The following is a 137,811-nucleotide window of genomic DNA, read 5'->3' on the forward strand; positions in this document are numbered from 1 at the left end:
ATGGGGGCAGGGGAGACCCTCAGAAGGGACTGTGACAATTGTAGGGGCAACGGGAGGGGAGACACAGTTAACCCTGAGGCAGGGATGGATCAAAGGAATCATTGGGGAAGGGGTGATTATGTGGGGTTGTAATGATATGCTTAATCTGTTGGGGGCAGGAGATTTACACAAACTGGGACTTGTACTGGATTTAGCCAATTGGGTGTGTTTACTGGGGCAAACGCAGGACGGTCAGGGCTATACCATGCCCATGGGGATAGCCACTATGACCATTAAAGCGGCACATGCCCTCCCACCACCCCCGGGAGGGTGGGAACACATCCCTGTGTGGGCGAAGGATAACCTGGATTGTGGGAGGGGCCGCATGGAGTTACTGATGGAGGGAGGGGACCCTCCCCCACAGAAACAGTACCCTATTCCTCGGGAGGCGTTGGCAGAGGTGGGGGCAAAGACTGGGGAATTGGAACAGAGGGGGCTGATTCAGGCAGTTGCATCCCCTTGTAATGCTGCTGTGTGGCCCGTGAGGAAGCCAAACGGTACCTGGCGCCTCACTGTGGATTACAGGGCACTAAATGCTCTGGCCAATTCGCCAGCCTCAGTGGTGGCAGCGTACCCAGAAATGTTGGCCCGTATTGGACCCCAATTCCGAATTTTCACTGTTTTGGACATAGCGAATGGGTTTTGGTCTCTGCCACTAGCTACCTCGTGTCAGTATAAAACTGCATTCACATGGGAGGGCAGACAATTCTGCTGGACAGTCCTACCCCAGGGATATAGGGACTCCCCTGCAATTTTTCACAGGTACATGAGACAGGTTCTGGAGGGGGTGGATTCAGCAAGGTGCATACAATATGTAGACGACCTGTTGCTAATGTCAGGGACAGAGGAAGAAGACAGGGAACTAACCGAGCAGGTCCTGCAAGCTTTGGCAGGAGCAGGATTGAAGGTCAGTGGGAAAAAGGCTCAGATGGGCCAGACAAGAGTGACCTACTTAGGAGTGGAAGTGTCTCAGATGGGAAGGGAAATCGATAAGGGACAGGTGCCACTGATCCAGTCCCTGCCACTGCCTAGGGATGTTAAAAGCTTGCAAAGTTTTCTGGGTCTAACTGGATTTTGTGGCCAATTATGCAGAAATAGCCCAGCCTCTATTTGACCTAACCCGAGCCTCAACTTGGTAGTGGTCAGAAGAGTGTCCTGAGGCAGTGAGAGTGCTGAAGGAAAACCTGGCCAGTGCTCCAGTGCTGGCCTCCCCGGATGGGGAGAAATTCTTTTATCTGTATCCTTTGGTATCTGACACTACCACTGGTTGTGCATTCACACAGGAGTATGGAGCAAAGGACCGACCTGTGGCCTTTGCCTCTCGACTTTTGAGTGCTGTGGAATTGAAGTAGGGAGGGTGTGAAAAGGTACGGTTGTGCTCCTACTGGGGGGTAGGGAAATTCAAATGCCTCCCGGGAATGCAGAAAGTCATAGTCCGATCTCATCCTGACCCCCTGCGGCTGTTACACATGCACACTGTCTTACAGGGACCAGTGAGTGGGCAGCGTACTGCCCAATGGTGGCTGGCTCTACAGGCAGAAAACATTACAGCAGAGGTGTTAAAGGAACCCACAGTCTGGGTAGCTGGATTACATCTGGCTGGCACCCCACACCAATGTGAAGCCAGCCCTGGTAAAACCCAACGTCAGGTGTTTCGGGCGGCTAACCCCAACCAGGTAAAGGAGGGGACACTGGTGTGGTTTTTGGATGGAAGTTGTAGGTATCAAGGGGGACGGAAAACTGCAGGCTTAGCTGTTGTGGGAATCCGAGGCAATGAGACAGTCAGCACCATTGGTTTCTCACTAGAAGCAAAGTCAGCTCAGGAGGCAGAACTGGCAGCCTTGCTAACAGCTTTAAATGAAGTGGATCCCAAATTTGAGCCAGAATGTTGGGTGGTGGTAGATTCAGATGATGTATTTCGTGGTGCCACATTAATGCTGAGATGGTGGGCAGATAATCATTTCAGGGCAACAGACGGCTCCACAATCAAGCATGCTACCTGGTGGAAACGAGTGGAGGAGCTGAGTCACTGTTTTACACGGATCAATGTGGTAAAGGTAAAGGCACCCAAGAAAACAGGACCCCAAGCAAAGAAAATAATCTGGCTGATGTAGAGGCCAAGTGGGCTGCAACAGAGGCACCCCCATGGCCCTGGGAGCCAGAAGAGAGAGTGCCTGTAGCAGGGTTAACAAGAAGCGGGGTGGATACAGATCGGGGAGGGCAAATTCGAGAGTTGCAGGAATCTGACCCAGGGCTGGAAGGCATCATGAAACTTGGGGCCAGGCATGTGCCCAAGGTGGAACTAATGGAAGGGATTTGGTGTGTCTTAACAACTGAGGGACCAGTAATGTTGTGCCCTCAGGGAAGTCAGACGGCTTTCTTAAGCTGGGTGCATGGGAGCTTGGCAGGGGGACACCCTGGGTTTGAGGAGGCACTGGGAACTTTAAAAAGGTTGTGCTGGGAGCCAAGAATGGCAGCTGATTTAAAATCACATCTGGAACGTTGTTTGGACTGTGCCAGGCACAGCCCACCTGACAAGATGCTAAGGGGAGAATTAATGAGACAGGGGACCATGGGAAAGAATACAGATTGACTACACAGGACCCCCACCACCAGATCACAGGAGAAACCGATTCATGTTGGTGGTGGTGGATGCTTTCAGCAGGTGGGTGGAAGCTTTCCCCACAAAGTATCAAACTGCCCGGGTAACTGCTGCAATACTGGTAAATGAGGTATTCACTCGCTGCGGGGTCCCAAAGGTGATTGACTCAGACCAAGGAGCTGCTTTTCGGTCAGATCTGTTAGGGGAGCTCTCGGCCCTCACTGGAATCACACAGTTGTTCCATATTGCTTATCACCCCCAGGCTGCGGGGCAGGTGGGATGCATGAACCGCACCATCAAAAGTGAGCTAAGAAAGGGAGTGGAAATGGGAGGAAAAAACTGGTCACAGTTACTGCCCTTTGTCTTAATGAGAATAAGGGCCTGAGAATCAAAGGGCACAGGATTTTCTCCATATGAAGCTCTCATGGGAAGGCCCATGGAACGGTGGGAAAATCTACTTACCCCAGTACCTGGGGAAGTCACTACACACGGCTTAACACAAGAATGGATTTTAACTCTAAAGGAACATGTAAAACAAGTACAGCAGGTGGTGGCCTGGCGAGACAAGCAAGGAGCGGTAAGAGTCAAAGCATGGTATGACCTGCCTGGGGAGCGTACTCTACCCATGGTGGGAGATCTAGTGGTGTACAAGATTCCAGGTCAACACCATCCATTCCCAGCTCCTCAATGGATGGGTCCCTATCTTGTCCTTGACCAATTAGGGCCCAGTCCGCTATTACTGGGTACACAGAATGGAGGATGGGAGTGGGTTCACTGCACGCAAATAAAAAAGGTACAAACAGGGGATTGGGAAAGGGGACGTGTAAATTTTGTTATGTGTGTATTACAGGTTAATTCAAAAAGGAGAAAAGGATGAAAATTCCCTGGCCCTGGATGGAACAATTACTAGTGCTAATCACAATTGTCACATTTACAAATTCTATTCAGATCCCACGATATGAAGTGTCAAAAGGAGGAAACACATGGACGGCTACACATGCAACCTGTGGTAATAAAGCTAATGAAGACTATGAGAATCTCCCCATAGAAAGATGTATCACTAATACTCCAACAGGAATTTGGCAGTGTCGGTATATGGTTTATGGATTAGATGGGGGAATCCCAACCAGGTGGAGAATATCAAATGTATCAGGAAATATCGCATGGTACTCCCTGGGTGCTGCCATGATTAACGATAGTGGAAAACACAGTTACCCAGCTATGTGGTTTGTTACAGAGGGTCCAAAGAATATAACCCTCTGGTCTCCTGGAGCAAATGACTCCTCTTGGGAAAATAGGGCCCCACATTTAGGGTGTGATGTTACCATATGTAACCACAATGGTACTTCCATGGAAGATAATCCCCGAAGGTGTGATTGTTATGTACATATTACATTAGGCGTAAAATCCTCTTTAGGATGCTGGGTGTATGATGAGTTAACCATTTTACAGAATGTAACCCTACAGGTGATATGGGTGCCAAGTTGGAAGAATCCAAACTTAAAGTGGCCACAGCCTGGAGCCGAGAATATTCCCCGACGAGCAAATGTCTGGGAGCCATTGTGGGAGCAGGTGCAGCCAGCACTTTTTGACGTGTCCTTTCATTCTATTCCAGGGATGGGACGCCCCAAGGCATGGTGGGTGGACCAAATCCATCCTAATTGTAGTATGTACATAAAAGGACTGAAACAACAATTCAATGGGTGGGTGAGGGGACACACCTGGAATCGTCGTCGGAAAAGGGGATTGTGGGCAGCGGGGAACACTATGCTGGGTACATGGAATCTGGGGGACGAGTGGGTAACCAAACAATTAGTGAGCCAAAATGTGAAATTTCAACAACAAATTAATGAATTAATGGCACAGCAAGTATCGGCAGTTGCCACAGGGTGGAGGACGCAGTGGAGGTAAACTTGCAGTTAACTCACTGGGCAGGGGACCTGGTGACATGGGTGGGGGGTGGCTTCAGAAGACTAACATGGGGAGAAGTGTGCGCAGGTATTCAAAATGCTCAGTTAATAATGTTAATGGATATTATGAGAGATGCTTGGTCAGAACAATGGCCTTCAGTATTAAATCGGGAGGCTAGCCCATATTTATCCACAATTGCAAAAACATACCCATCTACCTGGAAAATAACATCCCCGACCTGTGGGGACAGTTCTTGTGTAATTGTTACTATGATACCATGGGAAGGAAATGCAAATAAGGTGGTTCCCTTGAACCCTATGGGAGTAAGTAGGGAAGGGGGAGCGCGTTGGGAGCCACTAGGAAATAGTTGGGGCGGGGGGTGGAATGGGGTAAATTGGACTGTCATCACATTAAGCAGTTGTATATCCAGAGGAGGAATATGGATGTGCCCCTCTCCTATGACTATGGAGGAGCAGGATCAACGGCCTATTGCAAAGGGGGGGCATTTAGGGGTCATGTATATGGGGTACGGTGTATTCTGTTGGGAATGGATGCAATCCTGCAACATAACACTAGGAGGCAAAATCCTTCCAGTGTATGACCAAATTATGAACTTCTATACACTGCCACCTGGACTATGGTGCACCAATGGATCAGTGGACTTAATCGTTAAACAATCAAACCGGCACCTACTACCCCATGCCGTACCAAGTAGTTGAATTGGTTTGGACAATACCAAATTTCACTGTGGATATTCAATGGACACACAATATGGACAAAAGTACACAAAGATTACAAGAGCACCTTGCTGCAAGCGCCAACAGTTGGACACACTTACAATACACACTACAGGATGGCGCTGACAAAATTTTAACCTTATCAAAGGAGGAGAAGCAGTGTCTTTGATGGTGGCCAGGATGTCGGACCATACTGCAGTGGTCAGGACTCTCGGTGTTGCTGTGGATTATCATGGCAGCTGGTGTATTGTTAACTATATGTGTGTTACATTGCATATGGAAATGATCAAGGGGGGCACAACCCCCTAGAGAACAGCCACTAATTATAACCTGTAAGTAATGTAGTAAGCCCCCCCAGTGTACTAGACAACCCGGACCCAACCTTCTCGGGCCCACTACACTGGGAAGTCTGGAACACCAATTGGAATAGGTGTGGTATGCCCGTACGAGAGAAGGTGCAGGGCATGGTACTACACAAGGGGCAGTGGGACAGATGGAGCATCGACACCTTCCACCTTGATGCCTGGCCCTATCAGGAAATGTGTCGCCATATGTCCTATGCTTTTCCAGGGATACCTGGGCAGGAGGATCCCAAAAGAAAAAAAAGGGGTGGAGTGTTAGGATATAGATATTCAGGCCTGTCTGTAAAGGCCTAGACTCTAAGAATGTAGGTATATGTTTATCATTTAGCTAGTAATAGAGGTATATAAGAAAGAATCTGTGCAAGGGCCTTCTCTCACTGTGACAGTCTGGGGCCCTGTTCTTAGGCCAAGGCCTTTGGCTAAGCAGAGGCAGCCATAAGCTGGGAACTGAACGGTCACATCCTCACATTGCAAACTAGTCAATCTGGGGCCGTTAGGAAGGTGATCCGATCTATCACCTCCAGAGAAGGGGAAGAGCCTAGAAGATGTAAAAGGAAATTTAGGTTGATAGTTTTCTGTCTGGTAAGAACTCACTTATCAATATTCACAGCTGGGAAACCCTTATGTCTTTATAGATGTCGTTGTGAAATCCCCACTTCTGTATTGTTTTGTCACTATAGTTCCCACTTTGCTATTGTTTATTGGCATGGTCTCTGTCTGGTTCTGTGATTGTTTCTGTCTGCTGTATAATTAATTTTGCTGGGCGTAAACTAATTAAGGTGGTGGGATATAATTGGTTAGCTAATCATGTTACAATAAGTTAGGATTGGTTAGTTAAATTTCAGTGGAATGATTGGTTAAGGTATAGCTAAGAATATTACTATATAAATTAGGGGCAAACAGGAAGTAAGTTGGGATTTGAAAATAAGGAAAAAGGAACTTGGATTTAAGCTTGCTGGAAGTTCACCCCAATAAACATTGAATTGTTTGCACCTTTGGACTTCGGGTATTGTTGCTCTCTGTTCATGCGAGAAGGACCAGGGAAGTGGGAGAGTGAAGGAATAAGCTCTCTAACAGTTCCCTACACATTTAACCCCACTGTAACCCCTGGAATTAATTCAGGTGTGAATATGGCCTATCCCTTTCTGACTAGCTATCACACCCTTCTGGAACCATTCCTCAAGGCCCCGAGGACAACTCTGGCTTGGTGTGATCCCTGCTGCTGGAGTCTCAGTTTCCCCCCCAATATAAAGTGCTAATCTTGCACATTCACAATCGCTCCCATTTTTCTTAGGCCTCCCTACAGCATCTGAGACGCCAGCTCTTCAAAGGGCAACAATACTGGCAGCTTCTACTGACAGAATGCAAATAACGGACCTTCTTGACTCCATTTAGGACACGTTCAGGGTCGGACGGCTTGCTAGCTCCATGGAGGAAGAGAGAGGTGTTTTGCTCCAAGACCACAGGAGCTGTTTCGTTTCCTGACATAAAATGCTAACGCTCTCTGGAAAGGATCCCATTTCTGAGAGTTTAGGATTCAAATGTTTTCTGCCAAACAAACCTCACAGATCAACAGCAGCTGGGACGTGCCTTGTTTTGTTTCCCATTTCCTGTACTTATCATACCAAAGAGGACTGATGATTGGAGAGAGTATTCTTGGAATGCACCTGTTTATCCTCCTGGCTTCTCCCCACTCTCTCCCCCTGACCCTCAGCAATCTGTGGGTGACAGAATGGGATGACTGTAATCATGAGACACTGAGCCGGAATTGCAAGGGGAGGGTATAATGACCACTCTGGAGCATTTTAATGTTTAAAGACTCACAAGGCGCTTTTTGAATTTTAAAATGTGCTTGCTGAATTGCAGAGCAGCCAGCGGCTCCTAAAAACAAACAGAAGGGGGACTGGGTGGCTCACTGGGGACGGAGCCTGTCATCGCTAGAAATGGTCCAGTCTACACTTGGTATTTCTTGACACTTAGCTGATGATGTATGTGAATGGAGTGGCTTGTCCCGAGTCCGGGACAGATACCTACATAATTAAAACTACCATTACAACTGGCATTAATTGGCCTCCTTACTGGCAGTTTCAGCAGAAGGGCTAAGGACTGAATGAGCCATGGAGGGTGACCTTCCCCCTCATCCCTAGAGTTGTCTTCCAAGTCATTGGCTGGGTGGTGTGGGGAAGCTTGCACTGGTCTTGCTACTCCCTCCCCTAGTCTCTGAAGAGAGGGCCACAGTCTCCACAGCTGTCAATGTGGCACCAGCATCAAACTCACTGCAAGGAATAAAAATGAAATTAAAATGAACAGAAATGATTTTATTTCCACTGAGCTGGGGGTGGGGTAGCTGTAATGAATCCCTTGCCTTCAACTGGAAAGACTGTACCTAAGAAGCCAAGACTGAACAGTATTCTACCGAAAGGAAAAGGAATTAAAGCGTGGACACTGACATGGATAACAAGAATATTCACAATTATAGTTAATGCTAAGAAAACTTGGAAGAAATGCTTCAGGGGTTAAAAGAACCCATAACTATTAGGGATTAAGATGAATCCTAATCTGGAGAACAGATCAGGGTAGGGAGAAAGGCACTCTGAAGGATGGTTCAAGCACTAAACTGGTTAAAGATCAATGAGTTCATGTCTGAAAAACACTATTTAAATGTTAAGTTTTGTTATCAATAAATAGTAATATTTATTATTTAGTATTGGTATGAAAACAAAAAAGATATTTGGGATGAACATTGAGGACAATTTGTTAACTTTGCAAACTATTAAGTGGTGGAATAGTCTTCCAAAAGAAAAAGCACCATCATTTGTGGCATTTAACATCAATCCTGCACTGTCTGAAGTGGGATGCATGTTTATGGGAATTTCTATTTTTAATGTTTCTATGAAAGTGGCTCTATTCTGGCCATCATCTCTGGTTTCCTCTCACACCACTCCCCCTCTTCCACCAACACCTCCCTCCCTCTGTATTCTTCTCTTCTTTGTGCATTCTTACATGATGCCCCAAATCTCTCCTTCAAAATAAATTTCTACCATGCCACCTACCTGGGATAACCCATCCCTCTAATCTGTCATATTTACCCCATGCCCATCATCACACTATCCAAACACCTAGCATGGATAGTTCTCAGTCATATACAGAAGAAATGCTGTGCGATGGATTTATTGCTTTTCGTTCATTTTATTAGCCTACAGAGATCTGTGTGGCAGAGGCCCTGCATGCTGCACATTCTGTACAGTTCTAAGTGCAGTCCGTGCACAACTAATTAGAATCATAGGAGCCCAGGAGAGTGGAGATAACCAGGTTGTCATACATCGGGTGGACTAGGAAAAATGGGAACTAAAACGCTTCTGATTTCTGAGATCCCTCCAATTCCCACAAATGGGATGCCTTAGAATGATGGCACAGAAAGAGCAGCTTAAAGGGCTGTAGCGTCCTGAATCTAGCCCCTAGTCGCGCTCCGCTTGTAAGAGAAGGATGAACACAAAATTGATCATCAGTGGAATTTTAATCTCCGTGAACTCAAACAAGCAGCAATTGCTAGTGATGTTTCAAACACCAGTACAAAGGAACAGTACGAGCATGTGAACGTAGTTCTCATTTTAAAATGTCTGAAGATTTAAATACATGTCCTATATAATGTTCTCAAGGTCCTGGCAAGCTACCAGTGTGGTCCATAGGTGCAATGGTTGGGCACCCACCTCGGACTTCTCTGCTCATTGCTAGATTTGTTGCCACTGACTCACTAAATGTCTGTAATCAGGCAGGTTTTACAGTGAATGAAGCCTAGTTCCTAGTGCAGATCACTGCATCTTTCATTAATGTGGGTTCTGTATTGTTGGTAGGCGCTGCCCTGTTTCACAGATAGATCCCCTTCCCCAGGGACCTGTCAGGAGCAGATAACCGACCGAGCTCTGAAAGAGCAGCCTAGCTGCAGTGAATGAAATTTGATCTCATCGACTGTGTCTTCTAATGCTCGCTTTATTACGTATTGTTAAAAAAAAAACCACAACAGCCAACCCTCTGCTATTAATGAGCCCATCTGCCTGACATGGATGTATTGTTAGAAAGCAGCAAGAATAAGCAAAGCCCAGTGAGCACTGCTTGGGGATGGGGAGAAAGGGGGATTATTTATGACAAAGCATAAATTATTTACAGCTGCAGAGACATGTGGAAAAGCAATTGGCTTTCATCTAAAAAGTTACTCTGTGTGTGTGTGAGCACGAGCACAAACTAAGGCCTGATGTGGGGGGGAAGCAGGGGCAAATCATGAGCACGGATCAGTCCCTCCTCTTCATGTCCTCACAGATCAGCTGCAAATGACCAGTGACTGGTGTGTGTAGCCACTGATAACAGCTCTGTGGCAGAGGTGATGGTGCAACAGATTGGCCCAGCTCTGGACAGAGTATTCTTGTCCCTCTGCTCAACGGAAAGAGGGTCCTTTAAAGGTAAGCGCCGAGTCTTGGCTGTGCATGTTTGCACAGTGAATCTGAATGCCGTGGGAGCAGGGTCTTCCTTCTAAGGTCCTAGTGGGGTCTTCACGGTGTTCAAAATCATGGATCAAATTTACATGCACCCATGACCTAACTGGGGGTGCATGGTTATACATGAGGGCAGGTTTTTGCCTATACTACAGAGGATTTTGGTGAGATGATTGTTCGGCCACACAACGCTATGTTTCCATAAGATGCTAGAAAGTCCATCTTCGGGTGTGCTCTTGTCTCACGGAAGCAAGCTGTACCCTACAATTTCTTTTTGTTCTAAATACACAAGTGGTTCTTCCTGGTAAACATTTCCATACAATGACTAGTCACAGAAGTTCAGCTTAACCTCACTGGTGTATCCCTTCCTATAATACATTCACCTGCCCCCGGCTTCCTCCCTCTTACTCACATACCTCATCCCTCCTGTCTAATTATTTCAGATCTATAGCCTCCATGGGGGGTGGGGGGGAGAGGAGGGATCTTATTCCTAAAAATAAAGAGCAAAATTCAGCTTTGATGTGAACAAGCACAAGCCTATTGACTCTGGTTGTGTTAAATTCACTTACCCAGCTCTGGTTTTGGAAAGCCTGAAGCAACACCAAAGGGCCAAATAGCTGTGCTCCAAGATAAGCATCTCAATCTGCAAATCCACTTTCACAGGAGCAGACCTTACCGACGTGAGCAGTGGCATTGCCTTCAATAGGATTACTTACTTGAGTAGTTGCTTGCAGCACTGGGCTCTTATACAAGCTGCTCATTCCCCCCTCAATGTCTCTGATTCCCTTAAAAAAAAAAAAAAAGACTTGTGGCACCTTAGAGACTAACAAATTTATTTGAGCATAATCTTTCGTGAGTTACAGCTCACTTCATTGGGTGCATCCAATGAAGTGAGCATGAAGTGAGCTGTAGCTCACGAAATATTATGCTCAAATAAATTTGTTAGTCTCTAAGGTGCCACAAGTCCTCCTTTTCTTTTTGCGGATACAGACTAACACCACTGCTACTCTGAAATCTGATTCCCTTGTAATTTCAGCATCAACCCAGCTGCACCCTGCATTCCAGATGGGAACATGAACAAGCCAGAAATGCTCCCTCTTCACCCTGCTTTGTGAAATCTATAACCAAGGATTCATTTCCTTGTTATAGTCACCTTTACCTTTTACACTAAAACACTGCAGCTTTCCCTTCATCCGTCATCCTCTCTTTTCCTACCATGGATTTACTCTTACCTTTGCTGACGCCCCTCCCATCCTCCTCCAAAACCTGATGTTTTAGACCTTGAGGGCACTTCTCTCTACTTTCTGTACTTCCTTGTTCATTCTCATTGCCTTTTTCTGCTCCGAGGGTAGTTATTGAGCTGTATGGTGCATGGAGAACACTTGGGGATACAGTAATTTATCTTCAATTCTTTCCATTTCTCTTTGTGTCCTTTTCCTCCATTGCTTTTTCTTCTCAATTTTGCCCACATCTTAATGGAGTCTCTCAGAATGTATCCTACTGAAATTAAACAGTTATTCTCCTGTCTTTGGCACTCATTTCAGACCTTACTACCAGTCTGTCTAGATTCTTGTCTTCCTGGGGCAGATTACGCTCTGTTACAATGGTGTTGATGTGGCCTAAATCCATTGATTTCTGTGGAATTACTCTACATTTACTCCAGCATGACCAACAGCAGAATCTGGCCCGTGATTGCTACTACACCTGTACACATCCACTCATTTCAGCTCTGTTACTGAAAGCCCAGTCAAAAATTGCTTCCTAGAGAGTTCCCTCCTCTCCAAAAATTTGCATGGAAGCCATTCTCTTCCAAGATGCTCCCAGATATGAAACTCCATTCATTCATTCATTCTGTTTAGTCAGACTCAGTTTGGGATGGATTTGTTGAAATCCTCCAAGGAAATTAGTCTATTCTTTCCACAAATGTCACTAGGTGTAACCAACTGTCACTTCTTGCTGCAAGGAGTTCTGTAGGTTGATTGCACAATGAGTTAAGAAGAAAAACCCCATTATTTTAGATGTACTGCCTTTCAGCTCTGAGTGCCATTGTGTTCTCACATCCAGTGTTCAGCGTGAAAATGAGTGTCTGAAACCAGAAGGATTTCAATAGACCCTTTGGTATTTCATACACCTCAATTAAAAAGCCCTCCCTTTATCTGAATTAAAGAGAGGGGAGATGAGTAAATGTCATTGCCACTGTGATGACCAAACCCCAATGTTACTCCTTCTGAAGAGTCTCACAATCCTTGATAATTGTTAATGATCTACATAGGTTTCAGTCATCAGAAAATATCACTCCACATTTCCCACTTTCCACCAACTCTTTCATACACATTTAAGACTGATTCCAACACTGATCACCATGGTTTCCCACTATTAAACATTTTATCTCTATGAAAAGCAGCTGTTAATTATGACACTATTTCCTATCATTTAGCTACTTTTCAAATCCCTACAGGATTTTGCCCCTTTACTTCATGGCTATTTATTTTCTTTAACAGCATCTTGGAACGACCTTGGCAAGTGCTTTGGAAAATCCAAGTAAACTATATCTGCCCGATTCCCCCTTCCTCCATTATTTTAATAGCTCTGCCAAAAATTTCTAGCAGGTCAGAGCAGCAATATTTACCCTTGCGGCACCTGTGCTGGTTCACCTGTATTCATTTAACATTTTTCTACATGGTGTATTATTTGGAAATTACACTCAGTCAGTTTTCCCCGCACTGACAGGAGGCTTGTTAATCTGTAATTCTCATTGTCACCCTGGCTCCTCTTTGGAAGAAGATAATCACAGTGGTGAATTTCCATTCTTCAGGTTCAGGAGCATGGTTAGGGATCTGTCACAGAACCTTAGGGCAGTCTCTCGTTTTAGTTCCTTAAGAACTCTTGTGTGAATGCCATCTGGTTCTAGGGACTCCCTGCACTCAAGTTACTTGAGCTGTTCCATAATCTCTTCCTCAGAGACTTCTTGCTCTGTTCATGCCATACTATGATTTCCTGTAAAGAATGCCCTTGAGACAGGAATTTCCTCATCATCTGCTTTAGGAAGGCTGCTGCAAGGAATTCATTTACCTTCTCTCCAACTGCTTCATCTCCTTTAATTACCCTACTAACTCCTTGGTGTTATAGAGGGCTTGTGGACACAGGGGTACCACTGTTTGTCTGCTTTGTGCCCTTTCACCTCAGTTTATTTAATAAAAACGGCCATATTGGGTTAGACCAAAGGTCCATCTAGCCCAGTATCCTATCTTCCGACAGTGGCCAATGCCAGGTGCCCCAGAGGGAAGGAACAAAACAGGGAGTCATCAAGTGATCCATCCCCTGTCACTCATTCCCAGCTTCTGGCAAACAGAGGTAGGGACACCATCCCTGTCCATCCTGGCTAATAGCCATTGATGGACCTATCCTCCATGAATTTATCTAGTTATTTTTTGAACCCTGTTATGGTCTTGGCCTTCACAACATCCTCTGGCAAGGAGTTCCACAGGCTGACTGTGCGTTGTATGAAGACACACTTCCTTTTATTTGTTTTAAACCTGCTGCCTATTAATTTCATTTGGTGACTCCTAGTTCTTGTGTTATGAGAAGGAGTAAACAACACTTCCTTATATACTTTCTCTATACCAGTCATGATTTTATAGACCATAATCAGATCTCCCCTTAGCCATCTCTTTTCCAAGCTGAAAAGTCCAAGTCTTATCAATCTCCCCTGATACGGAAGCTGTTCCATCCCCCCAATAATTTTTGTTGCCCTTTTCTGAACCTTTTCCAATTCCAATATAAATATTTTCTGAGATGGGGCAACCACATCTGCACACAGTATTCAAGATGTGGGCGTACCATGGATTTATATAAAGACAACATGATATTTTCTGTCCTATTATCTATCCCTTCCTTAATTATTCCCAACATTCTGTTCGCTTTTTTGACTGCTGCTGCACATTGAGTGGATGTTTTCAGAGAACTATCCACAATGACTCCAAGATCTCTTTCTTGAGTAGTAACAGCTAATTTAGACCCCATCATTTTATATGTATAGTTGGGATTATGCTTTCCAATGTGCATTACTTTGCATTTATCAACATTAAATTTCATCTGCCATTTTTTGCCCAGTCACTCAGTTTTGAGAGATCCTTTTGCAGTCTGCCTGGGTCTTAACTATCTTGAGTAATTTTGTATCATCTGCAAATTTTGCCACCTCACTGTTTACCCCTTTTTCCAGATAATTTATGAATATGTTGACTAGGACTGGTCCCAGTACAGACCCCTGGGGGACACCACTATTTACCTCTCTCCATTCTGAAAACTGACCATTTATACCTACTCTTTGTTTCCTATCTTTCAACCAGTTACCAATCCATGAGAGCACCTTCCCTCTTATCCCGTGGCAGTTTACTTTGCGTAAGAGCCTTTGGTGAGGGACACTGTCAAAGGCTTTCTGAAAATCTAAATACACTATATCCACTGGATCCCCCTGGGTCCACATACTTGCTGACCCCCTCAAAGAATTCTAGTAGATTGGTGAGGCATGATTTCCCTTTACTAAAACCATGTTGACTCTCCCTCAACAAATTATTGTCAGACATATAGATGAACATATTGTTCTTCATTATAGTTACAACCAGTTTGCCCAGTACTGAAGTCAGGCCTACAGGCTGTAATTGCCGGGATCACCTCTGGAACCCTTTTTAAAAACTGGCATCACATTAGCTATCCTCCAGTCATTTGGTACATAAGCTGATTTAAATGATAGGTTACAGACTACAGCTAGTAGTTCTGCAATTTCACATTTGAGTTCCTTCAGAACTCTTAGGTGAATACCATCTGGTCCTGGTGACTTATTGCTGTTTAATTTAACGATTTGTTCCAAAACCTCCTCTAATGATACCTCAATCTGGGACAGTTCCTCAGATGTGTCCCTAAAAAGAATGGCTCAGGTTTGGGAATCTCCCTCACATCCTCAGCCGTGAAAACCAATGCAAAGAATTCATTTAGTTTCTCCGCAATGGCTTTGTCCTCTTTGAGTGCTCCTTTAGCACCTCGATTGTCCAATGGCCCCACTGGTTGTTTAGCAGCTTCCCGCTTCTGATGTACTTAAAAGAAAAATTGCTATTACTTTTTGAGTCTTTGGCTAACTGTTCCTCAAATTCTTTTTTTGGCTTTCCTAATTGTATTTTTACACTTCATTTGCCAGTGTTTATGCTCCTTTCTATTTTCCTCACTAGGATTTAACTTCCACTTTTTAAAGGAGGCCTTTTTGCCTCTCACTGCTTCTTTTACTTTGTTGTTTAGTCACGGTGGCTCTTTTTTTTCGTTCTCTTACTATGTTTTTTTTAATTTGGGGTTTACATTTAAGTTTAACCTCTATTACGGTGCCTTTAAAAAGTTTCCATGCAGCTTGCAGACACATTTCCCACCCTCCCAGCCAGACATATTTCCTACCCTTGCAGACACTTAATATTGTAAGCGATTTCCAAGCACAGCAAAAAAACCCAAAAAAACCTTTAATGCAAATCAATCATTAATATTAGTTTATATCCAGATTCTGTGAGGTTTCCCTCCATATTTCTTTGGCAAAATCTTTTCACTTATGCAATCCAGAACTGGACTCCAAAGTTACATGAAGTTGCATTATTCCAAGGACTTCAGCAGCAGCTGAAGTGGTTCTTAACGCCAGGAAGAGCCTTCAATACCTTAATGACAAGTGCTCAGTGACTTGGCAGGGACCAGTCTTGGAGAAGCCCTGATCCCTCACTTTTATTGCTTTTGTGCATTAAACAGATGCTCTTCATGAATTGAGTGCCCCTGTTTAATTACATTAATGTAATTTACTCTTTCACGCAGCAGAGTTGCTGCTTCATCAAGAGTGGTGCTGACTCACTTCCACAGAAACCTCTCCCTGTCCTGAGTTGCTAAATATTCAGCTGTCATTTCTCCAGTAAAGAAGACCCTTATAGAGTATTTTGGCAACAAAGAGTGTTCAGGCAATGACCCAGCACAAAAGGCATGGAGGGAGATGCTACCAAGTCCCTACCCCTCACCAAGTATTTGACATCACTTTTTGCTCTTATACTGCAAACAATACCTTTGTCCTTTCTCAATTATTTCAAACTCAGAGGCTATTTACTTAAGCCATCCTCTTTTTTGACTGGAAAGTCTCTAAAACATATTTGTTTAGTTTCAAGTGATTTTTGCCATATAAACACGACTTCATCTTGACCGAAGATTTTTTGCTTCTCTCTCTCTCGCACACACATACACTAACGCCCCCTGCAAATGTACTCAGAACGCCTCCATTCCATTCAGCACGTCTCCATTCTCCACAGAGAAACACTCAGTTCTTGTAACAAGGACCAAAGGTAAAGAAGTCAATTCACATATCTAGGCTGAAAGCTGAAGTTATCCTGAATACTGCCGTATTCAGAATTAGAAGGAAGAATTATGCAGCTGCCTAGCATCTAGGGGTATCAATAATCTACAGACATCCGACGAAGTGAGCTGTAGCTCACGAAAGCTTATGCTCAAATAAATTGGTTAGTCTCTAAGGTGCCACAAGTACTCCTGTTCTTTCTGCGGATACAGACTGACACAGCTGCTACTCTGAAACCTACAGACCCCTGGTATCTGTTTTAACCAGGCGCACCTCTGTGGTCTCAGAGGGGGACTTAGGGAGCAGGAAACCAGGAACCAACGCTGACTTGGTGCTCTTGAGCCATTCCACGGCACTTTTCAGCGTTGTTCTACCCCCGGGACCTTCCAACCCGCAACAGGATTCTGCGCCAGCGCCTGCCCTTAAGCAACGGCTACCTCCCACCCCAGAGGCAGGTGCATCGCAGCGGCGGGTGCCATGGTCCCCCGGGAGCGGGACGCGCCTGGCAATATGGCTGGGGACGAGGGGTCGGCGCAAGTGACCTGGGGTGACCAGGTGTACGGGTTTTACAGGGGGAGTCCCGCTATCCAGGGCTTTCTTCTGGTGAATACAGGGGCCTGTTACCCCTCATCGCCTGCCCCGGATTTTCACACTTGCGGTCTGGTCACCCTAGGCGAGGCAATGGCACCGCCTCGGCCAGAGCACAGGGGCGCCTTCCACGAGAGACCCGCACCGGCAGGGGAGCCCCCGGCCGGCGAGCCCCGCAGAGGGGGGTGCCCCAGGGAGGCGCCCTCAGCGGCAGCCCCCGGGGGGAGCCGGGGAAGGGCCCGGCAGGCCCGCTCACGGCGGCGGGCGGCGGGGCCGAAGGGGCGCCGGGCTCCGCGGGCTCCGGCCGGGGGCCCAAGCGGCCGCAGGAGCGGGCGGGCCCGGCCCAGGCCCCGGGCCGAGGGGCGGCTCTGGCCCGCCCGGCCCCCTGGCGCCCGCGGGCCGCGGTTCCCGGCCGGGCGGGTTTGCGGGCGGACCGGCCGGGCGCCATGGCGCGGGAGCCCGAGTTCGTGCTGCGCTACCTGGCCGAGGTGGAGGAGCTGGCGGAGGAGGTGCTGGCGGGGCGGCGGCAGGTACCGCGGGCGGCCTCTCCCCGGCCCGGGGGACCCCCCGGCCAGCCGCGCCGAGCGGCCCTGGGGCTGCCCCGTGGCGGGGCCCCGGCTGGAGGGGGCGGGGGGCGATTTACAGGCCGGTAGGAAGCCCCTGCTCGCCCCAGCGCGGGAGGAACCGGGAACCAAGCCGCAGCCCCCGGCCGCTTTAGCCGCCAGAGCCCAAAGCTCGCTGGCTGGCTGGCTCGCTCCCCGGCTCTCCCAGGGCTCCGCTGGGCGCCCGGCCGCTGCTCGGCTTTCTAGCTTGTTTCTGCCTCGTTCTCTGCCCTGGGCCGTTCCCCCTTTCCCCGTGTTCCCTTGTAGGACTGGAAGGGAGCTGGAGCGGTCACCTAGTCCATCCCCTGCACTCATGGCAGGACTGAGTATCCTCTAGACCATCCTCCTCCCCGAAACGATGCTCAGCCAGAAAGTCCCAGGGGCCTCACTCACCTTTTGTCCTGGGCAGGGGCTTACCCTTGCAGTTATGTTAATTGCAGGGTAAGTCCAGACCTATGGCTCTCAGTGGGATTTTAACTCAACCCAAAACAAGGCTTCACCCAGCTCATAACAGTTATGATTTCACCTTAGGCCGGAGAAATCTGAATGTTCGTGTTTCTTTTCCAGATTGTGGACCTGGATCTAAAGCGGAATCAGAATCGAGAAGCTCTCAGGGCTCTGCAGAAGGACCCGGACCCTTCTGGTGAGGGATCCAGTGTTAGCGCTGCTATTCATGTCTGTGAAATTTTCAGCTCTCTGACACAAAGTTGCTGTGTTACCTTTCTAATTGACACACCCTGCCTGCAAAGTGATGGAGGGCCACATTTCCAAAATGGCACATGCAGATTAAACACACAGTTGCAGCTGCGGATGTAATTGTGCGAGTTTGTGCCTCAGAGTGGAGGTAGATTTGGGGAAGGGTCAATTACAGTGTTGGTTGTGACTAACTCACTCTTGCACAGGTTCCATGAGACTGAATCTTGCTTAATTGCTCTTAGACACACACCTAAACAATTCTGCAGACTGTTGTGGAGCACAGAAGGGTCTACAAAAACTAGCCTGCTGGTTGGATTTTGCATTTATTTTGTACCCAGCAGGATGCAGAGGAGCATGTTTCATTATGAAAATATCTAAACAGGCTGTCTTTCTGTTTCAGAGAAAGCAATGGTTTGCTTTGGAAACATGTTTATTCAGCTTCCAAATTCAAAAACGAAGGAAATGATTCAGAAAGGTAAGACAGATGCCAGATTTCTAAAACCTGCTTGTAAACTCTCAAGCTTCAGCCAGGATTGAACAAGTTTTTTTTCATACCCTTGGACATATACACAGGTGTCTTGTGTCACAAGTATGGTACTTGTGCTAATGTGGTTGCTGAGCCAGTCTGTCTTTATTGACTTAGAGCTTTTATATCCAGAACTTTTATTCTCACCACTGCCTGGAAGCTTAGCTCCTAGATAGCACTTCTCATCCCTAGGCCTCAGAGTGCTTTCCAGAGAAGGTTAAGTACCAGTACCTGTGTTTTACACATGGGGAAATTGAGGCACTGAGAAGGGGAGTAGCTTGTCAGTGGCAGAGCAAGGAGTAGAACTGGAGTTTCCTGACACCCAGTTCAGTGCTTTACCTCGTCAACCTGCTTTGTGAGCCATGTACCCTGCATATACTTTCCAAAGTGCCCCACAACTTTCCTTGAGTGCAATTCAGAGGAAGAGGCCCTTAATTTGGCTGTGAAGTGAGGTGGCCTCTGTCCAGGTTGTGCTGAGTGTTTAACAGTGCAGCCTTTACACTTTTTACTAAGGAATTAGGAGATTAAATGTAAAAAGCTAAATTAATATTTTAATACTTGGGTATAAATTGTACAGGAACAAATTAGGTCAAAGAAGTGAGGGAGTAGTGCTGATGAGGAACTTCAGAGGGACCCAGCCAAGCTAGGTAAATGGGTAGCAAAATGGCAGGTGGAATTCAGTGGTGACAAATACACATTAGAGGGGATAATTTGAACCCCTCATACATTTCACTGGGATGTACGTTAATTGTCACTGCTTAGGAAAAAAACCTGGGCATCACTGGGTATTGTTCTATAAGTCCTGGGCAGCAACTGTGAGGAAGACAAACAATTTTAGGATACATAAGGAACGGGCTGGAGAATAATATGGAAAATATCTGAATACCATTCTATAAATCAATGGGGCACCTTCCCTTTGATACTGTGTGCGGTATGGGCCACCCCATATCAAAGGGGATGCAGCAGAATTAGAGGGGCTTCAGAGATGAGTGACAAGAAAATCTCTGCTATGAAAGGAAGATGAGTTAGTTCTCCACCTTGGTAGAGAGGGATGTGATAAAAGTATACAAAAAAAGGAAGGGTGAGAAAGGTAGATTGGGAACTTGTATTCAACTTGCCTCTATAATATGAGGAACAAAGGGGCATTCAATGAAATTTGAAAGGTGGCACATTTTAAAACTGGACTCAGTACAGGGGTAACTGGGTGAAATGGTCTGGCCTGTACTCCTGGGGGGGATTCTGCGGCATGCGGCGGCACAAAATTCATATGGTCTGCATTTTTCTGTGCCTCCCGTGCAGAAAAACACAAAAAAATCTGCCGGGGTACACGTGTCTCTTCCCAGGCAGCGCATCTGTTCCAGCGTGCCTGAAGCAGCCTCAGAGATTGTGGGGGGGCTGGGGTGCATGCCTGGTGATCACTGTCGGGAGGAGGGGTGCGGGGCTGGGCGTACCTGCGTGCCAACGAGAGAGAGAGACTTTGTCCCTCGTGACTGCAGTTCCCTGGTGTGTAAGGGTAGGGCTTTTTATTATGGATGAGGCAGGCTAGAGGCACAAATGAAGCAGCCTGCCTGAGTTAATTGATCTCATTCTCTGAGGCAGAAGTGTAGCAGCATGCCTGTTGTTCCTATTATTAGTTAACTGTTCCCATTCTCAGTCAGTTCCCCCAGGAGCATGAAAATCTGTGGAAGTTTTAAAGCCCCTACACTGCCAGAGTGATGTAAAGGAGTCTTATAAATGACAGGAAGGGAATCCTCAAGTAGGAAGCTCTATGTGCTTTCTCACTTTTTTCCTGTGTCAAAGTGGCACAATGGGGTTAGATTACAGCTCAGGATTTATTTTACTTACCTCTTGAAGAAAAAAGACTTTGAGGGCAAATAAAACATTTTCCAAGCAGTCAATAAAAATGTCAGGACAATAAGAACCAAGCACTTTCCAAAGTACCTAGCCAGGTCCAGGACAATGATTAGCAAAACTGTATGACTTTCATGTGTGAAAGTCTGAGCAATTTAAAATGATATTCTACTTTTTTTTTGTTTTTGTTTGGTGTTCTGTAATTTAAATGAAATTCCAGGATTATAACTGGAATGCAGGGGATTAGTTACCAAGTGTTTGTAACTTAACTTTCATTTGTTTAGGAAACGCTGAATAGTTACTGAGACTTTTTTTCTGTATTTTAGTTTAAATAAATTAAGAAAACAACTGAAACGGGTGTGATTATATTGCATTATTTTGACAAAATATGCATAATTTTGCAGAATTTTAATTTTTTTGGCACAGAATCCCCCCAGGAGTATACTATGCAGGAGGTCAGTCTGGAAAATCATAATGGGCCCTTCTGTCCTTAAAATCTATGAAAGTGGGTGGGTTTAGAAATATTAACGTTTGTATTGTGGTAGTACCCAGAGGCCCTGATAATTAGTTACTGTACATTCCCCCACACCTCCCCACCCAAACAAAAGACAGTACCTGTCCCAGATAGCTTACGGTTACTTTTAAGAAACCATCGGTTTGGCTCCCAGTACTCTCATGGCATATCTTTTCTGACAGGTTGTAATGCAGTTACAGATGAGCCTGTTTGGGCTCCAGAACCTTGTTTCTCTTACCATTCAATTCATTTATACTTAGCTGGAAGGGATTACCTGGCATGAGTATATTCTGTAGAAAGAAAACTGTATACCTAGTTTTTTCTATATGACAAAACAAATGCAGCAAGTTTTAATGAGAGTGAGAATCCAAGGAATAGGCAGCAGAGAAGAGTTCCCCCTCACTCAGAGTTGATGTTGCCTTAACTCACTGTACTCCAGGATGCTTCATTATCACCATCATCACTATCTTCTCAGATCAGGAGCACTTAGACGAGGAAATAAACCAACTTCGGAAAGAGCTGAGAGTGAAGGTCAACCGTCTCTTTGAAGCTCAAGGTATTTGAAAAGGGTCAGGAAACATTTGGTTGTGAGCACAAATCAGGTGAGGGGTGGAGGGAAGAGGTCCAAAAATCCATGAATTATATTCCGAGAATAACTCCCCTCCATTTTCTTTACAGCAAAAGCCCCATATTTGCCGAGTTTTGTGGGCATGTGCCTGGGACTGTTCTGTTGCAGACCCCACTGTGCACCACTAACATGTTATCAATTGTTTCTAATTGCTGGTAGTTCAGTCAGTGATGACTATGGGAACAATTCTGCAGCCAAATGCAGCAGTGTCTTCTCCAGACTACTTGTTCTGGCAGTTGTTTAGAGAACTCTTTCACCAGGCGCCAGTGAGCATGCGTTTTAACAATATCTTTATTTCCTGCTTGTTGTTCTTCCTCAGGTAAACCTGAGTTGAAAGGATTTAACTTGAACTCCATGACCCATGAGGAAATGAGAGTAATCAATCAGATACTGGAAGGACGAAACTAGACCTTCATCACAGAGACTTCAACGTTGCTGATAAGGTGCATTCAGACCGTCACTCACAGTACAAAATCTGTGGACAATCTCCAGATTTCTTGTGAAGACATATTTACTCCTGGTATCTCTCTTGAGTGGTACATTTCTTAAGAAGTATTTGGCTTCTGAAATCTTTTCACGGTAGGAATCATTCGGGTCCAGTGTTGATCATGGATTAAATACTGCAGTTTGTAAAGACTTGCTAGAACACTGGCCCTTTTAGTTATTTGACAGCCTGCCATCACTGGGGTGGGAGTGGGATTATTAGAATCAGAGCAGGACATTCCTAACTGCATCTCTTTTATGTATGAACTTCTGTAACTTAGCTCCACAGCTAGTGCATTCTATTGGCAGGAAAGGGAGTAGGAGGGAAAGAACTGTGAATCCATAATGTCTTCAAAGAATAAATAAAGAAAACTTTGAGTTGTGTAAGCTTGTGGTGGTAGGAGAATTGTGAATCAATTAAAGTGTACACTTAAGAAAATTCCTGGATTTTTATTAAGTGTACAATAGATACTTGACAGGTTTCAGAGTAGCAGCCGTGTTAGTCTGTATCCGCAAAAAGAACAGGAGTACTTGTGGCACTTTAGAGACTAACAAATTTATTTGAGCATAAGCTTTGAAGTGGGCTGTAGCCCACGAAAGCTTATGCTCTAATAAATCTGTTAGTCTCTAAAGTGCCACAAGTACTCCTGTTCTTTTTAATAGATACTTGAGTGCCTGTTAATCTGAAGGGTCTACTTCTGAGCTAGGATCCTGTGTCTAAACTTGTAAGAAGAGATCTGGAAGAAGTAGGATTGTTTACATTAGGGAAGGGGACATAAGTATCCAAACCAATGAATGGTCTGGAGGAGAGATTAGGTGTCTCTACTTATCCTGTCTCGATACAAGAATAAAGGGCTATTCAATGACGTTGATAAATGATTAATTCAGAACTGATAAAAAGGAGGAAATACTTTCTTCATACAATTAGCACATGGAATCCATTGCTACAATATATCATTGAGGCTAACTGCAGGATTCAAAAAAAGATTAAACGCTGGTGGATAACAAGACTCGCCAGAGCCATAGTAGTGTTTAAAAAATTACACCCTCGTGTTTCAGGGTTTTAGACAAATTCTGACTATTTGGAGTGGAGACGGAGGAGTGTGTACGATGGGGAATTAGGAGGAAACTTCCCTGGGGGTAGATTATCCCATAACTGCCTACAGCAGCTTTTCTTGAACCTTTCTGTGAAGCAGTTGGAAGCAGCTGCTACGGGCAACAGGATAGTGGACTAGATAAATCCCATGTCTAGTAATTCCTTTGTTCCTAATTGCTCTAATGAAATGGTAAATATGACTGCTTATGTTTGTGCACGGGCCTGGGGAAGAGGAACATACAGGGACAAGAAAAGCCTGCTGTCCTCTCTCTAGAAATGAAGGTTTTCTTCCCCACACTAGCTCAGGTAAACTTTAGTAAATATTAATCATATATTAATATCCTCTACAAAACACACAACTTTTCAGTTAATGCAAAAACTAAAGGAAAAGAATTAAGGTGATTCTACCATGAGCAGCTCTCCTTCATATTCCATCGCTTAAATAGTGCAGACAGTGGTAGGTGTGTTATGTCTTGTTATTGCTATTTAATTTTGAAAAAGTCAGAGATAAGGTTGAAACTTGGTTCACTCTGAATACAGCAAAGGGAGTTTGGGGCCTAGCAGAATCACTTTCACTCTTTTTTCCACTGTTAACGTTTGCATTGCTTGAAAGTGTGCCCTAAATTAGTGAAAGTGGTTTTGGGTGTGGAATTTTAGTTTAAAACACTGGTTTACATTTTAGGGCTGGGGAGTAGGCATAGCTAGCAAGCCAGTGAAACAACTGCATCTGTTTGGGGAAATTTTGTACACTCAGCCCAGAGAACTGTAACTGACCCTTCATCTTTGTCTAGCACTCAGCCTCCTGCCGTATAGGGTGAACAGCTTTGAGCACTAGGTGTTTACACTTTAAACAGAACAACTGTAATTGTTAGCTCCTCAGCCAGTCTCCCAGCCAGCTAGGCAGACACATACACACTACTATCCACTGCCCTGTTCAGTTTTGCACAAGTATAACATTTAAATGGAGCTCAGGAGGAGTGGGTTTGCACCAGAATAGGCCTGTTCCACTCTCCTTAAGACAGGGGCTGTTTTGATAAATCTGTCAGCTTTGCTTGATTGCTCTTTTAAGAAGTTGGCTGTATTTAACTAGCGAGTGTGTAGGGTTTAGAGCTACAGCCACAAGCTTCTAACTGCTAAACGCAAATCTATGCACTCTAGGCTTAAGGCTTAAATTCCACATTTCGAAGTTAAAAATAATTCCCATTAGCGAATAGCCTCACCTGTAGCTTCCCAGAAAATTACATCTCTTCTGTAAGAGGGTGGTAAAGTTACTTTTCCTATCTCAAAGGTACTAAACCCCTTCATTATAACAGCCCTCTTCATGTAACGAGCATCGTGGAGCCACTCTCAGGACCTTCATAAAATCTACCGGTAAGGTTATTGTTACTGTATCATGGCAACAGGTCTTACGATCTGACACGTTTCTATAGTAGCAGCAGCATGAGGCTCAAATACCCACTTTTCTTAAAAGCTTCCATTTTACTGAGCAGATTCTGTATAGCCCCTTTTATAGCTTACACTTCAAAGGAAAACTACTGAAGTCGTCAACCTCAAATTGAGGACCAGTGAAGCAGCACTTCTTCTGGATTTCTAACAGCACTGAGGCATTAAATATTTTATTCATACCCATTGCAACACAGACAGAGTCAAAGTGATGGATAGGAGTGCTTTTTGTCTGCAATGTGGAGTGTACCGCTGATCTATAGTCATATGTAGTAGCCAGTTGACAGCCTTGCTACAGCCTACGCTGTGGAACAAAACAGATTAATTCTTTACTGAAGAACTGGTCAATCACAACGGAACATAACCAAAATACCTGATTGCATCATGTCCAAGTTAAAAGCCAACCCACATCTATTGTTGCTCTGGCTTACGAACAGGATTCATTTGTTAACTAAGGTTCCCATGCGGGGAAAATCTTAAGGAACCAAGAAATAGCCAGCAGTCCTATGCTGAGGCAGCAAAACTGTCCAGAGACAAATGAGAACTGCAGCTCCACAATAGGAGGAAGAGGGAGTGAAAGAGCTCAGTCCTCAGTGACTTCTCTTTCCTGATGCTCTGGATCAGCATTAAACTTTCTGCTGGGTATGAAGAGGTTTGAAGAGCTGTTTCAGTTGTTTTTTCCTGTCATTATTGTAGCCTGAAATGAAAGCATTAACAAAGTGACATATGACTTAGTCCCTCCAAAGAGCGAAGAGTAGAGATAATTGCCTGCTTTCAGACAAAGCTGTGCTCCAATCAGTTAGCATGAAGCTACAACCAGAGAAAATACTGAAGGCATATTCAACTACTTAGTGCTATGTGAAAACCTGCAATAGGCACTTTCTGCCCGATTGAATTGGGCATTATTATGGGCTACTAAAACAAGAATATGCAACCAAGATTAGAAATGTGCACAATAAACAGCTGTCACAATTTTATTATGGACCTTTGGGAATTAGTTTTTAAAAGGAACTGGCAGATGAAGAATACCTGTGCTGGCTCATGCGGTAAGGAGTTCCAAAAATCTAACTACTGCCACCACATCAGCTTTTAACACTCCTATAGTTTGATCATTTACACCCACAATTGGAAAATGTTCACCCCCTCACACTTAGCCTCACAGGAGTACTACACTCTGCTAGCACGATGTGATAATTCACACCTGGTCCTTTTACTCTTGAGGGAAAAGTATGTTTTGCACTTTTGGTGATGTCTAAACAGTTAAGGACCATGAGTGGGATGCCTTGCCAGCTGCGTAAGAGTGAAGTACCTAAATGTGTGTTTGCCATGAAGCTTCCATTTACTGGTGTATCCACGTTCCCTTCTGCTCTACTGACTGGACCATCATTCCACATCAGGTCAAAGCCCCCAATACGCTTCTCCTTCCCCGTCAGCCTGCAATATCAAATACAAGGTGTTAAAGTACATGTGCAATGGCTGTGTAGCTATCTGATTCACTGTCTGCACATTGGCTGGAAACCTGTGCAGATCAGGGAGAAAACCAAACAGCTGAGAGCTGCAATGGGCAGCTATTTACTATTAATATCTTGGGTTAGCACAATTGCACCGTCAATCATAAAATGATGCAAGGCAAGCTTCCTGGGACAGGAGGCTGGATACATGAGGCATGAAAGGAGAGACATGTGGTCCGAGCATTAGACTGGAAGCCAGGAATTCCAGTTCAAGACCCAGCTCTCACACCACCTTCATCTGTGGCCCTGAGAAAAGGCCACTGGGACAGTGTTCTCAGTGGTTAAGTTTCCTGATGTGTAAAATAGAAATTTATATAACCTGTTTTCCAAACGGTGGATCCTGACCCACCAGTGGATCACTGGAAGGTTCTAGATATGTCACAGGGCAGTGGCACCAAGTGAGAGAAGCAAATGCCAGCATGACAAACCTGCAGCCTTGAGTCCGATCTTTTGTCTACAGAAGCTGGAGGACTAGCTCAGATACATTTCACACGCTTTGGTAAGACTCATGGAGAGCAGTAAACTCGTTTTTTCACCCACCTGCCCTCCATGTCCACAATATGCAATGTGTCCTTGAGAAGGCAACATTTGAGCTCATAGTCCTCCTGACTACTGGCAGTGAGTGAGGGAGAAGCATTAACCTCAAGAAGCCAGCTGTAGAGAGAACAGCAGTGAATTAGAGGGAAGCAGACAGCTAAGCAATCTGTCCACCTAACAGAAATGCCTGTCTATGGAACCCTCATTGCACTGCTGCAGAGCAGGTAGGAGGGAGTGAAGTGACAGGGAATCGAACCCCAGACATCATTCCTGTACACAGTCAAAGAACATTCTGAGCTCAACTGTAATAAAGAGAGAGCCCCTCCAGCACCCTAAAAAGTATACAAGTAGAACTAAAGGCTAGATGAAACACCCTCCCCCGCACCGCATTACATCACAGGGTAAGTTTTAACCCTTTCCTCAGTGCAGGGATGTGAATGTATCTTGGAAGTAGTTTCCTAACAAACTGCGCAATATGACTACGTGGTTCTGGAAGTACCCAATACATTGCTCAGATGACAGCAGCAAACTATAGTATTATAGTTACATCACAGTGATTCAGTCCAGTTCACCTCAACTTGATTTGTTTCTTGATCAGTAGAAGTTACACAAGCTCTTTCTGTGCAGATTGTCACTGCAGAAGCAGCAGTTTGGTTTGAAGCTATGACTACAGCAGACTAGCTTGTACAAATTTGGGTTGTTACCCAAGACCACAGTTGAGCAGAGTTTATTAGATCACTTCAAATAAAGCTGTCCCCAGTGGCACTGCAGAGACATCAGACTGATTCTGACAAGCCATTGAGGGTTGTAACTGGAACACCGGCTACCACACATTGTTAGAGGGAGGAAGAGGAAGAAATGAGAGGATGCTTAAAGTGGCACTGTCAACTTAAATCATATGTTATACAAATTTCCTTGTCAATGTTACTAATAGCTCTTTATGTGATTAAAACTGAAAATCTTAAAAATCTAATTTTATTGCTTTTGCTACTCTTTGTTTACTTTTGCAATGAAAGTCTGTTCTATTTTCAGGTTCCCAATGTTGCAATATTTTGGTTGCAAACACTGCAGAAGAAGGTTTTTATGTTTAAAGGCACATTTTAATTGATGTATATTTAAAAAACAATTGAATTGTTTCTAGTAGTCACATTGTGTGAAAGTTTGTTTTTATAAAAATCTAAGTTGAACCAAATTTGAATGTATGATTTCTTGTTACAATCTCTTAGATCCCTGCGGAGTCTGTTTCCCATAGTCTTCAACAGGAGAAGTACCCCACCACAGTCTAAAACTCTGTAAAGAAGGCTGCCTCTTAGCCAACACTTCACATAAATTACTTTTGAGCTTATGGCAAGTGTACTTAATATCTAGCCTTTTCAGTCTAATAGCTGTTTAGACAGCCTTCCATTCACTGTATGCCACCTGTATGCTCACTAACATCCTTACGGCTTGAGATCCTGGTCTATCAGGATGTCGTATCCATACAGTTCAAAACAATGTTTGTCGCTGATGATCACTTTCTGAACACTCTGTAGGCTCTTGATGAAAATGTTGTCCATTTCTGCAAAGAGAGTCTCCACCACTTCTGCCCCATGCTTGGCAGTCATGTACTGTCGGAATCGCTGAATCATCCACTTGCAGCCCTAACACATACAAATACAACTATAACAAGCTGTTCCTACATGTGTGACCATGCATTTCCTTGCCCACCTGAAATAATCACTCAATATTCTCGACAGTCAAAGGACAATTCTGAATAAGAAGCCAAACACCCAGAATCAGATGTTCCTCCCCTCAGTGCATCTCGGAAAGGAATAATTTAACCTTAGTCTAGAGAGAAACAGCAGTCTCTGCTTGGAAAGTGGAGTAAAACCAATACTTAATCTCAAAACTGGGAGTGGTATCCTAATAGTGATCACCATCCCACTTTCTCTTTCCATCAGAGTTTCACAAGACACACATCTAGGACTTCCCTTTCCAAAGGACCAAGAAATATTAGGCTAGAGATTTAGAGGAAAAGCATATAAAATGGAAAGTTCAGTGCAAACCTTTGTTTCTGTGAACTTTTAACTATCTCAGATTCACAAAGAATATTTAAAGCTGATCTCATTTGTTTAAGATTTTTTCTTTGTTCCAACTGCAGGTCCCTCAGAAAAGGGGGGTAGCAATTACAGATGACCTCTGAAGATGCTAAGCTCATCTTATAGCTGTGGTAATAGCAATGAATGCTAAGCACTATGTTACGAATTACACCTGGTAGGACACGCACACAAATGCTACGAATTACACCTGGTAGGACACGCACACAAATGCTACAAATTACACCTGGTAGGTCACGCACAGTTCGAATCTAGGCTGAGGCACATAAAGTCCACAACTGCCGAGTTCCCAAAAAACACCAGTTTATTATAGGATGGGAGGCCTCACATCAAAGGCCAGGAGATAGGGAGTTTAGGGACTGACAAAGAAAAGATACCGGGAGTCAAGGCAGGCTGGAGACAAGGAGGAGGATTTTCACAGGAATGCAGTATCTAAGGAACACTCCTCCTGGTGCATGATGTGCTTGCTTTTAGACAATGGTGGGCCCCAAACCAAAATGGAGTCACATGTGCTGACTTTTCCTAAACAACTACAGGTCTGGGTCTCTGACAAGCATTATCCAAAAATGAATTACTTGTGGAGTCAGAATGCTCAACACTACAAAGTAGTGCACAGTTGTAATGGAACAGTTAGAGCAGAGCTCTCACTCCCTGGATCTCCTGAACCATCCATCAATGAACACATTCATGGGGTATCAGAGGACAGCTAAGGCAGAGCATCCATACAGCACATCCTCAGGGACTACCAACCTGCCATATATACTGCGCAGTAGCTGGAACAACGAAGCCAGAACAACTACTTGCTTGCATTCCCTGAACTACCCAGCATAGTGTGTGCGCGCTTGGACACAGGCTGGGTCAGCTGAAGTAGCCAGTAAGTTTTCACTTACCTTCTCTGGATCGTAGTCAGGTGCAGTCTTCTGCACTGCTACATTGGTGAGATGCACATCTGGCATGAGGAGGAGGTAAGGATCATGGAGACAGAAAATGGCACTCTAAATAATTAGAAATTGAATTTGGGTCCTAAACCAGCCTCCTGTGCTCCTTATGCCAATGAATCTCTCCTCCCTTCCCTAATTGTGGAGCTTATACCCACCACTGCAGGGAGACATCTTAGTGAAAAATTAAGAGAAAATAAACACAGATAAAAATGGAAATCTGGAACAACTAGTAACAAAGCCCAGAGCAAGTTTTAGCCCTCATTGGCTCTTGTGATGGACTTACATGGAAGCTCTTCTCCTGGGAACGCAACCTAACCGCCATGCAGAGCACCGGTGCCCAAGAACCTTGGATGTAGACCCACTCTGGGTTGCCTCATTAAAGCAACCTACCTTTTGATCACACTGAGCAAGAATGAGCAAGTTACTAAATATTTTACTAAGGAAAGTGGTGGATTCTCTCTCTTGATGTCTTCAAGTTAAGACTGGATGCCTTTCTGGAAGAATATGCTTAATTTTAGCCAAATACAAATTATGCTTTAGTTAAACACAAGTTATTGGGCTTAGTACTGGGGTAACTGGATGACATTTAATGGGCTGTGATTAAGGCTACGATTTAGTCACGGGTATTTTTAATAAAAGTCATGAACAGGTCATGGGCAATAAATAAAAATTCACAGCCCATGACCTGTCCATGACTTATACTATAAATACCCCTGACTAAATCTTGGGGGTGGGGGTCACTACTGGGGGCAGGCGCTCCGGGGAGCTGCTACTGGGGGGGCAGCAGCACCAGCTGCACCTGGGACTGCCAAGCGGCTGCTCCGGCCGCCCCCAAGACTGCTGCTCAGGCAGTTCTCAGGGCCAGCTGCCTGCGGCTGCCCGAGCAGCGGCTGGTGCGGCTGGCCCCTGGGCCGAATAGCTGGCTTCTGAGCCGTTCCAGCAGCGGCCGGTGTGGCTTTCCACGGGGCCACCAGAGCAGCTAGCCCCGGAGCCAGCTGCTTGGTCGGCCCTGGAGTCAGCCATACTGGTTGCTGCAGAAGTCACAGAGGTTGCAGAAAGTCACAGAATCCATGATCTCTGTGACAGACATGGAGCCCTAGCTATGATTTACAGGAGGCCAGATTAGATGACCCTTCTGGCCTTAAACTCCATGAATCCATGAAAAAAGCAGGCTGCAATAAGTGCACCTGCACTGCTAAAGTGGGACTGATCTCCCACGTTTGGTCCTAGCTGACTGACGTTTCTGGAGATCCACTGACACCAGTATTCCAATGACAGAGGGTGAGAGTGAAACAAGATCACCGCGGAACAGCCTGTGAGAAACAATCGCAAAGGATGAGTATTCTGTAAGTATCCAGAAGTCAGGAGACAAGATATAAGGGTACTTGTTCTTCTGGATCCCTTCTTCACTCCCCACTTCCCAAAATACTAAAATGGTAGATTCCATTCCTTAACAACTGCCCTGTATCCCACAAGGACAGGTCAGGATACAATGATCATCTATGCTACTCAGAGTGAAGCGTGTGTTGGAGAAGCGAGCAAAGCCGTCCCGGTATAACCAGGCCTTCAGTGGAATGTACTGAGAGAAAGGGGAGCGAGAAACTGAGGGTGAATAGCAAGAAAATCCAGTCACTGCAATAAAAATAAAATGGACTTCTGCACTTACAGACATCACTAGAACATAAACTCTCAAGTCAAACTTTCGACCTGTGAATCAAAGAGAAATATATAGCAATATAACATAGTGAAGTTAGTGCTAGTCATACCTAATGTTATAAAAACCCAGATTAGAACTTATCTACACACAGCCATGCACCAAAATAACTAGATGGGTCTTAAGTCACACCTTTTGTTATTTTGGTACAAATCTGTGTGTGGACATGAATTTCGGATTAAGACAATTTAAATCAGTAGGATGCTCTTGATCCAAATAAGTGGCCACATACAGACTTGTACCAAAACAACAAGATTTGCGCTAAAACCTTTTGGTCCTGGTTGTATGAAGAGAAGCTCTTAGAGAGACTGCTACCATATGGGGCTGGGCTTATCTTTAATGTGTGTGGCTTGTATTAGGTCTAATTTTTGTTCATCGGATACTAAACTGGGAGGAGTGGTAGATACGTTGGAGGGCAGAGATAGGATACAGAGGGACCTAGACAAATTGGAGGATTGGGCCAAAAGAAACCTGATGAGGTTCAATAAGGATAAGTGCAGGGTCCTGCACTTAGGACGGAAGAACCCAATGCACAGCTACAGACTAGGGACCGAATGGCTAGGCAGCAGTTCTGCGGAAAAGGACCTACGGGTTACAGTGGACGAGAAGCTGGATATGAGTCAACAGTGTGCCCTTGTTGCCAAGAAGGCCAATGGCATTTTGGGATGTATAAGTAGGGGCATAGCGAGCAGATCGAGGGACGTGATCGTTCCCCTCTATTCGACATTGGTGAGGCCTCATCTGGAGTACTGTGTCCAGTTTTGGGCCCCACACTACAAGAAGGATGTGGATAAACTGGAGAGAGTCCAGCGAAGGGCAACAAAAATGATTAGGGGTCTGGAACACATGACTTATGAGGAGAGGCTGAGGGAACTGGGATTGTTTAGTCTGCAGAAGAGAAGAATGAGGGGGGATTTGATAGCTGCTTTCAACTACCTGAGAGGTGGTTCCAAAGAGGATGGTTCTAGTCTATTCTCAGTGGTAGAAGATGACAGGACAAGGAGTAATGGTCTCAAGTTGCAGTGGGGGAGGTTTAGGTTGGATATTAGGAAAAACTTTTTCACTAGGAGGGTGGTGAAACACTGGAATGCGTTACCTAGGGAGGTGGTAGAATCTCCTTCCTTAGAAGTTTTTAAGGTCAGGCTTGACAAAGCCCTGGCTGGGATGATTTAATTGGGGATTGGTTCTGCTTTGAGCAGGGGGTTGGATTAGATGACCTCCTGAGGTCCCTTCCAACCCTGATATTCTATGATTCTATGACCTCTGTATTCTCAAAATCTTTTGGGGCAGGACCACTAAATTACCACACCAGCAGCACTGACTGTGCAGCATTCTAAGATTCACATTTAAATCCATAAGTAGCTAATTTCAGGCAAGAACTGACCATATAAAGTCTTAACCTTCATCAGACAGGTGATCTGGGGATCTCCCTCCCTCTGTGACAGGAACATCATAGGGGGAGTGTCTCTGTCCACATGTCAGGCAGATACAGACTGAAACAAGCATCTTACCTCCTATTAAATATGGGTTTTCAATATAGCACTGAGCTACATAATTCTCTACTTGAGTTTCATCTTTCTGATCATCTGTACGGACCCCATCCTGCAAAATAAAACAAGTTATTTCTTCTCCATGGACAAGACTGAACGAGGAGAAAAATCAAATCACAAGCACTCACAGAATTCTCCAGTCAATCCGTCCCAGTTTTAGATTTCAGATCAACGACAAAACATCCCACCTTTTGTTTTGTTGCACAGTGAGAAAATCTGTTGTAATCCTGGTGGATGGTGATAAGTGTTACATGTGAAAGCTGTAGATGGGGACAGTAAGTGACTAGAGTAAAGGTATTTAGATAAAATTACAGTTGGAAGACGAAAGCTCTAGGTCAGCGGTCCCCAAACTCTTGAGGGTCATGCCCCCCTTACCCCTGTCTGTGTCCCTCTGAGCCGGGGCCGGGAGCAGGACCATGGCTGGGGTACGCAAACAGGGGTAAGGGGGCTGAGGCTGGGGCCGCAGCTGGGGGTGGGTCTGGGGCAGGAGTGGAGCCACAGCTGGGCTGCAGTGGGGGCCAGCAGCCGGACCCACGACCAGGTGCTCTGCTCCCGGCCTTGGCCCTGGGCCAGGAACAGAGCCGTGGCCAAGGCTGGGGCCACACACACATGGGGCCAGGAGCTGGGGATGCAGCTGGGGGCTGGACTGTAGCAGAGCTGGGGGTGGGGAGGGACTGGTTGCACTCCCTCTCTGCCCCCGTGGGGACTGGCCCGGGCCCCACCATGATCCTCTGAATGGTCCTCCAGGGGCACACCCCACACTTTGGTGGCCTCTGCTCTAGGTGGACCTTCCCAAAAAAAAATTTGGTGGTGTGAGAAGAGAAAGTACACATTTCACCTTCCTCCAGTCAATGACATCCTTGAGTTTTCGGAACAGAAAAATGCCTCTCCCTTGTGACCTGGCAACCTGCAGCATAAAGGAGAAGGGAAGTGTTAGTCGCTTTATTCTTAAGTTTTCTCACTCGCCTCCAGCTGGGAACAAGTGGTTACTGAAAGAAATCTTATTTCTATAGCACCATGGCAGCTAACAGAAGATCCAGGTTGCTGCCCTTTTTATAGTTGTTGGCAACTCTCACACACAGCAGTTAGCATTCCCGTTCGGAACAGCTGCTATTCTCTAAAAGGTGATTATGGAAGCATCTGTTGCACACCCTGATTCATCATTTATTTATTAAGCACCCATTTGGCATGGTGGGTGCTGTACAAAAAGTTAAAAACAGGAGACTCAGCGGGAGGCATTGGTCAGTAACACCATACTGTGGCACTGGTACAGCATTTATTATTATTAATTTGTGTTACCTTAACACCTAAGAGCCCTAGTCATGGATCTATTTGAAGGGCTGTCTTTTGGGTAAAAGACAAAACCAGGGTTCTGGCCATTTAACATCTGTAAGAATAAGAGCGTCAACCCCAATCTTGGCCAAATTCCTACTCAGGTAACTAAGTTCTTCCTGCAGTTTCACATAGGTAATTGTATCCTATTTCACTTCCTGTCCTGAACTATTGTGTTGTGCTGCTTGGACCTAATCCTGAGAGGTCAAGGATCTTAGAATCATGATCTTAAATGCTGCTATTTGAGTGGTGGGTGAACTGGTCCATATATTTATGCAGGCATACTGTGAGGCTTAAAGTTTTGTACAGCACTTTGAGCTCCTTGGATGAAAGGAGCTATAATATTAATATTAATTATATAAAAAGTCAGCCAAAAACCCACACAATTTCAGTTCAGAAGAATAAGTCAGTGCTTTTCCATATTGAGTTTAAAAAGGCTGAAGATGCTATTTTATGTAAAGCTATAAAAAGCAAATATTTTATGGTGTGTGGTGATATAAGGCTTTTAATGGGATGGTGACAGTATTCATGAGTGGGAATGCCATGAGTTATATAAGCCATTCCAAAGGAGAGGCAATAAAACCTTTACATCACCACATGCCATCATGGGTTTTGGTTATCCCACATTTTAGACAACAGTTACCTTAGATTTTGTAAGTAGTTTAAAAAGTTTTTATTGGGACTATTTTTCACATCTGTCTATGTGTAAAGCCAGGTTGCCTTAGTTACTAGCTACAGGCCTTGGAGTGACAGTAAAGTTAAATTTTAAAAACCTCTAAAAATGAAGCTATTTTCTATAAATCCAGGGTGACATGATTTTAAGATCCAGTCCTTCAAGACCTTAGGAAGATAGGCCAAGGATAGAAACAAGCTGCTTTACACCATTGGAAATCCTGGAATCCCAGTTCTCCAATGTGATAAAACCAGTGTTTCTAGCTTCAAACTGCCACTGAGCCAAGACAGTGTATCATCTCTCCACGTTTAAGTTCCCATTTTCCCTGCTGCACATTTGTGGGAAAAGAAGTAAAGTGGCCTGGGACCAGAATTGCATACACCCCCTCTAAACACAATTGCAACACACGCAGGGTCTGTCTGAGACTGCAAGGTCTAGGTCCTTTCAAGAGCACAGAGTGACATGAGGAGTAACACAAAGTTTATCTTTACTTGTGTGTTTTGAGGTCAGCCACAAACTACTTCATTCCAGTTGTTGGTATAATTTTTGTGACCACAATCTTTTAATATAGTCTCATTTATTGTATTCAGGTTATTTCCAATGATAATTGAGTTTGTGGTCACAAAATATAAGCTTAATATAAGGTTTCTTGTTGCTGATTAACCCAAATTAACATTTGTAGACTTGGATAATCACTAGCTGTTATCCTCATGGCTGTAATTAAACTGTTAGTTTGCATAATTGCCTCCCATTCACTACTCATAAGCCCTCTCTTATTGATAGGCCTGATCTGCAGAGTGAGACAAACTATCTTGTCCCCTCCTACCAGACCTGCTGTGCAGAGCAAAGTGACTGTCCTGTTAAGAACCTAAGACTGGCCATACTGCATCAGACCTAGCCCAGTGTCCCGTCTTCCAACAGTGGCCAGTACCAGATGTTTCAGAGAATGATCAGAACAGGGCAATTTATCTAGTGACCCCATCCCTTGTCATCCAGTCCCAGCTTCCTTAACCTCCATGAACGTACCTAATTCTATCCCTTTCCTAATGGTTCCTTAGTAACAGCCGTGTTAGTCTGTACTCGTAAAAAGAAAAAAGAAAAGGAGTACTTGTGGCACCTTAGAGACTAACCAGTTTATTTGAACATGAGCTTTCGTGAGCTACAGCTCACTTCATCGGATGCATAGCATATCGTGGAAACTGCAGAAGACATTATATACACACAGAGACCATGAAACAAAACTTCCTCCCACCCCACTGTCCTGCTCGTAACAGCTTATCTAAAGTGATCATCAAGGAGGGCCATTTCCAGCACAAATCCAGGTTTTCTCACCCTTCCCCCCCCCCCCCCCAGACACACATACAAACTCACTCTCCTGCTGGTAATAGCCCATCCCTCTTTGAAACCTCTCTTTATAATGCGCATGATAATCAAGGTGGGTCATTTCCAGCACTAATCCAGGTTTTCTCACCACCACCACCCCACACACACACACACACCCCCCTCCAAAAACCACACACACAAACTCACTCTCCTGCTGGCAATAGCTCATCTTACAATTGTAAGATGAGCTATTGCCAGCAGGAGAGTGAGTTTGTGTGTGTGGTTTTTGGAGGGGGGTGTGTGGGGGGGGGGTGGTGAGAAAACCTGGATTAGTGCTGGAAATGACCCACCTTGATTATCATGCGCATTATAAAGAGAGGTTTCAAAGAGGGATGGGCTATTACCAGCAGGAGAGTGAGTTTGTATGTGTGTCGGGGGGGGGGGGGGAGGGTGAGAAAACCTGGATTTGTGCTGGAAATGGCCCTCCTTGATGATCACTTTAGATAAGCTGTTATGAGCAGGACAGTGGGTGGGAGGAAGTTTTGTTTCATGGTCTCTGTGTGTATATAATGTCTTCTGCAGTTTCCACAATATGCTATGCATCCGATGAAGTGAGCTGTAGCTCACGAAAGCTCATGCTCAAATAAACTGGTTAGTCTCTAAGGTGCCACAAGTACTCCTTTTCTTTTTTCTAATGGTTCCTAACATTCTATTAGCTCTTTTGATGGCCACTGCACATTGAGCTGATGTTTTCAGAGAACTATCCACAGTGATTCCAACATCTCTGTTGTGAGTGGTAACAGCGAATTTAGATGCCATCATTTTGTATATATAGTTGGGATTATCTTTTCCAATGTGCCGTACTTTGCATTTATCAACATTGAATTTCATCTGCCAATTTGTTGCTCAATCATAGAATCATAGAAATGTAGGATTGGAAGGGACCTCGATAAGTCATCTACTTTAGTCCTCTGCACTGATGCAGGACTAAGTATTATCTAGACCATCCCTGACAGGTGTTTGTCTGACCTGCTCTTAAAAGCTCCAGTGATGGAGATTCCACAACCTCTCTAGGTCATTTGTTCCAGTGCTTAACTATCCTTACAGTTAGGAAGTTTTTTCTAATGCGAACCTAAATCTCTCTTGCTGTAATTCAAGCCCATTATTTCTTGTCCTGTCCTCAGTGGTTAAGGAGAACAGTTTATCACCCTCCTCCTTGTAACAACCTTTTATGTACTTGAAAGCTGTTCTCATGTGCTCCCTCAGTCTTCTCTCTCCAGACTAAACAAAGCCAATTTTTTCAACCTTTCCTCATCGGTCATGTTTTCTACACCTTTAATCGTTTTTGTTGCTCTCCTCTGGACTTTCTCTAATTTGTCTACATCTTTCCCAAAGTGTGGTGCCCAGAACTGGACAAAATACTCTAGTTGAGGCCTTATCAGTGCTGAGTAGAGAGGAAGAATTACTACTTATGTCTTGCTTACAACACATCTGTTAATACATCCCAGAATGACATTCACGACTCATTTAGTTTGTGATCCACTATAACTAGTGCATTCTTTTCTGCAGTACTCCTTCCTAGGCAGTCATTTCCCTTTTTGAATTTGTGCAACTGATTATTCCTTCCTAAACATAGTACTTTATTTGTCCTTATTGAATTTCATCCTATTTAATTCAGATAATTTCTCCAGTTTGTCAAAATCATTTTGAATTCTAATCCTATCCTCCAAAGCACTTGCAACCCCTCCCAGCTTGGTATCATATGCAAACTTCGTAAGTGTACTCTCTATGCCATTATCCAAATCATTTATGAAGACATTGAATAGAACCAGACTCAGGACAGATCCCTGCAGGACCCCACTCGATATGCCCTTCAAGCTTGACTGAGAACTATTGATAACTATTCTCTGAGAATAGCATCCCCGATACCATCAAGGCAAACCTTGTGGCTGAACTTTGTGACTTTGTCCTCACCCACAACTATTTCACATTTGGGGACAATTTATATCTTCAAGTCAGCGGGACTGCTACAGGTACCCGCATGGCCCCTCAGTATGCCAACATTTTTATGGCTGACTTAGAACAATGCTTCCTCAGCTCTCGTCCCCTTACACCCCTACTCTACTTGCGCTACATTGATGACATCTTCATCATCTGGACCCATGGGAAGGAGGCCCTTGAGGAATTCCACCAAAATGTCAACGATTTCCACCCTACCATCAACCTCAGCCTGGACCAGTCTACACAAGAGGTCCACTTCCTAGACACTACAGTGCTAATAAGCGATGGTCACATAAACACCACCCTATACTGGAAACCTACGGACCACTATACTTACCTACATGCCTCCAGCTTTCGTCCAGACCACATCACACGATCCACTGACTACAGCCAAACTCTAAGATACAACCGCATTTGCTCCAAACCCTCAGACAGAGACAAACACCTACAAGATCTCTATCAAGCGTTCTTAAAACTGCAATACCCACCTGGTGAAGTGAAGAAACAGACTGACATAGCCAGAAGGGTACCAAGAAGTCACCTACTACAAGACAGGCCCAACAAAGAAAGTAACAGAACACCACTAGCCGTCACCTACAGCCCCCAACTAAAACCTCTCCAGCGCATCATCAAGGATCTACAACCTATCCTAAAGGATGATCCCTCACTCTCACAGGCCTTGGGAGACAGGCCAGTCCTTGCTTATGGACAGCCCTCCAACCTGAAGCAAATACTCACCAGCAACTACACACCACACAACAAAAACACCAACCCAGGAACCAAACCCTGCTACAAACCCTGGTGCCAACTCTGTCCACATATCTATTCAAGGGACACCATCATAGGACCTAACCACATCAGCCACACCATCAAGGGCTCATTCACCTGCACATCTACCAATGTGATATATGCCATCATGTGCCAGCAATGCCCCTCTGCCATGTACACTGGTCAAACCAGACAGTCTCTAAGCAAAAGAATAAATGGACACAAATCTGACATCACGAATCATAACATTCAAAAACCAGTAGGAGAACACTTCCATCTCGCCGGTCACTCAATAACAGACCTAAAAGCGGCAATTCTTCAACAAAAAAACTTCAAAAACAGACTCCAACGTGAAGCTGCAGAACTGGAATTAATTTGCAAACTGGATACCATCAGATTAGGCCTGAATAGAGACTGGGAGCGGTTGGGTCATTACAAAACCTAAACTTAATTTCCCCCATACTAATTTCTCCCTACTGTTACTCATACCTTCTTGTCAACTGTCTGTAAAGGGCCACTCTCTTACCACTTCAAAAGTTATTTTTCCTCCCTTGGTATCCTGTTAATTGATTTATCTCATTAGACTGATCTCACACTTGGTAAGGCAACCCCCATCCTTTCATGTATTTATACTTGCTCCTGTATTTTCACTCCATGCATTTGATGAAGTGGGTTCTAACCCACGAAAGCTTGTGCCCAAATAAATTTGTTAGTCTCTCAGGTGCCACAAGGACTCCTCATTATTTTTGCTGATACAGACTAACATGGCTACCACTCTGAAACCTATTCTCTGAGTATGGTTTTCCAACCAGTTGTGCACCCACCTTTAGGTTCATCTAGGCTATATTTCTCTAGTTTGTTTATGAGACAGTCATATGAGACAGTATCAAAAGCCTTATTAAAATCAAAATATATCACACCTACTTCTTTCCTCCTATTCATAAGCTTGTTACCCTGTCAAAGAAGCATATTAAGTTAGTTTGACACAATTTGTTCTTGACAAATCCATGATGAATGTTACTTATCACCTTATTTTCTTCTAGATGCTTACAAATTGCTTGACTGTTTGCTCCATTATCTTTCCAGTTGCTGAAGTTAAGATGATTCGTCTATAATTCCCTTGGTTGTCCTTATTCCCTGTTTTAAAACTATGTACTATATTTGCCCTTTTCCAGTCCTCAAGTACCTCGTCCGTCCTCCTCAGTTCTCGTCGTCCAGTTTAGTGAGATCCCTTTGTAACTCTTTGCAGTCAGCTTTGGAATTAACTATCTTGAGTAATTTTGTATTGTCTTCAAAATTTGCTACCTCAATGTTTACTCCTTTTTCCAGATCATTTATGAATACATTGAACAGCACTGGTCCCAGTACAGAACCTTGGGGGATCCTGCTATTTACCTCTCTCCACTGTGAAAACTGACCATTTATTCCTACCCTTTTTTCCCTATCTTTTAACCAGTTTCTAAGCCATGAGAGGACCTTCCCTCTGATCCCATGACTACCTACTTTCCTTAAGAGCCTTTGGTGAGGGACCTTGCCAAAGGCTTTCTGAAAGTCCAAGTATACTCTGTCTAGGGATTACTCATCCATGTTTATTGACATCCTCAAATAATTTTAATAGACTGATGAAGCAAGATTTCCCTTAACAAAAGCCATATTGACTCTTCCCCAATATATCGTGCTCATCTATGTGTCTGATAATTCTGTTCTTTACTACAGTTTTAACCAGGTTGCCTGGTACTTAAGGCTTACTGGCCTGTAATTGCCAGGATTGCTGCTGGAGCCTATTTTAAAAATTGGCATTACATTAGCTATCCACCAGTCATCTGGTATAGAGGATGATTTAAGCAATAGGTTAAGTAACACAATTAGTAGTTCCCTCAGAACTCTTAGGTGAATACCATCTGGGCCTGGTGACTTATTACTGTTTAATTTATCAGTTTGTTCCAAAACCTCCTCTATTGACACATCCACCCAGGACAGTTCCTCAGATCTGTCACCTAAAAAGAATGACTCGGGTGTGGGAATCTCCCTCACATCTGCTGCAGTGAAGACTGATGCAAAGGATTCATTTAGCTTCTCTGCAAAGGCCTTGGCTTCCTTGAGTGCTCCTTTAGCACCTCGATTATCTGGTGGCTCCACTGATATTTTGGCAGGCTTCCTGCTTCTGAGGTACTTAAACAAAATTTTGCTGTTAGTTTGTACATGTACATTGGCCAAACTGGACAGTCTCTACGTAAAAGAATAAATGGACACAAATCAGACGTCAAGAATTATAACATTCAAAAACCAGTCGGAGAACACTTCAATCTCTCTGGTCACTCGATTACAGACCGAAAAGTGGCAATTCTTCAACAAAAAAACTTCAAAAACAGACTCCAACGAGAGACTGCTGAATTGGAATTAATTTGCAAACTGGATACAATTAACTTAGGCTTGAATAAAGACTGGGAGTGGATGGGTCATTACACAAAGTAAAACTATTTCCCCATGTTTATTCCCTCCCCGCAACTGCTGGAAATGGCCCACCTTGATTCTCACTACAAACGGTCCATCCCCCCCATTCCACCCCCCCGCTGGTAATAGCTCACCTTACCTGATCACTCTTGTTACAGTGTGTATGGTAATACCCATTGTTTCATGTTCTTTGTGTATTTTTCACTACATGCATCCGATGAAGTGAGCTGTAGTTCACGAAAGCTTATGCTCAAATAAATTTGTTAGTCTCTAAGGTGCCACAAGTCCTCCTTTTCTTTTTGCGGATACAGACTAACACGGCTGCTACTCTGAAACCTGTTAGTTTGTGTGTCTTTCGCTAGTTGCTCTTCAAATTCTTTTTTGGACTGCCTTAATTATACTTTTATACTTGACTGCCCAAGTTTATGTTCCTTTGTTTTCCGCAGAAGGATTTGACTTCCAGTTTTTAAAAGATGTCTTTTTGTCTCTAACCACCTCTTTTACTGTTGTTTAGCCCCAGTGGCATTTTTGGTCCTCTTACTGTTTCTTTTTTATTTGGGGGTATACATGTACTTTGAGCCTCTATTATGGTGTCATTAAAAAGTTTTCATGCAGCACACAGGCATTTCACTCTTGTGACAGTTCCTTTTAATTTCCGTTTAACTAGCCTCCTCGTTTTTGTGTCGTTCCTCTTTTTGAAGTTAAATGCTACTGTGGTGGGTTTCTTTGGTATTTTCCTCCCTACAAGTATGTTATATTTAATTACATTATGGTTGCTATTACCAAGCGATTCAGCTATATGCACCTCTTAGACTAGATTCTGTGCACCAATTAGGACTAAATCAAGAATTGTCTCTCCCCTTGTGGGTTCCAAGACTAGCAGCTCCAAGAAGCAGCCACGAATGGTGTCGAGCAGTTTTATTTTTGCATCCCATCCTGAGTGATATGTTCCCAGTCAACATGGGGATACTTGAAATCTCCCATTATTATTGGTTTTTCTATTTTTGTAGCCTCTCTATTCTCCCTGAGCATGTTACAGTCACCGTCCTCATCGAGTTAGGTGGTCAGTAGTATATTCTTCTCCTGTACTCTTACTAGTCAAGCATGGAATCTCTACTGTAGAGTTTCTATTATACTGTTTGATTCATTTAAGTTTTTTACTATACTTGCCTTTATGCTTTCTTTTGCATATAATGCCACTCCCCCACCAGCATGACCTACTTTGTCATTCTTATATATTTTGCACCCTGGTATTACCATGTCCCATTGATTATCATCGTTCCACCAAGTTTCTGTGATGCCTATTTTATCAATACCCATGTTGTGAGACTCACAGATGGGTGTACATTTAATTATGCACTATGGTACAATGTTCATGATGTTAAATGGTTTAAGTCATCTGGCAGCAGGATGGCATTTCTAGGCTCCATTCACTACACTGGCAATTTCTAAAGGAAGCACATGTTTTCTTGGTCCCAAGGATACGCATCCAAGTGGAAGTTACTGCAGACAGCACAACTCCGTTTGGGTCTCAGGGGAGAAATGGGGTTTCAGAAGGCAGGAGGAGCCAGCCACTGGATTCAGAAAAGGTTCTTGTTCCCCAACCCTAAAGCACAATGAGGAAGAAATGCCAGCCAGATGCAGACTAGCTGGCTTTGCTAAGGTTACACGCAAGGGGTCCCTCATCCCAGAATGCAGTGAACAGAATGCAAATCAGCTTTTTAAACTGGCTGGATTTAAAAGGGTTATATTAGGTGCAGTGTGTCTCCTTTAAAGCTACTGGCTTTCTTCTCCAGTATTACTTCAGGGGTCACAATAGACTTGGTTAACACAAAGGTCCAGTTAAGCAGAGTTATACTCTGTGCACACACGGGGTTTAACTGACTGACTTCAGCAGAGTTCGGCTAGGGATGAATTTGGCAGTGAGAGCCCGTGGGGACTTCCCTGTTGCTTCAGCAAATCAGCACAATCTGTATCTTAACATAGCAACTTCTTACATTCACAGGCTCTCCCCACCAATATTCACACATTGTTTTCACAGTTCGGTTACTTTGGCTCTGCAAATAAATGGGGTTATTTTTCAATTTTTGAAATAAGTTATTACAAAAGAAGGAACATCAACCAGAAGATAGGAGAAACAGCACTTCTGACCAATGACCATAGACGTGGACTCCGTGGGTGCTCCAATGGTATTAACACCATTAATTTGGACTTGAATAGGGACTGGGAGTAGCTGGCTCACTACAAAAGCAACTTTCCCTCTCTTGGTCTTGACACCTCCTCATCAATTATTGGGAGTGGACCACATTCAACCTGATTGAATTGGCCCTGTCAACACTGGTTCTCCACTTGTCAGGTAACTCCCTTCTCTTCAATAATGCCTGCATCTGGAATTTTCACTCCATGCATCTGAAGAAGTGGGTTTTTTACCACGAAAGCTTATGCCCAGATAAATTTGTTAGTCTTTAAGGTGCCACCAGACTCCTTGTTGTTATTGTGTCAGATTATTCATCTCTTTGGAGCATCCTAATTCATCTGAGCACACCCTACTGAGGTGAATGGGCCATTCCACACATCAACAGTACTCCTGTACTGCAGAGCCTGTTCCATTGCACTAGCTCCCTGAAGTAGATACAAAGTTTGGGGCTCCCTGCTATTCCTCTTGCTGCCTCCAGCTGTGGATGTGCTCCTCAGCCCATCAGTTACCATCCCCCTTTCTTCCCATGGCCCTTTCAGCCCTACCGGGGGCACGGTGGGGCCAGGAGGAGGGCAGAGCTCGTAGCCAAAGTGGTAGATCATTCCCCTCCCACAGGTGCCCTCCAATCATGCCCCCTCACTAACTCCTCTTCCTCAAGAAACAAGGGAAATTAACTGCCCCAAAACATGGCTAATGCAGGTCTTGTTTATAGTGCCTTTGCCAGTATAGCTATGCCAGCTAGACTTACCCCTTCGTAGTACCCTCTTCAATTCAAGAAGTGCATTTCAGATTCCTGCTGGCACTGCCAGTCTGACGTGCCTTCTCTGGCTTGTCAGATTGGGTTTATATCTGCTGCTGAATCACAGCGCCACTCATTAGACTACTTCCTGGGCTGGTGAACCACCTGTGGCTCATTAATTTTATACCAGTGTAAGTCCATGGATTTCACTGGGGTTGCTCCTGATTTACACTGCTGCAAGTGAGGAGAGAATCAGGCACAGACTCCAGGGTGCTCCGGGGCTCAAGCACCCCTGGAAAAAAATAGTTGGGGTGGTCAACACCCACCAGCCACAGCTGTTCAGCTGTTCTACAGCTGGCATGGGGCCTCGGGGGAGAGGGCACAGGAAGAGGCAGAGTGAGGGTGGGGCCTCGAGGGACGGGGTGGAGTGGGGCGGGGCCGGGCCTTGGGGGCAGAGTTGGGGTGGAACACCCACCAGGAAAAATAAAAGTCGGCGCCTGTGACCACCTGGCTAAGCAATGCCTGCTATGGATTTGTGTGCATACTCTTCTCTCCCCACAGAACACCCAAGTGAGCAATGTCTCCTCTGAATTGTCCCCTGGGACAGGACCATACTTACTGGTTTCATAATCCAGGTTATGCCAGGATTCTTGCGAAATTCTTCCACAAACAAGTGGTACTCTGATGGCATCTCAAAGGTCTTCGGGAAAAAGTCACATTTTGTTGCCTCCAGCTTTCCTGCCTCTCTTTCTATCTGCTTCCGAAACCTCTTCAGGTTCTTCACTATGTAATTCTTACGAGTCAGCTGAGTGGAAAGAGAAATACAAGAGCAGACTCTGCAAATGTTAACACAAATTAATCATCACTCTTCTTTCACTTGAATTGCCCAGGAGATGAGATGTTTCTGGTGATATCTGGTAATAGATCTCAGCAGTGATGCCACAGGAGGTTAACTAACTGAGAAAACCAATGGGTAAATTTAGGGATTTCTTCCTTCTTTGTGGAGGAGCCTGCATGGTTGGTGTGTGCATGGGTTTTGGTTTGGGTTTTTTGTTTTTGTTCTTTAGTTCTCAGAAGGAGCAAGGGGAAGCTGTAACAATCCCCAGTGCATTATTTCTGGTCTAAAGCCTTTAGGTGTAGCTGCTATGCTGATTTCCAAGGTAAACACCAAGTTTTAGGGCCTGTCTATACTGAAAATACAATCATCTCAGATGACCTGGTTGCAATACAATTGTTCTCACATATATTTAAAACACAGTTCCATTTTGTAGTGCATATGGGACTTTACGTGCGTTTCTGCTTCTGCTAAAGCCCTGAACATGCTACATTCTGGAACTATGCTAGAACTGTCCCAAGGAAGAACTGTGCTACAACACAGTTGTCCTTGTAGTGTAGAGTTGGTCTTGGATTCCTGAGATGGTCCAGCTCAGCCTTCATGAGATTTATCAGATGTGGAATACAATAAATCTAGTGTAATGTTCCTGGGCAGAGCCACTCTTCTGTTTCCTAGAGTGACAGAGGTTGATAAATTCTGAGGAGGAGTTAGCACAGCAGTCAGGAGGGTATTAGGTTTCATGGCAGGGAATATTCCAAGGTATTTTCCATCAACAAGCTTTTCCCATGGAAGTTTACGACTATTTCTCCAAAACTATTTCCTCAAAACCATCCTGACCCATATATTTCACTCATAGTGGTTTCTTACCTCGTAGTGGTTCCGAAAGTGGCAGATACGAACATGTTCATCCATGTAGGTATGGTCAAAATTCTCCCGAAGCCAGCTGACATCACACCAGTAAAAATCCCACTCACCCTCCCTATAGGAAGAGGCAGAGACACAGCCGGTAAGGCAAGCACTAAGTTCTAGGTCATCACCACACCCACCCTTCTTGACAGCTACCACCTATCATCACCACCACAGCTTCCTTCTCTCCTTGCAGTTTTTCAGGCTAATAAAAAGCCTTGGTACACATGATTAATCAATTATTTTGTTTATTTTGTTCTTTAAAAGTTTAGGCTCTGAATTTTAATAGTTCCCATTATAATCAAGCCTGGTTTGGTCTGAACATACCAACGTATTAGGTATAAAAAAACAGTTATCATATTGATTCTTGACTACCAGGAGTTCAACTGAAATCATCCAATTACTTAGAAAAGCAGAAGCAGGACTTAGAATAGAGTCATCTACAACCAGGCAACTCCACTGAAGTCAGTTCCCACAAATTCAATGTGCGGCAGTCTTCCCCCTGAGTCAGTACTACATTATTTAATTGTATTTATAAGATCCTATTTAAGGGATGACAGATCAATAGCAACAGAACTAAAACTGAAAAACTATAGTCAGCAGTTCCTAGTCTTCAAACACAACAAATCAGTGAAAGAAAGAAAAAGCTAGAGACAGGATAAATGACCACAATACTAAATTAAGCAGGAATGAGAGAGACTGGCAGAGAAAAGAGACTGTACTGCACTGTAATTTTCAGCCACATTTAACAATAGTGGTCAAACACAGCTTCGTCTTCCCTCATTGAAGCAGCACTGAGATCAAATGTTCTGCTGATGTGCACAGTGTCACTCAGCTTCAACAAACCAATCAACCAGCCTTCATTCTAAAAAGGGTTGACCACACTTTGTTGAAAGAATGCTGAACTCATATGACCTGGTCCACAGCAGCGGTACAACAAAGTTCAGCATGAACTGACAAGGAGTTATGTTAGACACACATTTGCAAACTTGGTTGAAAATTCTAGTGGAGCCAGAGTTGAATATCACAAAAGAATAGGGAAGGCTAACCAGTTGCAAAGGGAAAGAATCTGGAGCTTACTCTTTTACTTCAACCCATCCTGGTCTCTGGCGCAGGATATCTAAGATAGTGTTTGTGAGCGCACATTTGAATCGGATGCAAGCTCTTGGTTCTCTGTGGAGAGGGAAAAAAAGACACCATACACTCTATGAAGTCCAAGAGCAAGCCTGCCACAAATGGAGATCTGGATTCTGTGCCTTGTTCTGCCACAGGCTCCTTGTATGACTTTAGGAAACTCACTAATCTCTTGTGCCTCAGGCTCCCTATCTGTACAATAATGATAATAATACTTCCCTATCTCACAGAAGTGTTGTGAAGATAAATTCATTAATATAGGCAAGGCGTTTATATACTATAGTGTCGAGCATCATCGGGAAGCCTATAAAGAAAATTAATTTTAAAATGAACTATGTTGAGACAACCAAAATCATTTTCATGTATGCCTTAACCAGTATATGTAAATATAATGTAATCTCCTGAAGTGCAGAGCATCTCACTCCCCTTTTTACTTTGATAGTTCAGACCTTCTAGTTATCCTCTAATCCAGGGGTTCTCAACCTTCTTCTTTCTGAGGCTCCCCCCAACATGCTCTAAAATTTCCAGGGCCCAGCAGACTCCAGAAAGGGCGTGGGGCTCCAGGCTTCAGCTGCGGGGGTACAGGGGGGGGAGAAGATGGGGGGTTCAGGGCTTCTGCCCCATAGGATGCTGGACTTTAGCCCTGTGGGGCTGGGGGCTCAGGGCTTCTGCCCACCGGGGCGCCCATCTTTAGCCCTGCGGAGTGGAAAGGGGGGGATTGGGGCTTTATCCCCACAGGACTCCAGGGTTCGGGGCTCCTGGCTTTATCCCCACAGGGTGCTGGGGCTGGGATCTTCTGCCCGCCGTGGCTTGGGAACCCCCTGAAATGACTCATGGACCCCCAGAAGGCCTCAGACCCCTGGTTGACACCTGCTTCTCTAATCAATAAGATAGCCTACATATTAGATAAAATTACATTTCAGCCATACCACCTTCTATTATGATCCCATCCAACCCTGCAGATTAAGTAAAAGGTTGGTCAGTGATGCACTACTGGATGTAAGCTACCAAGGATCACCTGTGTGCTGCAAGAAATGGTCCTACTGACTCTTTCCTCTAAGTCTGTAAATAATCAATGCCCCTAATTGAGTTATGAAGTGCTATGGTGCTGGAGGTACTATTTTTCAAATATGATACAAAAACAAGGTACTGACCACCTGTAGTCATTAAAAACACCAAGAAACTTTGGGTTAATTTCAGTGTCCTGGTCAAGTTCCATCTCAAGTAATTATTTTGCCTACCTAGAATTCCCCCTGCTGATTCAACTGATACTGTCTATTTCTTGTGCTAAATTGTTATGCACTGTTACCAAGCACTGTTAACTATTTGCTGTACTTCACCCCAGATGTAGCTGCATTTTAGTTGTGCATGAAATGATTCCCTACACAGTCTGAACATCAGTTTATTACATTTGGGATTCTTTGGGATGATGCAAGATCATGATTAGTGCTGGGCTGAGAAACAGATCTCATTTCAGGGGGATTCTGAAATTTTAGTTTTGTTCCAATTTGGAACAAAACCCCAACATTTTGAAATTCTGGAGCCCTGGCGCTGGGGTAGTCTGCTTGGAACTGCAGACTCTGGAGCCCTGAAGTCCTAGACTCTGAGATAATCCCCCTAGAGGGCTACCCCAGAGCCATGGACGCTGGAAACCCATCCTTCCCAGCAGCCTGCCAAGGAGCTGGACAGGCAAGCTGGCAAAAAAACAGGCAAGTTTCTGATGGAAATATTTTGAGACCTGTCTAGTTGCCGGAGGAACTTTGTCAAAATCGCACTGACTCCACAAAATATTTAAGTTATGACAAAAAAATGTTTTGTCAGAATTTTTCCAACCAACTCAAATCATTATCACAAACATATATTAGTAAGGAATATACAAGCCCGAGGATCTATGACTGAAGTGACAATACCAATTCCTATTTGAAAAGAAGCATGACCATCAAAGGCAGGCAAAACCCTGTTTATCAGAATAGTTGTGGAGGGAACAGTGATTGCACAAAGGCCACTGACCAGTTCTCGCAATGAGAAACAAATGTGAAGTAATACACAGCATATACCCACCCTCTTCATGTCCACATGCAAACATGTCATTCAATCTACCCTTCAGAAAAAGAATCACTCACCGTTCTTTCAGCTTCTGGTAACCATAAGACCCTTTATGGCCTGCATTCTGCAACAAGACAAGTAGAAAAATAACTTATAACAATTAAATGGGGAGAATAAGGCTGGTGCAGAATAAGTTGTAGACAGCCCCTTGGAGGGCACTTTGTCCTGTGCAATTTCACCAGTATCTTTACAGTTTTCACTAGGATGCTGGCATATACAGCATTTGCCAATCAGGGCTGAACCTGACCCTAACTTTTTAGAGCAGGGAATGTTTTCAAGCACACTGTTGGCATTTAAATAACAACCATGCCAACACTTCATGAAATTTTTTAAAAATGCGTTTGGTGTTCTTTTGATTTGCCCTCTGGATTTCAGCCTATTAGGGTTCCCATTCTCAGGCTTTTCCCTGCAACCACAAGGGCTAGAGACTTACCTTAAAATAAAAAGGAAAGCTGTGATTTTCCTGTAATCACTTGCCTCCAGGAGATGGGGCTTTAAGGCACACACCAACTATTACAAGCAGAGCCCTGCAAATCGGTGGAGATCTGCTTTATACCCGCGGACCATGTTTGAGGATGGCGGGCTGGATGCGGACACACATTCTGTATCCGCGCAGGGCCCCAGTGACAAGCGCCAGTAACACTGTCACAAGGGGGGCGGGGGGACCCTAGATTTGTACAGGCCTGGCTGCTATTAGGGTGTCCGGGGGCTACCCAGGCTGGAGAGCGCTTCCGGGGGGGCACAGTGCGTGTACCCAGCCCGTGGGGCGGCCTGCCCAGCTGCAGGGGGGCCGGACCCCCCCGGGCCGCGTGACCCCGTGGGGAAGGGGGGGCCGGGCCCCCCCAGGCCGCGTGACCCCGAGGGGGGGGCAGGCCCCCCAGGCCGCGTGACCCCGAGGGGAGGGGGGGGCCGCGCGGCCCTCACCTTATTCTTCGCCATGGCGCCACCTCCCCGCGGTTGGGGTCACCCCCGAGCCGCCGCCATCTTGCGCGTCTCGTCCCCATAGCAACCAACCTCTTCCCCTGCCCACCGCGCTGGGGGCGGGGCCAGGTGCCCGGGGGCTGCGGCCCGGGGCGGGGGGGCGGGAGCGCCACAGCCTCTGTCTGCCCTTGGGTCTGGACAAATCCCCATGGACTCCACTGGGCGCCTTGCCTGAGGAAGAACTGCAGGGTCACGGGTTCTGTTCCTGCCTCTGCCGTGGAGGGTCAGACCTTTGTCCAGTCCATGGCTCTTTCGGCCTCAGTTTCCCCACCTCACAGAGGCAGATCACGTGTCTCCCCCCACACACCCCGCCCCCGGCACAGTGGTGTCAGGACGTGGCTTTGAAAGCCTCAGCTGCTGGGTGCGAGAGAGACCCAACGTTATTCCAACCTGCCTGCAGCCTGTTTTCAAACGCAGGTTCACCCCCGTCCGCGCCCTTCCGCCCTGGCCTGGGGCCGGGTGCACGAAGCTGTACAGCCCGCAGCGTGCCAACGGGATCCCTGCCCCAAAGAGCTGAACGCCCGAAAGGCACAGTGGGTACGGCGCGGTATAAAGTCCCAGTCACAAGGACCGAAGCGTGTGTCCCCCTTACCATCCTACCAAGCACCTCGCAATATGTGATGGATTCAGCTTCACAGCGTGACTTACGGCCACTATCTCTGTTGCCCAGATGGGGAACGGAGGCGCAGGGAGACTAAGGGATTTGCCCCCCCAGATGGGGAATGGAGGCACAGGGAGACTAAGGGATTTGCCCCCCAGATGGGGAACGGAGGCACAGGGAGACTAAGGGATTTGCCCCCCAGATGGGGAACGGAGGCACAGGGAGACTAAGGGATTTGCCCAAGGTCACACAGGGAGTACCTGTGGCAAAAATCAAACCGCCATTGTCTCAGTCCCAGGCTAGCACCCAACCAGATCCAAAGTCCTCCAAAGTTCAGAAATGTTTGGATCAGGAATTTTGCCTGAATGCCTCTCGTTGCTGGGCATGAGCATGTAGCAAACAGGGCAGGTGGTTACTGCTGTCAGCTGGCATGCCTTGGGGAGTGGGTTGATGGAGGTATGTCTGAGGTATGTCTGTAAATAAGGAGTGTACTCATGAACGCAGTATGTTCCCAGACACCCTGACATTGATGGACAGTACCTGATCGCCACTTTCTCTCTGTGATCCCTTGACCTTGCATTCCACTCTCCGCTGGCTGCATTATCACGCCTGGCAGTGCAAAGCAAGAAGTTACCCAAGAGGAAGGGAAGTTTTGCCTGTGTGTGAGTGAGTAGCAAGAGCTGGAATTGCTGCCAAGCTGCAAGTTTCTCTTGAGAGGTAGGAGTTCTGGTCTCATAGTACTGACTGACCCGGGGGGTACAGGCAGGAGTGGGCATCCCTTTGAGCATTCAGCTGCATGGCTTAACAGACCTTCCTTATGGAGAGCAAGGGGGACAAAGGGTTTTGTTATTTCTCCAACACTGAGGCTTTGTTCAGATCTGCTTGGAAAGCAGCAGCACTAAGTCAGCAGACAGCATGGCCTTAGCACTCCCACATGAGTGCTGAGGGGTGGGGCTTCTCCTCTATTGTCTCTGCCCTGGGCAAGTGAACAACTGGTACAAGGCACTTTAAGAGTAGCTTCACCATCTGGGAGGGAGGCAGATCCACGGAGAAGAGCTTCTGAAGGGGCTGGCCGTGGGATTCAGTGAAGATTTATTCTGTCCCCTGAGATGTACAGCTGCTGCCAGGAGATCCGTTCTGGTGCCTGTGAAGAGAAAAAACAAGCAAGCCGCCACTATTACAACAAACAAACAAACTCCCACAAAAACCAGTGACTGTGGAGGTGTAAGTCTCTTCATGACCAACACTGACATCCTGTCATTGAACATTTCAGAGGCAGCTAAGATTTCAACTGGGGAAACGCCAGTGCCACAGCATCAAGAGACAACACCTGCGCCCCCCTTGCCTTCCACAGTAATTGCTTTGCACCATGGGAAATGGCATGAACAAGGTAAAGATAAACACTCTGAGACACTAGTTTTGTGGATCTCTGTTCCCTCTGAGACAGGCTTTTCAGAGCTTTTAGGGTGCGAGGTCTCTTTATTGGACTCCGTTTCTTGGAAAGCAAGAGCCAGGCGCCACTTCATGTTAGATTTCATGGCACCCTTGTGTATGCTTAATTTTACAGTGAAATCTACTTTAAGGGACCAGCAAAAACCAGCTTCTCTAGTAGAAGTGGGTCTTAACTACAGGTTGAGCAAAGGTGGACAAGAAACCACATGGGGATTCTTTAGCAGTCATGTAAGTCAGTAGGCAAGGTCCTTAGTACAGGTCTGGAGTGTCAGTAAGGTTTCTAAGCAGCTGTGCTATTACCCTAGGAAGACAGCAATAAGTAGACAGACATTAGAGCTGATCAATGGTGATCCTGGGATTCCTCCCCAGGAGATTACAGCAGTGCCACCAGAGAGGCCAGGAGGTCAGTGCATGGCCCAGGACATTACCCTGTGAAGGTGAAAGAAAAGTTCTACACCACCTTAGAGAACTAGATGAGATAAGCACATGACAAGAGATCTGTAAGGTGTGACCTTTGTACTGCGCCACTCAGCTTCTCAGCATTCCTGTAGCAGCTGTTCTAACACCACGGGCTTTGCTGTATACAATATCTAGGGCATAGCTTATTGGAGAAGGCAGCCACTTTCCCCTTCAGTGAAGTTTTCCCAAGTTGCAAGGAAGTGACTTTATTTGCCTGTATAAGAACCTCCATTCTTAACCCTTTTTTTAAAGCAGTCTCCCTCTCTGCGCTATCACTGCACAGCGAAGAGTTTTGTGATAATTTGGATGAAGGATGCAATATATCAAACTATTGCATTTCACGGAGGAGTAGGACTGAATGAGACATGTTATTGTGTAATAAGGACATTCTTGGATACATAGCTACTGCAGTTTCCCCTTTAGACGTGTCCTTTCACTACAGCAATCTCTTAGCATCTAATTTCTATGATAGCTGAAAGTTAGTTTGTAAAAGGCACATTGTCTATATAAATTTGATCCAAATTTTAAATATTAAAAAAAAAAACTCTTCTGAACAATGAGGTCAATAGAAACATTTCCAAATTTACTTTTTTTTTTTTAAAGTGAAACTGTAGTTTTAAGCTTTCCCCTGCAGTGTTTGCAAACCAACCACTGAAGCATCAAGAACTTTAAACTGACGATAAAAAAAAGTCAAACGCTCAACTACGAAATGGGGAATAACTGGCTAGGTGGTCATACTGCTGAAAAGGATCTGGAGGTTACAGCAGACCACAAACTGAATAGGAGTTTCAGAGTAGCAGCCGTGTTAGTCTGTATTCGCAAAATGAAAAGGAGGACTCACCACCTTAGAGACTCACCAGTTTTTTTGAGCATAAGCTTTCGTGAGCTACAGCTCACTTCATCGGATGTTGTCAATGTGATGCAGCTGCAAAAAAAGGCTAATATGATTCTGGGGTGTGTTAACGGGAGCATTGTATGCAAGACACAGGAGGTAATTGTCTCACTGTACTCGGCACTGATGAGGCCCCAGCTGGAGTACTGTGTCCAATTCTGGGGCACCACAATTTAGGAAGGATGTGGACAAATTGGAAAGAGTCCAGAGGAGAGCATGAAAAAGGATCAAAGGTTTAGAAAACCTGACCTATGAGAAAAGATTAAAAAACCTGGGAATCTTTAGTCTTGAGAAAAGACGACTGAAGGACAATCTGATCACAAAAAGAAAAGGAGTACTTGTGGCACCTTAGAGACTAACCAATTTATTTGAGCATAGGCTTTCGTGAGCTACAGCTCACGACTGAAGGCATCCGATGAAGTGAGCTGTAGCTCACGACAGCTTATGCTCAAATAAATTGGTTAGTCTCTAAGGTGCCACAAGTACTCCTTTTCTTTTTAGATTTTCAGACAGTTTAGGTGCACAATTACCTGTGCAAAATGTGCACCTCATTTGAATGCACAATTACCATGATTACATGCACAGATCAGACATGCAATTGTCTGACATGCAGTCCTAAATTCTGTGACAAACTGGCCTGCTATTCTTGTGTTGGGAACAAGTTTTCTTCAGAAGAAGAAAGAAAGAAAAGGAAGGACTTCTTATAGGACTGGCACTATTTGGCTAAATGGAGGAGGGAGTGTGATCTAGTGGTCCGAGCAGGGGACTGCTGAGTTCTGTACCTGATTGTGCCACTGACTTCATAGTTGGCCTCGGGCAAGTCCTGTAACTTCTGTGCCTTATTATATCCCCGTTTTAGAGATGGGGAAACTATGTACTAATTCCCCGGGGTCTGAGACTTAATTGATAAATGACTTTTGAGGTTCTCGGATGAAAAGCACTAGCAACATGCAAATTGTTGTTAATTATTAATGATTATTTTAAAAAGCAACAGCAGTTTCCCAGAGTCACATCCTTAAGAACATAAGAACGGCCATACTGGGTCAGACCAAAGGTCCATCCAGCCCAGTAGCCTGTCTACTGACAGTGGCCAATGCCAGGTACCCCAGAGGGAGTGAACAGAACAGGTAATCATCAAGTGATCTCTTTCCTGCCATCCATCTCCACCCTCTGACAAACAAAGGCTAGGGACGCCATTCCTTACCCATCCTGGCTAATAGCCATTAATGGACTTAACCTCCATGAATTTATCCAGTTCTCTTTTAAACCCTGTTATAGTCCTAGCCTTCACAACCTCCTCAGGCAAGGAGTTCCACAGATTGACTGTGTCCTGTGTAAAGAAGAACTTCCTTTTATTTGTTTTAAACCTGCTGCCCATTAATTTCATTTGGTGGCCCCTAGTTCTTATATTATGAGAACAAGTAAATAACTTTTCCTTATTCTTTTTCTCCACACCACTCATGATTTTATAGACCTCTATCATATCCCCTCTTAGTCTCCTCTTTTCCAAGCTGAAAAGTCCTAGCCTCTTTAATCTCTCCTCATATGGGACCCGTTCCAAACCCCTAATCATTTTAGTTGCCATTTTCTGAACCTTTTCTAATGCCAGTATATCTTTTTTGAGATGAAGGGACCACATCCGTATGCAGTATTCAAGATGTGGGCGTACTATGGATTTATATAAGGGCAATAAGATATTCTCCTTCTTATTCTCTATCCCTTTTTTAATGATTGCTAACATCCTGCTTGCTTTTTTGACTGCCGCTGCACACTGCGTGGATGTCATCAGAGAACTATCCACGATGACTCCAAGATCTCTGTCCTGATTAGTTGTAGCTAAATTAGCCCCCATCATATTGTATGGATAGTTGGGGTTATTTTTTCCAATGTGCATTACTTTACATTTATCCACATTAAATTTCATTTGCCATTTTGTTGCCCAGTCACTTAGTTTTGTGAGATCTTTTTGAAGTTCTTCACAGTCTGATTTGGTCTTAACTATCTTGAGCAGTTTAGTATCATCTGCAAACTGCCACCTCCCTGTTTACCCCTTTCTCCAGATAATTTATGAATAGGTTGAATAGGATTGGTCCTAGGACTGACCCTTGGGGAACAACACTAGTTACCCCTCTCCATTCTGAAAATTTACCATTTATTCCTACCCTTTGTTCCCTACCTTTTAACCAGTTCTCAATCCATGAAAGGATCTTCCCACTTATCCCATGACTACTTAATTTACGTAAGAGCCTTTGATGAGCGACCTTCTCAAAGGCTTTCTGGAAATCTAAGTACACTATGTCCACTGGTTCCCCCTTGTCCACATGTTTGTTGACCCCCTCAAAGAACTCTAATAGATCAGTAAGACACAATCTCCCTTTACAGAACCCATGTTGACTTTTGCCCAACAATTTATGTTCTTCTATGTGTCTGACAATTTTATTCTTTCCTATTGTTTCAACTAATTTGCCTGGTACTGACGTTAGACTTACCTGCCTGTAATTGCTGGGATCTCCTCTAGAGCCCTTTTTAAATTTTGGCATTACATTAGCTATCTTCCAGTCATTGGGTACAGAAGCTGATTTAAAGGACAGGTTACAAACAATAGTTAACAGTTCCGCAATTTTCACATTTGAGTTCTTTCAGAACTCTTGGGTGAATGCCATCTGGTCCCGGTGACTTGTTACTGTTAAGTTTCTCAATTAATTCCAAAACCTCCTCTAGTGACACTTCAATCTGTGACAATTCCTCAGATTTGTCACCTACAAAAGACGGCTCAGGTTTGGAAATCTCCCTAACATCCTCAGCCGAGAAAACTGAAGCAAAGAATTCATTTAGTTTCTCCACAATGACTTTATCATCTTTAAGTGCTCCTTTTGTATCTCGATCGTCCAGGGGCCCCACTGGTTGTTTAGCAGGCTTCCTGCTTCTGATGTACTTAAAAAGCATTTTGTTATTACCTTTTGAGTTTTTGGCTAGCTGTTCTTCAAACTCCTTTTTGGCTTTTCTTATTACATTTTTACACTTAATTTGGCAGTGTTTATGCTCCTTTCTATTTACCTCACTAGGATTTGACTTCCACTTTTTAAAAGATGGCTTTTTATCTCTCATTGCTTCTTTTACATGGTTGTTAAGCCACGGTGGTTCTTTTTTAGTTCTTTAACTGTGTTTTTTAATTTGGGGTATACATTTAAGTTGAGCTTCTATTATGGTGTCTTTGAAAAGTATCCACGCAGCTTGTTAGTGACTTCACTGGCAGGGGTCCAGGAAGGGGGAGGGTTGGTGGTACAGAGTGGTGGTTTCCTTTGTTTGTTTTGGTTCTTCTTGGCTTGTTCTGAGAGGCAAGCATGCTACATGCTTCCTCTCTGTCTGAATGCTGGATGGGGGGGTGGGGAAGGGATGCAACACACCAGGAGTCGCCCTCTTTCAGGCTGAATCTTCTCTTTTGTGTCCTGCAGGTTCTCCCTGGACTTTACCTTGGGAACTTCATAGGTGAGCAGCACTGCTGAGAGCACCCAGAGAACTGTCTGAGCTGGAAAGTTACCGATAGTCTGTGTTGCATGACATGTATGTAGTCCTCTGCCCCACTGTCCCCCATTACAAGGGAGCCTTGTTCTCTCCAGGCCCTGACAACACTGTGTGTGCTTATTTAGACCAGAAGCACTGGTATCAAAGTGATTAATATCCTGAGAGGTGACATCCATAGGAGCTAGAGATGCTCAACCACACAACTTGTCCTACAGAAGACAGGGATTGTTCTGTACTGCATGGATGTGGGAGAGAGATTTCTCCCTGGCTTGGTCATGATTAAGAAGCACCATCATATCTCATTAAGCTTCCTGTGCTCCTGGGTCACTCTGTCATAGGCATTGTCTCCATCATGGCAGGCAGAGAGGTGTCAGCACCCCTGCAAGAATCCCTTCCTCTCACTTCCTGATTCTTGCATTTAACTCAAGTGCCACATCCTCACCTGCAAGGCCCTGCCTACTCTCCTACCTACCTCTGCTCTCCTATCCCCTCTTCCCTTTTCTCCATCTGTCACTCTTCCCCCGGTGCTTGGGAGAGGTGCTCTCCCCCTTGTCCACTCAAGGCTCTCTCCTCTCACCTGCTTTATTCCCCAGTGTGATCAGTGTTCTCAGCCTGGTGCAGGGGTGGAACGTGAAACTGTGGTGCCCAGAGAGAGGAGTAAAAAGCTAGACAGGTAGGAGGGGCTCTTGTTCAATTCAGGGACGTGAACCACAGCTGTGAGGATGTTGGGGAGCAAGGTGACAGTCAGAACAAGCACACAAAGGGTTAAAGAGCGCCATACTGACCTGGGCATCATGAAGTAGTACCACCCATGTGTGACTCCGAGTGTCTTGCGTTCCAACACCATAACTCTGCCCCTCCCACTCTGACACAACATCTTGATACCAGCTATAAATATCACAGCACTGGGGGTGGCAATTCTTCTGCCCTACAGACAACTAGCAGTAGACAGGGAAACCTGTTAGCTCATGCAGTGTACCAGTGGTCACCTGTTTTCCCTCTGGTGAAGGGTGTCAGAAACCCAGCTGGCCATCTGCTGCAAAATCTTACTGTGTGGTGTTTGCAGGCGTTGTGATTCTCTACGATGACAATGGCACATGAGCAGCAGAGTGTAACCATTTATTTCCACAGGCTCAGAGCGGGAGATCTGGGAAGGGAAAACAAGACAATTCTTCCTCTTTTTCCCCCTTAGGGGCCTCAGTAACTCATAGGATCTCTGGATTTACAGGTGGAAGAGGCCTAGTCAATGAGCGAGGCCATGCCCTTGCTAGGAGAGGATACAGTGGAATCTCCATCCGTAGAGGTTTTTAAGCCCTGGCTGGACAAAGCCCTGGCTGGGATGATTTAGTTGGGGTTGGTCCTGCTTTGAGCAGGGGGTTGGACTAGATGACCTCCTGAGGTCTCTTCCAACCCTAATCTTCTATGATACAGTCTCCTCAACAGAGGATGCATCTGATAGGACACTCAGTTGTCTCAAGAAGGCCATTGACTTTGTTTCTGTGCATTAAGACAGGCAGTTCATTGACTGAAAAGCCTTCTCAGAAGCCTTTGTCCCATGCACAGGGGATTCGAAAGTAGTTTGGACGAAGACTCCGAAAGGCAGTGAGACCCCCTGTATATCACAGACTAGAGCATTTCACGCATTTATCCTGTACTGAGCCCAATATCTACAGTAGACAGCATCCAGAATACTCAGACTCCAGGTTAACCAGAAGGGTTAAAGCAAGTCCAAGGCCTGCTACAGTCAGTCTTGGACTGGTGCCACAAGAGCACTGCTCAACCAAGAAACTGGGAATCATGGTATAGATTGAAAGTTCAATATCTTGTGAACTGCCAGAGCTAGAGACATGTTTTCCAACTGAAAGCATCCTCTGTCCTGGTAGGTCACAAAACACTGGACATTAAAATCATGTCAGTCTAAGTACCATCATGCCAGACCCCCATACTAAGGTAATACGAACAGATAAAGGGATGGGTAGTTCTTGCTCTCCCCTCCACCCCCCTTGAATTCTGACATGGAACGACTCTCTTAGATTCTCTATTGTATTAAATATTTATATAGTGCCATTAGCACACGGTGCTTTAGAACTACAAGCCAATGCTTTATACCACTTGAACATTTAGAATCCCAAAGCTTTGAGATGGGCAAAAGCAGTGTCTAACTAGCAGCTTGCAAACTAACCGTTGCTAAAATCATAAGAGAAAAACCTGCTGCAAAGATGCTTAGTTGGCCAGAACAGCATGCTCACCTTCCAGAAGATTGACCCTAGGTCCTGAACGAATGACCAGAACCACAAAATACTGAGACCTGTTAGAGAAGCTAGGTCACTGTTCTGTAGAAAAGGGGAGGACATCTAGGAATCCTCATTCAGGTAGGTACAATTCGAAAGATGACAAATGCAACAAAGCTAGTTGAGCGTATGTCAGGAGAATTGGGGAACAACCGTCCGTTGAGATAAGTTCAAACATTAAAGAGCTGAGGCCGACGGGGCCACTCTCAGACACGTTGTAAGTGGGTGCAGCTCCTTTGCTGCTGTTAATGGATGGGGTAAATTGTGCATGCAGCAATACAAGCTGCTAGTATTTATGCTACGTTTGCATGTTGGGGAAGAGTGTGTTCCTTCATGTGGGAGCATTTGGACGTGTGCATGCTGCAAGCAGGTATGCGAATGTATTTGCATGTGTGTTTGCACACATTTTTCCAGCATGTGTTCATTATACTGTGGCATGTTGGGGTGCATTTGAATTCATTCAGGTGTGAGCAGGCAGGGTGTGTGTTCATTTAGGGAGGTGTCTTTTGGTGTAATGTGTGTGCATGCACATAGGGATTTATAGGTTGTTTTCAGCTGTGGCAGCATTTGCTCACCTGCAGTGTGTATTGGCACCTGAGTGTGTGTGTGTGTGTGTGTAATGCAGCTATGTGTTTCTATGCAGCAAGGTGTGTGCATGCTTATTTGTCTGCAGGGGTGCGGCAGGCATGTTCGTGGGATGTGTAAGAACTAAGTACATACTGCAATCTCATTGTGTTTTTCCTTCTTTCAGATGCCAAAGATTTGGAGCAACTGAGCAGGAATAAGATCACCCACATTATTTCAATCCATGAATCTCCCCAGCCACTACTGCAGGTAGGTATCTAAGTCCCTAACATCACCCCTCTGCCATCCACTTGCCCCTAACATCCTCCTTCTCCCTCAAGAAGAAAAGCCACAGTGATAGCTACCCACCCTTCAACAGTCTCAAAGGAACTGGGTTGCTCCTTCAGCCTTCCTGTGACTATAGCCCCCAAATCTAAGAGTCCCAAAGATACGCTCAGAAAGCAAAATGATCAGGGACTGTCTGCTCTTTGGCCTTAGTTAGAGATCACTGTGTCCTCATCTCTGTTTATCCCGTCGCTATCCAAAGTCACTGATTTCCTTCCCTGATCACTCATTCCGTGGTCTGCATTCCAGATGGATAGTGGACATTGCTCCTTGGACTCTGGAGGTATTTTCAGGAGCAGAGGGAGGTGGTACTTGCTTTACTGTCATGGGAAAGCTGGGGTTGGGGTAGGGAAGTAGTAACTAAAGGGCTAAAGGAGAGGTGTCTTTGTAGAGTGAGCAGCTCTGGGGGCAGCCCTTTGGGAAAATAAGACCTTCAGATCTCTCGGGGGTCCTAACCTTGACCTGTGCGTTTTGTGCATTTCAGGAAATGACTTATCTTCGCATTCCTCTGCCAGATACACCCGAGGCCAACATGTAAGTGCCAAGCCAAGGCTGCTCCAGAATCAGAGTCACGGGGAACCTTGGAGCTTGCAGGACAAACTGGGGGATAGGCACTAACTGCACTGCTGAGGCCTCAAACCAGCTGTCTCCAGTGGACACTCAGGATGGCACCTTGCCAGAGAGTCCTGTAGGATGAAACAATCATACCATACCGCTGGGACGGTGTCACAGTCACAATGCAACACCCTGCCTGAGCTTAGTTTGAGAGGTGTCACAAGCTAGTTACAGGCTCCCTAAACTCAGGATGGCTGGCAGCCCGGTTACGGCACCACTCGAGAATCCAGTGGCCACAGACCACTGCGAGGGAGGGGTAGCATGCTTAGCTGAATAAGAGGGGGGGTGGTGGAGGAGGGGAAAAGGGTCCTACTTTGGAGGTATGAATAACAGAGCAGGGCTGTGGGATTGTGTGCGATGCACCCAGCACTGAGGTATGCGAGCACTAACCGAGGGCTCAAACAGACAAGCTGCCTGAGGCCAGAGTTTGGCTCATTTTCATTAACTCCTGGAAAGTGCCCCTCAGTCCTTGGCTGTGCCTGGACTGGTGCGTAGAGCACGGGTGCCCTCCGGAAGCCTGGCAGCTGCTGCTTTGGAGCCCTCTGCTGCAGGGTGCGCTGAATAGTCTGGAGCATCAGCCCCCTGGCACGGCTACTTCTTCTGGAAGCACTGATGCACCACGCTGTTAAATCAGCAGCTGTGAATGGTGCCTAGGAAAGAAGCAGTGATCACTATTTTAGTTTGCTCGCCTTGCTCTGCGCGCCATGGGGCACCTGCGGCTCCTGGTAAAATCCTATTTCACAGCCTGGAGTAGGGTGACCAGACAGCAAATGTGAAAAATCGGGACGGGGGGAGTAAGAGGAGGCTATATAAGAAAAAGACCCCAAAATCAGAACTTTCCCTATAAAATCGGGACATCTGGTCACCCTAGCCTGGAGTCTTCATTCTATTTTATTTTTCCTGCTAGCAAGAAGCACTTTAAAGAATGTATCAGTTTTATCCACTACTGTCGCCTGCATGGAGGGAACTGCCTTGTTCACTGGTAATGCGCCCTTCCAATGACCCTCATGCAGCATTCTCCCAAGGACAGTGCAGTGGGAAGCTGGACTGGGCAGCAGAGTCCCCAGAAGGCCCAGGCTTTGTAGAAAACAGATTGCACATGCTGGGCTCAGCTTACTAAACACAGCAAGTGTTTTGTGGGTGAACCTCGCTTGGGACTGGGGTGTTGCCTGGAGACAGAGATCATGTGAGTGTCTCCCCAGCCTGTTGGATCATATTAAAGAAGTTCTGTATTAAAATCACAAATGAGTTTGATTCCCCATAGTTTAAATTCCAGGGTATTACTAATTAAGAGGTCTCTTGGGTTTTGGTACTGTTTCTCTCCCTCTATGTGTGAAACTTGCAAGCCGCTAATTGTGTTAGTACATTCTAAGACAGAGTCTGTTCTCAAAGCAATTCACAGAGACTCAAAGCAATACTCTAACAACAGAAACAGCACCCAGAGACTCCTCGCCCTTTTGTTGTATTAACAATTGTGATTAAAATAGAGATAGAGGATGTATGTGGATGGATGCTTGGTGTGGATAATAACTGAATGATCAGGGAGGTGCCAGCCTAAGAATCCAGTGTCCATCGGCTGAAGAAGGCGTCAAGTGGAAATAACCAGAGGACCCCCGGAGGGCAGACTGGAATCCACCCAACAGCCTCAAGAATGGGAGAACCAAAGAACAAGATAACATCTAGCAGCACGGAGCCGTCAGGAATGTGCCATCTGCTGATTGATTCAGCAACAGCATGATGAAGCAATTCCCACAGACTGGCCTAGGAAGAAATTCCTATAAAAAGAGACTCTAAAAAGTGAGAACTTTGGGGTCTGATTCTGCAAACCAACTTCCAGGAGCATCAGATGAGCATCTGACAAGGCCCTGCTCCCTCCTCATGTCCAGGCCACCTGGCCAGTGGCTTGGCATGAGCAACTCTAAGGCTGGTAACTATGATAACAACCTTGCAGAACCTGTGTGTGTGTGTGTGTGTGTGTGTGTGTGTGTGTGTGTATGAATGAATGTGTGAAGAAATATGAGATTGAATGGAATGTTATAGTTATAACTAACTGCTTACTATGATTCTTTCTGTATTCACAATAAATGTGGTATTTTGCCTTTTTCCCTTTAATAAGATCCTGCTGGTTTTTAATTTATTGGTACAACATTTTGGTGGAGAATTGCGAAAGGGGGAATATTGGTAAAAAACCTCAGTTATTGTAAATATTGGTGTGCACACCGCCAGCTCTAGTGAGCTAGGCATTTCTATTAGGTTAACCAGACCTGCTGGCCTCCGAGAAGGTAGCAGGGGACCTGCTGGCCTCCGAGAAGGTAGCAGGAAAAACAGATTAAACCAGACCTGCTGGCCTCCGAGAAGGTAGCAGGGGACCTGCTGGCCTCCGAGAAGGTAGCAGGAAAAACAGATTAAACCAGACCTGCTGGCCTCCGAGAAGGTAGCAGGGGACCTGCTGGCCTCCGAGAAGGTAGCAGGGAAGAACAGATTAAACTAGACCTGCTGGCCTCCGAGAAGGTAGCAGGGAAAACAGATTAAACCAGACCTGCTGGCCTCCGAGAAGGTAGCAGGGGACCTGCTGGCCTCCGAGAAGGTAGCAGGGAAGAACAGGTTAACCGGACCGGCTGGCCTCCGAGAAGGTAGCAGGGAGAAATAGGTTAACCAGACCTGCTGGCCTCCGGGAAGGTAGCAGGGGACCTGCTGGCCTCCGGGAAGGTAGCAGGGGAAAAACGCATAGATTAAGCTATGATTTCAGAATCTAGGCTGTGTCACTTGCTAAGTAATACCAGCAGTGACAAAGAGATTGAAATATCCATGTTAAGATGTTTAAAAGAAAACAGGGTAAGCCAGTACCAGAGGGAGGAATGGAGTCAGAAGGAACTCCAACCTCACCTTTTGTTAAAGAAATTACACCTTTTAAACAAAACCTTCAAAAATTTGGGCACAGTCCTTGGACTAAACAAGCCCTAGCTGATCTCTGCACTATTTCGGACCTAGAGGATAGATTGGCTCAGTATATCCTCATATACAAACCTTCTAGTGCTGCCAAAAGAGATGCAGCAGCAATTTGGTTGTTGTGGGAGGCATGTAAGGATTCTTCCCTCCGCTTGTCTTCATGTAAAGAGGAAAAGGCACAAACGGAAAAGGGAGCAGACAATTGGAAGGTGCTGGCTACAAATACCCAAAGCCAGCTGAAAATAGTGAAAGAGGCACTCCAGGAATACAAAAAGAGTGAAAAAGTTAACTCTGCAGAGGCTGGAGGGAGGCAGGTAAAGGGGGAGAAGGTCCTATGTATGGCACCCCCAGGCATAATTACAAAGAGAAAGAGTAAAAAAAAAAAAAAGTTAACTCTGCAGAGGCTGGAGGGAATTAAGCAGCTAAACTTTGTGAAAATGTTAAAAAGGAAAAGTGTTAGAGAAAGAGCATTCTTGGTTTCTTTGCAGCCATTCTGAAAGAAAAATGGGCCCTTTTCCAAAGGAATGTCTGTAAATTAGCCAGGCAAAAGAAACTGATTAAAATCATTTGACTGGACAATTTAGTCAAATTTGCTAAAAGAACATAAGGGGGTTCTATTGGAACTTAACTGCCTCAAATGTATAAAGGGAATGTAAGATGTAAAAAAACAGAGCAACGTGGAAGGGATGTTAAAGAAAAGAAAATGTGTATGTATCTATCTGTGTGTGTGTAAATATGTAAAGTTCTAAGGACCAGTTGGTTTTGTTTTTGTTTTAAATAATGCCACTAAAAATCCATTTGACTCTTTAATTCAAAGTTGCAAAACTGACAGACCTTTTTGCTAGACACAGGTAATTAGTGCTGTTTGGCTTTGGGATTTGGCATTTAACCCTTAAAAGGTAACTCAATGCTTTACAAAATTTAAAATGTTTTTAAGTTGTGGCTGCAGCAGGGCAGTCAAAATCTGGAGAATAGAAAAAAATTGGATTATTTTTGTTTGGTTGGTTGGTTTTTGTTTGTTTGTTTGATTTTGTAACAAAATAGCAGATGAGAGCTGTAGTAAAAAAAAATAAATAAATACGAAATTTAAAAAAAAAGACAGTGGCCCTCTGAAGCAACAGCAGGGGTGAGGTGCACAAAACAAAAAGAAGCAATGTTAGAAACACTGAGTCTTAAAATGGCTCTGAGTAATCAGACTGTCACTTTGATAAAGGTACATGAAAACTCTGTAAGCAAAAAAAAGAAATAGTTACACCTTATGTAAAAATTGATATGGATAATGTTATAGAAGTTAAACTATGGAAGGAATGTGCATTTGCCCCAGAACATGCGCAGGGTATATTGTAGAATGGGCAAAAGAAATGCAAACGTACCATGCTACTTAATTAAAATGCTATTAGGGCTCCAAAGGGAGCCACAATAGGTTGGGTTTTCTTTTTCAGATTGCTGTGTGTTTTGGAAGCAGAAGTTAAAAGTAATCAAAACTCTGGTGAAAGTTGATTGTGTCCCTTTTAAGATAGAGTCTCTGAGCTGCTGATGGCTTTAAATCCAAAAGCAGGAAGTGTCTGTGAAAATGCAAATTACCTAAATGATAAAGGAAGGAAAGAACTAGCAGCACAAAGGAGCTGCAGATAAAGGACACACCTGGTCAGCAAACAAATTGTCTAAATAAAAGACATGGGATAACAAGATAATTTTAATAAATTTAATGATAATAAGTATCCCTGTAACAACATATAGTGTGTATGATTTTTGGAAAAACCCTTTAAGGTCGTATGGTAATGATGCTTCTCAGTTATTACCTGTAAATAAAACTTAAAGCTTAACACAGCAGGAAAAACATTATAAACTTGGTCTTCTGTATAAGAAGGAAAACTCAGGGATTTAATGACTAAACAGTGGGATAATTTCCCCATAACCCTTAAAAGATAAAAGCCATTGAAACCTGGCCTGCCTATAGAACAAAAACAGGAAAATACGGGGGCAATTCCTCTGTTTTGCCTGCAATCAGCAAGGGTATTTGTAAAAGAAATATTTTAAGCAATAATCTGCCACCCCAAAAAGGGGTAGAAACATGTTCTTTTTGTCTTTCAGAAAATCAGGAAAAGCTGATGCCAGCTGAAAAGCAACCCAATACCATGAATCTACTGTCACAATAGAAATTGTGTTTTGTGTTCTATGTTTTGTCTTGTTGCTAGCACTGTTGTGTGTTTAAAAAAAAAAAATACTAAAGACCTGCAGGTACTTAAAAATAAATTAAGCTCTCTGACCCAGCTACAGGACAGCCTGACACAAAAACAAGTACATGCCAATGTAGACTTGGTCCAAATTGGTCTGGGTAACCTAAAAGCCCGATGGAATCTTTGGCAATGGCTTAATACTACCACATGGCTTATGCATAAGAAAAAAAAAATATTAGAAATAGGAAACCACACAGCCATAGCTATGGGATGCACTGAAATGCAGAAACTTGCACTAGCTACTTTGGAACACAAAATGTTCTGGGTCATATTGGGAAATATTAAGGGTTTGATGCATTTGTTAAAACAAAGAAAGAGATCATTGTTTGACACTTATCAATATGAATGGATGCAATATGTTTCCAGTATTGTAAAACCAGACTTGTTAATGGGAGAAATTGTTGTCAAAATTGCACACCAACGGTCCCTGGAGGCAAAGGTATTGAAGGTTAGCCCACTCCCCATATTACACATGGGATCCTTCTGGCTACCCTGGACCTTGAGCCAGTGGGCTGGGGAGGGAGGGAAGCTATTGGACACTAGAGGTTGTACCGAATGGACTCCTCAAAAGTGGGTGTGCCTCACCTTGCCTGTTGCCCCAGAACCTTGTAGTAAAGATACATCACTAGGATCATGTATGTGGGATGAATTGGAATCACAAACTCAAATTGCCTCACGGTACCTTCTCTTGAATAGGCTACATAGAAAGTGACACTGACGATTATAAATCTTAGTGTCAAAAGGGGGATTATGTTGGATCATATTAAAGAAGTTCTGTATTAAAATCACAAATGAGTTTGATTCCCCATAGTTTAAATTCCAGGGTATTACTAATTAAGAGGTCTCTTGGGTTTTGGTACTGTTTCTCTCCCTCTATGTGTGAAACTTGCAAGCCGCTAATTGTGTTAGTACATTCTAAGACAGAGTCTGTTCTCAAAGCAATTCACAGAGACTCAAAGCAATACTCTAACAACAGAAACAGCACCCAGAGACTCCTCGCCCTTTTGTTGTATTAACAATTGTGATTAAAATAGAGATAGAGGATGTATGTGGATGGATGCTTGGTGTGGATAATAACTGAATGATCAGGGAGGTGCCAGCCTAAGAATCCAGTGTCCATCGGCTGAAGAAGGCGTCAAGTGGAAATAACCAGAGGACCCCCGGAGGGCAGACTGGAATCCACCCAACAGCCTCAAGAATGGGAGAACCAAAGAACAAGATAACATCTAGCAGCACGGAGCCGTCAGGAATGTGCCATCTGCTGATTGATTCAGCAACAGCATGATGAAGCAATTCCCACAGACTGGCCTAGGAAGAAATTCCTATAAAAAGAGACTCTAAAAAGTGAGAACTTTGGGGTCTGATTCTGCAAACCAACTTCCAGGAGCATCAGATGAGCATCTGACAAGGCCCTGCTCCCTCCTCATGTCCAGGCCACCTGGCCAGTGGCTTGGCATGAGCAACTCTAAGGCTGGTAACTATGATAACAACCTTGCAGAACCTGTGTGTGTGTGTGTGTGTGTGTGTGTGTGTGTGTGTGTATGAATGAATGTGTGAAGAAATATGAGATTGAATGGAATGTTATAGCTATAACTAACTGCTTACTATGATTCTTTCTGTATTCACAATAAATGTGGTATTTTGCCTTTTTCCCTTTAATAAGATCCTGCTGGTTTTTAATTTATTGGTATAACAAGCCCAGCTTGATTTAAGGATGCCGTTGGGTTAGGGGACTGTTTACCAAGCAGATAGGGCAGCATTAGCTTCAGTTGTAATGGAGAGGAAAAGGAACCGATTTGGGGGCAGGACTCCAGGAAGTGGCTCATGTTTTCACTTCTTCTAGGGGCTGTAATGTGTGTATAGATCTAAGTGGAAGTGTCCCGTCTCCAGGAGAATCATAGAATATCAGGGTTGGAAGGGACCTCAGGAGGTCATCTAGTCCAACCCCCTGCTCAAAGCAGGACCAATCCCCAATTTTTGTCCCAGATCCCAAATGGCTCCCTCAAGGATTGAACTCACAACCCTGGGTTTAGCAGGCCAATGCTCAAACCACTGAGCTATCCCTCCCCCCTCCAAGGAGGAACTGAAGTAGCCATGAAGAAAGAAGGAGGGCATGGTGGTGGGGGTGGAGATGGGCTCGAAGGAGGATGGCTGTGAGTGGGGGTGGGGATGAGGAAGAAACAGCAAAATCAAGGCCCTGATTTTCCCCCCTTCTGACTCCAGCCTTGCGGGGATCTCCCGGAGCACCACCATTGTTGTTGCCTATGTCATGGCAGTGACGGAGCTAAGCTGGCAAGAGGTACTGCAGGCGGTAAGAGCAGTGCGACCGATTGCCAATCCCAACCCCGGCTTCAAGCAGCAGCTGGAGGTGTTCGGCCACGGCCCTGCACGAAAGGTGAGAGCAGAAGGCTGCGTATAGCCATGGTAACTGTGGTCAGTCCTTATATAGCGCTTCCCAGGCATTGCGCAAGCCCAAGGAGAGAAGGACTCAGAATCCAGAGGGGGACCTGGATCCCCAAAGAGCAAGGGAGAGCTCGGAACAAGAGAGAGAAAAGGTGGTCATTAGAAAGAGACGGATCAAGACGTGGGATCCAATGGTGGGGGAAGACATCAGAGAGATAGGCTGTCCTGGGAGAGATTCCCAATGAGAGAGCCACACAATCCACCCTCCTTCCAAACACAGCATATGGCCAGGCCACCAGGGCTAGCACCTCGCCAGGCCGATAGGACCCAGACTCCTGACTGTGGTAGTGCAGCCTGCAGCTTGGACCAGGTCCCCAGCAGGTCACGGTAGCACTCACCGCCTGCTTGACATGCTGCACTGCCCTGCCACTTCATTCCTATTGGTCACTCACATGGCCACAAGCACAAACCAAGGGCATGTTCCTTGCCCCATTTAACTGGACAACCTAGATAATTACAGGCCTGCTAGCCTGACATCGATCCCAGGCAAGGTAATGGAGCGGCTGATACAGGACTCGATTAATAAAGAATTAAAGGAGGGTATTGTAATTCATGCAAGCAGCATGGGTTTATGGAAAATAGATTCTGTCAAACTAATAGATATACTTCTATGAGGCATTTGACTTGGTATCAAATGATGTTTTGATAAAAAAACTATCACGATATAAAATTAACATGGCACACATTAAATGGATTAAAAACTGGCTAAGTGATCGGTCTCAAAATGTAATGAATAGTCATCCAGTTGGTATGTTTACAGTGGGGTCCCGCAGGGATTGGTTCTTGGCCCTATGCTATTTAACATTTTTATCAGTGACCTGGAAGAAAACATAAAATCATCACTGATAAAGTTTGCAGATGACACAAAAATTGGGGGAGTGATAAATAATGGAGAAGAACAAGTCACTGATTCAGAGCAATCTGGATCACTTGGTAAACTGGATGCAAGCAAACAATACGCATTTTAATATGGCGAAATGGATATGTATTCATCTAGGAACAAAGAACACTGGCCAAGGACTCTATCCTTGGAAGTAGTATGGTGGATAATCAGCTGAACATGAGCTCCCGGAGTGCCGCTGTGGCCAAAAGAGTGAATCTGGGATGCATAAACCGGGGAATCTTGAGCAGGAGCAAAGGGGTTGTTTTACCTCTGTGTTTGCTGCTGGAATCCTGTGTCCAGTTCTGGTGCCCACGATTCAAGAAGGCTGTTGATAAATTAGAGACAGTTCAGAGAAGAGCCATGAAAATGTTTCAAGGATTAGAAAACACACCTTAGAGTGATAGATTGAAGGAGCTCAGTCTACTTAGCTTAAGAAAGGGAAGGTTAAGGGGTGGCTTGACTACAGTCTACAGGTACCTACATGGGGAACAAACGTTTAATAATGCTCTCTTCAGTCCAGCAGAGAAAGCTCTAACATGATCCAATGGCTGGAAGTGGAAGCTAGACATATTCAGACTGGAAAGAAGGAGTAGATTTTTGACAGTGAGGGTAGTTAACCATTGGAACAATTTACCAAGGCTCATGGTGGATTTTCCATCTCTGACCATTTTAAAAGCATGATTGGATGTTTTTCTAAAAGATCTGCTCTGGGAATGATTTGGGGGACGTTTCATGTAGAAGGTCAGACTAGATGATCACAGTGGTCCCTTCTGGCCTTGCAATCTGTGAACCTATCAACATCTGGGCACTCCCCCGAGTGGCACTTAGCTCCCTGCTCTCTGAGGGAGGCAGGAAGATCAAGGAGGCCCAATACTTGGACTGACTGAAGCAGAGGTGGGGCCAGCAGGGACACGTGGAGCTCCCACATCACCAGCATCTTGGAGAGGGTCAGTAGGAAAAGAGAAAGCAAAGCAGGAGAGACCGAATCTGAATCAATTCTGTGGAGCGGTACACTCTCCCGCTCCTCCAGTACCGTGCATATCGCCTCCCGGCCTCCCTTGTATCAAATGTGGCAGGATCACCAATTCCCAGGACCTTGGATTTCTGTCCATTTGAAATATGGCACCTGCAGCAGCCCAAGCTGGGTTATTGGTTTGCTCCTGATGGCAAAGGAAAAGCACCACCTACAGAGCCATCAACACCTGTTACACCTCAATATATCCTGGAGGTCACCCATCTAAATACTGAGCCAATACATTTCCCTTTACTGGGGCCAGTTCCTCAGTGGTGCAAATCAGTATCACGATTGGTTTCCATTGAGCTACCCAGATTTATACCTGATGAGGATCTGGCCCATAACACGTAGCTCAGTGCAAGAGAGAGACAGGAGAGGGGTCTAGGAGCTCTGTGAGAGGAGAATAGGCCACAGTATATTACAGCACATGTTCAGCCTCAGGAATTCCGCACTTTGTGACCCAGCTGAACTGGGCCATCACAAACCTCTGAAGCACCTGGCATGGGCCACTGTCAGGAGACAGGATACTGGGCTAGATGGATCCTTGGTCTGACCCAACCTGGCCGTTCTGATGTTCTCCTTGCACCCTGCAGATTCACAGACGCCTGGAGCAGAGATATGGAACCAATACTTTCAATGACAAGGAGGAGATAAGGCTCCTGCTTCCAGCAGCCAGAGAAGGCACATCCAGGACAGATGGACCCCTGCAGGGACTGGTGCCAAGGAGCAGAGACATCAAGAACACAGTTCCCTTTCTGCTGCGGGTGAAGCAGACATTCTCCTGCATCCCCACCTGTTTGAAGTGAGTCCAGCTGAGGAGGGAAGCAAGGCATTCTGGGAAAGTGCATAGCCTAACATATCAGACTGACAAACACCAAGACCTGGAAAGGACACCCCTGCTATTGTATGTCAGGGGAGAGGTACGGTCCAGTGGAGCAAGCACAGGCCTGGGAGCCAGGAACTCGTGGGTTCCCATCCAAGCTCTGTTGTCTTCCTCTGTGGCTTTGGGCAAGTCACCAAACATCTGCCTCAGTTTCCCCATCTAACGTGTGGGGGGTTAATTCTTATGTTTCTGTTTCCCAGGCTGCTGTGAGGGTTGGTTAGTAAATATACAAAGGGCACTGGGAGGGTTAGATGTGCTGACTATCATCATCAGTGAACAGAACAGCCTTGAGCACACAGCATTGAGCCCTAGCTCACTGAGTCAGATCAGAACAGCTGTGCAGGAGGGGATTTTCCTGCTGCTAAGAGACTGTATTGGAAAGTAGCAGCCAGGGATGGACTTTGGCAGCAGATTTTAATACTTCAATAAATGCTGCACTGAACCCATAAAAATAAAATAAAGCGTGGGGGGAATGTCTCTTTATAGATGAAACTTTTTCCATCAGCAAGTGGTTTCCACTGTCCGGGGGGGATTGATAAGAAGTGTGTGTGTGTTTTCCATTAGACCCAGTACACCAGCCAGGAGACAGCTCTCATGCAGGCAAAGGTCCAAATGTAGGCAACAGGCTAAGTAGAAATCAAGAGTGAATTGTGTGTTAACAGGGTTGCACTACATTTCCTCTGATCCTGGTGTGGTCTCCCACAGGGGGCAAATAATATTTAACACAGGGCCAGGTGTTGCTAGAGCTCAATATTAAGCCATTTTGTTTGAAGACTTTTTACATACTTATTTCCTAATAAACTTCTTCTCAGTGCAGAGTTTTATGTACATTTCAGCACAGGGCAGAGTTCAATCGGAAAAAGGGGGTGTGATGATTGGGGAAGGCTGGGAGTGAGCAAGGCTCTCTGGAGCCAGAAAGAGCCTTTGGGAGTATGTAACATCCCTGCCACCAATGCTCCCGTGGGGCTGCAGCAGAGTGGACTAGGACATTAATTATTCATGCTTACTGCTAATTTATTTACACAGTGCCTAATGTGCACCAGGTTCTTTGCAGAGCAAATAAAGAGACAGACTCTCTGCCTTGAAGAGCTTACACAGCCCATGGCCCCAGTCCCGCAGAGAGTTTCACCCACGAGAACCTCTGCATCTGCAGAGAGCTCCATGGACATCAGAGGAGACTATGCAGGCATGGGGCTCTGTCTGCACAGAGCTCGGGATCAGAGCCAGACATCATTCCAGCTATTTTGGACATTAAAGTTAATAAACTAGTGTAAAAACAACTCTATTTAGGAGTGTCCCCCTTCACCCTCTGTCCTGACCTCTAGTACTGCACCTCCCATGGCAGCAGTGTCCCACCATCTCAGTCCTGGGTGACGAGAGCTCGGAGGCCCATGTGTGAAAGTGCAATTCTAAAAAAGAGTGGAATAAAGAACTCACACAGCCGTGTCCCCGAGTGCAGACTGCCAAAGCAATTGGACATACCTGGCAAGCGCACCAGGCGCCTGGCTAGCAAAAGGACGTTGACTTTATCCCTGCCACACTGGAGTTAAATACCCAACAAACCTGCACCTTTGGGCCCCATAGTCCTGCCTCTATGTTACCCAATAAAATCAGATGACAGAACATCATCAGAACGGCGGCTGCTGCCTGACACCCGGGAGATTCCTGTGCAAGGAGCTCTTTGGCGGGACACATGAAGCTGGTGGGATTCGTAGCCTCAGGCTCCTCAGGACATGGGCTCTCTCTTCCTATATGTCTGTGCAGCACCGAGGACTCTGGTGCCTTAACCCTCCCTCGGCGTTACAGCAGATGAATGGAATACCAGTCATCTTGACGTGCCCCATAAGCATGCTGGGTTTCTATGCTTCAGTGCCAAGCATTTTCCTATGGCTGTTGCCCTTGGCTATGCCCACACTGTGAGCTACGAGCGTGATTCCCCTGCTTGTGCACACACGCCAGTGCTGGGCATTGTAGCCAGGATAGCACAGGGAGCGACAGCAGAGGCATGGCTGAGCAGTGCCAAGTGCAAACCCTCCTGAGACCAGTGGATATGCGCTTGCTGCTGCCCCTGTGCGACTGTGTCTACGCTGCTGTTGGTACTCACACGAGCTCCAGGTGTGAGTCTGTGTGTCTGAGCGGGGCAAATCACGCCCCATGCTCGTACCGTAGACATAGCCATAGTCTGAGCGCCCGCGCTAGGCAAAGGCTCTGTGTTGCCCACACTGCACCCTTGTTCAGCAGCCCTGTTCTTATGCTAGGCAGAGGCAGTGTTACATTCTGAAAACCAGACATGCCCCTGGCACCCAGCCCTCCCTTTGCTGGACAGTCCCCAGGCTACGGTGTTCAGGTCCCACTGCACTGGGCCCGGCGTCTGCTCTTACGTGTCCCTTGGTCTGAGTAGGCTGCAACCTCCATCTGTTCCCCCCTCACAGAAATGGGACCCACAGCCCAGCTGCCCCAGGCCCTGTGCTGACTGCCCAGTTTAAGCCCACCCTCTCCCAAGGATCCAGCCATGTAGGCCCTCGGGTTGACCGTTCACCTCTTTCGGGACATGCTCTAGTGAAAGGTTTCAGAGTAGCAGCCGTGTTAGTCTGTATTTGCAAAAAGAAAAGGAGTACTTGTGGCACCTTAGAGACTAACCAATTTATTTGAGCATAAGCTTTCGTGAGCTACATCGGATCCGATGAAGTGAGCTGTAGCTCACGAAAGCTTATGCTCAAATAAATTGGTTAGTCTCTAAGGTGCCACAAGTCCTCCTTTTCTTTTTGCTCTAGTGAAAGCAGACAGTGCCCAAAACAGTCACTCGTCCCTCCTGCACACCGCATCTCCTCCGAGTCACTCGCTGTCACCCCGTGTGCAGAGAGTTTCCTTCTTCCATAGCAGGTCATGCAACTGCGTGGGACCTCTCTGCTTCAACATGCCCCTCTGTGCTTCCTTCCTAGCCACTGACCCAAACTTCCTGTGTCTCTGCGGGTTCCTCAGAGTTCCCCTCTTCAATTCCTCAGCCTTTGGGGGTTTTAATGGTTGTGGTTTCTTGGTTCCCTGGTTTCTTGGTTTCCCTTTCTGGGAAAATTCCTTGGCCTCAAACTCCAGCTCCACAGACAAATGTGGCCGGCTGGTTTCTCTGACTTCAGCCATCCCATTGTTCTGAGGTGCTCCCACTGGAATGGGAGCGATCCAGGCATAACGAGCCTCCATTGTCCCTGGACTGGGAGATATTGTGGCACAGCCCTGTCAGCACATGGAGGATTCCACTTGCACGGAGGCATCCAACGTTACAGCAATTTCAAAGCATCAACCAGAATTCATAACTTGTACATAGAGAGATTCCCCCATGCCTGCGGTGGTATGTTCCTCATGCCAGGGTCCCACACTCTCTCCTCCCAGGCGAGCCATTGCATGTTCCCCATTATTATTTAGTTTCTTTCTGGCAGGGAGAGGAGTCATTCAGGGTGTCAACATGTTAAACCCCATTGGGATGATGGGCTGAGCTGAAATGCATAAATTATAAGGTCCAAGGGGATCACTCTGATCATTTAGTCTAATCTTCTGTATAACACAGGCCATAGGACTTCCAGGATTGCCAGCCCCACATGTTCAAAAATCATGATTCAGGCTCACCAAAAATCCTGAGATTATGTAAACATACTAGATGTGGGATTCTTATTATTTGCCTTCTGCTTTTTGAGCCTGTAGGGTGCCCTGGGGTCACATTTTGGAGCTTTCTCCACAGCCACAAGGGCTAGAAACTTACTTTTTCTTTAAGAATGAAGGCTGAGGTCATCCCAGATCCACTTGACTCTAGGTGCTGGGGCTTTAAGGAAAACAATAATTATCATGAGACTCATGACTAAAACATGAGAGCTGGCAACACTGGACTTCCCTGAATTAATTTCGGTTTGAACTAGAGTATAACTGGGGGGGGGGGGGGGGCATCATGCTAGAAGGTGTGAATGGCTACCATCACCTAGTACTTTGCTCTATAGTCGGTTAATAGACCTATTTGAAGCTGATGGGTGTGCTAACCTGATGCAAAGGGTGCAGCGTGTTCACCATTTCCCCTGGTTTTCCGACTGTGACTAAAATCAATAGGGTTCTGCCCATGGATGCCTAGAACTTTCCCTGGAATTTTGGAATTGATCAGATGCAGTTGTCAGGAGTTCTCATGTTACAGATGCAGAAATGCCGCTGAGATGAGTGTAGAACTTGCTTTACTTGGCCAGTTATAGAGTTTCAGGCCCCAACTTTCAGCCAGTGAAGACACAGAGGTGCATATGCAATTGCACACCTAACTTGTGCATAATGCAGCTGCACACCTGGATCAGGTAGCTGCACACATATAACTAAGCAGGTGTATTTGCGTATGCACTTTCCTAGTTTGCATGCAAAAGTTTCAAACACAGTTACCAATTAGGCATATTTTCTGCAGGCAGTATTCACCTAAACTATTAAAATCCAGCCCTCGCTGGTAAAGCAGAAATGTGTTTATATTTGTAGATGTGATTTTGTGTATTTGAAGTGCAGCTGAGGGCAGGATTAATTGTGGGTTAATATTTAACTCCGTTTTTGCAACACTAGTTCATTAGCATACAAAGTATAAGGGTTATTACGCAGCCCCACTTTCCTCCTGCAATGAATAGAGCAATGCTGCCTAGGAATCCAGACCAGGGATAATTAGATCTCTCCTGTTCAGTATGTCACAGCCTCAGCTATTAGGAGAACACATGAAATCCCTGGCTGATAAGAACATGTACAGTATGAAACGCTCCCCAATTTATATGTGGCTGGATGACAAGTTAATGGGCTCAGATTATCCCCTGGCCTCTGGATTTGATCTATGGAGGCTACTGGAATGGGGTGTTTAATGCCTTGGGGTCTTCACAGTACATTTCCCAGGAGAGGTGGAGAGACATAAGTGCTTCTTCAGTGAAATAGACATGATGAATTCACTGACTCCCTTTCGATGGAATGAAGTGGTCTGAATTGCCCTTGTCGAGGAGAGAGCAGTGTGTCATGCCAGCTACCTGGGTAAAGTGTTACCATGCTGGAGTCAAAAGCCATGCTTGCCCACCACCCATACACATCACCGTCACCTCCCTCTTAGCCTGTTCTTCCTTTCTTGGAAATTGGCCGGGACACTGGCTCCTAGCCTGAGTCAAACTGAGATTTCTCTGCGTCAGAGAGACCAGCCTGGTGGAATTCCCCTCCGTAGTGAGTGCGGTAAGAAGAGTGATTTCCTGTGCTGCTCGAGTTCCCCCACCCAACCACCTCAAAACCAATTCATGCAAGCGAAAGCTTCCCCATGCGCCGTGTGACACAGAGTGAGCGTGCAGGCAGAAATTAACAGCGAGGAGGCCCCTGCCTTCCGTCACTAGCGCAAGCTTTGCCTGCAAACATTTATCCTCTGTGACAGTGGATTGATCCTAACCTGAAGTTTCACCCTCAAGCCCCCTGAAATGCACATCTGCCACGTCCCTAGGGGGCAGCACCATGGCAGCAGCAAGTTCTGCAGGGCAAAACATTCAGGCTCCAAAGTGGTGCCTTTATTCTGTCACTACCCACAGTTCAGTGTCTGTACAGTGGCTAGGGTGTGCTAGGTACATCACAGCATAAAGCCAAGACCCCTGCCCCAGGCAGCTTGCAATCGAGATACACAATGCACCGAGATGCCAGACCAAGACGGGAGGGATTCCACATTATTACTAAAAAGAAAAGGAGTACTTGTGGCACCTTAGAGACTAACCAATTTATTTGAGCATAAGCTTTCGTGAGCTACAGCTCACTTCATCGTATGCATTCAGTGCAAAAGCTTATGCTCAAATAAATTTGTTAGTCTCTAAGGTACCACAAGTACTCCTTTTCTTTTTGCGAATTCTGACTAACATGGCTGCTACTCTGAAACCTGTCACATTATTACTATTTGCTTTTCCTAGTGCCCCATTTTTGTGACTCTTAGGGGATTTGAAACATCCTGGCCTGTGACACTTGCAGGGCAGTTGCCTCGTTGCCAGGCAAATCCTTCAGGAAATCCTTTGGTCTTAGCTCTGCCCAGAGGTACACCCATCCAAACCCACTGGCAATGTAGAGCCCAGTCCCACTGACATCAATAGAAAGCTCCCCTGGCCTTTGCTAAATAGAGGAGCTGGAGCAGGCCCCGGGGGGCAGGCAGGGGTACAGCTGACTCTCAGTGGGATTGGGTGGAGGTGCCAGATCAGGCCCATTGCATAAGGAGAGTGATCACTCTGGCTCAGCAGTGTCCCATGTACAATACCCACCTTGCTGGAACAGATCAGAAACACTCTGGCTTGCCAGAGAGGCGGCAAGGGCTCCAGAAACATATCCCGTCTGCCTGGGCATCCATCCTAGGTAGGGTGACCAGACAGCAAGTGTGAAAAGTCGGGACAGGGATGGGGGGGGTCATAGGAGCCTATATAAGAAAAAGACCCAAAAATCGGGACCATTCCTATAAAATCGGGACATCTGGTCACCCTAGTCCTAGGGCCCACCTGCCTTGTAGGGCCGCTGCAGGCACTCCCTGCCTCAGCTTTCTCCTCCCAGGCAGGGCCCTTCAGCCTTCCCCACGCAGGCTTGATTTGGTGCCATGGCTCAGCCCTTCAGCCAAGTCACTAAAACTTAACTCCTTCCACGTAACGAGAGCCCAGACCAACACAAAGTTCTTCCCCCTACTACCCAGCCTCCTGGGCTCCCGTGAAGTCTCTCTGTTCTGGGACAGAACGCTGACTCCCAGGCTAAACTTGCTCTCTGGGGTTCCTGCCCCACACTGAGTTCTCGCCCCTTCTGTGAGGCCCAGGAGTTCATCATGCTGCCAGCTGACCCAGGAGGAGTCTCGCTCCCTTAGGGGAGGCAGCTAATGAGGGCTGATTGAACAGGTCCCCTGGCACTTAAAGATGTTTCAAAGAAGCACTGAAGCCTACTGAAGTCCAGGGGTGGGGGTGTCTCTTGCTGGTCCATCCGCATGGTCCATTGCAGAGAGGCTCATTGCCCCTTCTCCACACTGCACAGGGTCAGGCCCAGTTAAACAGCGTGGGGAGGCCCATTGCTAACCCAAGCACAATTAGCACCCATAGCTATGCACAGGGGCCCCGGAGAGCAGGCTGGGCAGGTCTCAGTGTCTCCAGAGCCCAGTGGTCTCTATAGCACCCCCGAAGTCAGACCAACAGAGCCCTGGAGTCTACGGGACATGGGGATAGATGGGGGAACACAAGGGTGTCAGTCAGCCTGGGCGTGCCATGGCTTATTCATTTTAATGATTTCAATTGAAATGAGCTGGTTGGGTTTCAGGAGCCCCACACCTGCCCCCTCAGACCTCAGGCTACTTTCTCTTACTCAGAACTGAAAAGCATCTAGCCAGGCCCGGGGCAGGCAGAGACGAGCAATGGCACCTCCCTGCTGGGCACCAACGGGACACGAGCCTTTGGCCTCTCGGTTGCTGGTGATGACTAAAATGTGCCACTCTGAGGGCTGGAGCAGGGCTCCCTGGAGCGGCAGCATCCGGCTCCCCAAGAAGGACAGAACAAACACCCCAAGGAAAACTACAGCCCCAGCCCCCAAAGGCCAGCAACCGCCCTGGCAGGCTCCTTCCAGCCTTTCCAACAAACAGAACCCGTGATTGAGCCTCTCACCTGCAGCCTCTCCAGGGAGAGGCCAGTCCTGGGGCATGCCAGGTCTTCTGGCTTTGTTTCTGTCCAGTCCCCTTCCCCTCTGAGCAAGCTCTTCCCTCGCTTCCTTCCTGTTCCTGGTTAAATGCCCACCAGCTGAAAGCTTTCTCACACCAAATGGCAAGTAACAGGTTCCAGGCCAGGCCCTGCTGGGAATTAACCCCTTGTTTCCCTGCTCCAGCAGGGGTCAGCGCACCCTGTCATGGGGCTGTGCCAAATCAGTCTGGTGGGGCTCTGACAAATTTCTATGGGCCAAGTGTCCACCTCACACAAACCAGCATCAGAACCAGCACTAAGTGGTGATGGTGCTGCTCAAGGACTGAATGGGCCAGCGAGTCTTACCGAGAATGATGTGAAGTGCTGGGGCAGACAGACATCCTTGGACCATTTAACAGAGCTGGAAATAGAGATTCAGCTGAAAGCAAGGAGAAGGACTTGGAAACATGAGGGTACGGGGCAAGAACAACGTAAACTGCAAGCTGTAGCCAGTACTTCATAACAAATTACCTTCCCGTCTGACGAGGTATTTCTCACCCACGGGTCGTTTCTCGCAGCACTGTTCCTAGTTCCAGAAGCTAGGACTCAACTTTCATGAGACAGCGCCGGCTGGTCAAGTCACTCCTCTGTAACTGAAACCACTTGGGCCATTTCCGGTGCTCTTACACAATCACAACTATTGTCCCTTAGCCCAGGTAGCCCCCCTCCAGCCAGAACTCTCGTGGGGTTCATTTGTCTTTGTAAACCCTCCAGCCTGCATCTTGCTGAGACAGTAAATACAGGCTGTCTCCACGGGTGTCCACTGTTCCCATGTGGATTGGGTCAGCTCTCAGCCTCCGACTCGTCAGGTGAAAGGTTGCATTCCCAGTGGATTTGGAACATAATATTCTACGTGTTATGTAAAAAGAAAAGGAGTACTAGTGGCACCTTAGAGACTAACCAATTTATTTGAGCATAAGCTTTCGTGAGCTATAGCTCACTTCATCGGATGCATTCAGTGGAAAATTTTCCACTTTTTCCTTTTCTTTTTGCGAATACAGACTAACACGGCTGCTACTCTGATACGTGTTATGTGGCTCTCAAACTGTTTCCCTCTAGCAAACCTCTTGCAATGCCCAGGACTTAGCTTTCAGCAGAGACCCCACATGTCCTCCCTTGGGTGGAATATTTAGAAGATGGCTGGACATGGAGCAATATACCCACCTGGGCATGGCTGTGTCACACTAGCTACATTGAGCTAAAAACTACAGGGCTCTCTCGCTGTGCAATGTTCTGCTTCTGGCCATGAAGACACAGCCAATGCCATACGCTGGCCCGGCCCAGCACTGGTCATCTTCCAGCTCCTGAACGTATTTCCATTACCAACACATTAGTAACGGGCAAACAGGCCTGACCTTCAGAGCTTGTCCATGCCCATGGCTCAGCGGGAGGCTCCTTCCATTATTATCCAGTTACTAGCTGGAAATGGCTCAATGATTCATGTCAGCGAATTACCAGCTATAGCCCCAAATGCACCCGTCTCTCGGTACCTTGCTTGACAGTGACAAGGTCACCTTTTTATTTATAGATTTTGCTCCATTGTTTCCCATTTTGAAACCGCAGTTACAGCCTCAGGCTGGGGGGCAGGGGAGCAAGACAACCCCGAAGGTGAGAGGGATGAACGGTAGCTTTACAATAAGCGGCTGGTGACTGACACAGGGCCAAACCAGCTGCATTTTCCTTACTGCATAGAAAATGAAAAAAATGAAAAAGCTGATTGTTCACAGGAGAAGACCAATAATAACCCAGCACCTCTGGCTTTCAGCCTCAGCAAGGCGCTGCAGGAAATACAGGGAAACCTGGAGCCAGGCAACCACCAGGTCTGGGTCCAGGTTTCCATATGGTTGCCATGCAATGTCCTCCCACCTGTTCTTAAAGACCCACAGCTAGCAGGCAACCCATTGTTGGTAGCCCCTGGAGAGACTGCTACACTGCCAGGCTCTACTCAGGTTGGCGGATGGGGTTAGGACAGGCTCTTCCTCAAGAGCTGTCACAGGCCATGACCTTCCCTGCATAGACAGGGCTGTTCTACCCGCGCTCCCAACCCCCTGAGCTCTACAGGCGGTAGGAAGCAGTAACTGAGCCTTGCCCTGGTCCCAGCCACACAGGTATGGACCGAGCTAACATCGTGGGCACTAGAACCTAGGCCCTGACCCAGGGGTCGCTGTCTGGCTAGTGACAGCCCCAGGGCCAGATTAAGACCTTTAGAGGCCCTAAGCACTGAAAAGATTATGGTGCCCCCCTCATATATAATTCAAAATAAAAACAATGCTATACCGTAAAATAAAATTTTATTTTTCGAAATGACACAAAACTTACAAGTATGCTGAAATTAAAACAGCTTCTTTCTAGATTTTCTGATTGCAAAATTCTGGATAAGTTCATCAAAGCTGACTCGATGAAGCATGTCCGCTTCCATACACAATAGGGAAAGTGAATCAAGTCTGCCCTGACACATTGTTGTTCTCTGAGGGTTTTTCATTCTTTTCAGCTGAGAAAAAGAGCATTCTGCAGAGAGCTTAGTAATCATCAATGTTAGAAAAATACGTCGTGCGATCTCTACATTTGGAAATACACATTGTATTCCGCCTTTCAATATTGTGTCATGAAGATCAGTGTGACTGAATTTCATTTTTCCTGTTTCATTAAACTTTGCACGTACATAACAGTGGAGCTGCCGTACTGCTCCACAGAGATTCATGTTCAAGTCAGCAGGGTCTGAGTCAACGAGCTTTTGGGAACCTTGTGAATATTGTTCGTCAGATAAGTCCATATTGTTTAGAAAAGAAAATCTACTTGATACGTCTTTGTACGCTTCACCTCTCCTCTTCATATGAGCTTCAAGTGTATCAATTGTCGTGTACTAAGTAGATACGTGAAATTGTCTCTAGGATTCAATGCTGTTTCTGTTGCACTGCTATTATTTGCTTGTTTTTTCCTGATTCGCTTGCAGGACTGGGCTTCTTTGTAGTTAGTATCAGGCAAGCTGTCTTTTGATAGGTCTTCAAATCTTTCAAAATCATTCCTCAAATGCATCTGATGAAGTGAGCTGTAGCTTATGCTCAAATAAATTTGTTAGTCTCTGAGGTGCCACAAATTCTCCTGTTCTTTTTGCGAATACAGACTGACACGGCTGCTACTCTGAATTCCTCAAAGTGTGTAAGGGGTCTCCTAATGATTGACAGAGGTCTGCACACCTTTTCTAATCCAATTCTTTTTCTTGGAGAGCTTGATTTGTGTGGTAAAAGAGAACAGAAAAACAGGGGAGGAGTGTGTAGTGCAGTGTAAGGAAGTCTAACAAAGTTCTGATTTTTCCCATGATGATTACTTCGATGCTTGTTTTGAAATATCAAATATCAATTTTTTTCAAAAAAAAGTCTCACTTTTTTTCCTGCCCCCTGCTTTGCTGGTGCCCTAAGTAGGTGCTTAGTCTGCCTATTGGGTAATCCAGCCCTGGCCAGCCCCATGCCACCTGGAGGTTGGGGGCCCCTGTTCCACGGTCCTGGGAAAGCGGGGTGCTCCTTGACCCATGTTACTTGGGGATGGGGGTCCAGCCCCTTATCCCCTGGGCCGTGGGGCTCCAGCCCCTTAGTCCTTACACAAAACTGAAAGCAGCCCCCGCAGGAAAGAGAAAGTGAAATCGCTCCGGCGCCGCTCTTTCGCTTTCGTCCTGCCTGCTCCAGCACCTTCTCCGGGGACACAGCTCGTGTCTGCACCCCGTGGGCGCTTCACCCCGCGCCCGCCTGGCTCCGCAGCTCCCGCGGGCATCGGCCAGCGCGCGGGGCAGGGCCTGGGGCAGCCGAGCAGCCCGCGGGCCGCCGGCTGGTCGCGGGTGGTCGCGGACAGAGCCGCGCGAGCAGAGAGCAGGGCTCGGAGCTGGTGTCCAGGCCGGGCGCTTTGGGGTCCCGCGGAGAGCCCCGGGCGCAGCGCCCTGGCGGGGAGCGGCGCAGGGCCCCGGCGCTAGGCAGGGTCCGGCTGGCGGGGGCCGCGCACATGGCGGAGACAGGGAGCCACATGCGGCTCAAGGAATGGCTTGTCGCCCAGATCGACAGCGGCAGGTACCCGGGGCTGCGCTGGGAGAACCGCGAGAAAACCATCTTCCGCATCCCCTGGAAACACGCCGCCAAGCAGGACTATCGCCAGCAGCAGGACGCGGCGCTCTTCAAGGTAGCGGGCGGGCACCTGGGGCGGCGGGCAGGCGCCCCGGGGCCGGCGGGGGGCCGCGCTGCAGGTCCCCGGGGAAAGAGATCGGAGCCTGCAGCCAGGCTCTGGGGCGTGGGGTGAATCGCAGCTTGAGACGCTTCAGCGCCTGCTCCCCTCCTCCCTTCCCACCATCAGCTCCAGCGCCTCCCTTCTCTGCCTCTCCCACCGCCCGCCCCCCAGCCCCGGCTCTCTGCCACCGCCCCAGCCCTCCTGCCATCCACACCCTGGCCGGCACCACCGCAGCCCCTCGGACTGGGCGCTGGTGCCCGTCTCTCAAAGGCCGTTCCTGGAGGCCTGGCAGCATGCACCTGTGCCGTGCTAGGCACCTGCTAAGCTGTGACCTGCCTGGTCATGGGCCTGCCCAGAAGAGCCTCGGGGGGGGGGGGCACCTCCCGTGGTTGCAGGGTGAAGTGCGGGGCAGCTTTTGCCTGTTTCCTTGCATTGCAGGCCTGGGCTGTCTACAAGGGGAAGTACCAGGAAGGAACAAAGGCAGACCCCTCCACCTGGAAAACCCGCCTCCGGTGCGCCCTGAACAAAAGCACCGATTTTCAGGAGGTCCCCGAAAGAAGCCAGCTGGACATCTCAGAGCCGTACAAAGTGTACCAGATCCTATCGGATGGAGCCAGAGACCCCGGTATGGCGTCCCTGGGACCTCGGTAGGGAGGTTGCCTCTTCCAACTTGAGATGGAGCCACAGTCTGTTGTTCCTTTTCGGGAAGCATTTCCCACCCCTCCTGTTCCACAAACCCAGAGTCACTCTTCCCTACGCTGGTCCCTTCCCAATAACCCTCCTCTGCCAGGATCCAGTCTGCCCTGGGGAAATTAGTTTGTTTCCAGATAGCACCCAGGTCTGGACTTGAGGGATGGGAACTGTTAAATGCCAAATGGGATATTCTTATCCCCAGCACCACACGGGAGGTAGGCAGGGCAGTGCCCATGCTGGTGCATGGCCGTGTTCGGAAGGAAATAACCTCCAGCAGCAAACCCTCCCTACCACCGGCGTGGGCGTTGGCAGAGGAAATGTGTCCTGATTCTACATCACGGCTCTTCCAATCCCTCAGTATCCCCTGGAGCCAGCTGTGGGAAGACGGCGCGTGTCCAGGTTACGAGGAGCATGCCCGTAGCTCAGCAATGCCAAGCACTTAGCAGACAGAATACGTTCACATTGCAGGAAACTTCGTCCCTCAGCTTTTCGGGTCTCATTCGAGGTCGCTGGGAGCTGGGGAAGTGCTGGGTTTGGTTTCCTTAGGCAACGGTGGAGCCACAATTTGCAGTGAAAGGAAGGGCATGAAGTCGTGTTCTTCTGGGCAATGATCCCAGGGAGGGCAAGTATTCTCGCAGCAGCTCTGTTGCTCTCAGGCGAGTAACAGATTTCATGTTCTCTCTGCAGAGAAGGAAGGCAGCCTGGAGTCCCCTCCCCCAGAAGAACAGCAGGCAAGCCAGCCCCCAGCCCCCAGGGACCCGGAGATGGGAGTTAACTGCGGGCCAGACAAGGTGCGAGTGGGTTGAGGTTATCATCTGCACTGACCTTTCTCTTGTCCAGTCCTCTTTCCTCCTTTTGTCTGCCCCACAGAGAACATGGGTTCCAGGTTTGATAACAAGTCTTGGTATTTTACGGGTGTCCCCACGCAGGTCTCTGGCTACTTTCATTTCATGATACTTTGTACCTGTCTAGTTCCCTTTATCCAAGGATCTCAAAGAGCTTTACAAACATCTAGCTGAGAGCCTTGCAGCACTGCTTTGAGGTAGGCAAGGACTGTCATCATTTTACACATGGGAAACTGAGGCATGGACAGCAGGGAAGTGATTTGTCCAGAGAGCCTGGAATGGAACTCAGGTCACCTGGTTCCCAGGTCTTTGCTTGACTTCTCCCTTCGTCCTGTTCTCATGGGTTCTGTTCTCTTCCTCCCAGACTAGCATGTCCTCAGGTTTGGAAGAGGATGGGAAGAAGGATCTGATGGAGACCTGCCAGACTTCTCCAGTCCCGCTGGTCTCCCACTTACCAAGCCATCCGGCAGACTGGGGTAAGGAAGGGGACTTGTCCATTCCCAGCCTCTCATCTCCTTACCAGTACCCACGAGAGCAGTTGCTAAAGATGTTATTTTTGATTTTTTAAAGATTAGTTTCACTCATTTCTTATTCACCCCCCTCACTGCTTCTGACCAGGGATGGTCCTAAGCCTTAAAGTCTGGGCCCAAACTCCTCCAGGGCTTGGGGTGGCTTCTGATACCCTCTAGTTCCCCAGTGATTACAGGAATCCCCTACTCTTTTTCAGAGTTCCCTTTAATTGAGTGAGGTCTGTCACTATGAGACATGGGCACAGACCAGAACCTGCGATCCAAGTACCCCTGCACTTTGGGTCCGGATCTGAAACCATGGTAGCTCTGCCCATCTCTGTAACTATATTCCAGCCAGGATGCTAGCTACACTAACAGATGATGCCCCAACTCAAAGCTAAATTGGTTCACTTTACTCAGTGCTTCTTGTCAGCAGTCTGGGAAAGAAACATACCCTCGGCCGGTCCCTGCACTGACTTGGGTTATTAGTTATAGCCGTGGTTCTCAGCCTTTCCAGGCTCCTGTACCCCTTTCAGGAGGCTGATTTGTCTTGCACATCCCCAAGTTTCACCTCGCTTAAATCTACTTTCTTACAAAATCAGACATAAAATACAAAAGGGTCACAGCCACACTAGTACTGAAAAAGTGCTGACTTTCTCTTTGTTGCCATAGAATTATAAAATAAATCAATGGGAATATAAATACCGTACGTACATTTCACTTATTCAGTGATACTTGAGCCTTGAGTTTTTCACTTGTGAGCCTTGTCTGAAGCCCAAGACCCACTACCTGGGGCTGAAGCATGTAACTTAGCTTCACAGGCCCCCCCAGTGCTGTGAGGCCCCAGGCAATTGCCCTGCTTGCTACCTCCTAATGCTGGCCCTGTACTTCCGACCCCTGGTTGAGAACCACTGAGTTACAGCACGTGCTGGGTGACGCTTGCTGTGGTGCACAATTTCGGCAGCGTATGCAGGCATCGCTCACTGACATGCACTGCCTCGGACACAGCTGCTCTGCAGTGAAGAGCAGCGGAGTTACAAGGAACTGGGTAGTGTGTTGGCCAGAACCTGGAAACCTGCTTTTGATCAGTTTACTTCAAGGGGCTTTTAAGAGTTTCCTGAGCAGCGAGCAAAGGGCTGTCAGCCTGGCTGGGTTTCCAGCTCCCGATTCAGAGCCGCTGTGGGAGTGCGTCTAATGAGTGGAGCTCAAGAACACAGGCAGGACTCCTGGGTTCTGTTCCCAGCTCGGCCACTAATGCACTCTTTGACTTTGGCCAAGTTACTTAGTCACCTCTTGGTGCCTCATTCCACTCCTCCATATAACGAGTGCAACTGGACTTCGTGACAGGGCGCTCAGGGCCCTGATTCAGCCCTGTTTGGCAAGTGCTTTGAGCTCCGTGGATGAAGGGCACAATATTTTCTGTTGTTAGTCTCCTTCAGCTGCCTGTGGGAGCCGTATAATCAACCTGCTGGCTGCTGTCAGAAATGCCGGGTGCATGCAGAAAGAGCAGCCCCATGCGCCGTAGATCTCGGGCACATACATGGCTGAGGAAAGTACAGCAGGGGTGGGAGAGGAAGAACAGGGAGGGAGTTACAGGCGTGGGCGTTTGTTGCCCAGTTGCCTAACAGACTGAACATCTAAATCCTGCTCTCCCTCTCCCAGCCAGACACTTACTCTGTTCTGTGGGGCTGCACGGGTGGGAGAGAGAAGAGATTTGCCACGAATCTATGGAAACATGGGCCATTCTGAGCACTGCTCCGCTGCTCCCCAGATGGCTTTTCCTGCAGGGCATAGAGACTGCCAGAGAGGAGCTCACCAGTTCTCGGGCTCTCTGCCCCCACCCTTGGGAAAAGCCGGGGCACCCAATAACAAGTGCTGTGCTCATGAGAAACTCCCCCGCTCTCCGGAGGCAAAGAGAGGGCATTGGACTGACTGCCCCAGGCCCGTCTCTGAGAGTGGATAACTTGGCAAGCTCGGTTTCTGTTTTGTTCCTAGGGTATCAGGTGAAAGGGGTTTTCTGTGGCTGGAGCCCAACACATGCTCGCTTTCTGCAGAGCCCACAGCTGCGTGATCCCAACTCCAATCACGTCCCCACTGCAGACATCAACAACTCAGGTAGAGGAGGGGAGGGGGGCAGCCCAGGATCCCCCCCTCTGCTGCACAGGGGAGGGAGGCAGAGAGGGAGACTCTGGCCCTGTTGAAATCATTGACTTCAGTGAGGCCAGAATTTCACCCACCACTGGGATTCTGGGGCTCAGGGTCTCCAGACCGTCGGGAACTGAAGTGCCCTCCTGCAGTTTGGGTGCTGAGGTTCTGTGGGGCCCTGCCATTGGCATCCCAGTCCTGGCTGGAGAGACGTGCACACACCTACCAGGGCTCCAGCATGGACATGGGATCAAGGGCTGTCCCCTGGCTTTCTGTCCCTTCCGAGGCACATTCCGGTTTTTCAGTTAAGCATGTTCACACAGGGGAATTAGGGGCTTGCCCTTCATTTTCCCCTTCCACCAACACAAACACCGAGCAGCAGCTCGCAACCCTGGGGCTGCTCTAACTTACCAGATGGTCCCTGCAGCAGCCCAGAATCGGGAAGGGAGTGTAAATCCCGCTCTGCCTGGCTTTGCCTTCACGTGGGGGCGGGTGTTCACATCCGGGGCAAGCTGGGCCTGGCTGGGTTTCCTGCCAACTGGACTTGCCCCTCACAGCACCAGGTGCTTGCCGTTCCAGCTAACGGTGCCTAAGCTCCGAGGCCTGGCCCACGTCTGGGAGGGGCTGGCCCCAGCACTGACATCCCTCCTCCCCTCCACAACACCTCCTGGCCTAACTCTAGGCAGGCAGCCGGCAGGTCTCCCACTCCACCCTCCACTGCTGCAAGCTCCCCCCAGGAGCAACGCCCAGCTCAGCTGGGGGCAGGGCCCCGACCTGCTCCGTGGTTCAGGGCAGCGCTGAGCACGTGGCCCCAGCTCCTCGCAGCACAGCACACTGACCGCTCCCCTCTGGCGGGCTGGGGTGGTTCGCTGCTGAGGTGGCGTGGAGCAGGGGATGTTAACCAGCACTCTAGAGCCCTGCAGCACTGGGCTGCCTTCCAGCCCCGTCCATGCCTCCAGGTGGTTCCCTGGGATTGCTGCCGGGAGGTGGCTTGGCTCTGTCTGAGCCGGGGAGCTGGGCCCAGGGCCATCAGCGGCCGAGGGGCCCGTTCAGTGCCCTGGCTATGACTGAGTGTCAGTGACCCAGATACTGGGTTCCTGCGACCCACTGGCCCCCAACTTTCATCCATTGTCCCTGGGAGCTTCCCCACTTCCTGACCCCTCTTCCCTCCCGCACTCCCCCAGATTGCTGGCTGCACGTCCGCCTCTACTACCGCGACGTGCTGGTGAAGGAGTTCACCACCCGCACTGCCGAGGGCTGCCGCATCACCTACCGCCTGGTGCCGGCTGACAACGAGCGGCTCTACGGCCCATCCTCCATGGAGCAGATCCAGTTCCCCTCTCCCCGCCCGCTGACCGGCGACAGCAGGATGGCGGGCGTGACGGGCGTCTTGGAACGGCTTCTTCCACACCTGGACCGGGGCGTCCTCTTGTGGGTGGCCCCCGAAGGCGTCTTCATGAAGCGGCAGTGCCAGGGCAGGGTGTACTGGAACGGGCCCATGGCGCCTCACAACAACCGCCCCAACAAGCTGGAGAGGGAGAAAACCTACAAGCTCCTGGACACCCAGCAGTTCCTGCAGCGTACGTGCCCGTTCAGCATGCCCGGGGGCAGCTCAAGGGCATGGCAGTGATGTGCTCGGGGAGGCTGGGAGACCTGGGCAAAGGGCCGGGGAAGGAGAGGAGCATACAGTCCACCTCGTCCTGCCCTAGTCACTGGGCACTTGCTCTTTGCCTCAGTGACCAGGGCCTGGGAGGCGCGTGTTCTCTAGTACGTTACAGAACAGGGAATATGGGACTGAACTGGCTGGAATGTCTGTGCCCGGCTAGCCTGTGCTGGGTTGAATCAGAGCCACTCAGCTGTGTCTTATGTGCCCTGTACTGCCAGCAACACTTCTCCTTGGGCTCCGGTGCTAAGAGCCCGTGTTTGAGGAGCAGGAGTTCTCGCTCTGTGCTGGGCCGGGGAGTTCTGAGTAGCCTTACGATGCACTGGAGTGACCTGAAAAGGAGGACTTGTGGCAACTTAGAGACTAACCCATTTATTTAAGCATAAGCTTTCGTGAGCTACAGCTCACTGCATCGGATGCATCTGTGAGCTGTAGCTCACGAAAGCTTATGCTTAAATAAATGGGTTAGTCTCTAAGGTGCCACAAGTCCTCCTGTTCTTTTTGCGAATACAGACTAACACGGCTGCCACTCTGAAATCTGTAGTGACCTGGGAGGTCAAAGCTTTGGGACAGGATGAACCAGTATGACCCACGGGTTTCTTCCCGCTGAGACCCCCATTTGGGAGTTGTAAGGAGCCCGCTGGCTCTACGGCCCAGGGAGAGGACTAGCATGAGTCCCACCCCTGCTGCTGTCTCCCTCCCTCCCTCGAAGAGATCCATGCCTTCCCCCTGAGGACTGTGCATGACCCAGTGAAATCTCTCTGTGCCCCAAGATCCAGTGACCTTGCAGGGTCCTCCCCCGGTGCAGACCCTTTGGACTGTCGTGTCTCCATCAGCCCCCTGGGCAGGGTCTGCCCAGCCCCCGGCCACGTGTGCCAGGCTATTGAGAGCACTCCAAGTCATGGCTGGAAATGCTTGTGGGTTTCAGAACTACGGAGCTACCTGAGTCGTGGGGAGCCCATGCCCCAGTATCAGATCCGCCTGTGCTTCGGAGAGGAGTATCCCCCCACCCCAAGCCAGAACTTTCAGAAGCTCATCATGGCCCATGTGAGTATCTGGGGCAGCAGTGGGGGTTCTGCTGGACTTGGCTGGATGTTTGTCCTGGGTCTGTCACATGGCCCCTGTGAACTCCGGGGTGGGGCACAAGCCCATACTTTCGTTTTCTCCTGCTCCGCCCTGAGGCCCCGCCCTTGCTCCGCCTCTTCCTGCCTTGGCTCCACCCCTCCCAGGTCTCCACCCCGCCCACCCACCTCTAGCTCCTCTCCACCCCTCCCCCGGGCACCACCTGCCAGCCGCTCACTGATCAGCGACCAGCCCTGGGGCCACAGAGCCACTGTGGCTGGTGGGTGCTGAGCACCCCCTATGTTTTCCCATGGTGCTTGAGCCCCGGAGTCGGCGCCTCTGTGGGGGAGGAACATGGGCTGCCAGTTCTCTCGTTCGGGCTCCCTCTTGTCAGCTCTTTACTAACCAAGTCTCCACGGCTGTCCCCCATTGCCCGGAGCTGCGGGTTGTAAATCAAAAAGGAGGACTTGTGGCACCTTAGAGACTAACATTTGAGCATAAGCTTTCATGAGCTACAGCTCACTTCATCGGATGCATACTGTGGAAAATACAGTGGGGAGATTTATATACACAGAGAACATGAAACAATGGGTGTCACCGTACACACTGTAAGTGATCAGGAAAGGTGAGCTATTACCAGCAGGAGAGAAAAAAAACCTTTTGTAGTGATAATCAAGGTGGGCCATTTCCAGCTGTTGACAAGAACGTGTGAGGAACAGTAGGGGGTGGGAAATAAACATGAGGAAATAGTTTTACTTTGTAAATCATGCTCCTGAGCCCTGGAACAAAGCAGGGTAGAGCCGCACCTGGCACCCGGCAGCTCTGACACAGGCTGCTGCAGGGCATGCTGGCTGGCTGGAGAGGAAGCCTGAGTTCCGGCCGCCCAGAGGTTTCGTGGACCCCAGCACACCCTGTGCTGGGCATGCAGGAGTGCACAGCCAGCTTGCCAGGTCGGTGCATGCTAGAACGAGGCAGCCACTGAGTGCCGTGGAGTGAGGGAGGTGACCGGGGTGTGCTGCAGGGCCTGTCTGCCTGCAATGACCCGACTGCGCCCTTGCATTGCAGGTTGAGCCCGTGTTTGCGCGGGAGCTCTTCCTTCATGCCCAGCGCATGGGGCCACTGTCACAGCGCGACTCCTCACAGCTGCATGCCACTGATGCTTCCAGCCACATCACCCAGATCCTGAAACAGCTGTGTCAGCCCTGAGCCCCCAGTAGAGGAAGACGGAGCCTGCAAGGTGCCTCGACCCCACTCACACTCGAGCTCGTGTAGCATGGAAAAGATCGTGCCCATCTCACACACACCCCACTAGCCCTGTCTCTAATGGAGGCCCTATAGCCCGGGAGTAGCCTTGCATAACACAGCATGGAGTGACCCAGCCAGCCTCTGCACCTAAGGACTAGAGCCTGGGATAGATCGACAGGGGTAACCCTGGAATCGGCCCTGTAGAGCTATTGGCATTAGCCCCTCTCTGGGGGGGAGCATGATCTTTATCCGGAGGTCAGGCGTGGGGACTTCATCCCAGACTAATGCGTGGCAGGATAGCTGTGACATTGCTCTGCTGGAATACGACACGGGATTTGGGACATGGCGGGTTACGCTGATACAGAAGAAGTGTTGATTTTTGTACCCTGGCAGCTGTGATTTTATGTCTCTGGTTGAAGCAGGATGATGGTTAGTTCTGTGACCCTAGAAACCTGCCCTTCCGAAATGGCTGTGAATAAAACCGCTCTGGGTCAGTAGCACAGAGCTCAGGGCAGGACAGTGGGTTCAGAGCAGCTGATGACAATAAAGTAAAATGGAGACAGTAAAACTTACCTCTATTCCCCCACCCCGGGCTGGGGAGCAATAGCTCCAAACTGAATCTAGGGCCCAGTAGCCCCTCTGGTGCCACGGGGAAGGTGCGTTCAGCCCGAGCAGCTGCACTGAAATTCCCTGCTGAAGGCACTGGCTGCTCAGGAGAGGGAGTTCCCTGCAGTGGCTTTGCGGCTGGTAGGTGCCATCTAGCGGAGAGCAGGCAGGAGCGGCTGGGCCACAGCAGCCATTAGCTCAGGGTCTGAGGAGAGGTTAAAGCGAGGGCTCATTCCCCAGGGGATCATAGGCCTGGCTCTCCCAGCTGGGAGATGAGTGCGCTCCCTTGGCCTGCCTCTGCCAGGTTCCTGGGGTCAATGCCGGGGTGGCCTAGAGCTCCTCTTCGCCACCTGGGGACATGGCCTGAAGAAACTTTCTGAGGAGCCCTGTGCCCAGTTGGGTGGTTCAGTGCCCAGCTCCTGGGATGGCTCCATCCTCTGTGGTGAGAGGCTGGTGTCGGTGCATGGATTGGGCCTGGAAGTCATGAATTCCTGATGTCTAACCCCAGCCCTGGCAGTGACTGTGTGCCCTTGAGTGTGTCACATCCCCGCTCCGTGCCTCAGTTTCCCCCTCTGTAACAAGGGGACATTACTGCCTCCCCGATCACTGGGCTGATTGAACGCCCTTCGCAAAGCGCTTTGAAAACAGGCACAGGATCGTTACTGGCTGAGCCTGCTGCAGGGACTCCTCCTCCCAGGAAAGGTCACAGGCATGTCAAAGCCCCAGCTGCAAGCCCAAGGGCAGCACCAGAGGAGCCGGTTCCCCCCCCAGTGTATTTCAGCTTTGCTCTTGGCTTGGCCAAGAGGGGCACAGAGCGGGGTCTAGACAGGGGAGGGGGGCGCGCCGGCTCAAGCCTGAGTGCAGCCTAGGCAGCACGCTTGGCTTCGCCTCAGCAGACACCTCTTGGCTTGCAGCAGCCAGCATGTGAATTTGAGAGTGGAGGTTCGCAGAGAAGGGTCCTCCCCCCTCCCCCCCAAGGCCTTGGGGAGACTTTCTGGGGAGGGGGCGGGCAGCGGGGGTGACGAGCAGCTCACAGGGGAGCACCCCTTCCTCTTCCTGCCTTGGGTAAGCAGCACTCACCCCCTCCGCAGTGAGAGCACCCCCCTCCTGTTTTCATCAACTTCAACCCTGAGGGAGCTCTGCGGGCACCTGGCTCTGCCCTGGATTGCTCGTGTCCTTTCCCAGGGGAGCGAAGGCGCCTTGGCCCCTGGCCCTGCTGTGCAACCCGGAGGCAGAGCAGTGGCTTGCTGGGCTCGTTGCATTCCAGGCCAAGTCTTAACACGCTGCCTGTGGGGCAGCCCTCGTCCCTGTCCTGCACGCCTGGCCTCCCTCTCCATCTGGGCTCCCGCTCGCCTTCGCTTCAGCTCCCCCGGCCACGCTGTCACGGAGTCCCCGGGCGATGCTCTGGAACTGCTCCCCATGAAGCCAGGCAGGACTCTGGGGAAGTCTCCTTTCTGTGAGCAGCCTGTCTGCAGGGCACACAGCTCACATGGCTTCCACCTTCCTGGGTCTGACCTCGGAGCATTCAGCCTCCTCTGCCCCTCCGTGCGCTTCCCACAGCGAGTCCGCTCAGGCGGGGCTCCTGGGGAAGCCAGAGGGTCCTGCCCCCCAACTCCACAGTCAGACGTGACTCTCAGCCAGCCAGGAAAACAGAGGTTTATTAGATGACAGGAACATGGTCTAAAACAGAGCTTGTAGGTGCAGAGAACAGGACCCCTCAGCTGGGTCCATTTTGGGGGGCAGTGAGCCAGACAACCACGTCTGCCCTTTACTCCATGTCTCAGCCAGCCCCAAACCGAAAACTCCCTCCAGCCCCTCCTCCTCTGGGCTTTGTTCCTTTCCCGGGCCAGGAGGTCACCTGATTCCTTTGTTCTCCAACCCTTTAGCTCTCACCTTGCAGCGGGGAAGGGCCCAGGCCATCAGTTGCCAGGAAACAGGGTGTCGGCCATTCTCTGTGTCCAGATCCCTGCACACACCTGCCCTCTAGGGCTCTGCAGTGATCATACACCCTTACCCCACCACCTAGATACTTAAGAACTGCCTAGGGGAAACTGAGGCACCCCCACACTATTCAGAGGAAACATTAAGAACAGTCCCACTTCGTCACACACGCGTCACCTACTGTCCTACTCACGGGGCCTCCACACGCCTCCCCTCCAACCTCTCCGTCCTGCCACTCGCTCATTCTCCAGCCTACCCACAAGGCACTGCACTCGTTCCCCCGTCCCTTCTCCTTTGACTGCCAGGCACCAGCCGCACAGCGGTGGGGTTAGCTGGGCCCTGGACGGGACCTGGCCCAACACCAGGGAAATGCTGGAAAAGTCAGGAATGTGTGGCCGCAAGAGCTTGCCCTGAGATTCACTCCCTGGGAGAGGCTGTCACTGACTCCTTCCACAGGAGTGCCCAGAGATGGGCACAGCTGTGCTTGCAGGGCTGAGCCTGTCAGAGGGTGGGAGGCCCCCAGATGCTACCCCACGGGTAGAGCCTCGTGGTGAGCACAGCGAGGAGACCCCGTGGAGAGTAAATCAGGGAAAACGAGAAGCATAAACCTCAGGAAACAGCTGGGTGAGCAACAGAGAGAGAAAACCCCACTGCACCAGGGTGCCCAGTGCCAGCCGGGAGCATCCCCGGTGCTGACTCCCTGCTGTTAAATCACCAGCGCTCCCTGCAAAGGGGTCTCTGGGCAGTGGGCATGCTCCCCCGAAGGGCTCCAAAGCCAGGTCCTGGGCTACCGGACACGAGAACCAGACTGCCCTGGGGACAGCTCCTGGCCCAGAGCGAGGCGGGGACTGGCTGCAGAGAGCAGCCACTTGGGTTAGTGAGGTGGGAGGGAGCCAGGCCTCAGAAACAGGGATTGGGAGGCAGCATGGCCTAGTAGATTGAGCACAACTGAGTCCCAGTCTAGGGTCAAGTCCTGGCTCTGCCACTGGCCTGCTGGGTTCCCTTGGGCAAATCACTGCACTGCCCAGTGCGTCAGGTTCCCCACTCCAACTGTAAAATGGGGATAATGATACTTCAGTAGTAATCCTTTGTAAAGTCTACCCAGGGAAGGGCTCAATGCTACTGTTATTAACATCCCAAGTCTCCGCCAGAGGGAGCCAGGAGCCTAGAGGAGTTTATTCTGCCAGGACAAACTAGCTCCTTCTTACCAAGGGTGCCAGTGACCCCAGCAGCCCGGTGCATGGTGACACTCTGCCTACCCCACACCTGCAGCCTCCCCCTACCCTGCCTTGCCTTGACTCTCAGGTGCCACCTCCAAGGCACAGAAAAACAGGCCACTGGCCATGCCCCCTCACACCCAACCTGACCTTCCCTCCCCCCACAGCACTTCTCCAGAAGCCTGACCCCACTGTCCACAAGCCCCACCCCTGGGCAATGGGTCTACCTCACCCCAAACCGGTCCCCAGCCACTGGACCCGGGTGTGCCCACCGCTGCAATGCACGTGGCCAGCTGCCAAGTTACCTCTGTGTGTAACAAAAAACCTGGCACGCCACGTCCCCCGACTGGCAAGCGGCATGGGCACAGAAAAACCAGCCAGGCTGGTCAAAAACCAGCCAGGTGACTGCCAGCTCTGCACCCCCTTCCTCCTCCCCTTGGGGATCCCCTAAAAAACCCAAAGTTCCCCACACCATTCTCTTCCCTCCCCCAGTCTCCTTTGCCGGGGGGGGGGGTGGCAGACAGGGTGCACTGGACATTAAACATTCGCTAACAAAGCCAGTGCACGTAGCTGGGGAGAGCAAATGGGTGAGCAGATCCCCAGGAGATCTGAGACCCCCAGAAAAGATGGGGTGAGGGGAGATAAAGAGCCCTAAGATCCCTCGAAAGTGGGAGTGTGAGTGAGGGTCAGAGACTGGGATGCACAGAGAGAACACGGGCACAAAACCCAGGCTGCCTTGCCCCAGGGCTCCCCCGAGGACAGAAAGCCTGGTACTGAGCTCCCACCTCCCTCCCTCCCTGTCCCTTCCACCCCCCTTGCTTCCCACCCACTCTGTCTGGGAACAGCAATGCTGAGTGCGCCGGATCGGCCAGCAGCCTGGTTGTGTTTCCTCCCAGCCGCCTGGCTCAGGAACCTCGGAGAACGAACAGGAGATGGATTATCAGCTCTCACTGCCCCTCGCTCCGCCCTAGGTGGCCCCCATGCCGCTCTGGGCAAGAGGAGGGACTTTCCGCCCCCTTTCGCCTTTTTCAGAGGCGGGAGGCTGGGCTGCAGTGGAGTTTTAACTGAGTTGGAACCGGGTTTCCACAGGAGTCAGAGCTGGGAGTTCGCAGCGGCCAGCTGCTCTGGACGGGACGGGACGGGAGGGATCCCTGCCCGGGAAGGATGCAATTGGAGTATCCCATCCCTGCCTCCTCTCTGCGCATCCTGCCTTCCGTCTGCGACCAAGGAGGCTGCGGCAACCTGGGGATGGTGCTAGCTCCATGCCCCAGCTCCGAGCCACCCCAGAGCAATGGGCCGAGTGCGGGCAGCGGGGCCCCCACCCAGATGGGCGAGGCGACCAAGCCCCCCTACAGCTACATTGCACTCATCACCATGGCCATCCAGAGCACCCCGGAGAAGAGGATCACCCTGAACGGCATCTACCGGTACATCATGGGCCGCTTCACCTTCTACCGGGACAACAAGCAGGGCTGGCAGAACAGCATCCGCCACAACCTGTCGCTCAACGAGTGCTTCGTCAAGGTGCCCCGGGATGACAAGAAACCTGGCAAGGGCAACTACTGGACCCTGGACCCCGACTGCTACAACATGTTCGAGAACGGCAGCTTCCTGCGCCGCCGGCGCCGGTTCACCAGGAAGCGCGGCCTGCGGGAGGCGCCGGAGGGCGAGGCGGAGGGGGCGCGGAAGAAACAGCCCAAGTACCGGGCCCGGCAGCACCCCCAGCCCTTGGCCCTCTTGGCCGAGGAGATCAAGACAGAGAGCAACTACTCCTCCCCTGCTCCCGCCAGCCAGGTGCTCAGCTCATGCAGGGGGCAGACGGGAGTGAGACAGGCGCTGTCCTTGGAGGTCCACGTGGGTACCAAGGAGTGTGGCCAGGGCAGCAAGGAGCCCAGCATCCATTGCCCAGAGCAGCCAGGCCAGGCCAGCCTGCTGACCCCTAGGAAGTACCTGCAGAAACCCAGGCAGGCGTGTCTGTACCCGCTGGAGGGGCCGGAGCCCAAACCCCAGCTCTTTGAGAAGCAGCCCTGCTACCCAGGCCTCGAGGGGCGCCTGCTGGAGACCCAGGGGCAAGAGAGCCCCCGGCTGAAGGAGACTGTCTTTGGGGGGCTTCAGCCCCCCATCCAGATAGCTCAGCCCCCGTACACTGCCCCGGGGGAGCGAGTGACCCAACAGCACCCCCAGCTGACCAGGGACATCAAGGAACCGCCTCAAGCCACACCAGCCGTGACCGTGTCTCCCGACAGTGAACAGGAGGGTAAGGAGTCTGGGGCGTGCACCATTGGGCTGTCCCAGCCATTCAGCCAGGTGGCCCCCGTGTTCCCAGCCCTGCTGGGGCCCAGCAAGCCCTCGCTGCCCTGCAGCCGGCAGCCTTCGCCAACCTGCTTCCCCTCCTTCGAAGGAGACAGCTATATCAAGCCTACACTGCCCGTCTTCAGCTCCTTCGGCTGCTCAGGCTCTGACACATTGGGCGGGAACTACCAGTGCCGGGTGCAGGCGCTGAGCTTCTGCATGAACGAGAGGGCGTGCAACTCGGCCCTGGAGCACCTCTTGACATCGTCGCCAAGCACAGCTCCTGTGACCCCCATCCAGCCGCCCCCCTTCAGACCCGCCGTCCAGCTGCAGGGGGAGCAGAAGGAGTCGTGGGGTGGGAGCCCGTTCTCCCTGCCAGGAGGGAATGGTTACCAGCTGGGACTCCCCCACTGTCTTTACAGGACACCTGGCATGTTCTTCTTTGAGTGACAGGCCCTGCCCAGGACAGACTGTGCCCTCTCAGCCTCTCTTGCCACCCACCGCTGTGCCCAGGACACCCCTGGCCATTCCACCTGCCCTTTGGAGAGCTGACGCCAAGGAAGGGACTCTCCATGTAAGTTATTCTCTCCTACTGCTTCCTGCCCAGTGGTGACTGCCTGATGGAGCTAAGAGGGACCCTGGCTCCCAGGAGAAATCACTTTGGGTACCGTACCACCCGCTGCCAGCGTCCTTTTGCCATGGCTGTTATCCCACGAAACTAGAATCCTGCATGGGAGACAGGGGCTGAATGGAACTGTGTCCTGGCTTGTGGAATAAAACACATCCCCAACTGCGTCTCACCTCGGTGTCTCTGCCTTGGCGGCCCGGGAGCATCATGCGAAGGGCAGGTGGGACTGAAGAGGTGGAGGTGGGGGGAGAAGGTGCTGCTTGGGGTCAGCTGGTTCTCCCATGCCCTGCACCTTGATTTGTCATTTACACCTCTTGGCACCACCGGTGTTCTCCACTCACCCCTGCAGGAGCATGGCACGGGGACCCAGCCCCTGGGGCTTTACTGGCCTCTCTAAAGCAGAGTATTAAAGGGGCCCACGTGGTTTGTATTGTAAGAAGGTTTCTGCCGTTGGCTCTCTGTGCTGCAATGGGGCTTACACACCAGGGTAGACACCTCAGAGTCACATGGGGTCTCGGGCGGTTGTTCCTTAGAGGGAGGAGTGCAGGCTCCTGGGTGAAACCTAGGTCATGAGCTGCTGAATTCAAATCCCACCTCGCCACTGAGGAGTCTAGGCCCAGCGCTAAGGCCCGTGGCCCAGATTTTCCAGCATGACTAGTGCTGTTGGCCTAAATGGAGACACTGTAAAGAGGCCGACGTTCAGAGGGTGGCAGGTGCTCGGCAGCTCCAGGAAACCAGGCACCTGCGAGGTGGCTCAAGCTGGGCACCCAGCGATGATGGGATGCAAAATCAATGGGCACCTTTGGAAAAGTGCCTGCCCATCTCGGCATGGCTGAGACCACCTCTGTAAAACAGGGACACGGACATGTGCATCTCGGGGACTTGCGAGGCCCAGCGCTGTGGCCGTGCCCACCCCAGACACAGGCAGAGTAGGCTGGTGTTTGTGTTGCACTCGCTGGGGGGCAGAAAGGGCGTCCTAACAACGATTTTGAATCAAATAATGAACTAAGCCATGAAGGCAAAGCTCGCTGCAGCCACCCACCTGGCAGTGCCCCTTATGGCAACAGCGCTTCCTGGGGCAGCACATGGCTTCCTCTGCACCCGGGGGATAGCGGGGAGGAATCCTACTTCCTTCAGCTGGTTCCACTTTCAGCTGGCAGGAGCCATGTTGCCCCTTCCTCCCGGGCAGGGCTGCTGGGAGGGGCCACAACCACCCCATCCCCTGGGTGGGGCTCACTCACCTGCCCCCAGAACTGCCCCTAGTGAACGTAGGTCCTGATCTCCATTTGTCAGGACACGGGGGTGGGGTGGAGGGAGAGAGATCACGCCCATCTGCAGTTCCAGCAGGCCAGTGCCCTGAGCCAGCTAGGGGAAGGCTGGCGCAGAGAGGATAGGCTGCAAGTCTGGGCCTTGGGAGACCCTGGTGCAGCTGGCTGCTCTGCTTCAGATTCCCTGTGCTTTAGGCTCGTCTGTCCCCCTGCTATACGCTGGCGATAAGAGCCGTGCCCCGCCCCACGGGGGGAGATTGTGCGGTGATGGCGGCCAGGTGAGTGCCTGAGGCAGAACGCAACTGAGCCCCATCTCCTGCCTCGGGATCAGCGTGAGTGTTACCTGCACCCTGCTGCAGGCCTGAGCACAGTTCAGCCCCCTCGATGCCAGCGGGCTCGATGTGTGATGGAGCTGTGTCAGCACACTGGGAATGGGGCGTTTCTGTACCGCAGCCTGAGCCCCAGAGCAACAGCCAGCTGTGGGCGTAAGGGGTCACCCAGCAGGCAGGGTTAATAGCACTCCAAACCCTCCAGGTAGCAGGAAGAGTAGTTCCCTGGGCAGGGGCTAGAGTGGGGTGGGGGTTGTATCATGTTCGTAGCCCCCCCCGGGCAGGGAGAGTGTGCAGAAACCACATCCGAGATCTAGTCTACCTTGCTAAGCTCTTTGCAAATCCTCTCGGAAAGGCCCAGACCTAACCCAAAGAGCTTCCAGGCTAGGCGTTCGACAGGATGCAGCGCGGGACAGCCCCGGAGCAGCCCCTGGCACGGCTCAGAGCGGAGAGGAAAGCAGCAGCAGGAGAGGGGAAAGTGAATGTGGGTTTGCAGCATTCTTCCAGCTTTACTCGTGACACACAGGTCTGACTCACTGCACGCTGTGGGACTCCACAGGAGAGGTGCTGGGTGGACGTGTGGGCAGCAGGACTATATTTGTGCTGGGCTGAAGGTTGCAAGTAGCAGGGCAGGAGCTGGGCTGGGCTACAACGTCTGAGGGTTTCTGTGGGGAGGCCGAGGCCTAAATCACGAGTTGCCAGCTGAGTCAGAGGAAAAGGAAGATGTTCTGGCTACAGCTGTAGCTAAACTCTGGGGGGCAAGGGAGCCCCCAGTCCCTTGAGAAGTGTTTGCCAGGCTAATCCCCTCCCTCTCCCCCCACTGAGGGTGTGCAGCACCCCACCCCTCCCCAGACGGTGCCCCCCGGAGCGGCAGGCTGTTCTTAGACATGGTTCCCTGCTGGGGGTGCGAGCAGGTCCCAGCCAAGCTCGCTGCCCGGTCACCAGTATCTGGGCTGATGTCTCAGCAGCAATGCACACCCTGGGCTGCAGCCTGGCCCCTTCCGAGAGTCTGCCTGGCTTTTCTTCGCAGCACTGCCCGGACGCCCCATGTCAGATGGACCCAGGGCAGCTCCCAGCCACACATGGAGGGTAGGAGTCCGGGGGGACAGGCCTGCACTGAGGAAGAGTCCGTGCCAAGTCTGAGCCCGCATCCTTACCTCCCCCCCTCCCCCAATGCCAGGGAGCAGAGATGAGATGCATTCGTGGAGAAGTCTCCAGACTTTCAGGGTGGGATGGGGGCGGACAAGAGAGTGGTTGAACAAGTCACCCCCTCAGTTCGGGGCCCTAGGGAATGGCCCACAGGGCGTGAGGTTAGCCAGGGTGCCCCCCTCGTGAGCAGCAGGCAGGAATGGACCTCTCTGTTGCTCCGACTGAGACGCTGGTCCCTCTCCTCACCTGCCAAACAGGGAAATGCTGAAACTGCCGAGTTCCTGGCCACGAACCAGGAAAGGGAGCTGGAATTACCCAGTGGACAGAGGGGATCGTGTTGCCAGAGCCACCACCACCCCACAGGCATTGGCTGAGAAAGAACAGCCCCAGGGCCTTTCTGGGGCATCCAGGGATGATCTTCTAACACTCCTGGGCCTGAATGAAAACAGGGCTAGTTGTTCTGGCCTCTCCCCGGCAGGGCCACATGGCAAAGCCAAGTGCTGGCTGAGCCCCCTTCTGCGCCTCCGAGGCAGATAGCAGGACAATTCCTTCCTCCTTCACCACGGTGTGGAAAGGAAGGCTCCGGAAACCCAGCCTGCTGCTGCGAGAAACACCGTGCCAGGGCCACCCCAGCCTGGGGCCACAGCCCCCAGGAAATGCCAGACGAACGCAGCAGCACCTGCCAGGCTGCTCGGAGCAGGTGGTCTCACGTCTGCCCCAACCCCTGGCATTCATAACCCAAGAACCAGGCCCAACAAAATCAGAGATCAGGAGATTTTATACAACAGCACATTGTGGGGTCTTTGCCTTCTAGGGTTTGAGCCTTGAGGGGCTACATTTTAAAGCTTTTCTCCGCAAACGTGAGGGCTAGAAAATTACTCTTTTAAAACGAAAGCGGAGAGTCTCTTGTAATAACCTGACCCCAAGAGCTGGGGCTTTAAGAAAAAACACAAAATATTGCAAGACTGTCAATAAAATGAGCATTGGCACCACCGGCGAGTGTCTCGTGTCCTCCTCAATAGTCACCATATATGTGTTTGAATCAGCGTCTAACCAGACACAAGGCTTGTCCACATGGTGGGTCACTGAGTGGCATACAAGGGTGTGACTACAGCGAACAAGCTTGCCGCACAGCTCTGCCATGTGTGGACAGTGCTACAGTGCAGTGAAAAGCCCAGCGTGTGTTTTTTTCAGCAGGGACCACACAGGATGTTACTGCGTGGCATGTTGGTGTGATGCACATTCACACCCTGCCTTGCTGCACAGTAACTTGCCGTGTAGACAAGCCCACAGACTCTGCTCAGCACCTGAGAAATTAGCATCTCTGTCCCAGGCCACACCCAGAGCCCATCCAGAGCCTTCCTCAGAGGCCAGCGAACCCCCAGAATCTCACCTAATAATGCCAGGATGCGAAATGTCAGGCAGTGCCCCCGATGTCCCAAAGCAAGCTAGCTAAGCCGGCTGTCAGCCTCGCTAGTGTGTCTGCACAGGCCCACCCCTCGAACTAGCTGGCTGCGCACTTACAAGGAGTAACAAGAAAAGGAGGACTTGTGGCACCTTAGAGACTAACAAATTTATTTGAGCATGAGCTTTCATGAGCTACAGCTCTTTTTGCGAATACAGACTAACACGGCTGCTACTCTGAAACTTACAAGGAGTGTGTATCAGCAGCTTTGAAAAACAATCAAAATGTACCTGCCGAGGCAAAGACAGTTCTTCACTGACCTTTCCCATGATCACCGATGATAACTGAACCATTCAATGTTGTTTCCTCACCCATAAAGTGGGTGAATAGAACCGTGACCAGCTGCTTTATAATCCTGTCTGAACAACATAGCAATGGCCTAAGATAGACATGCAATCTTGGGATTTTTCCCCACACCAAGCATTTGCCTTGACAATATCTTCTAGCAGTGAGTTCCACAGGTTAGATGCTGAGCACAGCATCAGTGCCTCTTCCCCAGTCTATGTTTGGTGCCTTTGGAGAAAGGCAGGACAGGCAGACACACAGGGCTGGCAAGCCCAAGAAGCCCTATTTTCCAAGCCACAGATTGAGGAGAGAAACGTTTGCTCCCCTGTTTTCCTAAATCCAGAAACGTCAGAGCCTGTGACCTCTCTAAATGCCCCCTAGGCCATACATGGGGCAGGGCAGAGGTTTATGGCACCTGAGACAAGGAACGAGCAGAGAGTGGCACTGGAAAGGACGGAACGGAGAAGTGATCGGAAGAGAAGGGCAAAGAGACAGCCTGGTGAACGGAGGGGTGACAGACGAGGGGGGAGGTCTGAGGAGAGCAAGTGAAGGAGCATGAGGGTGGGGGAGGAGACCCAACGCTGAACGAATCCAGTGGCAGCTCCAGGCCCAGAGGGCTGGCAGCGTCGGGGCTAGACAGGGAGCTGGGCAGAAAAGGGGAGACAGTCACATATGGGGCTCAATCCTGCAGGCCTGGAGTGCCCGGTGCACCTGTTCAGCAGCCAGCCCCACAGACTGCGTGAATAGGGTGAGCAGTCACCTTTCTCTCACAGGGTTTTCCCACATGGGGTGCCGAACGTCCCATGTCTGTACAGGATGTGCTGGGTCCTATGTCCCAGCGATGCCCGTGGCCGGCACTGCCAGGCTGGGACTCTGCGCGGGGTGGGACTTTGTCCCACGGGTCCAACACTGGGGAAGAGTGTGTGTGTTTGGAGGGGGGTGTGGGGCTCCCTACAAACCCGCTTCACCCTCCATTTGTCCCCATACACCTACCCTGCCACTCCTCGCCCATTCTGCAAACGAAACGGAACCAGAGGAAACAAACCAAGCTCCAAGGGCCCGCTGGGCCGACTCGAATCATAAATAGTGAGGAGCCTATCGTGGCGTGTCTGCGTTTCACCCTGGCTCCTCCGGAAAGCCACGAGGCAGGGCCCGGCTGGGTGAGGGGCCCAGCCAGGTGATGGGCCCCGGCTGTTCCTCAGTTTCTCACCAAGAAGAGCCGAAGCCAGAGAGAACATGCACTCGGCTTAGTGGGGGAGGGGAGGGGCTGGCGTCACTCAGAGACCAAATGCATTTCCAGCTGCGTCACCCCCTGTGAATAAGCCCAGACACCCCCCAGATCCTGGCTGCGCCCAGGGGGAGAGGCAGCGAGGGGGTGCGATTCGTCATCCAAGGAGCAGGATGGGACTTGGGTCCAGGTTTTATTTTCTCCCTTTCATTTTTTTTTCCCAGTGAAAAACAATATTTTGGGCCATAGATCATGTTGGCGTCTGAAAAGCTGTCTGTGAAGGGAACGTCTGACCTCAGCTCCCTCCTTCTCACATTCCCCGGGGGCACTGGAGGAAGCGAGCCCTGCTGAGCCGTGCCCAGGGGCCGTCTGGTTCCCACAGATCCAGGCCAGGCCTTTCACCCGAGCTGAGGGGTTCCAGCATCGTCGCTGGGAATGTGCTTTCCACCCTGCAGCTGCCTCTCTCTCTCCCACCCTCCTCCCCCACAGTTTCCACCAGAGGCTGAAATCTCGAGCAGCACAAGATAAGCGAGAAGCGGGAGCTCCCGGCACCGCAGGCCGCAGGCTTGTGGGGGTGAATGAGTGAGTTTTCGGCGGGACCCCAAAAACTGAGCCATGGGCTTTGTCTGCATGCGTGTGGTACGGGCCGTGAGTGCTGCTTATCTGATTGGTACGGCGTTCATGGCGGGCTGGGACTTTGCACATCAGCTTGGAGCTGTTCCCGTGTGTGTCTCATTCCTGCTGGGGAACGTCTGACCTCCAGTCCCTGTGAGATCACACAGCAGAGGCAAATGGCTGTGAAACCCAATCAGCGCTGTGAGTGGGGCTGGGGCAGACACAGGGCAGGGCCAGGGTGCTCCCGGCCTCCCGCAGTGAATGGGGCAGAGATGGTGCCCACCCACCGGCGGGCGAGCCGGGCCGGGGCAGAGATTCAGATCTAGTGTTGCCATGGGCATTGGAATGCATTTTACTGAGAACAGGAACCTGGAGTGAGATGCCAGTGTTCACCCCTCGGCCAGACCCTCCTTTCTCCAGCCTGAGAGGACGCTGGTAGGTGCTCGGCCTGAAAGACCACACCTCAGAGGAACTATTAATCCCCTGTAGCCAAGGCCTTCACCAGCCCTCACCCCCTTTCTCCGATGGCTGGCCACCTCCTCCCCTGTGGCCAGAGATTTCCTCCTCCTTCTTTGGTCATCAGTTTCCTCTTAGTCCCCTTTCCATGCACTCCATAGTCTCGAATAATGGTGAACACCCACCCTCTCTGCTGAGCCCCAAGATCCAGCTGCCTCCTGGCTCCTTTTCTCTGCTGAGTGACTAAATTCACAAGAGCTGCCCAATAAGTCCGTGCCTGGGAAAGCCAAGGGCTGCTCCGGTCTTGGGGGTTCTTTGCAGTTGGAGCAGCCCTGGGCTTGGACGAGGCAGAGATCGCGAGGTAGGGGCTGGCCACTATATTCATCTCTAAGGCGGGGCAGGATAGCACTAGGAAGTGGAATCTCTAGGCGAGGGAGGGTGGCTAGGAGGGAGCAGAAGTTTTCAGGACCAGGCCTGATATCTGGGTCAGTACTTGGAAGCTACTGGTACAGTCCACCCCTCTGCTAAGCTTGTTCCCTCCTGTGTTAGTCTCTGGTGCTTTGGCTAGTCCAGTCTGAGCAAGCGTGAATGCGTGCTGCACTCGGCTCCTCAGAGCCTTGCTACTTGCTCAAGTCACCGTAAAACCCACAAACGATTCAAACCCTTGAAAGCCCCATCAAGGCCGCGAAGAAAGGAAAACATCCTGCCAGAGCTCCCAGAGCCTCCGTGTCCAGGGGCCAGGGCTGCTCTCCATTCAGCCGGTACCCTGGGGAGACGGTTCGTCATTACCTCACACAGACAGAATGTCCTCACTTGGGGCTGGGCATAGGTCTTATGCTCATGGTATTACAGCAAAACTCAGGGAATCCTGCGCTATTGGCCCGAGCCGCATTCTTGTGACTGCCTCAGTCACCCTCTACAGCATAGGACGCGGCAACCTGCCGTGGGCAACCACGCCTATGTCACCTCTGTCTGATTCCACCCCAGCACCAACACCCCCCGGGCACTGAGCCAGCAGCGTCTGTGGTGCATTGCAGCGTGGCATCCAGCAACCTCCACACTGAGTCCCGCCCGCGCTACGGCTGCCTTACAGCCAGTCGTGCATCAGGCAAGGTCCTCACTAGAACGTCATGACGGTTGTTCTTAAACCTCCCTAGGGAGGCCTTAATTCAAGGGGAATAATGATGGTTTGTTTCGCAGCAGCCTTGGGAGTAGACCCAGACCTTGTCTCGTAACAAAGCCATGCTAGCGGGAAGTGACTTCTGGTGCTACCCTGCCAATGCAGTCCCCTGAAGCTCATGCCTGGGGTGGGAAGTCATTCTCTGTTTAGTTCAGGGCTCTGTTCTCTCACCCTTAGCTTCACCAACAGGCCCAGCTTTGAGCAGGAGCGGGGCTGCTCTCTCCTGGGGGGAGGGGGGATTCCTTTTCCACGTTAGTTCATTAGCGACCATGCAGGCCTCTCGTCCCCTTCCCAGGAGCAGCGCTTCCAGGAGCTGAGGCTCGGGAGTTGAACACTTTGATCCCAGCTGTTGTGCTTGGAGCTCCTGGTTCAAACACCTGCCGCTCGCACCCTGCTCTCTTGTCACCCCCGACCAGCCAGCGCTCAGCACAGAGTAATTCCTCCTCCCACCCAGACAGTTCTACCTTCCGGATGAGGCGAGAATCATCCTGGGAGCTAGGGCTGCATAGGAGAACGCAGGCATCTGTCCAGCCCACCCACCGAGCGCAGTGCAGCAGCAAGGAGGAAGGAGAGAAGCGAGGGAGTGGGAGCAGGCAGCGTGTTGGAGAGATGCTGGGCACTGCCGGGGTTTGCATTGCTTGGAGGGAAGCTGGGATTTCTCTATGTGCGTGCACACGTTCCGGTGTCACCGGACAGAGCGAAGGGCAGGGCCTGGGCGCCCTGGCTGAGCCCCTCTCCAGATTGGCCCTGGCATGCAAGCCTGACTCTAGCCCCTCTTGACGTACTGGAGGGGCAAAGCTCTGGGCCAGAGCTCTGGCTGGCGTAAGGTGGCCTAGCCCCATTGGGGTCAATGGTGGGGCAGCTGAGGAGGCCTCTCCCCCTTGTCTCATGGGGAGGATCAACGCTCCAGCTGGCTGAGGTGAGACAGAGGAAGGCGCTGGGCCATGGCCTGCTGGCTAGAGCATGGGCCGTCCCTCACGCTCTTGCTCAGAGCCCAGGATGGGAGGGACAGGTGCTGGCACCATCGCTGCCCTCTGGTCCTGTTCTCGGCTCCCTCCCGGCATCACCAGGAGAAAGTGGCAGGGCCACCCTGGTCTACAGCGTCCGCTAGGGAAATGACGCCCCTAGACTCCCAAGCCGCTGCTGCTGAACGGAGGCTAAGCGGGGGCATGGACCAGGCCAAACCACGGTTAAACCTGCTTGCACAAGCGTTGTGAGCAAGCTGAGAAGGGGGCTGGGTGAAGAGGTCTCCTCCTGGCTCCAGGGATGTGGAGGAGGAGGAGCCAGGGAGTAACAGACTTGCACCATAGTGACGGGGGAAAGGTTAAAAACCAACCAAAGTAGGGGAAACAACAAAACCAGCAGCCCAGGGGCCCCTGCCGTATCCTCTCCCCCATATCCACCTAGCACTGCCAACACTGGGGGTCAGGGCGGCTTGACGCCGTCACTCAGGGGTCCTCAGTACCGTGGCTGGGGCGACCTGACGGGCCTAGGCCAGCCTGGAGCTGAGGCAGATGACCCTGATGGTCCCTCCGCCACCGCCGAGGCCCTGAGAGTGATGAGGGCAGAGCTGATGAAGAGACAATGGCATGTTTCTACCGCGTGCAGGGCAGGGCAGGGCGGGAGAAGCACTCGCCCCGCAGCGTGGCCCAAAGGGGCACTAGGGCAGCTGCAGGAGTGACCTAGCCGCCAACACTGACACGGCACGTGCGGCCCGGCTTAGGAACCGGATCAACCTCCACTGCACCAGCCCCTCCCACTGCCTGCCTTACCCATCCTCCTCCTCCTCCTCCTCCTCCTCCTCCTCGCTGCCTCCCAGGAAGCTGCAAGTCCCCAGCCAGCCATTTCCTGCCCCGCAGGCTAGTCACTGGAGGATTCTTTGCACAAATTCCTCCCATTCCTGTGTTGCTCCCCTTGGGGCTGTCAGACCCTGCAGCCCGGGCTCAGAGGCCCCAGAGCCTTGGGATCAGTGGGCAAAGGGGGAAAGCAAGCCAGTGGGGCAGAGGTGAGGAATGGCGGTGTTTTCAGCCCTCCCCCAGCTAAGATAGTTTAAGATAATTAGACTCTGATGTAGCTGGATTCCAGGGAGCATGGACTGGCCTCCTTCAAGGGTTTGGAAAGTACCACAGCACGAAACAAAGTAGGGAGGCAGGGCTGAATTTCAGCTGGGAGCTGTAGGGATGGGGTCAGGGCTAACCTCACCCTCTGATGGGTTCAGTGTGGGGAGCAGGCAGCCAGCTCAGCTACACAGGGAGATAGCCAAAGTGCAAAGAGAGTGCAAAATAAGAACGCCCAGTGGGGGAGCTAGGAGGGGCTTTTAGCTCAATCCACTTCCCAGATGGATTCAGCTAAACTGCACAAAGGCACCCTTCAGCCTTGTCTACACTTGCAAGTCAATGTGGATTAAGGTGGAGTGTGAATGTAGTGTGCAATAGCTATTCCTGATTGTCCACACACGGCCAAAGTGAGTTCAGCTAATCAGGAATCAGGCTCTCTTGGTCCGGAATAAGCGTGTCCTCATAGGGAGATAACCAGGAACAGCTCCAAGTTTAGACAAGCCCTCAGTGCCCAAGTGGGGCTCTTGCAGAACGGTCCTTGTGCTTGAAGTTCACCCCCTAGCTTATCTCGCACTAGCCGCCCATGCAGACAAGCCCCGATTGGCGAGGAGGGGCCAACACATTTGCTTGGCTCTTTTGGCCCTGCTGCTGGCGGGGCAGATTTGGCCGCCCGGTGAGACCGTAGGGGGCCCTCAGCAGCCAGTTCTGCAGCTCATGCCTCAGGCTGTTGAGAGTGCATTCGATTAAGGGGAACCACGTCGAAGGAGCAGGGCCAGGTTGGTTCAGGGCAGTGGTGATGCGCTAGGGAACTTTTCGTCCAAGGTTGCTGGGTCAAATCCAGCGTCGGGCCCCCATCGCTCAATGTCTTTCCCAGCTGACAGTTTTGGTGAGCTGTAGATTTTGTGGGTCCGGGGGGAAAAGAGAAGAGACTGTTAATCTTGTATCTAGGGGTCCATGCCACAAATTGGCTGGTGAGAGTCTCCAAGGTGGGAGCGGTGCCTTCTTGCCCCGGCACCATGCAGGCAGGGGCTGTTCTCTGGCTAGAGAAGGCTTGAGTTGCCAGCATCTTTCAGCAGGGCAAAGTCAGCCAAAGTCCAAACAGCCACCGCCACCACCTTGTCCCAGGGGTGGGAGAAGCATCCAAGAAACCGCGTACCACAGCATCAACGGGCTTGGAGCGCGCCGGGCCAGCTGCAGCTGGGGGGAGCAGAACGCTCATTTTGGAGCGTGCTCACTGGCTCTTGCTGTAGTGCCAAGGCCCACACTGCTGCAGCAAGCTGCCCCCCAGAGAGTCACCTGACCCTCCACCCCCATCTCTTGGCCTTTCTGGCCTAGCCTTGGGCTTGCTACGTGAAAACCAATCCCTGCCCCGGGCCAGCAGAAGATAGGGAGTGCTGGAACCACGGCAGCACCCCAGTGATCCGAGCCCTTGGGCTACACTGCAGGTGCGCCCGTCACGGGGAGTCAGACGGGCAGAGCCCCAGGAGCTGGTCAGGGTGGGGGGCTGCGGGAGCTCAGCTAGGAGCCCAAAGTGGTGACAGCATGAAATTCCCCCTCTGCTGTCACATCTCCTTGGGCTGGGATGGTCCCAGGGCCAGGGGCTCCTGGCAAGTAGGAAGAACGCCGCCAGCAGACGGCTCAGAAGCCAGAGTCCAGGTTGCTTTCTTAAGGGGCCAGTAATGTTTTGGCCCCTGTGGGGGGGACTGCACTGCACAGCAGCAGCCCCTCATCCCCCCATGGCTTCAGGGACAAGATGTCACTGCACATGTGCTTTATACACGGGAGAAGCAGACACCCACCCCACCACCCAGTTCCAGGCACCACAGGGGCTCACCTCCAGTACGTGCTCCCCGCTCTTCCCCTCTTCTCTGGGCCCAGAGACCGAGTCACTGCAAAGGAGTGCGCTGGCTCAGCCCTTGGGGGACAGTGGCTTTGCCTCTCTGCCTGGGCAGGCCCTGGCTCAGGGCCAAGCCGTTTTTAGCCTGGAGCCGAGCAGGGTTGGCAATTGGGGTTACTCCGCATCTGAGAGATGGGAATCAATAACCCAAAGCCACTTACTGGGCTGGGAAGGTCCCGGGGGAGGCTCAGGATGGAAAGGCTAACGAAAGCAGCCCCATGCCATGCTGGAAGACAAAGGACACAGGGCAGGCTGCTGGTCTGTCCATCCAGCCATCTGTCTGCATGTTCCCTGCCCTCTGGTGTTTAATGTCTATTTGTCCATCTGTCCAGGTCTCTGTCTGCCAGGGTAGGAGCTTTATCACCCTCCCCCCGTCCCTCCAGCCCGGCCCCAAGGTGGCTGATAGAATCCCAAGCAGAGCTCAGCTGCCAGGGACCAGACAGGAAAGAGACGTCACCAGCCCGGAGTGTAACTCAAAGCAGATGGGGCCGTTATGTTTGCCAGGACCGCAGGGTGGTCACAACAGGAACTGGTCAAAGGCTGTCAGCAGGAAATGGTCTGGGAGGAAACTCCCTAGGCTGGAGGGGAGATGGAATTTAGTTCACAGGCAGCTTTAACCACTTCAGTGCCACTGGTACTTACCACCACTGCTTGCCCCAGCTCTGTTCAAACCGCCCACGCAGGGGCCTCAAACGCTGCCCTCCCTTTTACCAGGCACCCGGGGCCTGGGAAGAAGGGTGTGGAAATACAGCTGGGGCCCCCACAAGGGGCAGAGCTCTGGCCCACCCACGCCGCCTGGCCAGCACTGGCCTCACGCCCTGAGTTAGGGCAGCCGGAGGTTTGGCCACCTGGTGCAGCCAGCCCTCCAGCAGGGCCGGGGAGAAGGTTTGAGACAAACCCTGGCTAAAGAGAACACAGGGACTCCCCTGCAAGAGAGGCAGAGAGAGAAGAACTGGACCCAGCCCCCCCACAGGGAAAAGCTCATGCTGGAGGCACAGCTGGGCACTGCTGCAGGGAAGCTCCCAGCGGTGGAGGCTGGAGCCCAGTCCATACTGGCTAAAAGGGCAGCAGTGCCTGACCCAGGGCCGCACGGCCCCTCGTCTCCGCCTATAACCCAGGCACCTCTCGCGCAGCAGGGCAGTGAAGAGCATGAGGGGGAAAGGGAGGGAGACCCGCATCTGGTCTCGCAGGGGAGCGCTGCCAGGGAGGTGATGCTTGGAAAGGCCAAGCCTCCGGCCTGACTCACTCTCCTTCCTCGGTCTGATTCCAGCTGTGGGAAACAGCCTCTCCCCCTTTCCCGCTCCATTAGCCAGCGGGAGAGATGTGGTGAAAGTGACAGGGAATGTGGCGCTGCCAAGCCCTGAGCGGCCAGCTTCCGGTGCTGTGGTGGCAAGGGGAGAGGCGCATTTTGGTCTCTCACAGAGAGGGGCCTTGCTCCCATCTCTGAGAAAGAGACTGCCAGCGAGCGGGGGAAGCGGGCGAGATCAGAGAGCAAAGAGCCAGCCGGGGTGGGGGCAGAGCCCAGGGCAGGCAGGGCCCCCTGACCCAACCGCCGCGTTCAAGGGAACACCTCATCTCGGGCAGCTTTCAGCAGAGTACTGTAACGGAGGCTCAGCGGCCCAGCCCCCTCCCCCCCCAGCACTGTAACACCCCCCACCCCTGAGCCCCAGCTCCCAACTGCACCATCCCCTTTTGTCTCAGCCCCGTTCAAACAGCAGCATCCAACATCCCCGTCAGACAGCGCCTCAGGGGGCATATTCCACTGAACCAGGAGGCCAGCCTGTAGCCCCAGTCCTGGCCAGCCGGCCTTGGCACGTTACCGGCTCAGCCCCTGGCTGGAAATGGACAGCCCACTACTCAGCCCCCGGCGGGCTCCCTGCTCTTCACAGCCTCACCGTGGCATATGGGGACAAGGGACGCTCGGGGAGGAAGCCCCATGGGCAGCTAGGTTATTGGTGTGTAAATATAACGGCCGCAAGCATAGGTGAGGGTGGCAGGCCTGGACCCTCAGCCCTCTGCTCCACCACAGAATAGCTACAGCACGGACAGCGGTGCTGGAACATCCCCACCTTGCCCTGCCTCTAGCCTCTGCTCCAACCTGCAGGGAGCCCTGTCCTCGCAGCTGGGATGCCGGGAAGGTGGTGGGGTTTGGGCTGAGGACACCACCCCCCTGGTAGCTGGAGTGAGACCCAAGCTCATTTGACGCAGGCCCCCTACGGGCAGATGGTAACGAGCCTGGCCCTTGCTGTTTCCCCCAAGCCCCCGCTCTCCAGCTGAGCAGAGAGCAGATTCAGTGCCCGCGTAGTCCCCCATCCCAGCATACAGAGTACCCCACCCCCCTCCTAGCAGCTTGGGGACCCAGTTCCATTGGATATAAATTCTTATCCCGCACTCAGCACCGGAGAGGTTGAGCACCGGCCCCTTGTGCCCTGAGTGTCTGGAGAGGGGAGATGACAGCCAGAAGCCTGAGGGAGCAGGGCAGGGAATGATGGGGGGAAGCTGGGGCCCTGAGAAGGGGGACACAAAGCTGCAGTGGAAGGAAGATCCTGCTCTAAGGGCTAAGGCCTAAGAATAAATGCAAGGGTCACTTCAACGCCTAGCTTCTCGCCCACCCAGCACAAAGGCCCAGGGCACCCTGTGGACAGGAGCCAGGGACCTGAGACACTGAATCCTGAGCATCTACAGAGAGCCGGGGTTCAATCCTCAGCTCTCCTAGCATCTGCAGGGAAGGGAAACCCAAAGGTCCAGGCCCCAGGCTGGTACCGCAGCTGGCTGGTAGCCAGGAAGCCGTTTTCAGTCTAAGGCAGTGAGTGGAAAGCAGGGGAGATAGGTCAGGTCACCCCAGAGAAGCTGCGGGAGGCAGAGCTAATGCAGAAGGGTTCCGTAAAGGCCCAGCATCATTTGCTCATTTCACATGGGCAGGGAGGAAATGCTGAGGGAGGTGAGAAGATTTAACCCACTTGCTGATCTCAGGGCCTGCTCCTGACGGGGACATGAAGACCTTAGCATGAGGCAGCCTGGGGCTCAGAGCCAGCCCCTCCCACAACACAATCCACTACAAGCGCTTGGCATCGGACCTGTACATTTATTTACATTAAGCCGAGAGCTCCGGCGTCTCTCAAGAGAACGTACATCTTTCTGCACTACCGGGGGGCTGCTGCTGCTAGGGAGGGTACACACACAGGGGCTGGAGTCCAACATCTGGGTTTGTGCTCTGCTGGGCAGAGGAAATCCAGTGGACCAGGGTGAAAATGGGGCAGAGGGAGAAGGGTTTTAGCGAAGAGATACAGACCTCAGCTGGGGTAAACTGGTGCAGATCCTCTGAGGTCAATGGAGTCCCACCAGTGTACCCCAGCTGAGGGTGTGGCTCAGTGCCCTTGTTCTGTGTGAGGCACTTTTGGGCTAGGTCAAGTGCTGTCTGGCTGTTTCTGTGCCTGACAGATACAGGTTGCCCGTTAGCTAGCACCCTGCTTTTTCATAACGAATCGCCCGTGGACGACACCAAGCCCGGGGTTCGCTTGGGCAGAAAGGGGCGTGGCCTCAGACTCGTTCTGCAAACCCCCTCCCAAGAGAGGCACAGACTCCATGGAGGATCCTCCCATCCCTACCCCTAGCTACTACGTCAGTACACTGAGCCACACAGGAGCTCCCGCATCACCAGGGGAGGCAACTCCCATCATTACACCCCACCCTAGAGGGGCCTAGATCCCCCAGGCAGCTCAGACATCGATGGCAGGTCTGCAGGGGGTTTCCCTCGGACCAAGCCCTGCCAGCTGTTGAGCTCAATGGTTCAGGCTCAGGATGGAACACAAAGGAAACTCCAGAACCTGAGGGAGCTCCCACACTCTCCTCCCATCGGGGGGTCCCTGGGCCCAGCGAGCAAAGGGTAGTTCCTGTGCGTTGGTGGTCAGTGCTGAAGCAGTCCTTTCATATGTGCGAGGGGGAGCGGCGAGCCCAGCTGGTCTGCATTAGGATGCTCTCTTGCCTTTATCTTCTGGGGGACATGTGAAGGGAAGGTTGTGTTCTCCCCCCAGCTAGCAGCGCAGAAGGGCAGGGAGGTTAGGAACTAGCACAAAGCCTCCTTCTTTCTTCCCTGGCCTCCATCTGGGGAACGCGCCTGAAATCTGTGCTTTGCACTTCCTCCTTTCCTGTGCGTGGAGCCTCCCAGCACTGACAGGAACTCAGCCCTGCACGCTGGCTTCTAGGACCCCGATCATGGGAAGAGGAGGGTTTCTGCTCAAGCAGCAGCCTCGCATGCTAGTCCAGCGGTGAGCAGATCCTGAGGCTGGCAGTAGGCATCCTACCTGCGGGCCGGGGAGCACACTCTGCACTCCGAGGGCTTAAGTGCAAATCCTGACACTAGCACACAGTTACGTTACTCCTCCTGCACTCAGGAGCTGGGAGCACAGATCCAGGCAGCAGTACACAGATCTCATTGCATTCTGAGGCTGTGACCAGCAGTCCTGTGACATAGCCATGGTGTGTCTCCTATTGCACTCAGAGGCAGAGAGCAGGAATCTTGGTTCTCAGGTAGAGACTGGTGTGTGGTGCACGGACCCTGCCCCACTCATTAGGCTGGTTTGCATGTCCCATTGCAAGTCGCAGAACGGAAGTTGAACAGAAACAGCAGAATGCAGGGAATTGCAATGTGGAGTCTAAGGGTGCTGCAGTCTAGGGTTTGCAAGGTGCTCTCCGCACCTCTGGTTGCACCGTGCACTGGGATTCCAGCTGGCAATTCCACAGCTCGGCGAGTTCAGCGCAGTCGTCTCACGACAGCAAAGGATCCAGGCCGATAGCAGCAAAGGGAGGATGGGACTCAGAGTAACGATCCAGACGCACTAGGGGATACAGAAGAAACCTGGACTGGTAATTGCACAGTTGGTTAGGAGCAGGAGCCTATGGGATGCAGAGTGGTAGCTGTCACAGCAATACCGAATCTGTAGCAGGGATACAGGGTGCTAAGATGGCAACACCACACTTGTGTGAGCTCCAGACCAGTAATCTCAAAGGGGATCAAAGGTGTAATATGCCCTAGTGGTACAGGATCCAGGCACCTCGTCACAGAGAATGAGAATTCCAGGGTGGTGGTATTGAACCAGAAGGAGATCCACAAAGGCAGCTTTGCAGCAGCATGGGATCCAGGGCAGGAGCCTCACACCGGGCACAGGACCGAGAGGAGTCAGCTCACAGCAGTTCAGGATCCAGAGCAGCATTATCCCAGTGGTCTGGACCCTAGAGCAGTGACAGTGCGGGATAAAATCTAGAGAAGGAATCTCATGGCAGGGACAGAATCTAGAGCAGGACTCTCAGCAGGATGGGATCCAGCAGTAATCTCACTGCAGTGGGAGCAGGAATTACACATCTGTACAGGACTGGGATATCTCAATTCATTGCCCCAGCAGTGAACTCCTTGTGTTTGGGAAGCAGATTGATTCCGAACCCCCTCCAGAAGCAGGGACTACTGCCTCCAGAAGCAGGGACTACATGCCACTTTCCTGTGCAGGCCCCGGGGAGCAGGCCTTCAGTGAACAGCTCAGATTTCAGGGGATTGCCCTTTGGCCTTGACTCACGCGTTGCTCAAATCCCACCCAGCTCAGCCCCACACTCAGACACCCAGCGCTGTCAGGGATCCCGAGCTGCTGATCTTCTTGAATCGGTTGGCAGCACACACACCAATAAAGTTTTTCTGTTAGGGAAACAAGAAAGAAGTTATTCCCCATTTGGAGGCTGGACAGCACTCATTAAAGAGGCCTTTTTTGGGGATGGTGTAGGACCCCTGGCAGTGGGGACTTTAGATACTCCAGTCCCTAACTCTCCTAGCACAGGACACCGCAGGCGTGCTAGGAAGTGGTAGACGGCAATGGGTCTCAAAGCCAGAGGATCACTGGGGATCCCTTTATGAGCCATTGGGGATCCATTGATCTCTTTCCACCAGGCCACAGAGATGCTTCTCTTGACCATCTGCCAGTTTTTGAGCAGTGACTCTTCCAGCTGCCTGCCACCCATGCTCAGAAGCCTGGAAGGTTTTCAGAAATTTCTTAGCCCAAATAAGCTGGACACCCACAGACATCCCTGTGCCTCTGCATGGCTTCCCGGCACCCGCTCAGCCAGGATGGAGTCAGAGACAGAAGCAAAGTGCAGAGCACCCTGGAGAGAGGAGACTGGTGGGGGCTGCTGGCAGCGAAGCCCAGCCCCCACCGAGAGGGAGCCAACAGCACAGATCCAGGCTAGGGGTGAGGCTGCAGGCAAAGGGAGTGGCTCCCCCCATTGCAGTCGCTCTATCCTGACATCGATTCCTCCTGTGGCCAAGCCCTGGGGCAGGCAAGGAATCAGGGACAGAGATCCTAGAGGAACCCCTACGTAAGGAGCAGTCCCTGATGTGGGGTGCACGCACAGGGTGCCCCTTACACAGGACCTGGGGGACGGAAGTAAGGGAAGAACCACATGAGGAATAAGAGACATTTCAGAAAAACTCCACATCCCTTAGCACAGCATGATTCCTCGCTGCAGAGACCATTTCGAGTACCCCACGCAATTACCACACACGCCAATGTCATGTTTAAAATGGTCCCCAGCACCATTTTAACGTCAGGGACGGGGGGGGGGGGGTCACCCTGAGGGACAAATCCATGAAATCAGGGATCGGGGGCGGTGAGAGTCGGGGCAGTGGCTCCCCCAGGCCGTAGGGCACACAGACGCCCTCAAGCTCTCCCTCCTCGCTGCCCCATACTGTTGACAGAGGTAGGGCACAGAGAAACCACCCTGCCCCATCCTCCTCTCCCCCGTGGCTCTCTGCTTCCTCTTCTGTGCACTCAAGTGGGGGCAAAGTGCTCACGCTGGGTGCTCCTGTCCCCCATTCCCTTCAGGGAGCCAGCGCCCCAGCCCGCACTTCTACCCGCCCCATGGGCTGGCCCTGCTCGGTGACCCCCTGCTCCCAGCACAGGGAGCTCACCCCCAGCACAGACTGTCCCCACTGCACACAGCGATCAAGGGGGAGCCTCCTTCATACCTTCCAGCGCCGCCGCATGACGTACTTCCGGAGCAGGACCTGGGATTTCAGGCGCCGGTTGCAGCGCTTGGCCTTCTCAGCCAGGTCGTTCAGCCAGGGGTGCTGGAGGCACCTGGCCGCACTCATCCGGCCGCTGCGGGGGAGAGGAATGCAGGTGACGCCTGTCTCCTAGTGGGGTTCAATTGCCCCGAGGAGCCCTCCTGCCCCCCCGCATTGCTCCTGCTTTCCACCCCCCAACCGAGACCCATGGGTACTGCCAGCTGCCCTTTGTAGCTGGGCCCAGGCCTGTGTTAATTAACCCCAAGAACACACTGGGGGGAACGAGGGTGCAGTCACATTCCTGCACAGGCCCTGAGGCTGCTGCTGGCCACGTGAGCCTAGCACCCTTGGCTGCCTCCTCGGGGCAGGGTCAGTCCCCTCTGACCCAGAGATCCCCCGTGGAGGCAAGGACCAGGCACCAGAGCCTGGTCTCTCCTCCCTTCCCTGCTTGGAAAGGCCTCCAGTCCCCTCCCTCTTTCCAAGAGCCCTGCTTATGAGAAGCCTTCCCCAGGGCCAGGATCCGGCTGAGCAGTCAATGCTGCATGGCCCCTACTGTGACCATGGGGTGCAGCCAGGGGAATGGGCAAGAGGAGGCTGGCCAGGTCATCAATCAACATGGGGGCAGGGATCCATGTCGTCCTCTTGGGGCTGCCTGTCTCTGCACCCCCAGCGAGCTTGGCAAGGCTCAGACAGCAGCATCCAGCCATTGCCCCAGGCCAGGCCCCGGGAGTGCTCCTGCTGGCAAGGAGCGGGGGCGCTTGCCCCCAGGTGGGAGGCGATGGACTGCCAGGCCTGTGCGCCTGATGCCAGCTGAGCTGGCTGGACCCAATCGCTCTGGGCCGCCCTCGACTCGACTCAAACCTCTTCTGCTTGATAATCAGATTCGAGACAAAGTCCTTGGCTTCGTCCGAGATGCCCTCAAAGGCTTCCTCGTCGAAGTACCACGTGGCTGCCAGGACATTGTTCAGGGTTTCCGCGTCGTCGTCTCCCAGGAAAGGGGAGAGGCCACTTAGCCTGGGAAGAGAGGAGGGAGGGAGCCATCACAGGTCTTAAGCTGTGCTCAGAGCGCCTCAGGAAGGGACAAGACACAGGCCCTGTTTCCTCAGCGGGTTCCCAATTCCTTCTGCACAAAACCACTCGCTCACTCCCTCCCTCTGCCTGGGATCATGAGGAGAGAGGCAGGGAAGCCAGCGGTCAGCGCTCTTAGAAAGGAACCAGTGTGTTCCCAGCTGGCATCTTGCTGCGTTCCCATCCTGTCTCAGCTGGGAGAGGTGAGCCATTTCCTGTCCACGCGCACAGCCCGCCCCTCCCAGATGTTCCAGCCACCCAGCTCCGAGCAGCCGCTGGACGGCTTTCCACTCCCTTTGAGAAAGGGCAGTCAGTGCTGGGGAGAGGTGCCAAAGGGCAGGGTCAGCCCTGAAAGCTGGTGCCCTCTATCCACATTGCCTCAGGCACTCGAGGAGGTAGGGCCTGCCTTATTTTACAGATGGGGAAACTGAGGCACGGAGGTTCAGAGACTGGCCCGAGGTCACCTACCGACTCAGTGGCAGAGCTGGGAATGGAACCCAGGAGTTCTCTTGCCAGCCCTTGGCTCGACAGCTGCCTCATACTCCTCTCCCACACAGCTCTGCCGCCAGCCTGGCCCACGTCTACAGTTAAAGCCCAGAATGGTTCTAACCCTACCCCAGCCCTAGTGCCACTCAACCTGTGCCCACCACACGTACAACATGTAGGTGATCACGCCCAGACTCCACATGTCTGTCGAATAGGAGACTTGGTCGTAGTTCACCACCTCCGGGGACAGGAACTCGGGGGTCCCAAAGTTCACTTTCAGCTTCTCCCGGGGGTTGTATCTATGGGCAGGAAGAGCCAGGTCAGTGAGAGCTCCTGGCACTGGCCCCAGTGCCAGCACCCCCGCCCGTTCACATTCACCACCTCCGCCCACACGTCACCCTGGTTCCATGCTGCTCCAGCCCAGGGAAGAAACGTCCTGGCTTGGCCCCAGCCTGAGGCAGAACCAAGCCGGTTATTATAACGGCCCCAAACCGCTATCCCCTGCGGGGCACGGCTGACTCGGCAGAGCTGCTGCCAAGCCCAGACTGCAGATTCCACCCCACCCCGCTGGGATTCCTTCCTGACCTTCCCTAAGGCCCGCAGCAGGGTCAGGCGTAAGGCCAGTGCAGCTGGTCCCCGAGCATGGCCTTTGCCCAGCTCCAGGGGACATGGGAAGGGAGAACAGAGGATGTCGGGCAGGGAGAAAAGCAGGAGAGAAGGAGCGAGCCCAGTCCCGGAGGGAGGGGAGTTACCTTCGTGCCAGCCCAAAGTCAATGATCTTCACCATGTGCCCCGTGGAGGTGACACACAGGATGTTCTCAGGCTGCAGGGATGAAGTTCCTGAGGTTAGAACCCAGCTCGTGGCTATGCGCCTGCCTACCCCAGCCCAGGGTACAGTTACGGGCCATCCGCAGAGGAGTTTGAGACACTTGACGGAGAAAGGCCAGCTGGAGGCTAGGACAGTTTTCTCCCTCTGTCCCTTAGAAGCATCAGGGATGTAGTCTGCTGGGTTCCCAGACCATGTACAGCGCCAGTCCTTGCACCTCAGTGGAGGCCATTGCACCTTTAACATCCTTGCCCCGAGCTCCTACTAGGCACTGGAGTGGCTTAGAGCCCCAGAGGAGTTAAAATCCCCGCCCTTCCCAAGCACTGAGTCCCACCAAGGCCATCGCGTCACGAGTTCTGACTGCCAGTGTCTCCTGGGCCATGCTGTGCGGGAGCAAGTCAGAGAGAATCTCCTCTCCCAGCCTGTTCCTTGGGCAGCCCCTGCCAGCCCCCTGACATCAGAGTATGTCGGCGGACGCACAGATTGCGGTTTGTAGGCACTGAACGAGAGACAGACGCTGCACGGTCACCCTTGCTAACCCTGCTCCTAGACCCACCCAGATCAGCTGCAGCGACGTGCACACAGATCCCCCCGGCGTTCCCCAGACCCCCTAGAGCCACGCTGAGATCTGCCCTTTGAATAGCTTGGAACCTGGAATAGACCCCGGGTCTGAACGGAGCCCAAGGCTCTACCTGCATACAACCCACAATGACCCGGCCCAGGCTGGTCTGCAAAGCCAAGACTCCAGCCTCGCCAGCCCGCGGGCCGGAGCCCAGGGTGACGGTATCGTGGGCAAGCGAAGGAATCTCCCTCGGGGGCCCAGTGCTGCCCCCGCCACTTAACAGCGGGACTCCTGATGCTCAGGAGTTGGAAGTTTCTGCTTCTGGAGGCTTCGTCCTCTCCCCAGAGATGATCCAGGCCGGGCTTGTCACGCTCTCACGTACCGAGCTCCCCCCAGGCAGCGTGCGCCCTCCTCACACCCAGGCCCCACAGCCAGGGGCTCTCTTCTCACCGAGAGCAGCCCTTCAGCCCAGCTTCAGAACCCTGCGAAGGTTTCCCCTCTAGCCCCCCAGCCTAGGAGCTGCAGCCTTGCTGTACCCCCTCTCTCCCTCCATTCACGGCACCTTGAGGTCCAAGTGCAGGACGTGCATCTGATGCATGAAGGTGATCCCGTCGCAGATCTGCCTCACGAACACCATGCAGTCCACTTCCGTCAGGTGGTAATCCTCATCGATGATGCGCTCAAAGAGCTCCCCGCCCTCCACGCTGCACACAGACCAGCCACAGCGTCACCGGACTGCGCCAAGCAGACCCTAGCCACCGCGGCCCGAGCAAGTTACAGCCGAGCCGCTCTGCCCTGCATAGGAACACTCCCCTACGCGACTCCAGGATCTCCCCCTGGCCTGGGCACAGGCAGAGTGGGGTGCTGGTTACAGAGGGTGCCCCCTCTCCTGAGGCATGGGGGGCAGAGGGTGGGTTACTGAGGAGACCCCTGGCCAAGGTTGCGTGGCAGAGGAACTGGGTAGCGCAGGAGGCCACTCGTTCTGGGTACAGGTGGGCGAGAGAAGGGGAATTCTGCAGGGAGACCCCAGACAGGGAACAGTCAGAGGGAAGCTGGAGGCGGGGGCAGGCAGCTCCCCATCCTAGTTCCAGGCAGGTTAGTAGAGAGACTATGCTAGCCAAGATCCCGGCAGAGCGATATGGGGGTTACCGAGATTGCCTTGATTTCAGGGGTATGGGCTACAGATCGTCTCTTCCAGGCGGGGTACCAGGAACTGGGATGCAAGCAGAGACGAGCACGACCTGGGCAGCGAATCCCCTAGCCAGAGCACAGGGGACAGGGGGTGCAGGAGCCCTTGCTGGGACCAGTCACTGCACCGTGACTCGCACCAGGGGACGGCGGCTGAGCAAGTCTGCCCAGGATGAAGGAGGTTCCCCACCCTCGGCGAACAAGCGCGGCGCCGTCCGGAAGCTCCCATGTCAAGCTGCCCAGGAGGCCGGCCAGCCGCAGCCCCGCACCAGCCACGCCGATGGGTGCTACTCACAACTCCATGAAGAGGATGATTTCCCGGGGCGTCTCGAGGGCGTCGTAGAGCTGGATCAGGTTCCTGTGGTTCAGCTGGTTCATCACCTCGATTTCAACCAAGGCCATCTCCTGTGGGACACGCACCGGGTCAACGCACGGAGCGCAGGCAGGGCCAGGGGAGCCGGCAGCCACCGCCCACAGTGTCAGCACACCAAGCCACCGGCTCAAGCACAGGCCAGGTGGCACCCCCCTCCGGCGGTTGGCCAACACACACAGCTGCAGGCGCACCCCGTCACATGCTGGTTCATGTGCATGCGGACTGACGGACGTACACACCCAGTGACGCAGCCCCAGGTGCACAGATGGACGCCTGTCTCTGTCCGGGCTAATGCATGGCTACGCAGACAGCCACACAGAGACACGTGCACAGGCAGACTCAGGAGAACACTCAGGACACACCTTGTCCTTCGAGCCCTGTTTCCTAATGATTTTGGCCGCGAGTTTGAGCCCCGTCCCTCTCTCGGTGCATGTGCGAACTTCACCAAACTTCCCCCTAGGGCAAAGAAAAGCAGACAGTAGAGGCTGCAATCCTCCCCACCCAAGGGCATGATCTGGCAAGAGGGCAAGCTCAGAGGCTAGCTACAAAGGGGCCAAACTCAGCGGGGACATAAGTGGTTACAATGCCCATTTGCTGGCATCCCCATAGAAAGGAGTGGGCAGGGGGGTGAGTTACCAGTTCTCAGGGTAACTGACCAGTCACATCAACTAAAGCTCAGTCCCGGGGGGCGTCACTGGATTCTTGGGGTTTCCAAGCCTGGAGAAGGCGTGTTCCTAAGCTGAAAAGCTTGGTTTTAGCCCCAGAAGCCCGGGGCAAAGCTCCCCTCAGAGCTGTTCCATGGATTTCCTTCCTCCAAGAGGGCACCGACGACCAAGAAGCAGCACTTCCGTTCGAGGGAGGAGGACTCCGCGGCATGCCCAGCCCTTGCTAACACCGGGCAGGACTCTACAGATCCAGTCCAGCTCTCCCACACGGCAGGGCAGGGCACTAGACAGTAGGCTAATAGGCACATAAGAACGGCCCTACTGGGTCAGACCAAAGGTCCCTCTAGCCCAGTATCCTGTCTTCCGACAGTGGCCAGTGCCAGGTGCCCCAGAGGGAATGAACAGAACAGGGAATCATCAAGTGATTCATCCCCTGTTGCTCATTCCCTGCTTCTGGCAAACAGAGGCTAGGGACACCATCCCTGTCCATCCTGGCTAATACCCATTGATGGGCCTATCCTCCATGAACTTATCTAGTTCTTTTTTGAACCCTGTTATGGTCTTGGCCTTCACAACATCCTCTGGCAAGGAGTTCCATAGGTTGATGGTGTGTTGTGTGAAGACATACTTCCTTTTATTTTTTTTAAACCTGGTGCCTATTAATTTATTTGGTGACATCTGGTTCTCCCTCTGTGGGCAGGATGAAAGGGGCATACAGGGTCCTGGACAGGCACTAGAGGGGTAGCAGAGATGGGGCTGTACCCACTATACTGAGCTGGGACGAAACTTCAGCCGAAACTTCAGCTCCGGGGGAGCCAAGCGAGGGGCACCTTGTCCCTATGAGATGCCAAGTACCAAATGAAGAACATCTGCCCCTTCAGTGCTACCCGGCAGCCTGAGCACAAGTCTCCCTCCTGAATGGAGCCAGCAATGCTGCTGCCGGACAGGGCAGGATCATCTCTGCACTGGGACCATGCCTGGAGGGTGCAGAGATGCTGCCTGGCTGGGAGTGACTGCACCAGCCCATGCCGAATGGGGTAGTGCCACCCTGTTCTCCTGCACCACTAGAGGGCCCCTGGGGGGTATCACACACATAACATGCTTGGCACTCGCTGCTGAGCTTCCCTGACTTTATCACCCTTGTGTTTGGCCCCGACCTTCACCCTGAGTAACGTGCATTTGCCCTGTGCATGTCACCTTCCCCGAGGGGTGGGCTCAAAGTGGGCAGAGAGGGAGAGGGGGAGTGGTGGCAAGCCAGGGCCACCACCAGGAGCAGCGCTGGTGGAAACGTTTCACTGAAATCACCAGACGAGGTCTGAAGGTTTGGAAAGACACGGCCATGGGGACAAAGTTGGGTTATTTTCAAAAAGACAAAGGAAACATTTTGAAAGCATCTAAATGTCCCAGAGCGCTGTTTTCTGAGCACAGCGGTTTGATTTGGTCTCTAAATGGCTTTTTGAAATGAAAAAAAACCCAACCCCATTGTTTTACAAGCATTTTTTAAGGTTCAAAAAATGACATCAGAGCGAACTATTTCAATGGGTCCAAGGGAGAGTTTGGGAAACTTCATTCTGCAGGAAATGTCGACGGTTGGGAGCTTCCCCTCCCTATTTCTAAATGGAGCAAAATTTTCAAAATCACGGAGTTTCCCACAAAACAGAAAACACAGCTGGGGCCCGGCTGTGCACCCCAGGCCAGTCTCCCAGCCCCACGGCACCTCCCTGGGCAGCTGGCTCTTACCCGCCCAGCATCTCCTTGGTGTTGATGTTGAACATGCTGTTCACGGTGCCGGATTTCAGGGAGACAATGCGATGGGCGAAGGGAGCGGGCGGCGGAGGAATATCATCTGCGGAGACAAGATACATGGGACCACCCAGCTGCTTCCATCTTTCTCAGCTGAGCCTATGGGGCTGGGGAGATCCTCAGGAAGCAGCCCCCCTCTCCCTCCTGGCTGGTGGAACCAGAGCTTCATCCACGCCTGGGGCGATGCCGGCACCTAGTGGCAAAGCCTGGTACAGCCTGCAGCCAGCACCTCCTAGCCTCCCACTCCTGTCCCTTCGCGGCTAAGTCACAGCACGTGGCCCCCTCTTTATAAATAGCAAAGGGTGCCGCAGACCACCCAGGAGCCTGACAATAAATCATGAGGTTACCGAGCCCATCAGCAGCTCCAGTTTCGTTCCATAACCCCGTTAGACCCCTTTGGACCCCACCGGTCTCCTTAACAGCCCCTGAAAGATCCTCACAGCCCCATCTGCAGTCAGAGACCCCTGATTCCGCGCTGACCGCCAAGCTCCCCTCAAGCCACGGTCTGCATTCCCCCAGCCCTATGCACACCCCACATTTCCACCCTGCACTGCCCCTCCTGCTCTGCTGATCCTGGGCCCACTGCCCAGCCCCAGGACATTGCCATGCTGTGCCACCCACACTTCAGTTCCGGAGAGCTAGCCCTTCGCTCCCGGCCCTCCGATCCCCATGGTCCAACCCTGCATTCCCCACCGCGCACAGCTCGGGCCCCAGCCTGCCCTCCCTCTGAACACGCCCGCACCGCCTGCACTGTCAATCTGCCCAGCTCCAGGACACGCTGTCCTAGGCAGGCAATGCCGATGGTGCAAAGATCTGAGTGACACGTCCCAGGAGCTCTTGGGACTCCTGCCCTGCTCTTAGATATCACAGGGAGAGGCTCTCTCTGGGTCTCGCGCTATGTGTCAAAGGAGAGCTGCAAGAACATGCCAGATGCAGAGCGGGCTCAAGGCTTCCCATCCCAGCAGCAGGATCCTGGCTCGGGGACAGGTCCGCTTTGTTTGAAGCGAACCTGTAGCTGGAGCACCACTGGTGGGCGGTGAATCAGAGATACTGGCACCCCCGTTCTGCTGGACAGAGTCCACCCTACATGCCTAAGAGACAGCACAGCCTTACCCAGTATCTGGAAAGGGTCCTCTTTCCCGAAGTCTGGCGTTAGGTAGGGGCTGGGCGGGGGCTCCACTTCCTCCTCCTCTGGTGAAGGTGGCTGTTCCCCAGCTACAGGGCCTGTTTTCCCCACATTTCCGGCGCTGTCCAAGGCTGGAGGAGGCTGCTCCACTGAGCTGGGCTCTGCAGGGGTCTCGTCTGAAGCCGGGTGGGGTAGCTCCACTGAGCTGGGCTCTGCAGGGGTCTCGTCTGAAGCCGGGTGGGGTAGCTCCACCGAGCTGGGGGGCTCTGCAGGGGTCTCGTCTGAAGCCGGGTGGGGTAGCCCCTCCGAGCTGGGGGGCTCTGCAGGGGTCTCGTCTGAAGCCGGGTGGGGTAGCCCCTCTGAGCTGGGGGGCTCTGCAGGGGTCAGGTCCCCAGTGCTGCTAGCTGGGCTGGACACCTCCCTTGGGGTGGGTTTCTCTGGACAAGTCTGCTCTCTGGGGGCATCCGAAGCAGGGCCAGGCACCTCCGCTAGGCTGGGTTCTGCTGGCAAAGCGCTGACTCCTTTGGCAGGAGTTGCTCTACCCCGCGGGCTCTTCCCTTCGGCTCCCATCTTCACAGCCTGGGGCTCCTCCCCTGGTCTGAAAGGGAGACGTAGCAGTGTGGGCCTGGCACACCTGATCCAACCCGCCACTAACGTCTCCGAAGAGGGAGCCGAGCTGCTCGCCCTGGTCTGCACCTCATCGCGTGTAAGGAAACACCCCCGGCCCGGAAAGGTCCCGTGCCCGGGGGGCGGGGGGGGGGGGGCCGAGGGAAGCCCTGCAGAAGGTCGAGCACGTGAGCAGAAGGGGATCCCAGAGACCGGGTCCTGTCAGGGATGTTCTGCGCCCAGGAGCAGGCTGACTCCAGTTGCAGGGTGGGGCCCAAGGGGAGACAGTCCCAGGGAGGCCGGGATCTTAGAAGAGCATCCAATGCGGGAGCACAGGCTCCACCTCCCCAGAGAGGAGTCTCTGCCCCGCCAGGTGACTTCCCTTCGGCATGTGGTTCTCTAGGGAGCCCATCTTGGTGTGAACGCTGCAAACCAAGCACACGTGGAGGACTGGGGTGCAGAGCAGGGAGGAAGGATGAAGGGAGGGGACCCTGGCATTAGGAGACAAGCTAGGGACTCCCCACTCCACCAAACCAGCAGAGTCAGCCTCCCAAGCTGCCTGGGGGGATCAGATTCCTAGAGAGAGAAGTGAGATATTACCTCTGGCTGCCAACTGGGCAGCTCAGGCTCCGCTGGGGAGCTGGGGGCTCATGCTTGGAGGCCGTAGGCTGGCTCTGGCTTTCTGCCCCCTCCTTGGCCACTGCTTTCTTCGTCCCCTTCCCAGCCATGGGGACGCCCTTCTCTCCAGGCTCTGCCTTTTCTCCTTCTCTCTCCGCTGGCTGCGAGGTTGCTGGGGCCGACTGGCCAGCGCGGCTCTCTGCTCCTCCGGGGGCCATGCCCTCCCCCATGCTGGTGCAAGGCCTGGAGTTCTGGTCCACTGGTGCCCCCTCCGAAGGAGCTGTGGCAGCAGCTGGCTGCCCTGCGGGGCCCTCCAAAGCCTGGGGCATCTCTTCAGGCTTTGGTGAGGCTTCTGTACAAGAGAAGAAAGTCAATAGCTCCCCAGAGGGGGCTGATCCACCCCCAGGGAAGAGACCCACAAACCCAGATCCTCGGTCTCAGCTACCCTTCGTTACACAGGCAGGTCCCTCAGCTCAGACCCCATGCTAGACGGCCAGACAGGCCTGCTCTCCCTTCTCGCTCCTGACCCCCTGGCTCCAGAGGGCATCCCACAGGGCTGCCCCGCGCCCTTCTGGCTGCCTTTGTCCTGCAACAAGGGGTCGATGGCACCTTGGCGGGGCGAGGGGGGCGCCCCCTGTCACGCACCCGGAGCGGGGCCCCTGGGGCTCACTGGAAGACAGAGCCCAAGAGGCTGAAGGCCAGAGCCGCTCCCCCCAGGCTCCTGGCCAGATCAGCACAAGAGGAAGCAGCTCTGCAGGAAGGGAGCTGAGCGTCTCCAGGCGGCTGCCTGCAGAGTGGGGATCCCCTGCTGCCCCGAAGCCTCAGGCTGCCGGGCAGGTGGGCTGAGCCCTCCCCCACATGAGGCTCGCGGGGGGCTCACGCCATTGCCTTGGCTACACTCTGCTCCCCAGCGCCCTTCACCAGGGGTTTTGCTCGCAAGCGCCGCAGCCTGGCCGCTCTCGCGCTGGCACCAGCTGGGGACTCAGCAATTGCGAGGCTGGGGGGGGTCCCAGCCGGAGCGTGAGACCGGGCGGGGCCAGGACAGCCCAAGGGCCAGTCGCGGGGCATGGCCGCCCTCCCTGCAGAGGGGAACCCAACCTCCCGGCACGGGGCAGCCGCTGCTCTGAGGTCTCCGGTGGGGCGGTTTCCCGTGCGCCCTGGGGAGCCCGCAGCGCCGCCTTTGGTGTCCGAGGCTCCCGCGTGAGCCGGGGCCACACGCAGGACTGAGCCCCCGGGGGGAGGAAGCAGCAGCCAGAGCAGCACCAGGCAGCGGAGCGAGACCCCCCCGCAGCACCCTGCCCAGGAAACGCCGCGGTGTAGGCTTCGGGTTCCCCGGTGTCCTGGGGGGACCAGCCGCCCTCCCCGGCCAGCTCGCGGGGCCAGTTACCTGCTTCCATGCTCCGCAGCACGTGCTCGGCGCTTCCTTCTGCTGCAGCCATCGGGAGCGCGAGTCCTAGCACCCCCCCGCCATGCCCTGGAGAGAGGGGCAGGAATGTCAACGGCCAAATGCACCGGGGGCCCCCGGCAACACCCCCCCCCCGGCGGACTGTCCGTGCCTGGCCCCCGGGCCGGCACCGCCCAGTCCCCCGGGCCAGGAATTCAGACACCCGCGGAGCGGAGCCTCTGGCTGGGAGAGCACGTCCCGCACGCCAGCCAGGGCGCCAGGGCTGCTTAGCACCGAGAGCAGGGCGAGCCCCGGGGCAGCGGCTGCAGCCCGCCAGCCCTTCCTTCTCCCCGGGGCTGGGCACTGGTTGCCACGGCGAACTCCCTGGCCAGCCAGAGAGGAGCGGAGAGCGGCGGGCACAGCAGAGCGCAGCGCCTAGCCCCCGCTGAGCCGGACCTGGGCTACCCAAACGCAGTGTCCCTTGGGGGGCAGAGGGCCCGCTTACCTGGGTCCCCGTTGCAGCAGGCAGTCAGAGCAGCATCCGAGCTGTGCCAATGCTGGGACGGAGCCGGCCCCTTCTATACTCAGCGGGACGGAGCCGGATTAGTGTGGGGAGAGAAGTATCCTTTACACCAGGGGGAGACGGTTACGCGTCGCCTTTCAGGCCACCTGTCACTGCTGGAGCGCGTTCAAAGGACACTCCATTCTTCTCCCGGCCTCTCCGGCTTGGGGGAGACGGGAATTCAAACAAACAGAGAACAGATGCCAGAGCCGCCCCCTGGCTCTGCCACCCACCCACCCACCGCCCGCTCAGGAAACGATCCTTCCCTAGAGGGGTCGGGGGGCGTGGACAGCTAAAGTGCAGTCCCCCCGCGCCCTGTTGAGCGTGTTACGGGTACACGCAGGAAGGGGGGCTTCGATCTCACGCCTGGACTCGAATTGCCCCATGGCACGGCCGGCGAGGCGCTTCCGAGGCGCCCGGGGAGCCGCGCACCAGCCCCGCAGAGCCCCTCCGCGGTGCGCTCTGCGGCCGTCACTGCCAGCCCCGGCCCAGCTTGTTAATGACCCGCTCGGCCCAGGGCAGCCCGATTACACGCCAGCCCGGCAGAGCGTTCACAGCCCAGCTCCAGCCCGAGCCAAGGCGCGGGGCTGCCCAGGGAGCGCTCCAGTTACAGGGGCACCACGCTGGAGTCAGGAGCAGGCCCGTCCCGAGAGCCGGGAGAACCCTCCAGCGCTCCCAGCAAACCGGGAGCGAAACCAGCTTCACTTGGGAAGCCAACGCATGCCATGACCCAGCCTAGCGAGCCTTAAAATCTCGGAGCTAGGAGAGACTAAACCCCACTGCGGGTGTGGCCCTGTGGGAGGCAGCCCCCCCTCTGCCCATAGTCCCCTTCCCGTTTTGTAAAAGGCTCAAGCGCCCTTTCAACAAAGATCCAGAGACTAACCCCCGCCCGGAGAGAACGGAGCATCGGGTGGGTGGGTGGAGCTAGACAATTTGCAGTTTAATTAGAGGTTTGTGTCCAGTCTTTGCGTCTAACCCCTCCAGGGTTATTGGGTTTATTGTGCAGTATTAATAACTGGAGACATGCTGACTGCTCGCCCACTGGCCCCAAGAATGCTAGGGCAGCAAGTGCAGGGTAAAGAAAGGGGCTAAGTCACACCTGCTTCTTCCACTCCTCAAAACAAAGGGGAGCACAGAGGCCTGGACTTTTTACCCTTTGGATATAAAGCAAAGAAGAGCTATTAGGGGGTGCATCAGATGGGGAGCAGGGTCTAGTGGCTGCAGCTCTGGACTGCAAGCGGGAGCCCCAGCCTCTAGTGGCAGCTCTGACACACTCGCTGTGTGACCTCAGGCAAGTCACATCGTGCCTCAGTTTTCCTATCTGTAAAATGGAGGGGGCAGCATTCACTTACCGGCCTTGCCAGGGCAGGTTCCACCAGTGCATGGAGACAGTGGCTGGGAAGGTGCAGCAGCTGCGGTTAGGACAGTGGCTATGGAGGGGTGGCAGCTCTTTGGGCACCTCAGAAGGCAAGAGGCTAGAGTCTCCCAGGGCAGAAGCCTTGTTGCTCACTTAGGCAACGAGGAAGGTGCAATTCAAGCTGTTGCAATGCTGGCGAGGTTCCCAGTGGAGGCTGGGCATCAGAGCTCTGGGATTACCTCTGGCTTCCCCACCCATTGGCCTTTGCCTGCTGCGGTCTTCCTGCGATGGGGCTCCAGCCTCCTACTGCTTGGAGTTCATAAGCTTTGAGTCATCCCTGTTAACACTCCCCAGCTTCTCCCTCCCTTGCCTCCTCACAAGAGCACCGGACACTCAAGACATAACCGTGCTGCCCACTGCCTGCTTCTGAGCCGACGTCAACAACTCCTGACTCAGGGTCGTCTAGCACCTCTCACCTAGTGCACTCAACTTCCCTCTTCTATCACTAAGAAGGCAGCTACTTCTGGGGTGGAACGTACCCACTGTTAAGTAGCACACAACACCGAGGGCAGGAAGAGGTGGATTCAGTAGAAGCTGCAGTAGGCGGTGCAGGCTGGCACTACTCTAAGCTGTTATATGATTAGTTACATACCTCTCCTACCCCAAACAGTCTCCTCTCCCTCCTTAGACCACATCCTTGCCACCAACTCTTTGGTGATCCCCTGGCCAGAGCCAGCCCACAATATGTGGCACGCACCAGGCTAGATTGGAGATCCAGAGGTAGGTAGGGTCTGCTGCTAGATTGGAAGCATTGAAGGAGGACTGTGCCTTTCTATTTCAAGGGTAGCAAGCACCCCGTCAGCACTCCCACAATACTCTGAGCTTCCAGTGATCGCCAAAGACCGAGACCGCCAGACCCCATGGGATAGGGCACGGCCTTTAGAGGTGTTTGGGTCGTAAGTGATGCCCCTCAGGAGCCTGCTGTGCCCTACTGCAACCTTCTCTAGGGCTGTTCTCAGAGGAAGAGAGAGAGGATGGTCCAGTAGTTAGAGGCTGGCCTAGAACAAGAGACCTGGATTCAATTCCCTGCTTGGACATCTAGTCCCAGTGTGATCTAGGGCCAGTCAGTTAGGGGGAAACTGAGGCCCAGGCTATGTACCATGGGTCTTATTGCACTGCCCTACCTCCCAGGGAGTGGGATGAGGCGTACAAATAGCACCCAGGGCTGAATGAAGCTTGATAACACAGCTCAGGCAGCCTGGGCAGCTTCAGCCCCTCAGCCTCCAGCAGGGAAGCAGTTAAAGCCTGCTGAGGAAGACACTCATTTGCACAGTCACTCCTGATCCTGGCATGAAGCTCAACTGCCAGAAGGGGCCTGGAAACATCCCCAGCCCTGGGAGGTGGTGACGCTGAGCAGGGTCTTTAAAAGGAACTGGTTAGGAGAGGTGTTGCCCTGGCTTGCCCTCTTCCCTGATCAGCTGCACTGGAAAACTGGAGGCAGTGAAGAATGACCTTTTCAGTTACAGCACAACTAGCCGATGCCCCGGTGCCTAATATCGGAGAGGCAGGGTTTGCAGCCAGCCCTCCGCACCAGCCATGAGAGCTTCTCTCGCCCCTAGGCTATAGGGTGCCCAACCCAGCAAAGAGCTTCATGGCTTCCACTCCCAAGAGACAGGGCTAGTATTCAGTGCCAGGCACCCTATGCCCTCGCATTCTCAAAGCGAACAATGCAGAGCCCTGAGGCCTGGTAGCAGAGCCCAAGTGATGCTGCTCTGCCATGCTGCAGGCTTCTAAGTAGGCAGCAGGTCCCCTAATTCTTGTGCTGGGAGTCAAGATTTAACTAACAGATGAGCCAGGATTCAGGTTGGACTGTATTGAATGACAAGAGCATTGTTTATGGGGGGCAGTTTACATTGTTCCCTCTCCACTTGTGCACCACCCTTTCCTTTTAGGTTAGGGATCCAGCAGATCTAGGGGCCTTCACTCTGCCTCAACGTTAGGATTTTGAGGTGGGGGGGAGGGGAGAGGGAATTGCAGCAGAGTGCAAAGTCTCAGGAGGACTGTGCAAGGAAAGCCTGCATGGGTTTGGCTAAGTAACCAACAGGCTGCTGCTGTTGCCCTGCTTCTAGCCAGAGAGAGCAGAGGCAACTTGCTGCCCGGCTAGTTGGGCCACCGGGCAAGGAAAAGTCAGCCCTGCTCAATTCAGAAAGCTGGGATGGAAGGAAGCCAGCTTTGGCATTGTTGGCAGATGATTTTGCACAGCCTTCCTCTGATAAGTAAGGCTTACTCAGCTCAGGACCATTCCCTTCAAATGGGACCAAGCAAGTGCCTGCAGGATCAAGCCCGAAGGACTGAGCTACGCCCAGACCTGCCCTAGTCAGTTAGGCCTTGGCCAAGTCTGTGCGGGGATGCATATTTCAGACCAAATGTGACTCAAGTGACTTTGCTAAAGTCAAACCATTTTGATGGGTTTTATTCTAAACTAATGGCATTTACACAGACTGGCACCAAAATAGGTAAGTCAGCTTCAGTTCACACCATGGTAGTTTGATGCAAATCTGTCTAGTGACCAGCCGTGTTCATCTACGAATCTTAAGGCAAGTGAAGAAATATGCCACAATCCCTCACTTTGTTCTCTCGACCCTTATTCCCCATTCCTGTTGCTGTCCTAAGTCTTCTGCTCCCAGCCAGCATTCAAACCTAGCATGGGACATGGCCCCATAACAACTGGGTTTCCAGTAAGGCTCATCATGAGAACTGCTGGGACAGAACTTCTTTGACAGCAATTTATCATCTTTGTAACCTGTCAGTGAATAAAATATTAGGTTTTAAAAGGAAAAACCATGCTCAGGCAGACTCCAAGAGCACATTTTGGTATCCAGGTGACAGGCAGGGCTGGTCCATATCACACCAAACATACACACTGCACTTGACCACCAAAGCCATTTAACTCCATGGTGCTCCTTGACTGCCTCAAGGCAACAGTCTATTGTTGGCCACTTGTCACAGCCTAGCTATAGTATTTGGAACAGCTCTGGCAGGAAGAAAGCAAAAGATGTATTTTTTAAAAACTGGTGGCCAACTCACATGACAACACGGCATCACAGGGACTGAAGACCATGAACTGTTCTGTACTAGCACGTTCCTGTATTGTCCATTATTGCGATGCACTGATTCCTTTCAGTGGAAGGGGAGGTGGAAGTAATCTTATGTCCTCACAGTCATGCTGTTAGTTCCCAGCTGGACTCAGCTTCCTAACCTAATTGCTGGTCCTCTGGCCCCTCCCTTGGTAACTCACTTGCAGCCCAGCAGCACATGTAGAATGGGGTGGAAATTAAGGAAAGTTTTGGCTAACAGGAGAAGATGGGAATGAGAAAACATTTGCTAGGGGCAGGAAAGGAGGGAGAGAGAGACTCAGTTGAGATAGTGGTAGCTCTATTGGTGAGGTCATTTAAAAAATGAATCTGGAGAACTGCCTGCAAGAACAACCCTGCAATGGCAAGGAAGGGGTCAACGACTCAGCTTTGACATCAATGGTGGGTGGATAAGGAGACTCGGTGAACTTCTCTGCCAAAGTGATTGGAACAAGATTAGTAGTGGTTACAGTTTGATGCATCATTAGGCTTAAAAGCTAACACGACACAGTAGTTTGTGCAGTTAGTTCACATCATCATTATTGTTTCAGCATCCCTGGCTGCATTTCCAAGCAGGCAGAGTGCACAGGGTTCGCCTAGCATGGTTAAGGACTAAGGCACAAGTCCTTAAAAGGTATTTATGCTCCTAACTTCTACTGAAATAAGTGGAAACTAGCCACCTCTGTTTGAGGATCTGGACCTAAATCCTTTATTGCAGAAGCAAGGGTACTGCAGAACAGAACAGAAATCATAGGAGACCTGCAGAGCAGCTTGGTTTAAAGCTCCTGAAGGGCCAGCTCTTGCCACTTGTAGAAGGTTACTCAAGGTGGTGATTCAGTTATACATGAGGCAGAAGCTTAGCTTTCATCAATGGATTCCATTGCACACATGGACTATAGAGTTAAGTTTGTATGAGACTAGGATTGATAGCTATGCTGTCAATTGACCAGAAGACCAGTTCACTCACAGCTCAGAGTACACACCAGAGGCATGTTGAGCGGGGTACTACTTTATTGGCTTTGGGCGGGCAAGCAAGCAGGAAAACTTGCCAAGGGGACTGGATGGCTATAGGGGACATTTAAGCCAACTATAGCCTCTTACCAATATGCTGTTAGAAATTGTCTCCTTTCCTTAGAGCAGCAGCCAAGATACCTAGAAGCCACCTCTCAAGACTCATTCCAGCCACATACTGCTGCATCTTTTCCCAATTGTCTGCTCTGTCCCTGCACCAAACCCCCTTTGGAAGAGTGAGGTACTTTGCTTTTCATGGAATAGCACACACACCAGTCCAAGGCTATTCCATTCAACTCTTCCTCTCCATTTTGAGCTTGTCTATTTAACAGCCAGTCACAGAGTTGTGAGATTGCCTAATGAAGCTCCGGGAAAACAAACACTATGAGAGCCAGGAGTACAGACAACAGGCGACGCAGTTGTAGTTTTCATCTTTCAGTACCAGACAAAGACGTGCAGGCAGGCAGGATTAGCGTTACAGGATGGAGCCTTTAAACTGTGCTAGAAAGTACCAATGGGTAGCATGGAGTCTGTAGATCGTTTACATAGATAAGACGTGAAAGGCGCTCTCTTTAGGATGGCCCAGGTTTTTGGCACAGTTAGAGGAACACCCCCTCCCTGCTTACACTTTTTTTATATAATGTAGTTACTGGAGGGGGAGGAGAGGGAGTAAGGCAAAGTTGAGGGCAGAGTGTTTTTACTCTCCCTACCCCAGCGCTCATGAGTGAGTGTGTCAATACCTGCGAACGGGAATGCTAGCTGGATTCTGTTTAGACACAGATTCCTCAGGCACTTGGGCCAATTGTCACTTTGAGAGTCCAAGGTTAAGAACAAAAAGTCACACCTCAAAATGACTTTTTATAACAGTGCTCCAGGTTGCTCTTGAGAGCAGGAAACGAACAAGAAAATGCCAAGTGTTTTTCCACTTAGGAACTTGAGCCAGCATCCACATTGGCTCTTGTTGGAAAACAGAGTGTCCTGGGATACTTGGCAAGGCATCAAGCACTCCAGTTCCCTAGCTACACAAGCGTCATAGCTCTAAGCACCACACACTTTAACCTTTATGCTCTTTTCATAGGCTTGAGAAACTCCACACAGCCAGACCTTGTCTGTTCCCCAGGAAACTTTATACCTGGTCTAAATTGAGTGTCGCAGCAGGCTGTGAGGCAGATGGTGTCGATTCAGAATGAGAACAGCGTCCCTACCTGAATCCTAGCCGCTGCACTGAAACTTAAGATAGCCTGCCTGACTTGGCTGAGAAAAAACTCAGCTATGTAGTCAACAGCTTCTTAACTGCTTCTATCAGCACTAAGGATTTCCCCAGACAAGCTATGAACATATTGTGACAGATACCGTTAAGGGAATGGGGAAAAGAAGGAAAAAATCCAGGCATTGTAGATCATCCAGAGTTGCCACATGCTACTAGGCAATACCAAGTGTTGATCTGAAGTTATTGAGAAGATTATGAGGAAATGTATCCTAAATGCTCTGAACATTCAATAGCCAAGATTTAAATGGACTGCCAGCAAGAGAGGTACCAAGACTTCTCCCAGAGAGTGACTCATGTCTGACTTCAGCCCAAGTTAGTGCCACAGCATTAGCTAGCCAATATGCAATTTGGAAAGGCTGGAGGGAAGCAAACAGACACTAAACAGCCCAATTATCAGCCAGCTGACAGTCTAGCTCTTTTAGCAACAGAAAGGAGAGGTTCTTACCAAGTTTTAAAACTAAGTAGTTCCCAGCTACTCAGTCACAATATGGACTTGGTCTGTCACTGAAGTAAAAGTAATAGCAAGGTTAAGAGGCTGCAAACCAAAAGGAAGAGACCTACCTTACAATTCTACATCTCTGAAGATGTTGTCGTACAGGATTCACTCTTGCCTTTACTTCTGAGCATGACACCGCCACGACTCTGGTATTCCAGCCCTCTATTTATTCTCCCTTTGCACAGGGAAATGTCTGTTGGCGATTTGTCCAGAGCATCTCTTTCGCTCCTTTGAAGATCACCCAAAACTTGCTGAAATTCTAAAGGAGTTAGGCTCCTCTGAAAAGGTCCCCAGCTATTGGGTTAGTGATTTTACACATAGACAGAGGACAAAACCTTCCCCATACACATTGTTGGCTGCTTATTGCTACTTGCTGAAGCTGTGCTCTTTTGACATCCCTTGAGCTTCTTGCTCTCCAGGAGTGAGAATTCTGTATAGCTGGTATCTCCAGAGAAGGGGGAGTTACTTACCTTGGGATTTCGCTCTGAAGTCATCCTGCAGGGCTCCCTTTCCTTCAGACACCACCTGAGATTAGCCTCTCAGAAAAATAATTTTCAGTCTCTTGAGCCTTTTCGTTTGTAATGTACATTTATTTTCTGTTGATGGAATTGGCTTCTCTGAGAACTTTGCCTTCCACTTAGTTGAAGGAACTGTGTAGTATGTTTGGAGGGCAGCATTTATGCTTTGCTGGAGTAGGGAGACAGACAGTATGGGGCCTGGCTCATGTTTTATCCCACTACCATGGCACTAATGGGTGAGCTGCCCTGACCCGCCCCACCCAAGAGCTAACTCCCGCTCCCAGAACTAGGAGACTTCAGTCAGGCCTGGTCTACATGGGGGGGAGGGGCGGGGGGAATTGATCTAAGTTATGCAACTTCAGCTACGTGAATAATGTAGCTGAAGTCAACGTACTTAGATCGACTTACCATGGTGTCTTCACCGCAGTGAGTCGACTGCTGCCGCTCCCCCGTCGACTCCGGCTGCGCCTCTCGTGGCGGTGGAGTACAGGAGTCGATGGCAGAGCGCTCAGGGGGTCGATTTACTGCATCTAGACTAGACACGATAAATCGACCCCCGCTGGATCGATCGTGTAGACATACCCTCAGTCTCCAGCTAGAGAGCGAAGACCCAGGATGGAAAATTCTGCACTGATGGCATCATTAGAAATAGTTGTTTCCTTCTTACCACTGCCTTAAGACAAGGTTAGAGAGTTTGCTCTTGCTGGAAAAGTTTGCATGGCTCAACCCCACATCAGTACAGCCTTATCACAGCCAACAGACCACCTAAGAGACTCAGCCCACAGAAATAAATGCATCTCCTACAAATGGAGAGGGCCAGGGCCCAGTGACCTGAAGCCCTTACACCCTTGAGAAGGCAGCTGAAGCAGATGTCGAATTGGGGGAAAGGGAGGTGGCCATACATACCCACCCCCCGCGGTGAAACACTCCCAAGCCCACTCACAGGGCTAGAGCAGCAAGTATCTCATAGTAGATTGTGTGGATAATCATGTGATATTCCCACTCATTACTTTGCTAACTGTTTTACTGATCATCAATGTTGACTATTAAGTGTCTTGTCCTTCGGCATCTGAATGAGCATCCACTGAAATGAAT

At 50.6% G+C, this 137,811-nt stretch overlaps 6 protein-coding genes across 13 annotated transcripts; 4 read left to right on the plus strand and 2 right to left on the minus strand.

The window, feature by feature from the left end:
- Positions 1-17,499: 17,499 nt before the first annotated feature.
- On the plus strand, positions 17,500-27,821 carry PDRG1 (p53 and DNA damage regulated 1). The gene is made up of 5 exons (XM_074969816.1): positions 17,500-17,629; positions 18,269-18,344; positions 18,798-18,872; positions 21,764-21,844; positions 22,236-27,821. The coding sequence occupies exons 1-5, from the start codon at positions 17,546-17,548 to the stop codon at positions 22,322-22,324; spliced, it is 405 nt and encodes a 134-aa protein (XP_074825917.1). The 5' UTR covers positions 17,500-17,545; the 3' UTR covers positions 22,325-27,821.
- On the minus strand, positions 23,028-50,755 carry TTLL9 (tubulin tyrosine ligase like 9). 4 transcript variants are annotated; one of them, XM_074969808.1, is made up of 14 exons: positions 50,680-50,755; positions 49,773-49,819; positions 47,596-47,688; positions 46,477-46,588; positions 45,394-45,579; positions 34,126-34,194; positions 33,249-33,339; positions 31,690-31,730; positions 31,515-31,602; positions 29,973-30,031; positions 28,430-28,626; positions 26,990-27,103; positions 26,248-26,372; positions 23,028-25,635 (listed from the first exon to the last, which is right to left on the minus strand). In XM_074969808.1, the coding sequence occupies exons 1-14, from the start codon at positions 50,692-50,694 to the stop codon at positions 25,565-25,567; spliced, it is 1,308 nt and encodes a 435-aa protein (XP_074825909.1). In that variant the 5' UTR covers positions 50,695-50,755; the 3' UTR covers positions 23,028-25,564. The 4 variants fall into 4 exon arrangements, with proteins under 4 accessions (XP_074825909.1, XP_074825908.1, XP_074825907.1 ...); XM_074969807.1 differs by lacking the exon at positions 31,690-31,730 and having other exon boundaries at positions 31,515-31,655; XM_074969806.1 differs by lacking the exon at positions 23,028-25,635 and having other exon boundaries at positions 26,007-26,372.
- Positions 50,756-51,951: 1,196 nt separating this feature from the next.
- On the plus strand, positions 51,952-72,682 carry DUSP15 (dual specificity phosphatase 15). Of its 5 annotated transcripts, XM_074969812.1 has the most exons (8): positions 51,952-52,054; positions 52,611-52,727; positions 57,596-57,629; positions 60,708-60,790; positions 61,350-61,399; positions 62,388-62,462; positions 68,893-69,064; positions 71,624-72,682. In XM_074969812.1, the coding sequence occupies exons 2-8, from the start codon at positions 52,707-52,709 to the stop codon at positions 71,834-71,836; spliced, it is 648 nt and encodes a 215-aa protein (XP_074825913.1). In that variant the 5' UTR covers positions 51,952-52,054; positions 52,611-52,706; the 3' UTR covers positions 71,837-72,682. The 5 variants fall into 5 exon arrangements, with proteins under 5 accessions (XP_074825913.1, XP_074825911.1, XP_074825915.1 ...); XM_074969810.1 differs by lacking the exon at positions 51,952-52,054 and having other exon boundaries at positions 52,226-52,727; XM_074969813.1 differs by lacking the exon at positions 51,952-52,054 and having other exon boundaries at positions 52,239-52,727; positions 57,596-57,704.
- Positions 72,683-83,483: 10,801 nt separating this feature from the next.
- Positions 83,484-92,650, plus strand: LOC141997240 (interferon regulatory factor 4-like). Its single transcript, XM_074969505.1, has 8 exons — positions 83,484-83,795; positions 84,279-84,465; positions 85,221-85,324; positions 85,743-85,854; positions 87,883-88,002; positions 89,217-89,612; positions 90,624-90,742; positions 91,823-92,650. Exons 1-8 carry the CDS (start codon positions 83,622-83,624, stop codon positions 91,961-91,963), a joined length of 1,353 nt encoding a protein of 450 aa, XP_074825606.1. The 5' UTR covers positions 83,484-83,621; the 3' UTR covers positions 91,964-92,650.
- Positions 92,651-96,689: 4,039 nt separating this feature from the next.
- Positions 96,690-102,388, plus strand: FOXS1 (forkhead box S1). Its single transcript, XM_074969346.1, has one exon. The coding sequence runs from the start codon at positions 96,931-96,933 to the stop codon at positions 98,506-98,508; it is 1,578 nt and encodes a 525-aa protein (XP_074825447.1). The 5' UTR covers positions 96,690-96,930; the 3' UTR covers positions 98,509-102,388.
- Positions 102,389-113,687: 11,299 nt separating this feature from the next.
- Positions 113,688-129,148, minus strand: MYLK2 (myosin light chain kinase 2). The gene is made up of 13 exons (XM_074969643.1): positions 128,874-129,148; positions 128,372-128,458; positions 126,967-127,336; positions 125,748-126,358; positions 124,572-124,677; positions 122,529-122,622; positions 122,089-122,198; positions 121,168-121,309; positions 119,970-120,040; positions 119,388-119,516; positions 118,525-118,677; positions 117,625-117,757; positions 113,688-116,301 (listed from the first exon to the last, which is right to left on the minus strand). The coding sequence occupies exons 2-13, from the start codon at positions 128,421-128,423 to the stop codon at positions 116,221-116,223; spliced, it is 2,052 nt and encodes a 683-aa protein (XP_074825744.1). The 5' UTR covers positions 128,424-128,458; positions 128,874-129,148; the 3' UTR covers positions 113,688-116,220.
- Positions 129,149-137,811: the final 8,663 nt, after the last annotated feature.

This window comes from Natator depressus, chromosome 13 (genome assembly GCF_965152275.1).
Source record: "Natator depressus isolate rNatDep1 chromosome 13, rNatDep2.hap1, whole genome shotgun sequence".
Classification (NCBI taxonomy): domain Eukaryota; kingdom Metazoa; phylum Chordata; order Testudines; family Cheloniidae; genus Natator; species Natator depressus.

Excerpts from the sequence above, each read along its gene's own strand:
- PDRG1 (XM_074969816.1), top strand. The coding sequence starts at position 17,546 with ATGGCGCGGGAGCCCGAGTTCGTGCTGCGCTACCTGGCCGAGGTGGAG. Across the intron at positions 18,873-21,763 it reads GAAGGAAATGATTCAGAAAG|ATCAGGAGCACTTAGACGAG; the intron begins GTAAGACAGATG and ends CTATCTTCTCAG. Across the intron at positions 21,845-22,235 it reads CCGTCTCTTTGAAGCTCAAG|GTAAACCTGAGTTGAAAGGA; the intron begins GTATTTGAAAAG and ends GTTCTTCCTCAG.
- TTLL9 (XM_074969806.1), bottom strand. Across the intron at positions 45,580-46,476 it reads ACTTTCGGAACCACTACGAG|CTGACTCGTAAGAATTACAT; the intron begins GTAAGAAACCAC and ends CTTTCCACTCAG. Across the intron at positions 27,104-28,429 it reads ATAGACCAGGATCTCAAGCC|CTGGCTTCTTGAGGTTAATG; the intron begins GTAAGGATGTTA and ends TTCTCTCTACAG.
- DUSP15 (XM_074969812.1), top strand. The coding sequence starts at position 52,707 with ATGGGAAATGGCATGAACAAG. Across the intron at positions 52,728-57,595 it reads TGGGAAATGGCATGAACAAG|GTTCTCCCTGGACTTTACCT; the intron begins GTAAAGATAAAC and ends TGTGTCCTGCAG. Across the intron at positions 69,065-71,623 it reads GCCACGGCCCTGCACGAAAG|ATTCACAGACGCCTGGAGCA; the intron begins GTGAGAGCAGAA and ends TGCACCCTGCAG.
- LOC141997240 (XM_074969505.1), top strand. The coding sequence starts at position 83,622 with ATGGCGGAGACAGGGAGCCACATGCGGCTCAAGGAATGGCTTGTCGCC. Across the intron at positions 88,003-89,216 it reads TGCAGACATCAACAACTCAG|ATTGCTGGCTGCACGTCCGC; the intron begins GTAGAGGAGGGG and ends GCACTCCCCCAG. Across the intron at positions 89,613-90,623 it reads CACCCAGCAGTTCCTGCAGC|AACTACGGAGCTACCTGAGT; the intron begins GTACGTGCCCGT and ends TGTGGGTTTCAG.
- FOXS1 (XM_074969346.1), top strand. The coding sequence starts at position 96,931 with ATGCAATTGGAGTATCCCATCCCTGCCTCCTCTCTGCGCATCCTGCCT.
- MYLK2 (XM_074969643.1), bottom strand. The coding sequence starts at position 128,423 with ATGGCTGCAGCAGAAGGAAGCGCCGAGCACGTGCTGCGGAGCATGGAA. Across the intron at positions 121,310-122,088 it reads ATCATCCTCTTCATGGAGTT|CGTGGAGGGCGGGGAGCTCT; the intron begins GTGAGTAGCACC and ends GTCTGTGTGCAG. Across the intron at positions 117,758-118,524 it reads CTGATTATCAAGCAGAAGAG|CGGCCGGATGAGTGCGGCCA; the intron begins GTTTGAGTCGAG and ends TCTCCCCCGCAG.